This window comes from Pteronotus mesoamericanus, unplaced genomic scaffold (assembly GCF_021234165.1).
Source record: "Pteronotus mesoamericanus isolate MK-2021 breed Mesoamerican mustached bat unplaced genomic scaffold, CSHL_Meso_final contig_116, whole genome shotgun sequence".
Lineage (NCBI taxonomy): Eukaryota > Metazoa > Chordata > Mammalia > Chiroptera > Mormoopidae > Pteronotus > Pteronotus mesoamericanus.
In genome coordinates this window covers 25,871,968-26,002,312 of record NW_026555027.1, presented here as the reverse complement: position 1 = coordinate 26,002,312, position 130,345 = coordinate 25,871,968, and the positions used below count along the sequence as shown (strand labels likewise).

General features: G+C 36.4%; 2 protein-coding genes across 2 annotated transcripts; one reads left to right on the top strand and one right to left on the bottom strand.

Annotated features, from left to right (window-relative positions):
• The first annotated feature begins 12,658 nt into the window (after window positions 1–12,658).
• IFT80 (intraflagellar transport 80) lies at window positions 12,659–93,431 on the top strand. The gene is made up of 18 exons (XM_054580165.1): window positions 12,659–12,857; window positions 21,381–21,491; window positions 25,055–25,123; window positions 33,661–33,770; window positions 37,246–37,335; window positions 38,102–38,239; window positions 57,532–57,711; window positions 64,886–65,004; window positions 68,888–68,962; window positions 72,754–72,917; window positions 75,112–75,176; window positions 79,345–79,480; window positions 79,884–80,031; window positions 81,103–81,274; window positions 82,347–82,436; window positions 82,538–82,710; window positions 88,293–88,416; window positions 92,602–93,431. Exons 3-18 carry the CDS (start codon window positions 25,096–25,098, stop codon window positions 92,707–92,709), a joined length of 1,920 nt encoding a protein of 639 aa, XP_054436140.1. The 5' UTR covers window positions 12,659–12,857; window positions 21,381–21,491; window positions 25,055–25,095; the 3' UTR covers window positions 92,710–93,431.
• Window positions 93,432–115,073: 21,642 nt separating this feature from the next.
• Window positions 115,074–115,805, bottom strand: CUNH3orf80 (chromosome unknown C3orf80 homolog). The gene has a single exon (XM_054576841.1). It carries the CDS (start codon window positions 115,803–115,805, stop codon window positions 115,074–115,076), a length of 732 nt encoding a protein of 243 aa, XP_054432816.1.
• Between the last annotated feature and the right edge of the window lie 14,540 nt (window positions 115,806–130,345).

The following is a 130,345-nucleotide window of genomic DNA, read 5'->3' as shown; positions in this document are numbered from 1 at the left end:
AAAGAGTTTGGAAGTCGTGGCCATCACTGGGTCCCATCTTTCCTGCTTCGAGGGTGTGTGCGGCGTGGGGCATCAGTTATTTTCTGTCTCCCTGAGATTAGTGGGGCTCTCTTGACGAAGCTTTTGGGATGCGACGAAGGAAGCCCTGAATTTGGAGGCAGTCGAAGGACAACGAGGAGAAGATCTGGATTGGTGAATGATACTGTAGTACACATGTGAATAACAATAATAATTTCGAGTTATTGATGTTAGGTCGTTAGTGTTACTAATGAAGGCGTTGGGGGTGGGCTTTTGAAATCGTTTGGCTGAAAAACTGTGTCAGGGAAGAAACGATTTACCGATGTCATCTGGTTATCTTTATGAGAAAATTATCGATCCACAAATATTACTAAAGTAGCTATGGTATACATCGCATTGTGCAAGAAATAATCAGTATTATTAAGAAAGTATTCTCGTTCCTAAAGAACTTAGTTATGTGACTTTTTAACCTGGAGGTCTGTGGACTGGGCTTCAGGGGAGTTACTAGCTCCCTCCCCCAATCCCCTGAAATAGTATACAAAATTCTGTGTGGTAGTGCACTTTTCTGAGAAGTTAGTTTTTCCAGAACTTTGATCAGATTCTCCAACGTGGTCTTAATCACCCAGTAAATATTTATTCAGTAACTTTTATGTACTTGACGTTGAGAACTAGGGGCCTCTTTTTTTTTTTTTCCTCTTTAAATTTTGCACACTTAGGGTCTGGCATATGAAAACACCAGTCAGCTTTATGAATGAATTTATATTGTCATCCTAAGTAAGTATTATGACCCTTGTCCTGAGAGGCATAAAATCAGGTTTAGTAATTCTCAAAGAGGGGTGTCGACACTCACCACAAGTGTATGAATCTGGTGAGCTTGGGAAACTGGTGTGGTTTGAGAAGCATTTTCCTGATGTTATACCTTTATACTTACTGCTTTTCTAAGGCAAACTACAGAAAACAAAGCTGAAGGAAGAAAATTGACTGGTAGGCACACAAGAAGATGTAAGGATTATCTTTGAAAGCTTCTGCAATCTTTTGGATTTTCGAAGTTTGTAAAACAATGCAAAACATGAGTTGGAGAGATATCGACCATGAAAACGGAAATACTAGACTGAATTGGGTGGTATAAATGGGGGACAGCATAATGTAGTAAAAAGATGTAACAGGTAACAGAATCCCAGATCCCCTCATTTTTAGGTACATGCTTGGACAATTTATTCAATTTGTCAGTTTCTCTGAGAGTATTTATTTATAAAACCAACATATAATACCTATCTTGTAGAATTGTTTATAATTGTTCATTTTTAAAAAGATTTTATTTATTTTTAGAGAGAGGGGAAGAGAAGAAGAAAGAGAAGGAGAGAAACATGGCATTCAAGCCACTGAGCCACACTAGCCAGGGCAATGGAGACTTGATTACCCTGCCAAAACTTTGGATAGTTCTCATGAAATTAACACTGTCTAATTATAAAAAGAGGCTGGTCCAGTTGAAATGGGCTAGATTATAATCATTTTGGAAAGTAGAAGTCTCATTTTTCTGGTCCAAAATTATCTACTAACAACCATTATCTATAATTTCAGGCAGATGGGGAAAAGAACTCACACTTATTACATTTTAAAAGTAAAATTGTACTCCACGGGAAGAAATAAGTTCAGAAAAAAGCTGGAATTAGAATTAAAACCCACATTTTCAATTCTTTTAACTGCATGATTTTGTCATTATTACAATATATGTTTTGTCTGCCTTCTAACGTGCTTGCAACATTTCATAAAGCGAAATTAGTTATGCAGGTGAATGTTTAAAAATATTAAGTTGTGATTGTAAGTATTTGAGTTAATTAGATATTAACTAATCAAATGAATAAATAAACATGAACTTATGTAAGTGATGTATAAGTACTCAGAGATTATTCAAGGTTAATAAATTGGATATAGACCCAGAACAAATAGTAATGACTATCCCTCTTGATAAGATACAAGTACATTAACCTTGTGAAACTCTCAGCTAACTTAATGGAGAAAAAATAGAAAGTGAGGAAACAGAAGTTTTTTGGGGAAGGACCATTTTGGAAAATGAGTTGTTTTTTTAAAAAATTCGTGTTTATTAGGATTATGGAAATATATGCATATATCCCATGGGCAGTAGCAGCAGAGAATATAGCTCAAGGGAGAAAATAGGATGAGATAGGTTAATAGGAAAATAGTATAAGAATAGTTGAAATATTAAAAATAGATTAGGTTTTAGGTTTTTAAAGTTGTGAGTAAAGAGGGGATATCATCAGAAAATTTTCATTCTTAGAACCTAGGAAAAAGAAATAATCATAGTAATGTCTCTAGTAGGACTCTAGATTACATGTGACAGAAAACCCAGTCCTATTTGTATAAGAAAAAAAAATGGCTCCCATAACCAAAAATCAGGTGAGCATAACTGGATTCAGTGTTCAAACAAAGACAGCAGGATTTGGTTTCTTTCCTTGCTCTGCTTTGCATACCATTGTCTTGGCATTATTCTCAGGCTCCACATAGCGGCTTTTGGCACCTCCAGGGTGATTCCCTGCTGTGGTAAGATAGAACAGTGACGCTAGCCTCACATCTTCTAAAATTAAAGACTGGAGGTGAGGAGAGTTTTTCTTCCCCATCATTTATTTGAATAAAAGTTCTGGGCCATTTTTGAAGTCTCTGCAAAGAGAATGGAATGCTCTAATTGGCTGAAGTCTGGGTCTCATGCTGGCTCTGTTCAAGCCACATGAGTTAAGAGTGGAAGTCTGTGTTCCAAGAGAAATTCTTTGTAGCTAGGACAAGAGTGAATATATGCAGTGTGACAAAAACACCAATTTGCACTGCAAATAGGTAACAATGATTAAGTTTTTACCATGTTTTAGCACTCTACTAGACATTTAAGGTACTTATTTAATCATCATAATCAATCTGTGAAATAGGTTTTATTAGCCTCATTTTAAATAAGGAAGAAAACCATGTGCAATATGCAGAAGGTCACTAGGACAGGGTCATTATAAGAAGGTTACGTGTAGTGGAGACTGCAAAGAGAATGGGAATTGCGATCTGAAAAAAATAGCATTACATTTTTAATGCAGAAATGCACAAAGAAAAAATATAATTGGGCTCTAATTTTATCACTCAGTTAATTCTATAATAAATATATGACTGTATAGATAAATAAAATGCTATGAACATGTTAAAACTTCAAACACTGCAGAAACATATAAAATGAGAATTAAAAGCTTTCCTTCTCATCCCAGTTCCCCTACCCTAACAGACATCTCCATTAAGTGTTTTGTATACCCCCCCAGAAAAATATTTTAGTATCCAGAAGCTTAAAAATATATCCTTTTTTTATTTACACAAAAGGGATTGAGTTATATAATATTGCTGTATACCTTTTGCCATTTATATAGACATCATTCTATATCAATACATACTGATTTCATCTCATTTTTTTAAATAGTTACATATCACTCTGTAACCAGTTAAGTGTGATTCTTTTATGCTAGGTGATGAATTAAAAGGATGAATTAAAGATGACTAATATTTAAATTTTTGAATCACATGGTTTATTGGCTAGAATAAAAATAAACTCCCTAGCTGTGGCTGGTATAGCTCGGTGAATTGAACGCCAGCCTGCAAACCAAAAGGTACCCGGTTTGATTCCTGGTCAGAGCACATGCTTGAGTTGCAGGCCAGGTCCCCAGTAGGGGGTGCGTGAGAGGCAATCGCACATCTTGATGTTTCTCTCCCTGTCTGTCTCTCTTCCCCTCTGTCTAAAAATAAATAAGTGAAAAAACAAAACAAAACCAAAAACACGCTGCATTTATTAGGACACCCTGCAAATACAAAAGGGTTATAAACATAGCCAATAAAAATAATATTGAAATATAATTGGCAAGATCTAGCTATAGTGATAACTAAAATTGCAAGGAAATGTAAATATCACAGCATATATCTACATTTTAGCAAATGCATATGGTAATTGGAGTGGGGTGGGGATGGAGGTCCTTTGTAATTGAACTATACTGCCATTTGAAAACCTGTTTCCTTTGCTTGTTGTGTCTTTGAATCTGTCCCTGGAAAGGGTGAGCCTGCCTCTCTCTTCCCAGTCATACAAGAGAGTTCTTGTATAGTTCTATGATGGGACCAATCTGAATAAAAGATCTACCTCTCTCCCTTTTTTTTCTTTCCTAGGAATGAGACAAAGGAGGCTGATTAGGGCCATCAGTTGAGAAGATTGTTGATAAAAATTGTACTTTTCAAAATAGGACCTTGGGTAGTCATAAGCAAACCATTAATTTCAGCTATTAATATCAATGCACGAGGGTTAGCCAATATGCAAATGACCCAAAAAGAACTTGGTATTAATGTGCTTATGATTTAACTCTTTGCATATCTTATCTATCCTTCACATTCTTGTTCACTATTGAGGCTTTTCTGTTTCTTATCTATAGGTACATTCTTGTTGACAAATGCCTTCCTGCTGAAATTTTCTGCTTTTGTGAGAGCTTCTATCTCAGTTTTATTTCTTAAATATAATTCTTTTCTGTTTTTTTTGGTAAATCATTGTAATGACTTTTAAGTGTGGAGTTCAGTGGCATTAAGTTCATTCATATTGTGCTTCTATCACATCCATCCATCCACAGAACTCTTTTCATCTCGCAGAAGTGAAACTGTACCCATTAAACAATAACTCCCCAGTTCTCCTCCCCCACATCCCCTGACAACCACCATTTTACTTTTTGTCTGGATGAATCTGCCTGCTCTACATACTTCCATACAAGTGGAATTAATACAGTGTCTGTGCTTTTGTAATTGGCTTATCAATTAGCATAATGTTAAGTTTAATTCTTAACATTAATGCTTAATTCTCTTAGTTCTAACTCTGTTCAACATTATAAATGTATATATCTGTAACATGAACCCTAGTAGGGCTCTCCAGAGAAAGATCTGATATTGTAGTCTTGAATTTGAAGCCCAAAAATTCAGGCAAAATTTCTTGCTTCAGTCTGGAAGCAGAATTCCTTCTTTGGGAAACCTTGGTCTTCGCTCTGCATCAGCACCACATGCTATCTAAGAGACCAGTTCCAGGAAGGAGGCAACAATATAAATTGGTTATACCTCTTCCCTTAAGAGACCATTGGGACTATTCCATTATACTTTACACCTGTTTACCTCATTCAAGACTCTTAATTCCCTTCATTAGTTGGTTAGTAGGGTTAGCTATTGATGACAGTAACTTAAACATAAAACTTTATTCTCTATCACATAAAATTCTGAATAGGTGGTACAGGACTGATGTGACTCTCCATGAGGTCAAGAGCCTTGGTTCTTTCTGTCTTGTTACTGTGTTATACGTGGCCTTGATGCCATAGCATGGAGAGTGTTACTCTTATTTTCTAGGTTTTTATTTGCCACCTGTGCTGTGATTTATATAACTTGTATAAGAGGTAATAAAATAAGCTTCCTTAAAAAGTAAGTGAGTTTTCTGTGTGGGCCCATTATTTTTGAGAGGTGTTATCTACCCCCGCAGAATGTAAATCCTAGATTGGGGCTGCTAGGTTAATAATGTAATATTCCCATGTGGATTTCAGAATTGTTAACGTCCTCTGTGGCCACACGTAATTTTGAGGGCAGCTGGGGAAACATAGTTTTTGTTCTAGGTGGCCAAGTATGTAGCAAAAATTCAGTTTTCTATCACATAAGTAGGAATAAATGAATATTGGAGGACAGTCAGCTGTTCTGACCATTTCCCACTATCTGCTCCAGACTCTTTACTCTTTCTAATCTAAATCCTACCACTACCTTTTTGAACTCACAGTGTGTCATTGGCCAAATCTGTGTCCTCAGCCTTTATTCTGATTTATTTCTTTACCTTCATAATCTAACTTAAATCTGGTTGTTTCCTAAGGAAACCTCTTTCCCCATGTTCCTCTCAAGTGGAGGCTGTTTTGCCTCCAAGACTCCCTTGTTTATCATTAGTGTATCTGGACAAGTGATTCTTCTTCCTTTCTAAAATTCCCTACTATCTTTGAAATGAGTCCTACCAGATTAAACGATTCTCTACCATGCCTTTCTACAGTCATTTGCAAATCTCTGCTATTTTTCCTTATTCAATGAATATTCTAGCACCAGCTAACTGTCTCTATCTCTACCACTATTCCTCTCATTGTTCTCAGTGATTTAATATCCACAAATCAATCCATGCTATTGCCTGGCCTGTCAGTTCCTTGACTTTGGCCACTGGCTTTTCATAGTCTTAACATACCTTATCATTATCAGTACCAGCACTCCCCAAATCTGTCTTAAATGTCTGATTGTATATCTTCACTTGTTTTTCTCTGATTTACTTCCTGTAGAATCTTTCCGCAGACAATACTTCAGGCTTCAGTAGGACTTGTAGGCCGTTGAAGCAACCACCTTTTTATGTAGCTGGAAAGTCTTGTCTTATCCAAGGCTTTGAGTGCGATCTTTGTGCTGACAACCCTCAAACTGGTATTTCATTGTTATCTCCAGCTCTGTCCCCTTCCTTGACTCCAGACTTGTGTATCCTATTTATCCTCGAATTCTCTGTTTGGGTGTCTAACAGGCACCTTAAACTTAACATATCCAAACCAGAATTTTTGATATCATCCCTTCCAACATGTTCCTCCCTCAGTCTTCCTCATTTCAGTAAATGGCAACTCTCTTCTGCCTGTTGAAGCTTCAGAGTCCTTCTACCTTCTTCTTTCTCTTAAACCCAATTCATCAACAAATCCTATGGAATCTCATTTCAAAATATGTTCAGAACATGACTGCCACTTACCAGTTGTACCAGTACTGCCTTCCTCATCCAATCCACTTTCATCTCTCTTCCAGATGGTTGAACTCCTAACTGGCCTCCCTGTTTCCAGTCTTGTTCATCCTTGCCTTTTATTTATTTGTTTGTTTTAAATATACTGTCCATACTAACACTTTAAAAATGTAAGTCATCATATCACTCCATTGCTCATAACACTTCACTGGGTTTTCCGTTCCTTCAGAAGAGACTCTGAAGCTATTGTGGTTTTTTAAGCCCCTAGATGATCTGTTTTCCTCCTCTTCTAATGTCCTCAGTGTCCTGCTACTCCACTCACTTTGTCTTAGCCACACTGGCCTTCCTGACCTTACTTAACCTTAAAAGCATTACTGGCTGCTAGTATTACTAGTATTTAGAAGAGTTTGAAGAGTAAGTATAGAAGCAGGAAGCTCAGTTCTGGGGTTACTGCGGTAATCAAGGCAGGGGATGATGGTGGCTTTGAACTATGATGGATGTGCTGAGAAGTGGTCAGATTTGGAGTGTATTTTGGTAGGTGGACTGTCGGGGTTTGCTGAGCACATTTTTTCCTCTTAAGCCCCGTGAATGTTGACCTACACTAGACCAAAGACAACTTATAAATGATTTTTGGTAGCAAAGACATAGTTGCTCCCATGTATTCCCTATACAAAGTTGTGAAAAGATCAAGATATCTGCCCTGGCTGTTGTGGCTCAGCCGGCCTGCAAACCAAAGGGTTGCCAGTTCGATTTCCAGTCAAGGCACAGGCCTGGGTGGCTGGCCAGGTCCCCAGTGGGACATGCGTGACAGGCAGCCACACATTGATGTTTTTGTCCCTCTTTCTCTTTCCCTTCCCCCCTCTCTAAAAATAAATAAATAAAATCTTTAAAATAAATAAAGAGATCAAGTTATTTATATTCAAGAAACTTTCTTTTTATTATTTGCATCCCCCTCTTCCCATCCCTAATATCAGTGACTAGTCAGATCCTTGGTAACCAATGCCTTTGGGCAGATAAAAATGCCTCAGCGCAGCCCTCAGGCAGCTCTGCACTTCCCCTAATTGACACTGTTCTAAGTCTACTTTTTCATTATTCCTCTGTTTAGTCTCACATCAGAATGCAAATGAGCTCAGCTAAGTAGGATGGATGGTGCAGATCTGTCTTAGCAAGGGAGAATCTTCCCAGTGTTAGAATGCTACCCTCCTCTTTCTGTAATTCCTTGGCACCTTGTTTCTGAATGGTTGCAGATTCCTTTCTCATAAAAAAATGAGAAATTATTCCTAATATGGATTTCATATTTGAAGTATTTTGATCTAGGTTACATCATGCCTTTGTCAAAGATCTTTTAAGTTTCTGGTTGAAATGTATATTCAGATTTTACATATATTTTCTTGTCCTGTGTTGTCATTTCCACAAGCAACAATTACCTGCTTTTATTCTTTTAAAATCCTTAAATATTGGGAGAGTTTGAATTATTGTGAAAAAGCAGAATTTTATAAAGGTGTTTATTCCTTTTCCTTCTCTAATTAGAAGAGATCTGATGGAAGGGAGGAAGAAGTTTTGAGAAAAATGTTGACTCCCCTAGGGACCAAAAGTGAGCCTGTGAAGTGTGCCAGGACAAATTGCATTCTTTGTCTGGCTGCTATACATAGATTCATACTTCTGATGAACAGAAATCATCCTGAGTGGACTGGAAGTCTGAGAAGGCTTCTTACTCTGGGTGCACATTGGCTGACCATGAAACTTCAGATTTTTTTCTGTGGTTTTAATAACTTTTTCCTCCCAGTGTAACAAATTTATGAGCAGAACAAGTGAAAAGCGCTCTTTGAAATGCAGCTGTTTGTAACACCTTGCTGATCTCAAAGTCTTCCTGGAGTAGGGGGAAAGAGAAGGTGTCTGAGGGAGGCCTACTGAATTCTTATCAGCACATCCTTTGATCTAGTTAGCAGTAATTTTCTACTTGGTGAGGAGGATTTTGTTCCTTTAATGACACTTTAATTTAATTTATTTATTTCCTTATTAGGTTAATGATATTACTCGGAAAGAATCCCACAACTATAAACTGAATTTAGACAATTTAGCGTTTTCTTGAATTGTAACTTTTGATGACCTGGTTATTTATTGGTGGGGGGGGGGGGGGTGGTGTTACTCTTCTTTTTTCAAATTTTTATTTGTCAATTATATGTGATTTTTTATAACTTTTAAAGGGATTTATTACCTCTGCCTTAAATAACTCACTTGTTTTTCACATTGCCACTATGGCAACCGTAACTGTTGAGGCACTTTATCTACCTCCAATAGAATGTAAATCTCAGATTGGACCACTAGGTTGATAATGTCATGATATTTCCAAGTGGGTTCCAGGATTAAGGCCTTTAATATCTTAGTCCTTGATCAGACTTGGGAATTTATTCTAATGTATTCAACAGGACCAACATTGATTTGCCATTGAGAAGATTCCCAGTTTACAGATGTTTGTTTGTTTGTTTGTTTTGGAAACAGATAGTTTCTAAAAGCTGTCCTTTCTTTTTTCAGGATAGCTTTTGGAAATTATTTACCTGGCCAGATTTAGTGGTGTTCTTCACTTCTAGGACTGTTTCGGGCAGGGTGTAGAGGACCTCTGGAGTCCAACCCAAGGCCTCCAATCACGCCTTGGCTGGATTAGCACACTGACTAGTTTTCTTCCTCTTACATCTTTGATACCAGCAGGATTGAAAGTGTATTTCAGTGTCCTTGGGGCGCCAAGGCGTTTTGCTTGTTTGTATTTTTTTTGTGTACATGTTTTTGTTTTTAATGAAGATTTTATATTTTCCCCCTTTTATTTTTACAGTGAATACAGTCAAGTTGCATTTTAAAATTTTGCTGGAAAGTGGAAACATGAGACTGAAGATATCTCTTTTAAAAGAACCAAAACATATCCTTTTAACACTTACAGACCTGCTTGTGATCATCTTACTAGAGTATTGTTTAAAGTTTTGTTCTATTTTGTATTCTACTTGGATAATCTTTTTTTTTTTTTTTTTCATTCCTGTATTGGTAGTTAGCTAAATTGTTTTTGAAATATTTGAAATCAGGCATTGCAGGTAATTCTCCAAAGTAAACTATTTGCTCTAAATCTTTCAAATTCTTACTGACATTTTTCTTGCTTAAGTACTGTACTTAAGTACATAAAAGACAGTTTTGTTTAGTCTAGTAAGATCTTAAAGAGAGGCTTTCTTTTTTAACCAAATAATTTCTTTGTTAGTGCAATCAAGTATGTTTTTAAATGAGCTCTGCACTCTTTCTTCATACTCATGATAAAGTGGAGAACAAGCTGGGTAAATCTGAGTAGTCAGACCTTTTATTATTTCATGTAGGAAGATAGAAGTTATAAATATTTTCTCAAACACATAACTCTGTAGTTTGTCATCAAGAATTACCAATTAATGTTTCAGGAAGATATGGTTGGCTCTTCTACCTTGATTCTTATTTATACCAGTACTTCTACAAGTATTATCTACAGTCTTGATTACAGGCCTGAAAAGGGATAAGGACAGAAATTGAAAGTAAGAGGTAAAAAATTTTTGTAGCAGTTTGACCTTATGATACTATCCAGATATAGGATCTTTTTTTTTAGTAACTCATTGTTATGTTATCTTACAAAATGTTTGTCTGAGACAGATTTGAAATCAAGAAAAATGTATTACTTCTTCAGGGATAGCACTGATTTAGACATTTGATCAGATCTTTTGACTTTATATTGTCTCCTTGTTTTACCTTTCGAGTGAAGATGTAATTCCTCTTACTTCTACTTAAATCATTTTCACTGCTTTTTCAAAGTGTGCTCTTAGGTGTTCATGCCATATACAACCATACCATATACAAGATTCTTGCCATTCACAAGGTTCTGACTATGTCCATTATCTGCTTTTACCTTTCTTTTCAAGCTTGAAGAATAAGAGTCTAATAGCAGTCTTTTTAGACTTTCCTAATCTGGTAGTCTTCTCATTTCTCTCATAATTGTAGTTGTCCCATTAGTTTGAAGATATATCATGCACATCTGATGTGTATTTATAGCAATTTATAGAAGGAGAAGCTTAATGTGTTGTGTGTGTGTGTGTGTGTGTGTGTGTTATTTTTCTCCTTTTCTAGATTTTACCTAACATTCTCCCTTTCTAAGTGTCTTACCTAACATCATTTAGGCTATCACCCTGGCAGGTGTGGCTCAGTGGGTTGGGCAACGTCTGGGGAAGAGAGAATTCACTGGTTCAATTCCTGGTCAGGGCACATGCCTGGGTTGCGGGCCAGGTCCCCAGATGGGTATGTGCAAGAGGCAACCAATTGGTGTTCCTCTCACACATCGATGTTTCTCTCCCTGTCTTTCTCCCTCTCTTCCTCTCTCTCTAAAAACAAGTAAATAAAATATTTAAAAAAAGAAACATCATTAACGCTATAGAAATTTTTTAGTGATGGTCTAGAGCTATCCTTTGTTTATTTATTTATTTATTTCATTGACTTTAGAGAGAGAGGAAGGGGGGCATAGATTTGTTGTTCCACTTATTTATGTATTCATTGATTAATTGTTGTATGTGCTGTGACTGAGGATCAAACTGTAACCCACAACCTTGGCTTGTTGTGATGATGCTCTAACCAACTGAGCCACTTGGCCAGGGATCTTTTAGTTTAGGTTATATTTTGAGTTACTAGTATTCCTATTGATTACCTATTTATCTTTAGACTGTTATAATCTTTCTAAGATTTCATTTAGCCTTTTTGGTTATTTGCTTAATTTGCCATGTTTTGAAGTATTAAAAAAATCTTAGAACATTCCAGAATAATTATGGCACATTGCCTCTTTACCTTGAACTTTTTTGAATGCTCAGATAAGCCAATAGAAAGCACTGATGAGAAGAGGAGGAAGTAAAATGATTAGATAATAACAACAAGAGAACAAACAACTCACCTGGGAATGATGCCATAATATAGAATTCCAGACATAAGCAACAGAAAGCATTCCTCGTAAACAACAAAGTGAAATGCCTTCTCTAGATACACAATTCTGCTAGGATAAGCAGCCTGTTCTGATGAAGGAAGTGAGGGCTACTTGGTTTATCAGAAATATTCCTGATAAATCAGAGATCAAAAAATGGGTTAAATAAAGAATTTTAGGGTTCATATCTCATCCAGCAGTATGCACTTTATAGGCACAATAAATTGTAATTGAACTATTTCCTGAATTTAATGTCAGTAAGTTTGGTAAGATTTTAGTTTCAGCTGATAAGCTGTAGGTTTTTTCCTACGTAAATTGTTATTATAATGTATAATTTAAGCAGATATTTTACTGTTAGATTTCAATCTTCTTTTAATGCTTTATTTTTAAAAACTTATCAAAATAATACATGCTTATTTTAATAACTTAAATGATACAAATATATGCAGATAGAACAGTATAGCTCTCTTTTCTCCCCACTTATCCCTCAATGGTTTAGTGTATATCCTTTCATACCTTTTTAGCTGTTAGATGTCTTTTATCTTTTGGCCTTGTTTATGGAATATCTTGTAACACAGTTGTTAAATTTTCATGTAGTCAAATCTTTGTTTTTTTCTCTTTTGGTATCTGGTTTTCTTACCTTGGTTTCCATCCTTACAACTCTTTTGATTAGATGCTCATTTTCCTTTAAATGGTAAGTATATGAAGTCATAAAATGATAACTACATTTGGAAGCTTGAAATGTTTCATTCTATTTTTTACTCGTTTAATAATCTGCATCTTCAAACCCTTTTATTGTTTAAAATTTAAGACTTGTGTGTGTTTTATGTCTCCTTAACATTGTGACACATCAAGAATTAGTAAGCTGTGTGGGCTGGACTACTGCTGAAGAACTGTATTCATGCAGTGATGATCATCAAATAGTGAAGTGGAACTTGTTAACCAGTGAAACAAGTCAAATAGTAAAGCTTCCTGATGATATTTATCCAATAGATCTTCACTGGTTTCCAAAAAGTTTAGGCACAAAGAAACAAACTCAAGCAGAAAGTTTTGTCCTCACAAGTTCTGATGGTAAGTTTTTGATGTTCTGTGCTCATTTTTGTATTTAAAAGACATTTATTAATATGATTTTTATGCTTTGAGTTGTTTTACAAGCTGTTATTTGTGAATCTGCATGCCTTCATTCACACATTTTGTTCATTTTCTATTCAGTCAATTAATGTATAATACAAGCTATTAAACTATTGTCATGAAAGAAAGAGAATTAAACTGGTGTATAGTGGGATTGAATCTGAACCTTTGGCTTTAGTTTTTCTGTGTTTTGTACTAGTTATTAAGCTGTTACCAGTTTTGGTTTCTAATTTCTTCAAATTTAACTTCATGACGTAACTACTCTAAAAATAAGGACACAACACCTACTTATTTAGTAAGCTATCTGTATTTTCTAGTACATGTTAATTTCTACTTACAGAGTTGGAGATTTATTTAACTTGACCAATGCCTTATTATTGGTGTGTATAAAGCATGCTTTTCTACTTTTTAAGGGAATGTTTTAATTTTCTTATAAATAATTTGAATTGTTTTAGTCTGTATGACACTTTACCTACTATGTCAACTAAGAGCACATTCATCAAAAGTGACAGCTAACACTTACACACAGATGTAGTTTTTTGGTTGCCTTAGCTACAGAGGTAGATCTTTAAGCACAGCTGCATCAGGCCCCTGTTCTCACCATGTCTTAGATAGGCTCCCCCTACAAGGTGGGCATGATCGCAGCCCACAGCCCAAGTCTTATCCTCCTAGAAAAGAAATATCAGGAGAGAGAATGCTTCTTTCTAAATATGTCTTGCAGGCAAGTAGTAGAGACAGTTGTGGGAGATCATGTGGCCCTTGCCCATCATTGAGTGAATTTCTTTAGTCAAGGGAATGGGGCACTGATTGAGCACAGCAGGCTGTAGGACACTGTGGAAAGAGAAACAGAGAAGAGGGCTTTTGTAACCAGAACAGGGATGGGATGTTATGGCAGACAAGCACATCAGATTCCATGACTTCTACAGACAGAACTTATTATAGTTCTGGTGCTTAGAAGACTGAACCACAGCTAGAATTCAGTTTACCTCAGATGATAAAATAAAGCATTAACTTGAAAAAAACTTCTAATTTTGATTTAACTTCACATTTACGGAAAAGTTGCAAGAATTGTATAAGTAACTCTTCCATATCCTTAATCCAAATTTACTAATCATTAACATTTTATTCCATGTTCTTTATCATTGGCTCTCTCACTCTTTCTCTGCCCCTGCCCCACATTTGAAAATAATTTATAGACATGTCCTTTAACTATAAATACTTTAATGTATTTCCTAAGAATAAGGATTTTCTGTTACATAACCACAATACATTGATCAAAATCAAGAACTTAATATTGATGCAATAGTATTATCTATCTAATCTATAGTTCATATGAAAATTTAAACAATTGTCCTAATAATGTCTTTTATAGAAATTTGTTTTTTCTGGTACTAAATAACACATTGCTTTTATTATGTCTCTCTAGCCTCCTTTAATCTGGAGCAACTCCTTAGTCTTTCTTTTTTAATCTTGGCAGCTTTGAAGAATACAAATCTGTTATTTTTATAGAAAGCCCCTCAATTTGTGTTTGGTGGCTGTTTTCTCATGGTTAGATTCAGTTTAGACTTTTTGAGCATCAGTATTAAGGGCATCATATTGGGCACGTCATGATACTGGTGTGACCCATTATTAGTGATCTTAATTTTGATTACTGCAAAAGCTGTGTTCATTAAATTAATCTCCTGTAAAGTTACTTTTCTCTCTTAATAAATAATTTGAGAAAGAATACTTTCAGACTATGTAAAAATATTCTTTTCCTCCTCAAACTTCCTCCCACTCTTAGCATCTACTGATGATTCTTGGCTGAAGCATTTATTACTAAGATGGTTGCCAATTGGTAATTTTTAAAAACCCCATAATTCTTTCCATGTTGATTAATTGATATTCTACGGCAAGAAAGAGCCTCCCATCTCCCACCCATTTGTTTGTTTGCTTACGTCATTTAGATTCATAGATTTTCATTTTATTTTTTGAGTATATTGTTACCATTATTTTTTAATTTTGATGTTAAAATTGTCCTGGATTTGGCCAGTGGGAGCTCCATTAATCCAGCTCAAAAATATGTTGGTTGTTTTTTTTTTTTTTTGGTGGCGGTAGGGTATGTGTCTTCATTTTTTTGAGTACTTCTTTGCTGGCACAAGGTGTTCTAGGCTCATCTTGTACTTTCCCTGTCCCAGACCCCAAATCAGCCATTTCTCCTGTTCTTTTGGTGCTTAATGGTATTTAAGAACTAAGATGAGAGTGCTAGATGTGCTCATTTCAAAGGAGTATGAGTACTTCAAGGCCCTTTCAGAAGACGGAGCTAAGAATTACGAATAGAAATGTATATTTAAAAACATACATATCTACAGCTGTTTCTTTCTCTTTCTTCCTCCCTCCCTTTCTTCCTTTCATTTTTTTTTTCTTTCATGCTTAAAACCTTGAGTAAATTCTGATACCACCAGTTCTAATTCAATACTACAGGGTTAATTTTAGTGTCTTTTTCTTCATATTTGAAAAGAGTGAGAAAGCCTGGTTTTCATTATTCGCAATGTACAGGGTCTGGCAGAAGTAACACCTGCTTGAGTGTGGTTGGTAGGGTAATAATATGGGTATAATAATTCACAGTTTTAATTTGAACATTTCACTTAAAATGTCATATGGTATGCTTGAGTGTGATATTGTTATGTTACAGAATTACGTGCTTATGATTTTGTAATAAAAGATTTTATAATAAAAAAGAGGCATTATTTGTACTGGACCATGTGTTTAGTCATTTGCTCAATTCCACAATACACAGTAGGTTGTTTCAGAGTTGCCAACCCATACTACTGAAAAAAATTAATCAGAGTTCAATATTTTTTTAACTGTTGTTATCTTTACACGGAGACTATGGAGTCAAAGTCCTGTGTTCAAAAGTTACTTGCATTTCCCCCTGCTTAAGTGTTATGTTATTCATTTAAAATACAGTTAAGTATATTTATTTCTATTTGTTTTCCACTAAAGGTTCCCCCACATTCTTGTTGATTTGATTATCTTTTGAATATGTTAAATATTAACATGGATGGTTCCACAAAGTCAAAACCGTATTAAAAAAATATACTTACTCAGAGCAGTATTACTGCCCTCATCCACCAAATCCCATACATCTTGTTTCTATTTGCTCCCTCTAGGTAGCAGATTTTTTGGTTCTAGTTTATTCTTCCTGTATTTTTTTTTTTTGACAAAAATAAACAAATGCATGTGTATTTTCTCATTGTACCTTTTTTAAAAAAAAAATACACAGAAGGTAGCATATCATATATTTTCTTTGCATTTTCCTTATTAAACTCAACAGTATATGAGGATTGACTTTTATCTGCTAAATATGAATAGTAACTCTAATTAGTCTTGATAACTTCTGTTGTCTGAGTGTTCCCTGAATTTTTAAAATTACTTAATTACACCTAACTAAAGAATAATTGCTTGGGTCTTTATTTCACATTGGCTTTAGATAAATGACTTTCTGATAGGAAGAAAAGTAAAAAAATAAAAAAAGTAATTTAAATGATACATTTGCAAGATTAAATAAGGGAAAATATATTATGATTCTTAAGAAACTAGAATGTTTAATTTTATTTTTGCATTTACTATATAAAAAAACAAATAAGGTAACATGCCATAACTAGATGTGGGAAGACGAGAGAGCCAGAGCAGAGCTGAGTATTCTCTCCTGAGCTAGGATGAGGAGTATCTGGGATTTTATGAAATAGAAGGAAAAGGATGATAGATCAAAGAAAAAAAAGTGGAAGAGTAAGACAAAACAGCATCCAGAAACAAAAAAAATGTTCAAGTAAAGAAGAAAGTGAATGCCATTAGGAGGTGGTCAAGTCAAGGAGTTTCCTGCCAGATAAAGATCTGAGGTATTTTATAGATCAGTGCCATATTCTGTGTTAACCCAGCACTTGAGGGAAAAAAAACCCAAACCAAAAAACCCTGTTATTCTGGTTTTAGAAAAAACCTATATGAGATCTATCCTCTTTAACAAATTTTTAATTTTACCATGCAATATAGTTAACCATAAAAATAATGTTGTACAGTAGATTTCTAGTCCTTTTTCAATTTGTGTGATAGTAACTTCATACTTAAAAAAAAATTCTCTTCAAGATTTAATTCATTATTGAAGAAGTTTTCTTTTCTAGTTGCCACCAACTTTTGCCTCTTAATTTTCCCCTTCCCTTCTGTCAGAAAAGATGATAATTTTTGAGTTTGTTCATCACTCTTCCAGTGTTTCCTTTGTCTGACTCCCTCCCTCTTCTGTGGTCTTAGTGGTAACGTTCAGAAAACATTCCTGGGTTTGGGGGCAGGTCCTGAACGTAAAGCAGCCCTTTGCCAAGTATTTTGTCTGACCAGTAATTCTCTCTTCAGTATTATTTCCTCATTTTGGACATTTCATGCAATTGTATTCCACTTCTTAGAGGAGATATTCTTTAACAATGTGTTAAAAGATTTACATTTTCAAAAGAATTGAATTATTTAAAATGCATTAGGGGAGTTGCTATGTTAAGGAATTCTGGTATAAAATCTTGTAAAGCCAATAAGCACTCCTTAATTGTACTTAGTGAAAGTTGAAATTTTCCTCCATTGTATTAGATATCTTATAATAATCCCTATATTCTTATTAGTTAATATGTCCATTTTAAAATCCCACTTTAAAAAGAATTTGTGTTTATTTCTTTTTTTCAGAAGTTGGCAGTGAGCAGTTAGCCATCTCTGGCTTTTTGCAACCATCTGCCAAAACATTTTTGCTACTAAGTATTCTGCAAGAGTGCTCATGGGCCCTTTTTTTCCTAACACCCTCTTCCAAGCCTTCTTATGTTTCCATGGACATTTCTTAAGGCATTTCTAATTTTAAAAAATGTGTTTCATATAACTGTAATCTACTTCCTCTGTTCTTCTTTTTATAACATTTTCCTCTTTTTAGTTTACCTTTAATAACAAGATTAATTTTATACCCCATAATTTAAATATCCATGTTTTATATGCAAATTATTCATTGTTTAATAAATTAATCATGTTGATTATATTATCTTCCCAACCCCACCCCTAGCAAATAATTGGAAATAAATTAATTGATCTCTAGTTTTCAGTTTGCACTTTTAAAAAGTTATAGTAAACCTGAGGAGAAGAAGAACCAGAAGAGTTAAAGAAGAATAATTATTGGTTTTAAATATTTGATGTATGTAATTTTATATTATGCTTTACTCTGGGTGTGCTATTCAAACATTTCATAATAATCAGCCAATATACAAAGGCCAAAGATTTATTAAGTGCCAAATCTATGCAAAGAGCTGACCTTAGTTCTCCCAATGTACTATATTTTGCTGTGTATAATGCTAACTTTTTTGCCCAAATTTTTGAGGGAAAAATGAGGATGAGCATTATACATGTGTATAAGGATTATATACCATGGGTATAATATGGGTATAATAATCCATGTATAATACACACAAAAATGTGGGTGCACATTATGCACGGGAGCACATTATACATGGCAAAATACAGTATATTTTCTGTGAGGTCATAGGAAGCAAAAGTAGTTTTAGCACTTGCTAGAAAGTCAGTATTATTTTATAATAAGTATCATTAACTAAAACACATTTCTGAAATATGGAATAGATTAAAAGACAATTTCTGGACCCTTCATTTCTAGTTTAAGAGTTTGGATAATCTCTTTTGTAGTTTTTGGTGGGTGGATTTATTGATTATATCCAATAATTGTGCAGTATGTGGATATTCTGTGCTAGGCAATATGCTAACATTTAGTGAAACAGATCTGGATTAAGTAAATAATGGCCACATGCTTAGCTTTCCACTTAACTATATGTCATTGTTACAGTTTCCTCTCTTGAGATTTTCCCCCCCGTGTATGTTTTCTGTAATTTTAGGTTAGTCTCATAAAGACAATAGTACCTCAGTTTAATTCAAAGTAATTTTTACATTGAAAAATGACCCAGAGGTAATTATAAAATTAAAAGGAAGGTATGAAGAAAAGTAGATGGTGCTGGTGGTGCTAGTGGGTGGATGAAAGAAGGAAAAGGGTAGATTATCGTTGATGTGCTAGAAAATGAATGAGAAAGAAAAGAATGTCAAAGTAGACTATTTTAAAAAATTTATTTTTAGTTACTGGGTATGGTTGCTGAGTTGGTTAAATTTAACAAATGCTGATTATGTAAAAGCATATTGCAAATAAAAATATGACTAAGACATGGCCTCATGCCCTGAAACGAATCATAGCCCAACAAAAAATGCTGCAACAGAGCTAGAAATAATGTACACTGTGTGTAAAAAAAGAGGGAAAGACTTTGTTCATGGGAATGGATAGATGGTCAGTGAAAGAACCACAGGGTGCTCTTGTGTTAAATGTTTTAAAACCGTCTGTATTAGAGTTCTCCAGAGAAATGTTTTAAAGCATCTGACTTAAATATATTTTTAATGAATAGTTAATGTTAAGCCAGATCATGAAAGCCTTAAGTTAAAAGTGAATTGAAACAAAATAAAACCTTTGAGGCAAATTTTGGTTAGGCAGCCACATTATTATTTTATTGAAAAAAAATTATATGTATATACACAAAATTTATATATGAGTTTTGTCCAGAAGATATCCAGCCATGTAATATGAAAAAATAGAGACATTTATTGAAGAAGATACAAGAAACATTGTACCTAGGACAATGATGCCTTGGTTCCATTCAAAGTAGGCACCTTGGGACCTCACACAGTTCTCCCAATGGTTATCAGCTGTCTCCATCTTATTTTCCTGAACCTCATTGATGGTCTGAAATCTCTTCCCTTTCAAAGGTGATTTGTGTTTTGGGAAAAGCCAGAAGTTGCAGAGTGTCAAGTCTGGGCTGTAGAGGGGCTGAGTCACCTGGGTGATTTGACGTTTCACCAAAAAACTCTGTACAAGATGTGATGGACTAGTGGATGTGTTGTTGTGATGAAGTTGCCAATCACCATTTGCCCATAGCTTCAGCCTTCTGAATCATCCAAATAGTTTCTGCAGAGGAATATTCGTTCAAGCTTAATGTAAAATCTATTGCAGATTCATTGCTCTACTCAAGTCATTTTGAATGTAATGATGACACAGTACACATGCTCACTGAATGACTACCACCCCCACTGACCAATACAGTGCAGTTGTCATTATTCACACATGCACATCCCAGTCCCAGTCCATCTCCTTGGCTGCAAAGTTACATCAGTGTCTTGCAAATTGTTCTCATTGTACTAACAATGGCTGGACTTTTTCTGGACAGATCACATATATATTGATTTGGGGAACATGTCTAATTTCACTTAAGTAACTTATTATAATCTATGTTTTATTAAACTTTATGATCATTCAAAACTGCACTGATCTTTTTTCAGATTCCTGTAGTACTTACTCTTTGCATAGTTGACTTATCCCCATTACATCTCTTATATGCTTGGTTTATGTACTTTAAAGATGTAGTTTGTCAACTCTTTTCCTATATATGGGGTGAGGCAAAAGTAAGTTTACAGTTATGAGTGTGTGAAGCACAGTTTATTCTTGTATTATTTATTAATTATTGTATTATTTTTCATATAAACAACTGTAAACCTACTTTTGGCTCACTGGGAACTTTTTGAGGTCAGCAAACAAGTAGCCTGCTTTTTTGTCTGCCTGGTGCCTGCCTCAGTGTAACATCATATAAGGCAAGTATTTTAAAATTTGGGATTATTAATTGTTAAATTAACAAAACAAGGAGGCCATTAGACTGAGGTGACTCTAATGCTGTCAGTCCACAAATGGAAACCAAAATCTAAGCCTGTAAGTGCCTCAAGTTTACATAATTGAAACCTAAGGACAGCCAATCGCAAACAGCCAGCTAGGCTTTAAGCTATAGTCAGTAATTTCCTTACTTTGATTCTGCCTTTTCTCTATAAATGCCTCTCTCTAAGCTCCTGTCAGGGGAGCCCTCCTAACCACTTCTGGTTTGGTGCTCTCTGCCTGGAATCAGTTTTTGCTTATATAAACTCTTAAAGTTTTAAAATATGCCTCAGTTTATCTTTTAAAAGCATTTCACTATTTTGGTTCCTCTTCTCTACACATTTTCCAGCTTTTCAATAGGCTATTAAAAAAAAAAATGCCGGCCTGCAAAACTGCTTAAATAGAAGGCTCTCTCAATATTTTTTGGGTTCCTTTGGGCCATAGCCAGTAAAGTTTTATTGTCCCTCTGAATTGTCATAGCCTTATTTATGTATTTCCTCTTACACCACTTGTTTCAAGATTTTGTAGCTTTGTTTTTGTGCCTGTTTTCCAATAAATTTGTGTTCATTGAAAGTAAGAGTAATTATATTTTTGCCCTTTTGTCTTCAGTGCCTAACACTATGCTAACTAGTCCAGTAATAGGTAGTCAACAGATGTTTGTTGATTGAATAAATTAGCTTAATAGATTTCTCAAGTATAATTTCTTTTAGGTAAATTTCATCTGATTTCTAAGTTAGGAAGAGTGGAAAAAAGTGTAGAAGCTCATTGTGGAGCAGTGCTTGCAGGAAGATGGAATTATGAAGGAACAGCATTGGTTACAGGTAAGTTGTCTGCAAAAATGACATGTTAATTTTTTAAAGAAAAATTTTCAAAAGAACAGAATATTTTCTTAGAAATAGTCTTTTACTATCTAATAGTAAATAACTGGCACAGTATTGATCTACACCCTATATAATGTTATAATTGAGAGTGTCATACTTATTACTAGTTTTCTTACATGATTTATGGAGAATATTCTGTCAAAAATAACTTCGGGAGTGCTCAAGTAGAAAGTGAATAAAAATTATAATTCTTTTAAATTCAAAATATTCTCACTTTACTGACCTTTACCCTCTTCTATCTCTGTCCTATCTTCTGCCCTACCTTCACCTATTGTATTAGTTATGTATTGTTTTATAACAAATGACACCCAAAGTCAGTGACTTAAGATAATAAACATATATTATTTTACAGTTTCTGTGAGACAGAGAACAGTTTAACTGGGCGATTCTGTCCCAGACTCAGGAAGTTGGATGGGGCTGCAATCATGTGAAAGCTTGACTGGGGCTGAAGGATCTGCTTCCAAGATTGCTTATTCACCTGGCTGTTGGCCAGAGTTCTTAGTTCCTTTCTGACTGTTCGCAGAGGCCTTAGTTCCTCACGACAGAGGCCTCTCCATAGAGCTGCTTATACGTTCAAACAACAAGATAGCCGCCTTCTCCCCAAGTGAGTGAACCATGAGAGGACAAGATAGAAGCTGCAATATATTTTATGAACCACCCTCAGAGGTTGTACTCCATCATTTCTACCACATTCTATTAGCAGCAATTCACTAAGTATAGCCCACACTGAAGGAGAGAGAAATTAAACTGCACATCTTAAAATGAGGAACAACAATTTGTGGATATGTTTTAAAATCACCACACCCATCCCCTGGGCCTTCTGTAGGAGTTTTCAGTGAGTTGTTACCTTCTCTTACTTGTTTCTTCAACTTCTCTTTTTCCCGTGGTTTCTTTTTCAGTGCATGAGAGTGTTCAGATGTCATCCATTTTAAAAATTGAGAAGAAAGAAGTAAAAATCCTGTTAGCCAATAACTCTCTCTAGCTACAACTTCCTCTTTCTTTTTAACCCTTAACACAAACTGTTCAGAAAAAGTAATATACTGCTTCATCCATTCAGTCCCCAACTCATTGGAATTCAGCTGCAACTAATCTTATTACACTGAAAACACTCTTCTTAGAATTCTAGGATGGAGATATCAGTGAAAATGAAAGCATTATTTCAATTATATACTCATAAGTCTTCTACTATTAAAAAACAAACATTTTTGTAATGGAAGTTAGGCTACTTTGATAAAATTTCAGTTAACTCTTACAGTTATGAAGCATTGTTAATTAGAATAAATTTTGTCTGAATCTTAAATATGCACTAATATAGATACTGCTGATTTTTATATGTAAATTTAATGTTTAAATTTATTTTTTAAAATATATTTTTATTGATTATGCTATTACAGGTGCCCTAATTTTTCCTCTTTTGGCCCCTTCCACCTGGTACCCCCATTCCCTCCAGCAATCCTGCTCCTCCTCAGAAAATGTCCATGGGTCAGGCATATAAATTCTTTGGCTACCTAACCATACCTTTACCTGTTCCTAACATCTCCCTGTCTATTTTGTTTTATATATATATATATTTTATTGATTATGCTATATTTTATTGATTATGCTATTAGAGTTGTCCCATTTTTTTCTCCCCTTTATTCCCCTCCACCCTACACCACCCCTCCCCCCAGCATACCCCCTCCCCACCTTAGTTCGTGTCCATGGGTTGTAAATATAAGTTCTTTGACTTTTCCATTTCCTATACTATTCTTAACCTCCATCTGCCTATTTTGCTCCTACTATTTATGCTGTTTATTCTCTGTATCTTTTCCCTCATTCTTCCCCCTCCACTCTGGTCTCCATTTCTACGATTCTGTTTCTCTTCTAGTTGTTTGCCTAGTTTGCTTTCTTTCTCTTTTTTTTTTTTTTAGGTTCAGTTGTTGATAGTTGTGAGTTTGTTGTCATTTACTATTCCTAGTTTTTGGTCTTCTTCTTTTTCTTAGATAAGTCCCTTTAACATTTCATATAATAAGGGCTTGGTGATGGTGAACTCCTTTAACTTGACCTTATCTGGGAAGCACTTTATCTGCCCTTCCATTCTAAATGATAGCTTTGCTGGATAGAGTAATCTTGGATGTAGGTCCTTGCCTTTCATGACTTTGAATACTTCTTCCCAGCCCCTTCTTGCCTGTAAGATTTCTTTGGAGAAATCAGCTGATAGTCTTATGGGAACTCCTTTCTAGGTAACAGTCTCCTTTTCTCTTGTTGCTTTTAAGATTCTCTCCTTACCTTTAATCTTGGGCAAGGTAATTATGATGTGCCTTGGTGTGTGCTCCCTTAGGTCCAACTTCTTTGGGACTCTCTGAGCTTCCTGGACTTCCTGGAAGTCTTATTTCCTTTGCCAGATTGGGGAAGTTCTTGCCATTAGTTTTTCAAATAAGTTTTCAATTTCTTGCTCTTCCCCTTTTCCTCGGCACCCATATGATTTGGATGTTTGAATGTTTAAAGTTGTCCCAGAGATTTTTAAGCCTCTCCTCATTTTTTTGAATTCTTGTTTCTTCATTCTGTTCTCGTTGAATGTTTCTTTCTTTCTTCTGCTCCAAATCATTGATTCGAGTCCCTGTTTTCTTCCTTTCACTGTTGGTTCCCTGTGTATTTTTCTTTATTTCACTTTGCATAGACTTCACTTTTCCCCCTATTTTGCGACCATACTCAACCAGTTCAGTGAGCATACAGATTACCAGTGTTTTGAACTGTGCATCTGATAGGTTGGCTATCTGCTTATGGCTTAGTTCAATTTTTGGAGTTTTGATCTGTTCTTTCATTTGGGCCATATTTCTTTGTCTCAGTGCGCCTGCTACGTCGGGAAGGGCAGAGCCTTAGGTATTCGCCACTTCGGTGCTGTTGAGATGCTGTATGTGCAGGAGGAGTCTGAGAGGGAACAATGCCACTTGCTTGGCTCTACTCCGGCTTTCAGTCATTTCCCTTGCTACCCACAAGCAAATTGGGCCCTCCTAGTGCTGATTCCCAGGTGGGTGGGTTTTTGTACATTCTAGGATCTCTCCAACAGACTCCTGTGAAGCCGGGAGTTTCTCCTGCCACTGCAACCCCGACATGTTTTTACCTCTAGAGGTTTTGAGGCTTTCTTTTCCTGCACTGGAACCCTGGATTGCGTGGTCTGTCTGGCTCCCCAGCTGTTCCTAATGGTTTATTTGTACACAAATGGGGGACCGTCTGGTTTGCAAGCCACAGCCTCACCTGCCGGGTCCTCTAGCCGCCACCTTGCCACACATCCTCTCTGCCCCTCCTACCAGTCTGGATGAATGTTTCTTCTTTAGCTCCTTGGTTGTCGGACTTCCATACAGTTTGATTTTGTGGCAGTTCCAATTATTTTTTGTTTTTAAATTGTTGTTCTTCTTTTTGTTGTGTGAGGAAGCAAAGTGTATCTACTTATGCCTCCATCTTGGCTGGAAGTCCTCTATTTCTTATAGCTAAAAATATCAATTATCATTTTCTTTTTACAGTGGGAGAAGATGGACAAATAAAAATCTGGTCAAAGACTGGAATGCTAAGATCAACTTTAGCTCAGCAAGGTACGTATTATAATAAACAAAGATATCTTAGCATTTTCCTTTAAAAACAGTCTAATAGTGTTTCTAAGACTGATTTTGGTCAGTTTCAAGAGCTGAAATCTCTTATTTCTATTTACACATTTTTCCTCTTATTTTCCATGTTGCCTGATGGATTATTGCACCTATGTTATTCCAGCCAAGAAATATACAAAATACTCAAAGGCTTTTTCTTTGTTAGTGAATCCATACAAACGTGGTTAAAGGCTAATGGAATTTTTAAAAATAATCCTGAAGCATTATGAACATATCCCTTGTAGAACAGGATTTAGTGTCTACTTAAGTAAATAATAGTAGTAGAAAATATCGAGAGTCTCCTGACTTAAAAAGTCCTAATAACTTCATAATATTAGCACCCTTTCTAAATTATGTTGTATATTTGATTTCTATACAAATGGAAGGGAGCAGACACTCTGATGAATCAAAACTTAGTAAGTCACAACCACTTAGAGCAGCATCTCAGTTTTCCAAGTTAATTGGGAAGAAGTACCCATGAAGTTAACCTATAAAATGGTCATTCCTCTTGGGATTTAGGTTACATAAGATTTTTCTCCTGTGTAGCAGATTTATTTTCCGAATTACATTTATCTAGGAACAATAAAGCAGATTTAATGTTGACCTGAGAATTTATCAACTGATCTTCAGAAACAGGTTGCCAAAAAGCTGCTTACAGATTATTCTTCAGATTATGTGATATAAAGTCATACTGTGAAGTATTTCCAACAACTGACTTGCAAAAATTTTTAGATTTCATTTTTTAAATTGTTTACTATTGGGATAATGTTAAAATAGTTATGTTTCTTTTAGTTGCACATTAACGAAATGTTAGGGAAGGAACTAGAAGTACTAGTTCGTGCTTATCTCCTGAGGTTAAATTTCACTACAGATAATCTCCAAGAAGAATATTTATACATGAGTAGAAAATTTAGAGTTTATAGAAGCATTCATGGGTGAATTTTAGTTTAAAAAAAAGTTAGTTTATTGTTACTTTAGTAATAAAATGTACCTTTAGAAAATAGATTTTATTTTAGTCCTCTAGTGGGTCTGGCAGTTTACTTTTGGCTTTATAATTTTTGTTAGGGGTAATTATTCGACATTCTCACTTTTGATGTCTGGCTTATGAGTAACTGGCAGAATTCTTCCAGATCTCGCCTCCTTGGAGCTGGGGCTGCAGTTTTTTTTAGCTGCTGCTGCTGAAACATATCCTTTTTCCTTTCTTTTCTCTTTTGCTAAATTTGTTGTCTACAGAAGACACAGATCTTCAGAGAAATTCTGAAAGCTTATATCACTACCCACTATATCTGAATTCTTGCCTAAGATTCTTTATCAGTGCGCCTCTAAGGCTTCTTCTGTTTCCTTATATTCTTCCCAAAAATCTCCTTCCTTTTGCTACCCTTAGATCCACAGTTTTGGATTTTCCAGTCTAAAACTGAAATTTAGAATCAGTTGTTTAATATAAACATTGATAATCATAGATAGGTGACAGTGCTATAGTTTAATGCTGTATAATGGGTCTGGAAAACAAACTGCTACTTAGTTCATTCACTCTTACCAAGGAAATGCATTTAAAGGCCCCAAATTTGCAAGGCTATTGGAAGCACAGTATGTTCATAAATTAAAGACTTTATAAATCAGAGGTCACAATCAAGTGGCCTTTGGGCTGAATCTGGCCCACTAACATGATACAGACCCAATGTTACAAATCAGGACATTTCACGTACAAATTTAGAATCAGTTGTTTAATATAAACATTGATAATCATAGATAGGTGACAGTGCTATAGTTTAATGCTGTATAATGGGTCTGGAAAACAAACTGCTACTTAGTTCATTCACTCTTAGAGGAAATGCATTTAAAGGCCCCAAATTTGCAAGGCTATGGAAGAGTTGTTCTTTTCAGAGGTCACAATCAAGTGGCCTTTGGGCTGAATCTGGCCCACTAACATGATACAGACCCAATGTTACAAATCAGGACATTTCACGTACAAATTTGGATTTCTAGTGTCTTGAAAAATTGGAAGATCTGACAGCATTAGGCCTGCTTTCTGGAATGAATACAAGAAGCTGGAGTTTGGTAGTGGCTGCTCCATTTTTAATTGCATTTTAAACTTCTCATTTTTCTTATGCTCACTTCACTCATTATGTTACATGGGTGTAACTCAGATTGGGAAGTATTTGAGTTTGAAACCCCTGCTTTTAATAAGTGATCATAAATTTTGATTGGTAATAGGTACTTTGCAGGGAACACTTAAATCTTTTTATTTAATTTTTTAGTATTGATTTTTAATAGATAATACATTCATGTACTTCAGAATTTAAAACATGTAAGAGGGTATAGTTGCTTTTTAAACAGTTTTGATCTCTCATATTATTCCTATTGTTTAGCTACCCAACAAACATTCCCAGAAGCAACTGGTATAAATCTGCTTTTATATATTCCTTTTTTTCCTCTTAGAAACAAGTGGGTTGCATACTGTATCTACTGCAATGTGCTCTTTGCTTATTTTTACTTGAGTCATGAACTACCTCGGAGATAGTTCTATGTAGTTTACTAAATCAGTAAATACAAATTTTGAAATTGTTTTCCAAAGTGAATGTACCCTTTTATATTCCCGCTAGAAATATATGATGGCTTCAATATCTCCACATTCCCAACACTTACTGGTTGTGTTTTTTATTATAATCAATCCTAGTGAGTGCAGAGTGGTATCTCATTATAGTTTTGATTTTTGTTTCCCTGATGGCTAATGATGTTGAGCATCTTTTTACATGCTTATTGACCATTTGTATTTCTTCTTTGGAGAAATGTCTGTTGAAAACTTGCACACTTTTTAATTGGGTTGTCTTTTTATTGCTGAGTTACAAGAATTCTTTATATATTCTGGTTAATAGACTTAGTTGGTATATTTTTTTATCCCTTCTGTGAGTTTTTTTTTTAAGCTATCTTGATATCTTTTAAAATAGAAAAGTTTTGATGAAGTTCAGATATCCATTTTTTTTCTTTAATTGCTTCTGCTTTTGGTGTCATAGCTAAGAAACCATTGCCTAAAACAGAGTCAAAGATTTATACTGGCATTTTCTTCTGAGAGTTCTATAGTTTTAGTGCTTGCATTTAGGTCTGTGATTCATTTTGAGTTAGTGTTTGTGTGTTTATTTTGGAGAGGGATGAGTGCTGCTCTTTTTTTTTTCCCCTCCAAACTGCATAGGTAAATAGGATTCTCTTAAAAGCCAAAATACAGAATATGTCATATAATATAGGTAATTTTATTATGTTTTCATATTATGTAATGATATTTTCTGTCACCATTTCAAATAGCTATAAATTCCTTAACATCAAATGGCTGTGAAAGGGCCAATCATCTTTATCCTATTTCAATTCTGTTTATTCTTTTCAACCTCAAGATTTATGTTAATTATAAAATTAACGTGCAAAATTTAATTACATTTTCTTGTTTTAGTTAACCTCCTGGTATTTCAATTGAGCAATCTTATATCTTTTTCTAGGTTAAGGACTACAAATTTACTATAGAACCATGCATCTAATTTTTGAGTTTTTGATCATTGGTGCAACCCATATTTTTCTAATAAGGCACAGACTTTTCCTATTTTTCTTTGAGAAAAATTATTAGAGAAGTTAAGTTATTATGACATTAACCTCAAAGGAAGAATACCTGGTTATTTATAAGGTTCATTTGATTTATTAGAAACTGCAAGTTTTGAGGGTGATTATAAATCTGAACTACTGCAAGCTGGATGCTGAAGGCTCAAATAAGAAGGTCATGTTAGGTGGAAGTGGGGGACTTCTGCCTCCTTGAGGAAATAATTTTGGCACAAAAATGAAATAAAATAAGCCTGAATTATTGTAAAACTTGGAATTTTGTAAACAATGTTGAAAGCATTCTCGTGATTTTTACTACATGTTTATGTTAATTATATTAATTTCTTGATGAATAGAAATTAATTCCTGAATTTATTTCTTGATGATTGCTACCAGTTACACAAATAGAAAAAGTCACAATCATTACCCTCTCCTCTGATACAGAAGGATTAATCCCAAGTTTTAGGGCCTAGTTTGACTTAGTTTAAAAATGATTCTTACTGATACCTTTGAGGAGTTATTTTTCCTTTTAGAGAAAAATAATGTATAGGGGTAATTATAATTAAGCCCTATCATGTGTTACACTATGTAGTATTTTAATTGTAGATTAAAATTAGAATAGAGTATTGCAGACCATTTTTGCACTATATTCAAATGCAAGAATGGAATGACAAAACATGGAACCTGTCCATAATGAATTTAGTAAAAGAAGTACACTGGAGATGTAAAGAACTCTAATACAAGGCAGAATGTGCTTGTTGCTGTAAGGTGCTGTGGGAAGACAAGCAAGGCAGAGATTAATACTTATGAGGGAGAAAGTATCGGAAAAGGTTCCTGGAAAAAATTGCAGCATCTTTTGGCTGGGCTTTGAAGGATGAAGAAATTAGGTAAGGAAATGGATTGTTTCTGAGAAAGTTAGGTGATCAGAGACAAAGAGGTGGCCAGGATAAGACTTGGAAGTCCAGCCAGTGAGAGCATACCCTTGGGCCAAGGCGTACATGCCCTTTATGGTGAAGGACTACCAGAGGGATGAACACACTGATAGTCTCAGCTGCTCCTGGAACTGGCTGGAGTTTGTTTTATAAGCCTTTTATTCTAAAACCTTGAAAAAAATTGAGCAGGAGAGTAAGAGATAAGGGATATCTTTTAGGAAAATTACCTTAATGATAATATGTAGGATAAATTAGAGGAGTTAGAGATTAAATAAGGGTGGCTAGTAAGGAGGTTATTTAAATGTTGTTTCATGCTAAGTGTGGATTTTGGCTTAAACACAAAGGCAGTGGTGATAGTAGTTGAAAAAAATGATTAGTTCTTCATGGCTGAGAGGAGTGGATACCCTATAAGAAGTAAGGCTTCAGAGGGAAGAGTAAATGAAGAGATAAGTGTGGAGGGATGATAGCTTTGAATATGTAGAGTTTGAAGTTCGGACATGTCTTTGGGGCAAGTGGAAATGTTGTTAGAGCTCAGAAGTAAAGGCTGAAATATGAATGTGAGAGTCAGTTACAGACAGAAAGGTAAAAAGTGAAGCTGTGGGGGACTGGGGTCCCCAAGGGAGAGGTGGCTGATGGAAACTAAAGAAACAAATGCCTTCATTTACACTTTTTTGTACTGACCCAGTGACTTACATAACCAAAAAGTTCCTTTTTTTTTATGTAAGAAATTGCACTTGATTACCAATTGTTAGTATCTGTCCCTGCACATACAATGAAGGGAAATAATTCTTGGTTTTTGAATTTTTAATGATTTGGTAACAACAACAAAAAAATTGAGAACCTGCTAACTACTATGAACAACACAATAAACAAATGGCTGCTTATTGCATTGCCAAGTAATTTTAGTAGTAGTCACTAACAAATAGTGCTTATATAGTGCCAGACTCCACTCTAAGCACTTTCCTTACATTCATTCAATGTAAACCTGAAATGCATTCAAGGCAAAGATAACTAATGCTTCATTAAAATAGTGAAGCATCTGTTTCAAAAGCATTCTTAAAAACATTCAAAAACAACATTTTTAGGGGATACCTTTTAGTATGAGTGTGAAAAACATGATATATTTGACCATGTACTTCCTTAAAACAATTGAAATACATTTTTGTCTCCTCTTCTGTGGTTTAAAATGCCTTCAACAGGTTGAAAGAATTTAGATAATTTGTTTTACAGAGAGATAAGGGTCTGACATTTAACACAACCCCAGGTGCATGTGGTTTCTTAAAAAATGTCAAAAAGGTCACATGATTATATTGTACAAAGTCAGAAAAACAAGATCTTTTTGAGTGTCTTAACTGAAATGGAACATAAATAAAAATTCCCAATATAAAAAGCAAGAAATTACTTATAAAACTTTTTTGGCTTTTTTTGTCTATTTTTTTGTTAATTATGAAATTAAAAACATTTTATTACATAATTTGATAAACATTTTGTTTCAAAGTTATTCAATCTGAAAGGCTAAATTTATTTCCATGTTGACTTTACAAAGTGAAGTGTGGCACTAAAAATAATTCAGTGCTTTAATAAAGTATGTTTTTTAAAGCTCTTAAAATATAGATTTTTTTCAAATGCTGATGGGATGGATTTCATCACAATAGAAGTAATTACTTTCTTTCCGAAGCTAATTTGTCCACTTTCAATAATGATCCTTGTTAGAACCACCCAAATTGGAAGTTATATAGCAACGAGTAGTACATCTCCTTTTGGAAAAGAAAACATTCGTATATACAATAGTTTCACACTTAATATTTTATTATAAATATAAAGGGTGAATATAATGAGGGCTTCTCTTATTTCTTGATGTTTTACCGATTTTGAATATTGATGGTTAGGAAGACAACTAATGAGATGCAGCCATTGATCTTATTTAAGGTTATTTATCATAAATAGCTCTGTATTTGTTTTTTGATCGAAGGAATGTGGTTCAAAATCACATGCTATAACAAAGAAATTACTTTTTCTCCATAAGCTTATTTTGTTTTAAACCATAGTTATTGTATCTGTTTCTTTAACATTATTATTGTTTAAAATAGTTTTTTATAAACAGGAAATGAATAATCTTCATGTCCCAAAAGGGAAAATAAGTATTCTGAAGATCTATAAGGTTTATAAACAAGGAAATGGTGACATAGCTGACTTAATGGGGCCACAAATTCAATGTTAAAGAGGACAAAAGCGTCCCTAGTTCCTCATCCTATACCCCAAGTGTGCCTTTTACCACAACTAAAGGACTAGAGTGACATCCTGTATAACTCAATGGGAGTTGTATTTACTGAATTATTTTGTTGAGTATAGATGTTTGTCATTGTTTAGTATATACCTCAGGAAAGTGTAATTTTACCCAGAGTATTCACAAAGATTTGATAATCTATAATTAAAATATATTAATTTACTTTTTTGCACAGTAATTACACCTGTAATAATGAAAATAAAAAAGGCACTTATAATTCTACCTCTTTATCAAATAAGTTTTCCCCCTCTATTCCCTTCCAGTCCTCATCCAAGGACCACATTTGAGATATGTGAAATTTTTATTTACATTTCCTGGGGAGTTTATTAGCATTGAACTCTGTTCATTTAGAGATTTACTTTTGAAGATCAGGTCAGCTCCTGGCTACTCCCAGAGAATATTCCAAGAAAATGTACTTATCAAGTACAGAAAAAGAAGTGCCTTTTGAGGCTGTCCATCTCACTGGCCATCTGTAGGTTCCTCTGATAACAGAACAATCTGTTGTCAGATGTCATTGACTGAATAGGATATTTAGACCCAGTATAATATCTATCCTACACTGTGAAAGGCATGCTTCAGGACTTTTTTTGACTAGACTTAAATTAGACTTTCTAAGTCTTGTATACCACTGAGACTTGCTCACAATTGTGTTTTGGTTGGGAAGGAAATGGCACAAAAGAATAGGGTGAACACAAACTTTTATCTAACTGATATATATATTTTTTTCTATAGATTAATTTTATAACCTGATTCACTTTCCTAATGAATGGGTAACTGGGTCAGACAGTGGAGTATAGATTTTTAATCCTTTCAATAAATATGATATCCTTTTTCTTTTTTCTTTTTTTTAAACCTAGGATCACATAAAGTAGCCCTCCAGGAGATTTTAGGTAATCTAGAAAGTAATTGAGTTAGAAAATATCATCCCTAAATTCCTATTCTAGGACACTGAAAACAGTATGAAATTTAATGTATGATACATAACTCAAACTTGTATCTTTCTCTTGGAAGTGGAGTCAACTTTGTGCTGGTTATAGGACGTTTGAGCCCTTTTTAGCCCAGCTTTCAGGCTAAAGCTACGCTTGATTGATAGCAAGGCTTTCCCTAATCTCATATTTAATTTGCCATTTGTGAATTCATAGATGGGAGAGGTAGGTCATTTGGGGGTTTGGTGATGCTTATGCATTTGACTACTCCTTAAGCAGCAGATGAGGGAAAGTTCTGTTGCCTGTAGCAGCATCAGGAATGACAATTATCTATAAGATGTGTATACCATAGGTATTTTTGTGTGGAGAATTTAAGTCAATTTATGCATTGAGTCAATTTAAACTGATGGCTATTGATGAGGTGAAATGATACCTCTTTATATCTTAAAATAATATAGTGTATTTATTTTATGTATTTTAGTAACAAAATATCTCAAATTCCTAAAAACCATATCTTTTCTCTGCAAGGCCAAAATTAGTTAAAAAATATAGTTTGTCAGTTGTCAAAGTAGATTTTCAATGGTCAATGTTAACATAGTGTGTATTTCAATATGAGGCTTTACTCCAGTTTAAAAGGGCTTTCGAATTAGGAGGAAATGAACTGATACCGTAAATTACTTTTTTGATCCTCTTAACAATCTCCCTTTTAAAAAGGCATGATAAAGTTTATCAGTGTTTTTTTTTTCTCCTTTTTTACAGGAATACCAGTGTATTCAGTAGCATGGGGCCCTGATTCAGAAAAGGTTCTTTATACAGCAGGCAAGCAGCTGATCATTAAACCTCTTCAACCCAATGCTAAAGTTTTACAGGTACGGCTCAAGCATTTGTAAATTGTCAGGATTTGCTAGACTGTTAAGTGAGAGGTCACTTTCTTAGGAGTCCCTTTCTTCTGGGTGGTCTTTTGACAGCCTGGGGATTTTGTCAGCTTTTATTACAGAACATGGAATATCTGGTTATGTTTCCAACACGGTTCACTTCTTCCTTATTACAGCTCACATTATACCAGTAAATCATAAATGTGTTTTGAGTTATCAGATTGTCACATGATTTGGCATGCGTGGCATTTTAGCAGAGTTAGTCTCAAATGTAGAGATTTGAGACAAAACAGGACAAAATAATAAAACTTTGAAAGCTTTTTAGACTGTTTTTTATTATCATCATTATCATTTTCTTCCTTCTCCTCTTCTATTCAATACACTTGGGATTTCTCTGAGACTCTAACTTTCTTTCAGTATTTTTGGAATAGAGGAGTCGTCAGTGTAGAACAATTTGGAACAAATTAGGTAATTTTACCGATTACATAGAAGCAAAACAATGGTGGCAGTTAAAACATGTCAGCATGGGACAAATTAATGGAAAGACTTTAAGCCTATGTTTGGAATTTTGATGTTTGATTCCAGTGTTAAAAGAAGAATCATTTTCTTTATGTATTGATAGTGACACAGTATATTGTGGTGAATAAGAATATAGGCTTTGGAGTTAGTCACTTGGGTTCAAGTGCAAGTTATATCTTTGAGCCTCACCTCTCTCAAGTCTTAGTTTTAATACTTGATAGGGTTATTGTGAGGATTAAATGAATTAAATTACACAGTGTATAGGACAGTAGATACAACAAACGTGTTGAGTGCATACAGTAAGCATTCAATATAGAGGAATTGTTATTGATGTTATTATTAACTTATCTCTACCGTTCAGTCAGCCCCTAATAAATTAGAGTTAAGGAGGCCAGAAAAAAGATGTAGAATGACTAGGTCCTGATTAAGGGATTTGGTGCTGGAGATTGATCTGCTACAGCAGGTTTTAAAGGTGTTTTAAGAAAAAGCATCGAATTTAAGAGTTGAGTGGATACAGATTTGAGGTAGTATGTAGATAGATACTACTTTGAGATTTCATATTAGTAACTTTTATGTAGATTATGCTATATATACCATATAGTCAGTATGCATTTACATTTTTACTACATGCAGAACAGTCTGCTAAGAATTGTGGGACAAACAAGAAATAAAAGATAGAAGTTCTTCCTCTTAGGTAAATAAGGAAAAGAATTTGGGTAAAAGGAAGAAGCTGGAAAAGAGAACTAGTCCTGACTGCCTTTAGCCAAAGTTCATCCTCACCACTTACATTCAGAAAACCTGCTATGGAATTATACAGCAAAAAACGGGCAAGGTGAATCTCTTAGTCTATAATTATGTGATTTGGAAGATGCTCATATGACCATTGATAAATTATAGTTTAGTGGTTTGGTAAAACCTTTGAGCCAGGAAGTAATGGAGGGAGGGAAAAGTATGTAGTGCCAAAGTTCAGCTAGAATAGAGGAAGAGTTAAAGTATGATTAATAACAGTGCAAATTTTCTATTCCTTTTAAAAAACTAAAGCTGAGACATTGCTCCTTGAGCATAAATATATACTCAGATTTGGATTGTCCACAAAAAAAGAATGCTTAATTAATTCTTGCTTGTAGAATACAGTTCACAAATATGTATCTCATTTCCTATAAGAGCTCTAGGGACTCCTGTAGAGACCCAGAACTTGATTTTGTAGTGAGGAGACATTTTTTATTTATTCAGTTAGTGAAAATATAGGGCATACCCTCTGTATACCAGGCAGTATGCCAGCTGCAAGATATTCAAAGTGAAAGAGAACATTCTCTGGTGTCAAGGAGCTTGTTCAAAAAAGTTTCATAAAATGACTAACATTGAGAAATAAGTGAAAACTGTACATTATAAATAGTAGTAAATATAGGTAGTATATAAATTGATATCCTAAATCATAGCAGAGTTGATCCTCAAACATCACAGGGGTTAGGGACACTGACCTTTGCACAGTTGAAAGTTCAGCTATAACTTTTGATGCTCCAGAACTTAATAGCTTGCTGTTGACCAGAAGCCTTATCAGTATCACAAACAGTCAATTAACACATATTTTGTATGTTATATGTATTATATACTATTAATGAAATAAGTTAATGAAATTATTAAAATCATAGGAAGAGAAAATACATTTACAGTATTTATTGAAAAAAATCTGCTTATAAGTGGACCTGTTCAGTTCAAATTGTGGGTCAACTGTGTAAAGGAACTTAAAATCATATTTTGTTCCTAACTTTTCAATATACAAAATTAATTTTTGTACCTTTAAAATGAAATTCTCAAGAATTTCTATGTGTATATCTAGCTATATATGTATCTGTCTATATATTATTTTTTGTTCTTGCAGTCTATTTTAGGACATTGGGTTAATTTGGCAGTAAATTGTGAGAATTATTGTTTTTTAACATATATTATCAAAACTTTTTTGAGAGTGTACATTTTTATATATCTTGCATAAAACAAGCTATGGATTATTCTTAGTTGGGTCTAATATTTTCTTCTGTACACATTAAGAATAATGGATTGGGAATGGTCTATAGAGAGAACCCTTAAAATCGATCACTATTTGATATGAAGTTAATTGGCCCAGACATTAATATGTACCTTAGAGGCTTCAAGGAAAATTAATTCTTTTTCAGTTATATTATTCTGCCTAAACATGGTGAAAGATAGTTTTTAATTATATGTGTGGTAATAGCTAAACAGGTATATAGATTATATTTCAGGATAGGAAAATATCAATGCTTACTTTCTGGATTGCAAATTTCTGGGTCACATATATACATCCATATATGTATGTATAGAATATATAAATGTCTGTGGAATACATCCTTTTGTTTTATGGTAAATGCAGCAGAAGATTCTCACAGTTGTTCAGTGACTACTCTGGAGACAGGAGGGGAAAAGAGAATGAAGCCTAGGAGAATATGCAGAAGAGAATGAAGAGAGTACTAAGGAAGGTGTTCCCATAGTAGAAGCTTTAAAAAAAAAAAAAAGAGTAAGTTAATAAGAATGAAAGCAGTATCAGTAATAGGGTCAGCTGTACAAAGAAGAGCAAGCTTTGGATTTAACTAAGTTTTGGAGTACATAACATTCATTCCAGTCTTATCACACAAATATCAAAATTGGAATAGTTTAACACAGGTGATTTTCCTTCTGGAGTTCAGGCATCTGAGGAAATTTATAAGGCTGTAAGCTATACAGTGGATGCCATAGTGCTAGGTTCTTTCATTAATGTAAATTAGAAGTGAAACAAGCAAGTGAGGCTATGCATAATGGCTATGAAAGGAAGGGGGGGGAAATCCAAGGAAGGCACAAGAGAATCATTAGAAAGAGGCAAAATGTCTTTTCCTATTAAAAAAAAAAACTTTTCAGTGCTCTTGAAGTTATAATTAATATCTCATTTTTTTCATAGTGGAAGGCTCATGATGGTATTATTTTAAAAGTTGATTGGAACTCAGTTAATGATTTAATTTTATCTGCTGGTGAAGACTGTAAATATAAGGTATGTATGTTTGAATTAATCACTTGGTTCTCAATCTTTTTTGAAAGAATCATATTTAGGTGTTCAGTATTTAGCATCTAAGAATATTCTGTTAGTCATCCCTTTTAGCCATGTCATTTAACTCCAATAATTTAGCAAACTGTTATTTTATAATTTTAAGTGGTATTTTAAAGTACTCACTTTCCCATTGACTTACCTCATTGACTTACAGGATTTGATTTAGTAAGTACCAACGTAAGTACAACTTCTAGTTTTAGTGATTCAATTTAAATCAACTCAATTTAAGTTTTTAAAAATCAAAATAATTAGTTTATTAAACATATATTAGCTTCAGACCAAAATAATGTTGGGGGGATGAATAAAATTTAATGTAACTGTAGTAAGAGAAAATTTAATTGAAATAAATGCTTTTAGAAAGTCGAGAGAGCATTTGTTGGACAAAAAGATTTTAAGCAAAAAGACAGCATCTCAAAACCTTATTACATTTAAACAGACTTAAAATGGATAGGTTTTATGATTAATCAGAGATTTAGTAACTTCTGAAAATTATGACAGTGCTATCATAGTATATATTTTTTGAGATATTTAGGTTTCAGAAATATACCTTTTCTGAAACCCCTTGTGTGATAGTATTAACAATAATAATTGTTAATATTGTAAAGCAATGACTTCTGAATCTTAACTTGATACCTCACTGTAAGACAAACTTGTTCATAATAAATGGCGGTGACTGTTGCAAAAGATTTTTTAAAATTTGCTTTTGTAGGTATGGGATAGTTATGGCCGTCTTTTGTACAATTCACAACCTCATGAGCATCCTATTACCTCAGTTGCCTGGGCTCCAGATGGAGAATTATTTGCTATTGGCTCGTTTCATACCTTACGGTTGTGTGATAAAACTGGGGTAAGTTATAGCGGTGAGCAATCACAGATGTGCTGTCATAAATGTGGTAATGCACAATGCACCTGGGTCTCAATCTTTTTTTCCCCCAGTAAATTGCTTTTTTAAAAAAATTGTATTTCTTCCATTACCATTTATTCCCCCTATATGGTTCTCAGTCTTTAAAAAAACATTTTCAATGATTGCATTTGACTGAATCTTTCTGATTTGTCTTCTTAATATACTGGTTCAATTAATTCTAGATTTATGGGACCACACTCTTTAAGTTTGAAGAATAGGTATACTCTCTACAGTTTGTCTTTCTGGAAATACTTATTTTAAGCATGATTATAAAAGATGGTAAAGTAGCTAAAGTATTAAAATTTATGCTCAATAAATATGGAGCGTTCAGTTTTAAAGTTTTTTTAAAAATTGTCAAATATGTTTTATACAAAAATTTTGGTTGCATGTTTTTGGTAAGATATTGATAGTAAATGTAAAGCTGGTCATTTTAAAACCAAAGGACTCTTTTTTTTTATGTTAAGAATTCCATGTGTGAATATCTGTGAGACTTTTTCCTCACAAGAGAATATGCTTTCCGTCACACAAATTCTGTATAGTACATAAGCAAACAGCCAAGCTCAACAGCATTTACCAATTGTACTTGAAGAATAAGTTGTTTCAACAAAGTGCTCCAGAAGCAGCAGCATTATATGAGTAGGGCTATTCCATACAATTTCTAACTAGGAGGAGATCACATAATTTGTTCTGTGGCTTATTTTCCTCAATTGCAAAATAAAACTGTTAACTTGGAAGTTTTAGCACTTTGTCAATGATCTGCTAAGTTTTCTGGTGACTTGTTTTCTATTACATAAAATATAAAGTCCTCTGCCTGCCTTTACAAATTCTCTGCAACCTGGTGCTATAAAATCCATTCATAGTCTTTGCCTCCCACAACTCCCTAATTTCAGTCTGCTCAATTCAGGTCCCACATTGATGCGTGAAAGCTTCTCTGCCCTCTCTAACTTCCTCAGTCATCTTCTTTCATGGAATGCTTTCCCCTCTGCCGAATACTTGCTGAGCACTACCCTTCTGTAAGGTCCATCTCCTGTTTGACTTCCTTCATGGTACCTTCCATAGATGATTTCAAGTTTATCTGTTTTTCTAACTTCTCACCTAGGTTTCTTTTTTCTTAGTTATGACATCAGGGTAATAGAGCAGGTGATCTCATTTTCATCTGATTTTCTATCAGTGATTCTGTCTGTAGAATATGTACTTGCATTTTCATAATATGTTGTGCTCTTACACTGTCCATTTTAGTTTTATGTATATTATTTTTGACTCCCTAGATAGTTTATAAGATCCCATAGCTTAATGTATTACCTATACAACACAGTAGATACTCAATAATTCACTGTCAATTTAAGCATAATACTTTTAATTTGCCATTTTGATGAAAATAGCTAAAAATTTTAAAAGCTTGGGGCACTGAATTGATCTGAATAAATGAATTAAAGATTTACTTTATTAAACATCAAATCCATTTTTAAAATGTTAATCTAGAAAACAACTTGCTAGAAGGATTTTTTTTTTTATTCAGTAGACATTAAATATGTACTACTCATCAGAATATTTTAGAAATTGGGGATGGAAAGCTGTTAAGATTTTCATTCAAGTTGTTGACAGCCTAGTAGAGATCAGACTATAGGACTTAAAGTACAGTGTGGTAAGTGCTATAGAGGAGGTTTGTTTAGTATAAGCACTGTGAAGGTGTGGCAGGGGCTACCTCTGTCTGTGGGACATTAATTGGAGAGCTGAGGCTTTTTAAAGAATTAGTAATTCTCCAGGTAGTTGCAGGAAGAGGGAACAACTTGTGCATCCAGGTATAGAAGAGTGTGGTGTGGTAAGATTTTACACAGGATAGTACCAGGACATAATACAAAAAAGACATTCTCAGATAAGATCTTGTTTGCCATGTGAAAGAGTTTCAATTTTAATTATTTTAAATCTAATTATTTTCTGTGGAGCTTCATTAAGTGTTGCTGTGGGGCGGAAAACAGGTTGAGAGGGTTGAGCTCCTCTTCACCCACAACCAGAGAAGCTAAATGTTCATCAGCTTTACTGTTAGTGTCCAATACGAGATTTCCTTTGAACAGCTAAAACAATGCAGTTGGAACACCGGTATGTTAGTCAGTGGAGAACTATGGATGGTGGGTAGTAACATGCTAATACTCACATATTGGAAATTTTGCTTTGGTTTCAAAGGATCAGTGGTGCAGGCAACAAGTAGGGCCTGCTCTCAGGTAAAATGTTGTAAAAAAATGAAAATTCACTCACTGCTGTTCCCTTCTTTCAACCATTGACCCCTCAAGTTTCCGCCTGCTTTTTTAAAAATCAACTTTAAGATATAATCCACATACTCTACATTTATCCATTTAAAGTGTACAGTTTACTGTTTTTATTACATTCACAGGATTGTGCAACCACCACCACACTCTATTTTAGAACATCTTCCTCCCTTCTAAAAGGAATCACATACTCATTGTCAGTCCATATTTCTCCCTCAGTCACTCCCAGACTCTGGCAACTACTAATCTACTGGTACTTTCTTTTTATATGGATTTGTCTATTCTCACCATGTAAATGGAACAGTACATTATGTGGCCTCTTGTGGCTGGCGTCTTACACTTAGCATAATATTTTTAAGGCTCATCTACGTTGTACATATCAATACATCATTTCTTTTTATGGACAAATAATATTCCATTATATGAATATGACATGTTTTGTTTACCCATTTATCAGTTGATAGAGATTTGGGTTTTTTTAATTTTTTATCATGAATGATTCTTCTGTGGATGTGTATAAGTTTTTGTGTGGATATAGGTTTTCGTTTCTCTTGGGTCTATACTTAAGAGTTGAATTACTGGGTTAAATAGTAACTCTATGTTTAACTTTTTGAGGAATGTCCAAACTGTTTTTCAGTGTGGCTGTCAGCCTGCTTTTGATTTTTCTCCAGTCTTTGAGTAGTTGTTTTTGCATTTTGTCTTGAGTGTATAAGTGTTATCTGTGAGAGGGCTGGTCTGGTGGCAGCTATTCTGCTATTATTTTTTACACATCAAATTTTATTTAAAATAACATTATAAGTTTTTAAAAATTAGCTTTGCACATTTGAGAGCTATGCTGACTACCACAATGATTCTCAAGGTGAAATAGAGAGGGAGAGCTCTCTGTTTGAGGTTCACTCTTCAAGGGATTGTTCAGGAAAACAGCCAGATGCCATGGATTTGTTCACAAAACAAATGCAAATGGCCAATATAAACATGAAAGCATGCTCAAATTCATATATAAATATAAAATAAATAAATAATGATGTATTTCACCTAATAGGTTGGAAAGATTAACAATGACTTAGAAACCTTGGGTTTACTCAAGTAAAAGATTTTTAGAAAGGCATGATTCAAGTAAAAGGAAATGAGCTCTCCTCCCATTTACTGTTGATGGGGATGTGATTTGATTCAATATTTTTGAAGAGTGGTTTGATAATATATATCCAAGTGTCAGATGTCCATATTCCTCGACCTAGAGATCTCAATTATAGGAATTTTCTCTAAAGAGATCACTGTGCAAGTACACAAAGATGTATGCATAACAATTTCATCATAGTGTTGTTATAATAGTGAAAATTAGAAGTAAATTAAACATCCCCATGTAGGAGACTAATTAGGTTATTATTCTATATATCTAAAATTGACTACCCTCAACTCTTAAAAATGGGGAAGAAGGGTTATGTTTAAAAACATTGAAAGATACCCATGATAAATTATTTAATACAAAGACCAGGTTTTAGGAGAACATTTTATTCTAGGATCCCACCGAGATAAAATAATATAGCCATATCTCTAACTGCTAAAGATAGACCCATGGTTACTGTATACTATATCTTTTCCTTTTATGATTTTGTAAACTGTGAACCTTTCTTAATGAAAGGTATCAATTGTACAGATGCAATAAAGATCTTTAAAATGTTCTTCAGTAAAAATGAGCAAAAAAAGGAGTGATGTCACAGAAATGGCGGAGCAGGGAGCTCCAAGAATTGGTCCGTCTTCTCAAGCAACCGTTAGACTGGCAAAAAATGACAGATTCAACTTTTTTAGCGCTCTGGGATCTAATTGAAAACTTACAGCAGCCAAGGGGGAAGCTTAATAAAGAAAGACCGCACGATTTTGGTAAGAAAGCATTGTGGCATATTTTGCTTACTTGTGTACCACCCTTTATTTCCTGCTTGGCAGTAGCCTTGGTGGAAGTAGCCTGCATTCTGGTGCAACTTGCTGGTGCCAGATGGGACAGTATGAACCATGTTCTCAAAAACTTGTGGTTCTACTTCTTGACCTGTCTGGTGTTTCTCAGAGGGATTGGCACAGAGGCTTATCTTTGTTTTGCGTCCTTTGGAAATCTCTCAGAGTTGGAGTGGCTTCCCAGGTGGCCTCTGTCGAAAGCAAAAAAAGCACACCCAAGCCACCTGGGGCAAGCAGCAGACAGACCAAAAAGCTTAGGAAAGAAGGGGCTAAAGAGGAAGATACATGGGAGAATAAAGGCTTTGGAGGGTTCTCACATATACTAAGGAATCCAGAGTGCGACACACGTGCCCAGAGCCAGACACAGGCTCAGAAAAGACGTGAGGGGATGCCAGCCTTGTATCACTTGCCGATCTCTGGGCAGAGCTTTGTGTCACAAGCAGGAGGTGAGAGCTAAGGAAGAATTATAGGTGGCCTGGCTAAGGGTTTCCGGAGAGCTCAAGCTCAGAGCCCATTGGCAAAGAGTGGGAGAGTATTTTTTTCTTTTATTTTGGCTCTGTCAGGTCACAAGCTGACCACTGAGATAACGGAATGGAGACTTCTGTGACTACACATGAAAACAATAGTCTTGGCAAATATAGTTTGGAAAGTCACTAAATAAATAATGAATGCAGCCCTGCAGCCGTCAAAAAGCAACACCAGCAAACCTGGGGAGCAGGGTGAATCTGATTTCCAGTGTTACCGCATTATTATATCCAAAACATCTGCTTTTCAACAAAAAAAAATTAAAAGGCTTACAAAGAGGCAGGAAAGTAGGGTCCATTCATGGGGAAAAAAGAAATAAAACCATCCATTTGAGGCCCAGCATTAGACTTAAAGTCTTTAAAGACAAAGACTTTAAATCACTGGTCTTAAATATGCTCAAAGAGCAAAAGGGCACAAAGAGAACAAGGTCTGGACAAGTAGAAAAGATCAATAGGAAATCTGGAACTGAAAAAAATGAGCAAAGGATAAAAGAAGTGCATTGTAACTATCTCTGGAACCCCAAAATATGTTTAGCCTCTTCAATAATGACTTTCATGCAAATAAAAATTACAGAGCAATGCTATTTCCCACTTACCAGAGAATGGGGAAATGGGCCTCCTCATAATGCATGGAAGGTAGCATTTATTGGTACAACTTTTCTCAAGTGTAATTTGGCAAAATCTGTCAAGATCCTTGAAACTTTTGACACAGCACAGCTATTATACTTTCAAGGAACTTTAAAAATGTATTGCATATTAATTTGCTTGTTTATTTTCCTATTTAGTAATTCCTTCACCAATATTTGAGTCTCCTACCTACCAAATACTTGCCCTAGGTGTTAAATAGCTGTAAACAAAGTAAATTCTCTGCTCTGAGTTTTTATTCTAGCAGATGAAACACTATAAGCAAACAAAATGAATATATAATATGTTAAATGATAATAAGTGCTACAAAAATAAAGCTGAGTATGAAAGATGGCATTATTTTAGGTCTGGTCAGGGAATATCAGACACAAACTAAATGTACATTATTTTGTGGTTAGTAAAGTATATTAAGGTGTACATGAATTACTTATGGCAGAAAAATTAAAAGCCACAGTAACAGTTTTTCTCTAGATTTTATAATGTTTTATTTCTACCTTGGATTTTTAGAAAGACATGATTCAAATATGTAAGGTAAAATCTTTCAAAGTAACAGTCATAAATAAATATGCAGAACATATTAATGAATTGTATTTTATTAAATTAAATGTAATAGAAATCAAGGGAAATTTTTTAATATAAAAGGTACCTTTCAGCACAATTAAATGACCTTTTTCCTTTTGCTTATCAGCAGGTGGTGCTATTGCTTGTATAAGAGAGAATTTACTGCCATTCTTATATTGTTTGAATATCCAGTTTGTCATTATAATAAAAACAGTACCCTCTGTTCATTTATTCTTCCATTCAGTTAAAATAATTGCAATGATGATTATATCCCCTGCAATAACTGGTCTTACTATTATATGTAACTTTTTGTTGTCAGTTATGTAAGTAATTTTCAACCTTTTTCATCGAATGGCATACTAAACTAATAACTAAAATTCTGCATATACCAAAAACATTATTTTTTGCTAATCTGACAAAAAATAAGTATAATTTTGATTCATTTACACCAGATGGCTATGGCTGTACTGATTGTTGACATTTTCTAAATTGGACGATTTAAGGGAGAAGAGGTCAGCGCCCCTGACTAAACAGTCAGATATTGCATGTTTTAAAAATTCTTGTGGCACACACTGTGTGCCAGAGAACACGTTGAAAATTGTTGATTTATATCAACACTTAATTTAAGGCATTCTGCAATTTGCTAATTCCTGATATAGGAGAGAGAACATTGATTTTAAAAATCAGTTAGTATACTTTAAAGAAAAGGAAGAACCTTTGCATCTATTTTCTCTTCCACCTAAACTTACTTTGCAAAAACACAATTTTATGAATTGAGTTCATTCAACTTGGTTAAAGATATATGCTTTTGAGGATCCGTTTAAGCAAATATATTTATATAGCAGTAAAGAGAAGAGTGAGGGTGGCATTTTAGAGGTACTTTTAAAAGTTACTATAGTAAAGTCATGTTTTTTAATTTCTCTTATTTCCCTATTGGAAAATAATCTGCATGACAGAATACAGGGGGGAAAAAAGGTCTCTAAGGGATGTAATATATCTTAGTAAGTCAACACTTTATAGATACATTTTCATTTGTTGTTCTCTGTGTTACACTGTCTAGCATAATTGCTTGTTTTATTTTGTTTTAATGTAGGAGTAGTATTGGCATGTTTGTAGTGCTCTAGAGTCAAGACTCCAGTGGCAAATTTACAGAGTTAAAGGCTTCTTCTGGGTCTTCAGTTTCCACACCTATAAAATAAATGGGCTGGACAACGTGATTGCCTCCTTTTAACTTCACAATTCCTTGAGACCTTTTCCATGGGCATTGGATGTAATGCTTGCTTCCTCTCATGAGTAATGTTAATGTGTTGTTTCTTTCTTTGTTTTTAAGTCTAAGGCTGTTGTATATGAAGAGGTAGCACTACACATGGCATGCTGGAAGTGGGAAAACTAAAGCAGTGCTGGAGAAGTGTGGCTGATCCTGTGACTTCAGAGTTACTCTACATTTCATTATATTTAGATACAAGTAGCAGAAGCCATTAAGCGAGAAGAGGAATTGGTTATAAGGTTATAGGAATATCTCCCAGAAGCCAGGGAAGGATGTAGCTAGGCTTCAGGAATCAGAAACTGGAGTGCTAGGAAAACACAGAAAGTGTTCCCTGTGTCTTTTGTCTCGACTTGTCTGTCTTTGGCCCGGCCTATGTAAGATGCTTATGCCTGATCCGAACAGAGGTGCCTAGACGGGCTGAAGTATGTTGTACAAACATGGCTGCCAGGACAGTCGCCAAAGGGACAGCTGCTGAGGGCCAGGTGCTGAAAATGGAGGGAGGCCGGCAACCCAGAGGAGGTTACCTTTGTGTTTAAAGCCACCTTAGCTTAATTTGCCAAATGTTTTCAGTTTAATCCTCTGAGAGATTTCTTTTCACATAAATAAATTTCTGCCTTTGTAATGAAAATTAGAATTGTATTTTCAGAAGCCGTAAAGTATAAACTGTAAAGGCAACTGTACTTCTTGAGACCCTACTCATATTGTACAATATGAGACCCTACTGTCTAGACTTGCTGTGAAAAACTAGGCAAGCATACAAAAATCAGACTTCTATTACATAGTTTACTTTTAATCTTTGAAAAATCAGCACCTAACATAGTCCATAAATGTTGCATTTTAATGGGTCATTGTACAGACAAAAGATTTTGTTTTGGTTTTTAATGGCATTAATTTAACTGAATTTAACTCAGTGGCATAAACTGTAGCATTTTGACTGGCTCATTAGTTTGTTACTAGAATTGATCCCTTTAGTCAGTTTGGTTGATGTTTTTGAGAAAACTAGTTTAAAATTTCTAAATGTAACTCCTTGGCTGGGCAGCTCAGTTGGTTAAAAGCATCATCCCGACGCGCCAAGTTTGCTGGTCAGGGCACATATGAGAATCAACCAATGAGTGCGTAAATAAGTGGAACAACAAATCGATGTCTTTCTCCCTCCCCCTCTCTCCTTTGTTCTCTAAAATCAATTAATAAAAAAATTTTATTAAGAAATAAAATACAATTTCTAAATGTTTGCTTTTAATTGGTTCCTTGGATTTTTAATATTAAAAGTCAAGTTAAGTTAAAGTCATGGTTGCGCTCTGGGAAGGAAAACACAGGCACATTTATTTATTCCTCATTCATCCAGTCAGTCAACAAATATTCGTTTGTGCTGCGTTCTGTGTGGTGCTCTGGCTATTCAGAGAATAACATCCGTGGCAGTCCTCTAGGGATGGCTTCTCCCCTATTGAGAGTACTGATACATGAATAGATAATTAAGTAACGTAGTTATTCAATAGCAAAGGTTATAATTGTGGGAGAATATAGAATGACTAGAATAATGGTAAATTTTCAGTTATGTCTGTACTTATTTTGAATCACACTAAACCAAGTAAACTTCCTCTCTGGTTGAATAACTTAAAAATATTTTTGAAAACCCCCCTTTTAAATGATCATAGGTCATGGTGGTTTTATTTGTTTGTTTAATAAGAAGCATAAATTTGGATTTGATTTTTTTTTAATTTTGGTACCGAAAGATCTCAACTTAATTGTCTACGTGTAGAAGCACAGAATTTTACTTGTATTTGAGAAATGTTCTCTAGATACACATGTTAAAATCATGCAAAAGCTTCTATTTCACACGGGCAATCCAACTACAACTCCTTATATAGTGTCATTGCTCCCTTACCCTCCTTTTGGGAGAAAAGTGCTACAATTTCTCTCATATTTTCTTCAACTTACAAATGATCCATAAATCAAACCTGCAGCTTTCACATGTTTGGATTAGTCATTGCTAGAGATACCAAAAAAGTTTAAGTCCTTTAGTTTGATTTAAGAAAAGATGTTCTTTCATATCATTGTCTGTACTTAAATTACTTTTCCCTTCCTCTCCATCTACTTTTTAAAGAACTTTATAGATTTTTCTAGACCATTAGGCCATATCTAATTATTTGAAGTATCACCTGTTAGGGGTTATAGATTTGATTATTTAAAATTGCTCCACAAGGACTTTTTCCTCAGTATCCTAACATCTCCTCATTTTCGCTGAGGAAGATTCTATCTCAGTCTAAGTTTTCATGCTATCAGGAAACAGTCATGAAAAATGATAGCTTTCTTTTTCTTAATATAATTTTAATGCTTTTGTACAATTCACATGATAGAATATTAAATGCATATTTTGCTTAATGTCATAAACCTATTTTGCTCCTTTTTTCTTTCAAAAGCAACTTGTTCAATAATTTTTAATTGTTTTCTTTTGGATATCCTTGGTAATTCAGTATCACATGAAAAAGCCAAGATCCTACTACCATTTGGTGACAACATAGTCAAATCATTGTTTAGTTACTTTTTAATTGTGACTAAACTAAAAGTTAATAAACTTTTTGAAAGCCCAAACCACAAATTCCAAACTACTTAAAAATATTGTTTCTTGTATTTATGCTTATAAATGAATCTAAACCTATAAAAAAATGAATCCCCTTTAAAAAAAATCCCCAAATTGACTGTTGCAATATAGTCAGGGCCAAATAATGGGCTCCCAGAAATGCCCACGCCCTCATCCCCGGAACCTGAATGTGTAACCTGAAGAGGCAAAAGGGACTTAGCGGATGTGATTATACGTAGGAACCTTCAGATGTTACGACTGCCCTGGATTACCTGGGTTGGCCTAATCTAATCCTACGAGTCCTTAAAAGAAGAGACTCTTTCCTAAATGGGTTAGACAAAGAAGGAGGAAGAGAGATTCAAAGAACAACTCGACCTGCGGTCGCTGCCTTTAAAGATGGAGGAAGGGAGCGCTCTTCCTCCTGGGACTCACCAGCACCTTTCCCTTTCCCCTCGTTTTCCCTCACAGGCTTACATCTCTTTAGCTCTAAGGGTTTCCCTGAGACTTGCCATCGGGGGAGCAATGGCAGTGGCACTTCATCCCAGGCTGACCCCCTAAACCTGTTTCCAAGGTCTCCTTTCTGTCTGACTCCAGAGAGCTGACAGCAGCCCCACCCTGGCCCACTTCTTTCCTGTCACGCCGAGAGAGCCAGAGCAGCCGTGCTTACGGGCTCTCCCGTGCTGCTTCTATCCCAGGCCCTCTCGTATTTCACCGTCCCCAGGTTTAATAAATGTACTCTCAAAGTTTAAAAAAAAAAAAAAGGAAGGAGACCAAGTCAAGGAATGCAGGTGGCCTTTAGAAGCCACGAATGATCAGAAAGGATACGGGGACTTCTGCAGCTCTAAGAAACTGAGTTCCACGAACACCCAGAATGATTGAGGAAGCAGATCTTGCCGCAGAGCCTCCAGAAAAGAATGCCGTCCTGCTGGCACCTTGATTTTAGCTGGGTGAAACCCGAGTTCGAGTTATGGTCTGTAGAACTGTAAGATAACACGTTTGTGTTGTCTTCAGCCTCTAAGTTTGTGGTAATTTGTTACAGCAGTAATAGAAAGTTGTAACTTTGTAATTATAAGTCAGAGCCAGTCTTAGCAGTGAGTTATGTAGGTGGAATGTCCGGAGGCAGGCTTTTACCACATTCTTATTGATAACAGAATTTCTCCTCCTAGCTTTGTTGCTTTGAATTCAGAAATTGTTATTTCTAAGAATGTAATACTATCATGGGGGTAACAGATTAAGCTTTTTCTTAACAGGTCCTTTCTCAGTAATTTGGTTCACTATGAGCAGATATTGGATGACAAAGTGAAGAGAGAGGTATAGAATACTATTACCCAAGGAGATGGCCCTTTTTGGGGACCATCAACGTCTTGTTATTTGCGGAGATACTTGCTCAGAGCTAAAACCAGTGTGACAAGCTTTATAATTTTTCAGGACTGCCTTTAGACAAAAACATATTGCTAAGTCTCTCAAAAGCATAACAGCAGTTTCTTGTGTTCTTCAGTGACAGGTCAAAATAACTTGGATGTCATAGAATGAATACACATCATATTTGTGTTCTATAAACCTTTTATAATTACTAATTTTTCTATTGTTTTCCTTCTGCTTTTTGCTTATTCATCTTGTGTTTTTAGAAATTAGTTGCACTTCACCAAGCCAAAAGTAATTTTTGTTTACTTTTTTTGTATTCGATAGCCTAAGAAAACTGTTACCTACAATTTATTGTTTGGAATTGGGGGGAGAACAGAAAACCTCATCAGTATTTTGTAGGTGCACATAGTGATTAATATGAAATAATTTAATTAGATATAAGACTTATATTTTGAAGAAATTCAAGGAAAAAAGAAGTATAAGAAAAATAATGAAAACAAAAAATGAAAAAATAATACACATAATCATATCAAAAAATTAAATATTTTTATTTTCTATGCACCTTCAAATCTTTGAGCAGGTTTTTGACTATTATGATTACTATGTTTTGTATATACTTTTATTTTTAGTGTTGATGTTAAATATTTTAGCTCAATATTATATTATGGTCTAAAAATACTCTTAAACTATGAAAACAAAGCAGGAGTATAACTTAAATAAAAATAGATTGAGGGGGAAAGATAATAGCAGTCAGCATTTTTAAAAAAATTTAGATATAACATATATAGTATCTTATGTGTAAAGCTCAGTAAATTTTTACATATGTAAATAACCAGGAAACCACCCATATTGATATAGAGCATTATTAACAACCCAGAAATTTCCTTCGTGCCTCCTAACTTACCCCTCCATAGTAACTGGCTTCTGTCAAGATTAGTTTTGCCTGTTTTTAACTTTTTTCATAAATTGAATCATACAGTATTTACATTTTTGTGACTGACTTTTTCTGTTCAACCATATGTCTGTGAGATTTATCCATGTTGTTGGGTACAGTGGTATAATTTTTTAATCTTCTCAAATCTCCCCATAAAACAGAGAAAATAAGAGACCATAAACTTTAAAACCCACAGACAACAACTAAAATAAAACTAGGTGACGCTGTATCCCACAAACTTCCAAGTACTTGGGCATTTTCCTAAGTACTAATGACAGGTACACGTGGTATCAGAATCTGTGTGTGAGGAAGCAGAGGAAAGACCGTTGTGTGAGAAGACAGTAGGTTAGCATAAGGTACTAAGAAAAAAAGGAACCTTTGACTCACTTCACCTGAGTCAAAGGTTTTATATCCAGCTACTCTTACATTAAAGTATAAAGGTCATAAACTGGAATGTAGGAATTTAAGGAATGTTGTTCTCATGAATGTTTAGAGGAGTCTACTGGAGAATTAACTTCAGATTAACAACATGGCTAGGGACATAGTGGATTGAAGACTGGTCATGAGCACTAAATATACATACACTCATCTGTAGAACTAAGACAAAATGATGTCTGCGAAGGATACAGTATAGTGTGTATTGGCTATAAGTCATCGGCATTGCAAAATGGGAGGATGAGATAGTATATGAAAAGTTGCCCTGGCCAGGTGGCTCAGTTGGTTGGAGTGTTGTCCCATACACCAAAACGCTGCGGGTTCGATTCCTGGTTAGGACACATACCTAGGTTGCTGTTTCCCCGGTCAGGGTGTGCATGGGAGGCGACCGATTGATCTTTCTCATATAGATGTTTCTCTCTTTCCCCCTTCCTCTCTCTCTCTAAAATCAATAAAAACATTTCCTTAGGTGAGGATTTAAAAAAAGTAGAATACACTTACTGATTATATTATAGGTATTAATTTGGGAATAAAAGGATATTACTTAAAATCAGATATGAATAAAAGGAAAGGGATAGGATATCTCCTAATTTTTATATTGCTTATAATAGACAACCAATAGGAAAGTGCCCCAAAATGTGGCATGGGGATAAAGGTATTTTTATAAAAATAGTATAAAGGTAATCATTAGATTAAAAATAGAAACCTTTCTGAATACTAAAATATATTCCAAAAAAGAGGAAGAGCATATTAGATCACATATGAAAACCACATGTGTATGCACAGGCATTACATAAAAACATTAATCATACTGTCAATGGCTATAAAAGAGTGCAAGTATTCATATACTACAATAGGTAATACCCTGTATATTGTTAGACATACTTGCGCATTACTCTTGCCTCTTTCTTAGGTAAATGCTGATGTCTACACACACACATACATATTGAAGAATGATGGAAGGATAAAACATAAAATAAAAGTTTATAGGGGAAAGAAAATGAGGAAACAAAAGGAAGAGAAGTTAGATCTATTTGATTATACCTTTATATATATATTGTAAATATAACTTTGGAACCATGTAAATATTTTACATAATTATAAAACAAAATTAAGTTTTTGGAAAAAAATTCCTAAAACTCAAAAGTAAATGAAATAAGTGAGCCTAGTTGTATTTAGTTGTTTGTGTGACTACCCAGAGAGGAGCTAGTTCAAATGCCTAAGTGATTTGATTGTTCCTTGTGCTCACAGTCGATACTCAATAAAAAATCATCCTGCCACTTTTGAAAAACAGTATGGCAGTTCCTCACAACGTCACAGTCAGTTACCATAGACCCAGCAATTCCACTCCTAGGTATGTACCCAGAGAAAAGAAAGCATATGTCCACACAAAAGCTATACACAAATGTTCATAGTAGCATTATTTATAATAGCCAGAAAGTTGAAAAACCCAAATGCCCATGAAATGATGAATGGAGAAAGAAAATGTTATATTTATACAATATTATTTGACAATCAAAAGGGATGAAGTACTGACACATGCTACAACAAGGAGGAACCTTGAAAACATTATGCTAAGTGAAAGAAGCCAGTCACAAAAGCCACATAATGTATTATTCCATATATATGAAATGGCAGGAGTAGAAAATGAAAATAGATTGGTGGTTGCCACGAGCTGGGGCAGAGGGGTAATGGGAGTGATGCTAATGGGTATGGGTTTCTTTCTGTGGTGATAAAGATGTTCTGAAATTATATAGCGGTGACGGTTGTACAACTCCGACTACACTAAAACCCCACTGGATTCTGTACTTTAAAAGGATGAATTTTATAATAGGTGAAATGTATCTCAATGTTATTTTTTTCAAAAAGAAATAGGCTTAAAGGCAAAAATGTGAAAAAATAAAATTTAAAACTTGCAATCGATTGTGATTTTGATATTGTTATTTTGAGTATTTGTATTGGTTCTCTGAAGAACTGGGATTTTTGTCTAGGTGAAAGGAGATACTGGAGTAAGATTGGTTAGGATAAGTAAAAGTTCTCTAGTTCCTGTTTGAATAGGAAGTGTCACCTTGAGTTCGTGAAAAGAATTTCTTAGTTCTGTTCATTAAAAAGGCCTAGAAAAGCAATGATCAACTCAGTAGCAGTAAGTACTTGTAGCACTTGTGGGTTTTCTCTCACTACTATTTTCCACTTTTCCGTAAAATGAACTAGGGCCCATCGAAGAAAAGGCTGCTTCCAGACGTAGGGCAGGAAGTATAAAATATGAGTCTGGCACATTTTTTCATACTAGAGAACAAGGAAAAGTGAGCAAAGGTTGAAAGATTCTGTCAAAAAGACTAGAGAACAACTTGAAGGGATCCCACTGGTTAAAATTAGGCTAATTGGAGCATTATACATATTTATTAAAATACCTCAACTATGTTAAAATTAGTGAATTCATGATACTGAGGAATAACATTTATTGGTTACATTTGGAGGTTACGAGGGAATCAACTGGTGTGATGAATTCCCATTTACCCATTACCCAGCTTCCAACAATTGTCAACGAGTGGCTAATTCTTACCTCATCTGTATCACCACCTGTAATTCCACTCCTAGGTATGTGGAATTACATACCTTTCTTGCATTTCTTCTCCATGCCCAGATTATTTTGAGCAAAGCCCTGACATAATGTCATTTCATCACTAAATATTTCCACACATCACTAAAAACAGGTTTTACTTCTAGCCCTGGCTGGTGTGTCTCAGTGAGTTGAATGCCACACTGCAAACCGAAAGGTCACCGGTTTGATTTCCAATTAAGGCACATGCCTGGGTTGTGGGCCAGGTCCCCAGTTGGGGGCATGCGAGAGGAAACCAATAAATGTATCTCTCGTACATTGATGTTTCTCTCCTCTGTTTTTCTCCCTCCCTCTAAATCCTCTCTCTAAAAATAAATAAAATATTTTAAAAATGAAATAAAAGTGTAACTTCTAAACCATTATTAAACCTAAAAACAATGAACAATAATTCCTTAATATTCTCAAGTATCGAATCATTGTTCAGATTTTTCCAATTGACTTTTGTTTTTCAGTTTTTTAGAATTGAGATGCAAATAAGGTCCAGTTATCGTGATTGGTTGACAAATCTTTTAGATCTCTCTTGATTAATGAGTTCCCCTTCCACATCTGTTTTCCCCTGGCATTTTTCTGTAGTTGAGGAAACTGGGTCATATCCTATAGGCTCCCACAGTCTGGATTTCGGATGTTTGAAATTCTAATAATAAAAAAGAAAAAGAAAAAAGTTAGTTGATGAGTGTAAAAAAATTAAATTTACACATAGCTATGAGAAGCTGTTTAGATCCAAAGGAGGAGGTCACATAATTTTCTTGAGTTAGCAGATAAGTTGGCAAGGTGCTCACAGTGAGCCAGCTGCTCAGAATAGTCTGAAACCAAATTACTGATTTTGCTCTTCCCTTGAACAGTGGCTCTATGTTAAAATCAGAGAATTTTAGAAACATATTCAAACCCCCAAGACATTCTGGATTTAATTGGTTGGATTCATGGGATTTGGTATTTTTTTCAAACTTTCCCAGGTGAATTCTCCTGTGCCGCCAGAGTCGCAAACTGGTACCCTAACCTTACACATTTAAGTACCTTCTGAAGAGCTCATTAGAAGTTTCCTGGCTCTCATCCTCTAGAGGATCAGATAAACTAGTATCTGGTGGGACTAGGTAATTTGCATTTCGAACAAGATCAGTCAAGCCAGAGATGCTGCTGGCCTGAGCACACTACGAGTTACAATAGTATCGTAAAGAAAGGGATAGTTTGGTTAAAGAAAGATAAACGTAAGTGAGGGGTATTTGAAAATTCATCCTCGGGGCTCTTACTGCTTAGAACCACTACATTACATCTGGGGAAGCTGTCTCATTCTTTTCTAAAGGGTAGAAATGCAAACTTGAATCCAATATTCCTTGGCATATTTGGGGAAGAGAAGAGTTTAGAGTGTAAACGTCTCTTTAAAAGCACAAATGACAAGTAGGTGTTTTGACTTACAAATAAAAATCATTAAATTTACTGCTTTGATAAACTATAACCCTGTCCTCCCAAATTTAGTAACTATTAAAGATCTGTTCTCCGGTGATTTCACTGTGCTTTTTTTTCCTCCTTACAGTAATCTGAAAAATAACTTCTTAAATTTAAAAAAGTAACAATTTAATTTAATTTAGGTATATCATGATTTATATTCTTTGAAAATAATTTTTTTAGGAATGAGTGGCACGTTGCAGATTTTATTTTTGTTGGTTTAGGTGGACTGTGAAAGAAGTCAGAGGAATATAGGGTAATGGTAATCTCTAAACATTTTATTTTCTCTTCTTAGTTAGGATCAGGCATCCATAACTTTTTAGATAAATATTTGTGTGTTCAATTTTAGTAAGACGGTACTTTCTGGCTATTTTAATTCTTTGGGTGTTTTAAAAATCCTACTTTAAATAGTTTTAAAATATGAATCTATGGTTTTAAAACAAGTTCTCTCTCTGTTCCATCTACACCTTAAGAATAAACTAGATTTATTAATAGAATGAAGGAGAGATGTGCCATCAGCCTGGTCTAAGCCATTAAGTATTACATATTATCAAATTAAGTTTCATTTGTCTATATCAACCACTTTTTATGTAAACTAGTAGTCATGTTGCATTTTATAATTCTTGTTTATTAAAACAAATGGATCATTTTGTTGCCAGAAGCAGATTATTAGTATGCTTGCTGTCGACACTTATTTTTAAAAAAGAGGACCTCAAGTACTGCATATATTCCTTTTTTGAACTTACTCTTACTTTCAGAAAAGGAAGTTTCTAATATTTTCATGCTGCTGATATAGTAAAGTATAGTTTGTTTATTACCACCTCCTTGATAACGTTATTATTGGGCCTTTTACTTAAGTAACAGAAGTCTGAGGGGTGATGGGATGGAGATGCAAAAAAGTCCGTGGGCAGTAAGAGACAGTCAGCGTTTTTACTGTATATAGAAACTTTTATTGGGAATTTAAAACCCTGTTTTATAGTTGTATGAATTAGTAAGTCTTTTTCTTTATTTTTGCCATTTTCTCCAAATTTTTTATCAGTGAGCCCATAGCTAATAATATTGAAATAATACATAGAACAAAAATAAATATTCACCCAAGAGCAACAACAACAACGAGAAAATCAAGACTTAATTGGACTCTAGGCTATCAGGTTGGAAGGGTGGAAAGAGAATGTGTATGTTTAGTCAAGTAAATAAATCATCCTTCTAGCTGTTGGGAGGGGGTAATTCCCCTCCTTTACTCCCTCCTGAGTTCTTACTACTAATAAAATTGACACAAGACCAGGTTAACAGGAGAAAAACACAGTATGTCCGCATGGGAAATCATAAATGATACTCAGGCAAATGACTGAAACAGCCAGCCCTGTATACTTTTAGACAAACAATAAATTTGTGAAGAATTGACAGGATAAGACTTAGGTTTTGAGTGCTTATTAATAAGGAATCTAAACAGAAAGAGAGCTTGGGTAGTAAATTAGTAAAAAGTAATAAGATGTTTTTTAAACAATATTTTATTTATTTATATTTAGGGAGAGTGGAGGGAGGGAGAAAGAGGGAGAGAAACATCAATGTGTGGTTTCCTCTCACGTGCCCCCGTAATGGGGACCTGACCTGCAACCCAGGCACGTGCCCTGACTGGGAATCAAACCTGCAACCCTTTGATTCGGAGGCCAGCGCTCAACCCACTAAGCCACACCAGCCAGGGCTTTTCTTTTTTCTTTTTTTTTTTTTTTAAATAATAAGCTGTTTTTTAAAGAGGCTTCTCAGCTCTCGATTCCTTAACTCTAGCAATAAGGGTCTCCCTCATCCCCCTTGGAGCACAAAGGTACCTTTCAAAAGGGAGATTTATTTTCTGCATTCAAAGTGCCCTTCTTGCACTAGCTGCTTTTCAGGTAACTTTAATTCTAAGTAATCAATATGCCACTGTGAGATATTTGGGGGTGGCTTACCCTGGTCCTGACATCGCAAATACATCTTTGCATCTGAAAGATAAAAGAAAATGCATATAATACCATCTTTCAAAAAGGTTTTTTCTTTCTGTCTTATATAATCACACATAGACACATTCCTCTTTTTTTTTCTCCAGCTAATGCTTGTTGATACCGCTAGGTAATATTCTCACATAGATAAGTCCTAGAAGAGTTTATACTTACTACATTCTAAAAAAAAAAATAAAGAGATCAATTTACTTATACTTTCATGATTTAAGGTGTATATCAAAGATGTTTTAGTTATATTATGTTTAGTTTCAATTTTTAATGGCATTCTTGAAATATGATCAGAAATGTTTAGATATAGGGACTATGAAGATCCTTGAGAATTAATAGTAAGGTATCTTTTTTTTCCTACAGAATCTTTGTATGTACCCATTCAGTATTATTACTTAAAAATAATACTGTAATTTGAAATGGTGTGGGTATTTTGCAGTTCTTGAGAGATTTCATACATGTTAGATGTTTTATACATATTCTGTGTACTTTAAAACTTACATGTTTAGTACACTATAATTCAATTAACAAAAGTATTTAATAATTCTAGCATGTTTTTAAAAAAATAATCTTAATATGTTAACATATGCTCAATTTAAAACATTTTAAATTTTTAAAAATTAAATTGGCTTTTTCTTGTTTTTTTCTTTCCCAGTGGTCATATGCATTAGAGAAGCCCAACACTGGTAGCATATTTAATATTGCCTGGTCAATTGATGGCACTCAGATTGCTGGAGCCTGCGGAAATGGACATGTTGTTTTTGCACACGTGGTGGAGCAACGGTGGGAGTGGAAAAATTTTCAAGTAACATTAACCAAAAGAAGGACTATGCAGGTATAATTAGGGACCATGTTGATTAAACCTGCTTCTTTTCATATTAGTTCACTATGTAGATTATGGAATTATCTTCATTAATTTAAATTAAGTTTATAGAAATTCAGTCACATTTGATATATTTTTAACTATACCATTAGTAATTTGTTTTTCATGACATAAGGTAAGAACCTTTCCCTGATACAGAGCCAGAGTGCCCACAGCTACTGCGGTTGGGGGTTGAGTCAGGGATAGTGAAACACGAACCATTTAGGAAATACGTGGGTTCAGCTGAGGAAGGAGGGAGGGGGTTACAACAAATTAGGGTTAATTCCTGGACCTGACCCTGAGGCCTGCCTTATCACATCAGGGTTACATTATTTTATTTATTTATAGTTGTTTGAGTTTATTTAACCTCATTAATTTTTTTTCCTTTTAAGAATTACCTAAGACAAGCCAAAGTGGGAAAATAATAGGAAGTTCTTATTGAGAGTTAGGAAGAAAAAAGGTAATTCTGGAGTGAAATACTTTGTAGATTAAGACAGAAGGGTTGGGGTGTGGAAATGTGGGGCAAAGGGCAATGTTTCACAGGTAAAGAACATTAGGGGGAGGGGTTCTCTGTTGAATTGTCAGCCTCTCACACTGTACTATATTTCACTTGTCTTTATTTCCCCTAGAGGACCTAGCCCAGTGCCTCGCAATTAATAAGCACTCAACAGATATTTTTAAAGTTACTTATGAAAAGTAGGAGGAAGAGGCCAAAAACAATGTGCCAATAGCAAAGCTTCTGCCAAAGAAAGGAGAACTTGACCGTCTTCCTCCTCTTTCTCCTGTCGGTATCAGTTGCTCCTATTGTCAGTATTCAGAATTCAGATTGTTATAAATACTATAAAAATTTGGAAGCATATGTCTTGTGATCTTTTAGACATATCTATTCAAATATTCTTTAGCCTAAGTATACAGACTTTTAAATTTGGATAATGTGGTTACCAGATTCGTAATGATTAGGTACGCTATAATTTTTCTTTCTTTTGTTTACTTATTTTTAAACTTCTTATTGTGGAAAATTTAAAACATACATAAAAGTAGACAGAATAGTGTAATGAATCTTTCACTTATCACCCAACCCAACATGATCAACCCATGATCAAACCTGTCCCATTTATGTCCATGTCTATTTTCTCCCCCCAGAAGTAACATCTCATCACTTTTGCCATATTTAATTCACTAGAAGCAAGCTCCTACTAGGTCCAATCCACACCCAAATGGAGAGACTTACACGAGGGTGTGAGTACCAGGAGGTTAGGATCATTAAGAGCCACTTTACAAGTTACCTAACCGTACATACATACCCTTCTTCGTGTACATATAATTCAGAATTACACTACTTAACTAATGCAGCTATTCCATATGCAATGGAAAATAAGGGCATCTCCTCCCTAAAAGAAGATAACTCAGATGCTTCCAGTTATTCCATCCACATCTCAGTCTCTGATCTGGGAAACTATAAATAAATGTGAATTTTATTTATTCTTCTCAGTCTCTCCATATTCTCAATTTACAATTTGAGGGTGAAAAGAATTGGAAAAAGGGGGGAAGGGAAAATAATGCAATGATGAACCAGGTCCACAGCTGGTCAGGAATATTCTGAGAACCTGAGACCCTTTTACTTAGCAATAGAATTAGTTCCTTGGTTAATTTGGTAACTCCAGTCTGCCTTTCTGGGATAGTCTGCTACTTGAGAGGATTCCCTTTCTGGGGACTATACATTTTAGTAGCCCATTTAACTTTATTTTCAACCCCTATTGGAAGCAGTTGGGGGATGTTTGTATGTTTGTTTTTAATTCAGACAACCTGCACAGTAATATTTAGAGACCCCTAATAGCCAGCCCCATTATAGTGCAAATTCTTTTCTTCCTCCACTCCTCCACCTCCCCTTTGGTAAGTATCAGCTTGTTCTCTATATCTGTGGTTCTGTTTCAGTTTCATTTTGTTTATTCATTTGGATTTTTTTTTTTTGTATTTCCACATATAACTAAATCATGCGTGTTTGTCTTTCTTTGACTTATTTCACTTAGTGTAATATACTCTAGGTCTCTCTGTGTTGTTGCAAATGGCAAGATTTCATTCTTTTTTCTTGCTGAGTAATATTCCGTAATAAATCACATCTTTATCCATGCATTTACCAATGGACATCTAGGTTGCTTCCATATCTTGTCTAGTGTAAATAATGCTACAGTGAACATAAGGGCTCATATATCTTTTCAAATTAGTGTCTTTGTTTTCTTTGGGTAAATACCCAGAAGTGGAAGTAACCCACTTAATTTTGTTTTGAGGAGAGGGTCATGGATTGCCAGAGAGACAGAATAATCACAACTTTTTGTTTGCTTGGTTTTATAGAGGTTTACAATTTCCTTAGAAGCTTAGTAGACTGTTGGTTGATTTGTGTTTCATTAACTGAGAAACCAGAGACCATGTTGAATCCTAATTCTCAAATCTAGACCTTAACCAGGCAGTAGGCTACATTGCCCTCCCTTATCCCTGTTGGCCAGCATTTGTGTGACCCAATAACCTTGAGGGAGAAGGTCTGTTGCTTGCCTCTAGGCTGTATCCCAGTTGACACTTTTTTCCCATAAGAGATAGTTGATGTCTTTGGTAGGAGGAAGTGCCTGGAAGGGGGGGACGGTACAGGTGTAGGAGACTAGGCATTTCTCAGGCCTCAAGCTTATCTCTTTCCCTCTGCTCTTAACTTAGCATAAGCCACAACTTTGGTTTTTAATAGTTGCAGAAGTTCAGGATTATTTGAATCTTAGTCACTTTATCTCCTGTAAAGATAAGAGTTAGTAACAGAGTGATTTTGAGAATTTAATGAGATAATGTATGTAAAACAAAAATAAATGGTAGCTATTGTTGTGATTATAGCTATCTATAGGATTAAATGGGTGTTTTGGATATATGGAAACAGAATTTTTGGATTTATGTCAATCTGAGGAGTCTAAATATTGTGGTCAGGTGATACAAGTATCAAGAGACTATTCCCGAATCTGCCCTGAATTGAACAGAGTAATAGATGCAAGTTAAAATTCTCTCAGGACATTTTTGATATAGGATTTGCTATACTTTTGAAATTTTAACAGCAATTATCAGTGTATCTTTAGTTTTGTTATTATGGCTTGGATGTTTTATCCTGTTTGGTTCTAGTGTTCCAGATTCACAAAAAAGAATTCTTCCATGTGAAACTTTAGGCAAATTAGAAATTTTAAGGAATCTCTCTATAGTTTCAATAATGGCAGAGGCCTATACAATTGCGTTTTTAAATATTGAATTTTTCTAAACCTATATTAAGAGCAAGTTTGTTTCACTGAATATCATTGCTATAAAGAAACAACCATATAACTTCCTCTAAAAACTTTTATTTCATTTCATTAGCTTTAAAATGTTTCTAGGAAAGGATGGCATTTTGGGCCTTTTAAAAAGTCTCTGGGAGCTCAGACTTCTGGTGAAGATTGTGTCATAAATTCACACTTGGAAGGAATAGATATACCTTTGGCTCCAAAGACATCAATAATATATGAAAAAATATTTTTTAAAAGTCTTATGTGGACTCAAAAAACAAGATAAACATTTCTGTGGGCCAGAAATGGAACAAAAATGAAGGGTGTGGAATGCGGGCTCTGACCTGCCTGACTTCAGGGCCAGAAGTGTGCAGGCGAAGGCGGTGAGGAGAGTGGCTCCTGCTAATGGAGCTAAAAGTGCCTGAAGCTAGACAAATGGCCAGATCCGGATCTCTGTTTGAAATCAGAGCATGAGGGTGTATGGGGTAGCCCTCTTCTCCCCTGAATGAAAGAAGACTTTTAAAAGCCTAGGATTTGAAGAGAGACTCACAGGGTCATAACCTACAGTCATGACTTGCTCAGTGCCAAGGTGCCCGTTCACTGAGAGCTAGAGTTGTGCAGTGCACACGGGCGGCACACATCTGTGGCCTTGCAGACAGAGCTCAGTCTTTTCACTCAAGGCACTCTAAACATTTTTTTCTAAGTAAAAACCAGCTGCTCCCTGAGGCCAGTGTTTCTCCTACTGCCTTGTCAAGTAGAGGTGCTTTTCTTCCTTACGCCAAGCATTACTGGGTCTCAGGGTCGGAGGAGGTGTCTTCTTTCCCCCTCATTGCTGATTCTAGACCACATAACTTCTCCCTCCCGAAAGAACTCCAGCTCCGTTGAACACCTGCCATCCGACTGCTCCCCATTTTTGCAGTCATTTCCCCACTGAAGAGTGAAGTGAACATAGTCTTTTTCTTTACCAATAGTCCTGGCACCACTCTTTCTTATTAAAATTTTTTAAAATGTCTAAAAGATAAGAAATATTTTTATTTTGACATAACTGTAATAATGCTTCACATTTCTGTAGTTGTCTCGTAAATGTCTTTACAGTAACAGGTCCCATTTTCTCCAATTGTTTATTTATTTTTATTGTTTGTTTGTATCAGGAAACAAAGTCCCACATTGCATTTAGTTAATTTGTCTTTTCAGTGTTTTAAAATCGGAAACAATTCCTCTTTGAGCCTTGTTAATGGCTGCTTTGTAGGTGATGCTGTGCACTTCCTGTTATATTGCATCAGGAGACGCATGTCTGTTTATCTCTCCTTTGGCGATGTTAAGATTGATTAGTGTGTCCAGGTGCTGTCAGTCTGATTCATCTATTATATAACTCCCCATTAGACTTTTAACTTAATATTTCTATTAGCCATAGATGATACTTGTCTAGAGTCATATTTCATTGAGGGTTACTAAATGTTAATCTTGTAATTCTATCATTTTTTCTGCATTTAATTAGCTAAAACCCTTTTATCAAAGACTTCGCCTCATCAACCATTTGGTTACCCTGAGGTGAGAAAAAATATCCTAAAATATGTTTCAAATAATAAATCAATATTATTCTAATAATGTGTTACTGAATATTATTTTAGATTTCTTGTTTTATTTTTTAACATGAACAAATCCATATATCTCCATATCCTTCCCTTTATTAGATAAAAGGTGTCATATTATGCACACTATTTTGCATCTTGCATCTTTAACTTCATAATATATCCTGGAGATCACTCCATAGAGCATCCCTATTCCTTTTACAGCTATATAGAGTTCTACTTTGTGAAGGTGCCAGTTTATTCAACCTGTCCTGTACTGATAGACAATAGGGCTTTTTCTATTTTGCAATTACCATTAGTGCTGTGTGTAATAATAGCCTTGTGTGTATGTTATTTCATAGTTTTGCTTGCTTACCTTTGGGATAGAATTCTAGAAGTAAGATTACTGGGCCAAGGAATATATGTGTATACAATTTTGCTATCTCTTGTTGTGGTGATAATAGTTTGGTTGGGGAAGGGAGTTGAAGAGCAGATAATAAAACTATAATACACCTTATAGGTAGAAGTATTTCAGAGAAATACTCACAAGAAGTTTGACTTTGTCTTGCTATCTTTTTTCCCATACCCTATCATTCTTCATTAATACTGTAATTGTCACATTATACTATATTTAGAAAGATGATATGTTGAGGAGAATTGAAAGAAATACTGATTATAATTACTTTTTCTCTTTTTCAGCTTTTACTGTAATATCTTATCCATTCTGTTATTGACCAGAGATAAGTTTTTCCAAGCATTTTGCAGATTGCCCATCAACTTTGGGATTTTTGGCTGATACTACCAACTGTTAAAATCCTTGCAAGCTTGATTCTCTTACAAGCATTTATAACAATTTTTGACTATCAAAGGCAAATCTCCTTTCGTTAGTTGGTGATTAATTTTCTTATATATTATGTCTGTGTTTTTACATATGGAAGTACTTTCTTCCCTCAGTGCAGCTTAGTTTTTTTCACTATTGGTGTCTTGACTAATGCCTCCGACTCTACTTTTGAGTTTTGAAGTTATTACATCTCTTTTCTTTAGAACTTAAATTTTAAAGTAGTACCTAATCCTAAAAAAGATATGCAAGGTCTCTCCAGAAGGTATCCAGCCGTGTAATATGAAAAATAGAGACATTTGCTGAAGAAGATACAAGGAACATTATACATAAGACAAGGACTCCTCAGTCCTGTTTAAAGTAGGCACTTAGGGACCTCACACAGTTCTCCCAATCGCCATCAGTGGCTCCATCGTATTTTCCTGAATCTCATCTGAAATCGGTCTGAAATCTCTTCCCTTTCAAAGGTGATTTGAGTTTTGAAAAAGCCAGAAGTTGCAAGGTGCCAAATCTGGGCTGTAGCAGGACTGAGTCACCTTGGTAATTTGATGTTTTGCCAAAAAACCTCTGCATGAGACGTGATACATCTCATATATCAAGTGGGTGCATTGTCAGGATGAAGCTGCCAGTCACCAGTTGCCCAGAGCTACAGCCTTCTGAATCATCCAAATACTTTCTACAGAGGAATATTCAGGCTTATCGCAAAAGTTGATGCAGATTCATTGCTCTACTCGCTCAGTCATTTTGAATGTGATGACCACACAGTACACATGCTCACTCAGTGGTGTCTACAGCTCCCACTGACTAGTACAGTGAAGTCGTCATTGTTCACACATGTACACCCAGTCCACTCCCCTTGGCTGCCAGGTTACATCGATGTTGCACAAATTGTTTTTGTTCTATTAACAATGGCTGGACTTTTTCTGGACAGACCTCGTATACTTAACGTTTTGGACAGAAATGATACAGGTTGGGGGTAGAAGCAGGTTTACAGTAATGAGTATGCAAAAAAAAGTATATTCTTGTATTATTATTTATCAATTATTGTACTATTTTTCATACAAACAACTACAAACCTACTTTTGCTCCACTCTGCATAGTAGTGTCTTTCCAACTCCTATTTGCCACACTTCTTTGACTATATCTCAAGATTATAGCATTGGTCACCTTGTTGCTCCATTGCCACATCATTCAGATTGGCTTGCTGGTTAGAAATCTCTATATGCCTTTTTCTGTTTATTTCTAAAAAGTTTTCTGTGTCTGTAGTTTTTTTGGTTGACTTTTATACCCAAACATGCCATCTTATGCCTAGTTCTTATTGAATTCTTTTTTATATTATCGGGAAATCATGAGAGCAATTCTTTTTTTGTTTTTCAGAATCTTGCAAACATCTAATAAAAGTTCGATGTATTTTAATGTTGTTTGTTGGTATTTCATTTTTCCTTGTTTAGGTTCGTAATGTCCTTAATGATGCAGTGGATTTACTGGAATTCCGTGATAGAGTCATTAAAGCATCTTTGAACTATGCACACTTAGTTGTTTCAACGTCTCTTCAATGTTATGTATTCTCGTAAGCATCTTGCTTTTCTTAAAAATCTGTAGTTTTTTCTGTGATGAGGAATTTATTTTTAATCTTCCACATCAACATGGTTTGGTTTAAATTTACATTTCTCAAATCTCTCCTGTCCTGAACTTAATCCCAAAGAAGAGTGAGAAAAAGTGAGCTGTGAGCCATGAAAATAGATCTAATAAATTTGTGAATCAAAGGTTAATAATCACTTTTGAAATGCTTCTCTGCAATAGTGTTTGCTCTTACTTTACTCAAAATTCTAAGCGATTTAGTATATATTGATTTCAAAGCCCAGAGAAGATTAGAAGTAGCTGATAATTGTTGTGAAAAGGAACCTCTTAACCACTGAGAGACATTTAGCAGCTTGGCAATAGACAGACATATATTCAATAAGGACACACGGTGGCATTTAGGCTTAACATAGCCCAGGGTAATCAGGGATGTTCATATTGATGATCCAGAGTTGTCCAGAGATGATGAAAGCAAATACTACATTCAGTATACTTTGTAATAGAAAGCAGAGAATGAGTCAGCGTATCTGAGACTGGCACCTAAAACTTTAATAATATACTGGGTATTTTTAAAACGGTGATTCAGTATGTGTTGTTAAGTGTTGAACGACTGATTTTCTGGAAACAAACAGACTTGATATGCATCGATTGCTGATTTCTGTGCTGTAAATACTTCTATTATGGGGATTTCAAGCTACCAATGTAGTCTCTGAAAGCAGATACAAGAGAGGTGCACAGCTACAAACCATTACGTAGTATTGCCACTGTATAGACACAATAGATGCAAGTAATCTCAAGTGCGTAGATAACAGTAAAATGTATAAAATTCTGGAGGTAATGTTTTAAGTATTTATTATCTTTGTTTTAAATATAATTTAGTATAATTTTAAATAAAAGCTTTAACAGTTGGCTTACAAAATCCTAAAAATAAAATAAGTGGTACAAGTAGGCTCTAACATACCATCAGTTGACTCCTTAACTGTCCAGAAAACTCAAGTAACTACTATGACACTTTTAAGAGTTGTGCCCATGTAGCACAGTGCCCAACATGTAGTAGGTATTTAATAAATAAAAAAGTATTTTTGGATGAATAAATGAATTGAAAACATGAAAAATAGTGTTTTCTTGGTATCCTAATGCCCAGCAATACACAACACAAAGGTATCCAATTTAATTAACAATTATCACAATTATGTATTGATATTTCTCACTCACTGTATAAATTTGCTACTAATCAGAATCTACAACTGGGATAATAGTCAAGTCTGAAGTAATGACATGAGAGAAGCAAAGGAGAGGGGGCTAAGAAACAAGCAGCTCAATTTCACATGAAAATTTTTTTAAATGAAAGAGAAGGAGCAACAGGAAGAATTTGAGAAAAGTCAAGATTAAGATACAAAGTTAAACAGTTGAGATATGGGGAAGTATTATAGAATGTGAGAAAAATTTCATAATCAATTAGTGTATATAAATATTTGAATAATTAGTTTTCATGGGGCTGAGGATATAGAGAATATCTCTTCATTTTAGGGTTTGTTTGAAAAAGGTAGGACTCTGTCTGAACAGCTCTATACAAGGGATTTATTCTACTCTTTATAGTGGCAAGGATGTAATGTTTGAATCTGTAGGATTAGTATCATTAGGTGTTATTTGTATTAGAGATGTTGCTTTTAAAAATAATTACCAAAAGTTTAGCAGGGTTTTTTTCTTTTTTTGGTCACTCCACTTTCCCATTAAATTTTTACCAGTAAATATTTGGCAAAATATAAGATTGCTTCTCTTCTCTTTTCTGATTTAACCATGGCTCCCGTCTCTTGTTGTCAAGACATTTATTAAGGCACAAAATATTTTAATAAAGTGAAATACCAAGGAGCAGTAGTAGGAATGGGTAGTACCAACATCTATCATCACCCAAACATATTTCATTAAGTTAAAAAACCTACTAGTGTTTTATATAATAACTATCATTTATTGAGCACTATTTTACTATTTTTTATGTTCATGACTTAATTTACCTTATGTGTTGGGTACTATTATTATTATTATTATTCCCATTTTATGAAATGAAGAAACTAAATGACATAGGGAGGAATTAAATAATTGGCCATAGATCCAATTACTTAATTTCTTTACAATAGAAAGAGCTAGAATTTGAATACAAGTTTTTAATAACTGTTGCCCCATTTTTAGTAATAAAAATATAATTTATAAAACAAACTTGCAAGCAATATACTAGGTTATCTGAGAAGTTCTGGAAAAAACAAGTTGTTCTACAAAAAGAAAATAATATATGCAATTCTCTGTTAAATTTTCATCTGATTTTACCAATAATTGTGTAGAAAATACTCTTGATTATTTAACATTATGGTTTGGGGAATTTATATTTCCATGGCATGTATACATCTCAGTTGTCAGAAATCTCATTTTGTGAGGGGACATTAATAAAAACCTTATATAATCACTATTCTTATCAGCTCTTTCAACAAAGAATGAAGGTTAATTCTAATAATTTCATAAATGAAGCATGCCATATTTTTTCTAAAATACAAAAGCACATTTTTATCATACCTGCAAACCCCAGATTTAATAATTATTAGTAACAATTTATTTGTTTTGCTTTATGCATGCATTTAGTTATTGAGATGAGTATCAGACTGCATTAGCCAAGATTAATCTCCTGCTAGTGTGTCTCCTCACTGCAACCTTCCCTTTCTCCCATCTTCTGGATCTGAACATGAAATTTAAATTATCATTTCTTGCCCTGGTTGGTGTGGCTCAGTGAGTTGAGCACCAGCCTGCGAACAGAAAGGTCACCGGTTTGATTCCCAGTCAGGGCACATGTCTAGGTTGCAGGTCAGGTCCCTGGTTGGTGGCAATTGGTGTTTCAGACATCAATGTTTCTCTCCCTCCCTTCCCTGCTTTCTAAACAATAAATAAAATCTTTAAAAAATAATAAATAATAAATAAATAAATAAATAAATGTAAGCTTGAGCCAAGACCTTTCTAAAAAAATAATAAAGGATTGCTTCTATGAAAGTAATTGAGAGATTCAGAATACATAGTAGTAATAAAATACTTTAAACTGTGAAACAAACAACTGATTATTTGGAGATAGGTTTTTCAGGTTGTAAATGTTCTCTTCACCCAACCCTATCTTTGAATCATATTACACTATAAAACCTAAAGGAGTTATTTGTTCATTTATTCATCCATTTATTTAATAAGTACTTATATTTTACAGTTTACAGAATACTTCACAAGCATCTGTCTGGGAGACCTGTAGGAAAAATAATCATGTTTATCATGTTATTGTTATTATAGTTTCTATATGCTCAGTGTGTGCTATATAACAAGCTGTTAGTTAAATATTTAGTAAGTTGTCATTATCCTCATTTTACAAATAAGGAAATTGATGCTTAGGGGATTAAGCTTATTAAGATCATATGGCCAACAGTGGAAAACCAGATTTCTATCCTGAGCTGTTAAGCCAAAAAACCCATCCTCTTTTCATTATGCCATGCTGCTACTATTTTTCAGATAAGAAACATCAGACGAGTTGCCCAAATCACAAAGCTAATAAATGACAGAACTTGTACTTATACTTAGAATTCTTCAATTCATTTCTTGTGATTCCTGCAATAGTTTTTACTGAATGCTTCCTGTGTGCTAGGTGCCAGGGATACAGAGTCTGCGTTCTAGTGAGGGATACAGAAGTTAAGGGAGTAGTTTCAGAATAATGTGCCAACTGCTGTAATAGAAATATATACTAAGTTACTGTGAAAGTGAAGACACTTAAAATGAGTAGCTGTCTCCTTATAAAAAGTATTCAGTATTTTAAATGTTAATAAGTATCCATTTTATTTGTCTTTTAGGACAAAGAACTGGAATACACCACTTATATTTGATCTCAAAGAAGGAACTGTTAGTTTAATTCTGCAGGCAGAAAGGTAATTTGTTTATCATTTTTGACTATTGAATTTGGGGTTAAGATACTTCAGGTCACAGCAAAGTACTCTTTAAAGCATGCCACTTACAGAATGATATTGTACATTAGTCATTAATTACCAATCAGTTTTTACTATTTATTTAAAAGGAAAAAGAGGATAAACTCTTAGATTAATGGTTCTGAAACTTTTTGGTCTCAGGATTTGCTTACATTCATATAAAGATATTGAGAGTTACTTGTAGGTTATAGATATCACCATTTACTATATTAAAAATTAAAGTTGAGATTTAAAAGTTATTATAAATGATGAGGATAAACTTATCTGAAGCAAACAACAGAATAATGACAGGAGAAGAAGAATGAAACAGGCAAATTGCTATGAAATTGTTTTGACCTCATGGTCCATTTATTTTCTATTCTGTTCTGTTTTTATTTGTAAATATTGGTTGAAACTCATTGATTTTATGAGCTACTAGTTGGCTGTGACCTGAAGTTTGAGAAATAATATTCTCTTCCAAAACTTTGAGTGTATACAGGGCTAAGGAACTCCAGGCCAATGAACTAGAGTAAGGATGGAATATCTATTACTCAGGAATCCACACTTCCATGAAAACTATCAGTCTTTTAAGTAGAGTAATATACTACCTAATCACAGTTAGAAAACTATATACCCCAATAAAACCTGGAATAAAGTATGAAAATATAACGATTACCTAAAATAGCTACCTACAAAAACATTTGCACTAAACCACCTATTTTATTCCTCATCCCTTTACTCACCACCTAGGCAGTTCTTAACAGGGTTTATTACCAGGTTTTCTAGCCCACAGCATTTTATAAATAGCAAACCAGAAAAGGAACGGTGCCGGTGGGCTGTTCGAGGCTGGCACAGTGACAGGAGGGGAAGCGGCCGCCCGGCAAGGGAGCATAGAGCGTACTTAAAGCACACGGCCGGGGCTCAGTGGCACGATTCTGATGCACCGACAGATTCTCAGGAGTCAAAGCTATCAGTTAACTAGTTATTAAAGAGTATGATCATCATATTGATGACCTTGATTGATCAAGAAAATAATTGTGTCACATTCTTTTATCATTTTAATGTTTCATCTGTTTAATGAAAGTGAATGTATGATTTATTTAGTCATAAATTTTTGAAATAAAAAGACATCTTTGCCACTTAAAAAGCAAGATGTTAGCTACCCAAAAAACCATATTTCTGAAATTCTTTTTACTCAAAGAGTTCCAAATAAATTTATGTATTTACAAATGTACTTATTGAATATGCTCTTAGTAAAGGCATGTGTCAATGGAATAAATTATTAGGTAATTAGAGAACATTTTACTTACTGCCTATTGCTGGTCTTATTTGTACATTTAGATATGTTTGCTCCTTGTAACTGTTTATTCTCAAGGAGATTAAAAGCTGTAGTGTCTTGATTAGAAGAGAAAATGCTTTTAGTACTGATGCTAAGAAAGAATATTACCAATATGATGTGTCACTTTGGGAACATTAGCTAATATACACTAATGTGTAAGGGCCAAACCCTTTAATTAAGTAAATTACACATTAATACTCAAGTATTAATTTAATTAAACTGTATATGTGGTAGGACCCAAAGAAATCAGAATTTATTTATTAAAAAAAAGTGTATTTATTCTTACATGTTTAAACTTCAGTCACCTTCAAAGCACTCTCCATTTGATGCAATATACCTATCAAGACTTTTTCCGCTGCTCAAAACAGTTTTTGAACTTGTCGATTTTGATGCCTTTTAGTACTTCTGCTGTTTTTTGTTTCACCTCTTCCACATCAGCAAAACATTTCCCTTTGAGGACTTTGAGGGCTTTTTTCATCTGGGGAAACAAAAAAAAGTTGCTTGGGGTAAGATTGGGTGATTCGGGAGGGTAGGGCATGAGGGTCGTGCCATTTTTGGTCAAAAACTGCTGAACACTCAGCGCTGCGTGGGCAGGTGCACTCATAAATCACCCATCAAGAACTGGGCAAAGCGTTGAGTCTTCAAAAAAATTCACTGAAGCTGAACGAAACCTCTCACAACAAAAGCCAGCTGGTACACTGATACAGATGGGTCCTTAGAACACTTACCTAGTGGTGGAAGCCTGTGCTAGAAGGGGCCTGCCCTCCAATAAATAATTCTGTTTTTCTTGGGGCTCCCCCTCAGTATATTTGGGATATATTATATATTAACTTTCCATTGGTTTCGGTGTTTATATCCTATTTGTTTCCATAGCAAGAAAGAGCAATTAGCAATTTCTGAGTCAGGAATTAGTTCTGGCCCTGGCTGGTGTGGCTCAGTGGATTGAGTGCTGCTGGCCTGCGAACCAAGGTATCATTGGTTCAATTCCCAGTCAGGGCACATGTTTGGGTTGTGGGCCAGGTCCCCAATAAGGGGTGCGCAAGGGGTTTCTCTCCCTCTCTTTCTCCCTCTTTTCCCCTCCCTCTAAAAATAAATAAAATCTTTAAAAAAAATTAGTTCTGAATCAAGGATATTAAAACCTTGAACATAAGATTTTAAAAATATAATAACGTGTTCAGTATTGAAGAAATTGTACTTCAGTATAGCAGTCTTAAGAGCAGTAAATCAATACAACCTTTCAAAGGGCAGTTTAATATATATTAAAATTTTAGTAGTATAAGGCCTTTGATTCAATAATTGCATTTCTAGAAATTGTACCAAGGAAATAAGTAAGGTAGATGTACAAAGATGTGTATAGACTCTAGACAGTCTTTAAAACAGTAAATAATTTGAAATGAAAGTCCATTAGGAATGAGTTAACTAAGTAAATTATGGTATATTCATATTTTGTTTGCTGTAAGTTATCTTTATGGAGGTAGGATTGCAAGAGATCTTTTAATTTCTTTGTATTGTTTAAATTGTACTTTTGCAATGTTTATAAATTCTCTCTTTTTTGTATTTTATTTAATCTTTATTGCATTTTTTCCATTATCCTTTAGTCTTGTTATACACTGCCCCACCCAGCAATCACCACACTATTCTCCATGTCCATGAGTCTTTTTTCCTTTTTGCTCAATCCCTCTGCCCGCAACCTCCCCGCTCTGCTCTCCATCTATGAGTCTGGCCCCAATTTTCAAAGAAAAATAACAGCCATTAAATATTTACATTTTGACTTAATAAAAAATTAGCTACACAGAACCCTTATGCCTTGAATATAGCTGTCAACATAGCAAATGAACCCTAGAGCTGGCTGTTAAAAAATGTTATTTAAGATATGAATACATTACTGATGGTCAAAGTTAAAACATCTAATTTTAATAAATACCGGCCCTGATGTTAACTTTTGAGTCATTTTCACTGTTTTGGACTTTAATATTTAATCTTTGCTTTTAACATAATCATTAATTGTGAAATATGTATTAATGCTGTTTGGTAATACAAATAGCATCAGGAATTAAAAACACTGAATTGTAAATTGTGAGATTTTCTTACCGCCTTTGTATAGAAATGATTCTTTAGGAAAGGAAATGAATTGCAAGTATAATGTAAAAGGGGTCAGAATTTTAGTATATAGGGTGGTGCTTATGGGCATTTTCATTTTACTTCTCCTAGCTCCATCAAAAAACAAAAACCTAGAAACAAACCAGAATAAACAGTGTTGAATTTACAGGTTGTTTGTATATTTCTCTTTGTCCATGTATATCTATGGACTTATTTAAATTGTAAGATTTAGATTTTTCCAAAGGGTAAACTATTCTCTAATGTAAAAATACAGTAAGCTCTTATTTAAGAATATTTTTTATTCTTTATTTTTTAGACATTTTCTTCTTGTAGATGGTGGTGGTATCTATTTATATTCTTATGAAGGGCGCTTCATTTCTTCTCCAAAATTTCCTGGAATGAGAACAGATATTCTGAATGCACAAACTGTCTCTCTGAGTAATGATACCGTAGCAATAAAAGACAAAGCTGATGAAAAAAGTAAGTGCATTTTAAAAATCTTCTATGTCAAATTCCATGAGATTTGTTAATATTGTAAAATTTTCATAAATTAACTTTAATTTTCTCATGTATTAATATGTTAAAATATATGAAAGAATTAGGAGCTTTAAAAATTTTTCCTAATCGTGAATTAATAAAAGAACTGAAGTTTTTTATATATGAAGTTGTCATACTCAATTTAACAAATAGATATTGTCACAACAATAACAAAGCTTAGTGGGTAAGGAATAAATCTTTACCTATTCAGTAGCTGTTCAAACAATTACGAACATTTTCAGAAATACGGATTTATGTGTATGCCAATTAATTTTGTTTTATTGACATAAATTTTGATTGTTGAACAATCAAATATGTAATTCTCTTTTGCTATAAATAGAAAATCTAAAAGACTAAAATAAAATTGTAGAACTGATAAAAATGAGAAGGAAAATATTTTCCTTATGTTCTCTTTTAAAGAAACTAGTACTCATGAATGGCTACATAGAGGTGTACGCTAACAATAGAAAACACAATTGAAGTACCTAAATTTTTACCGTGGAAATGTTAAAATTTCTTTTCAGGGGGGCCAGCCACAAGTCAAACCAGTGGTTCCTTCCTAATTTGGGACCTTCTTTATTAGCAAGGTCCTTGAACCAAGCACAGAACTCTATGTTATGGTAGATGCTCAATAAAAACATGGTACATGGATTTGAAGATACCCCTTGGGATAACTGGCTAAGTAGTAGAGAGGTACTGCCTTTGACTTCCTTCTTCTCCCTGCCCACCTTCACATATACAGTATCATATTAGTGTGGGTGATTATTTCAAAGAAATGTCTAAGTATGAGGGGCATGGAAGTTGGAGAGCAGTTTAGTTTAGAAGCAGTTTTTTCAGCTCCCAGCTCCTAGTTGTTCTTCCTGCCAGTTTCTGTTACATGTTATCACTAAAACACAGATCCAGCCTCCTATAAGTCAGGGCCACTTTCAGTTGTGGAAAAGCAGACACGTTCATCCTTATACCTCCAGTTCTTTATAATATATGCAGTCAGCATAAGGATGGAAGGCTTTTTTTATTTGTTCGTATAGCTATGAAAATCACTAGGTTTAGCCAAGCCCAAAGCATTTTTTAAAATGGAAGCTAAAATTTTCTTTTATTTCTATACTTAATTAAAGACTCTTTATGTATTTTTCTTTTTCATTTTTCTCAGCATAATCGGCAGTCTTGGACATAACTTATTATGACATCATTTTCTCTGTGAATATAACCAGTGACCTCAACCTTAATATCCTAAGGTTTATTAAAAATTAATAATATACTAAAAGTATGATCCTCTGGAATTTAAATATCACATTATACATGTTTTAACATTTTTATGATCTTTATAAATTGTCCAATTTTTTTTTTGCTGACTGCTTGTACCACTTTTGTCTTTTCTTGCCATTTCTGTCTTTTAATTTCTATAATCCTATGTGTATGATTAGTTATATAAAATTATTCCATTAGAGATGAAACTTGGGCTGAAGTAATTCTGGAATTACTTAAAGAGAATCACAAAAACACACAAAACAACCTTTTTAAAAGAGAAAGAACGGCTCCTGATGCCACCGTCGTGCTTGAAACCTTTGGGGAGACAGAAATGATCAGAGGCAGTGTCTGTTCCACCGAGTATCCCTTTTAGCAAACAAAGACACTCCTATCCCTTGGGAGATCCAAGGATTCAAGTTCCCTGCCAGACAAATTATAGCATAATAGTATACTGACCACAGGGAAATAAAGAGTACACAACACATTGCCTGGTATTACAGTAGGCACTTGATACAATTTTCCTTTGTGAAATAATGACTGTCTGTGATGCTTTATTGGTCTAGATCAGCGTTATCAAAATTAGAGATTACATCCAGGGTTGGACTTGTCATTGTTGATCCCACGTAGCATTGAAGCCATACCTTTAATAACAATTCTGATTATGGAATGTATGTTTTAGGAAGAAGTATCAAATTCCACTGTTTTCATAAGAATTATGAGCCCATTAATAAATAGGAATTTGATGCTGCTGCTCTTCTCTGCTGATAGATACTCTATGGGCCACTGAGTTAAATAATTTCTCATGAGGATTATGATAATTCCATTGAAGTTTACCAATAAAAATGCTAATATAATACATTAACTAATGTTCTACTCTTTTTTTTTAAAGTAATCTTCCTCTTTGAGGCATCAACTGGAAAACCATTAGGTGACGGAAAGCTTCTTTCTCATAAGGTAATGGACATTAGCTATTTCTAATGTAAATGGCCTCTAATTACTTCCTTTTTAAAATTAATGTTTTCGTTTTAAGGGACTAAGAAGTACAAATGGGTAGTTGCAGAATAGCCATGGGGATGTAAAGTACATATAGGAAATGGAGCAGCCGAAGACCTTATATGCATGACCCATGGACAGGAACCGTGGTGGGGAGACTGCCTGAGGGAGGGGGAGGGGGGCAAAGGGAAACAAGTGGGACAACTGTAATAAAAACAGAAAAAGGAAGAAAGAAAGAAAAATAATAAAGTTAATGTTTTCGTTTTAAGGAGGAAAACATAGCCACATATGGAAATTAATTGCACAAAAGGATCTGATGTACATGTCTACTGTCCAGGCTCTTTTCTGCTTTCCAATAAAACGTTCTTTCATGATGAAATTTTCACCAATCAGTAAATAAAAATGTATTTATATTTCAAAATACCTTGCAGCTTTCCCATTGATTGTCCTTAGCCAACATTTTCTTAAGGTTTTAAGACCGTAGTTAAACTGAAAAAAAAATTCTATAGAACTACAAAAAGACACTGAATTGTGAATCGTTTTTTGGTTCCTGATTTTTAGCCTTCAATGAAGGAGCATATTTTATTGCATCATCTTTCTATTAAGTGATATATTAAGGTCTAAAGATGCTTTAGCTATATTGTTCAATGCTTCTAGTAAAGTGTTACACTATTATTTTCTTTTTGTGATTATTAGATGTAAATTTGAGTAACAAATACATTATATGGTTTAGAATAAAAACGCATAAAAAACTATACAGTAAAAATGTCTCTCTACTACACCTGTTCCTCATCAATACAGTTTCTTTCTACCAAATAAGTAACCACTTTATTAATCTACATATCCTTTCAGAGAGTTTATTTTTAAAAACTGCCCCCGCATTCTGAGGTAATGATCTGGGATGCAACTTGGGCACCGCTTTATTTATTGTTAGTTAGTTATATTATTTATGTTTTTATCCTCACCTGAGGACATGCTTATTGGTTTTAGAGAGAAGGCAAGGGAGGGAGAGAGAGGGAGAGAAACATGGATGTGAGAGAGAGACATCAATCATGCCCCTGCCCAGGACCGAATCTGCAACCTAGGCACGTGCCCTGATGGGGCGTCCAACTTGTGACCTTTTGGTTTATGGGCTGATGTCCCAACCAACTGAGCCACACCAGTCAGGGCGCTTTCAGAGATTTTTATTGTATATACAAATAAAACTGATATATGTTCTTTTCTCCCTCCTTTACAAAACCGTAAAATACAACTCCGTACCTTGATTTTCTCACACAACACAATTTTAGAGACTTTTCCATATCATCACATAATGTGCTTTCCCAATCCTCCCCCCACCACTGTCCCACTGTATATCATATTTCATGGATGTATCAGAATTTATTTAACCTGTACCCAAATGATGGACAATTTGTTTCCAGTCTTTTGCTATTGCAATATTGCCAAGGTGAATTACCTTCCAAATATCTTTCTGCACAAGTGTTAGTGCATCTGTGGGATAAATTCTTGAAATGTTGGTAGGGGATGATCAAAGAATATGAGTAATTTTAATAAGTATTGTCAAGTTATCTTAGAGACTGTATCAGTTTATATTCTTACTAGTATTATGTGGGTCGCCCCCCAAAATGGAATTGTCTTCTGGAGGGCTTCTCCCACTAGGTTCAGTGGTCTAGGAACCGTCTGCATCAGTACTCCAGCTGGCGTTGTTGTGAGAGGCTGTGTTCAGCTTCAGTGAAATTTTTTTTAAGACTCAGTGGGTTTGCCCATTTCATAATGGGTGATTTACGAGTGCATCTGCCCATGCAGTGCTGAGTGTTCAGCAGTTGACCAAAAACGGCATGATGCCCGTGCCCCGCCCTTCCTATTCAGTCCACCCTGCCACGAGGGACTTTTTTGTTTCTTTGGATGAAAGAAGTCCTCAGAGGGAAACGTTTTGCTGATTTGGAAGAGGGGAAACAAAAAATGGCAGAAGCACTAGAAGGCATCAAAACTGACAAGTTCAAAAACTGTTTTGAGCAGTGGAAAATTCTTGATAGGTGTATTGCATCAAGTGGAGAGCATTTGAAGGTGACCGAAGTTTAAACTTGTAAGAATAAATACACAATTTTTAAAAAATAAATTCTGGTTTTTTGGGGGGAGATGTGCGTGAGATGGCTATGTCTCTACAGTCTCTTTGTTATCATTAAATCAAGACTGTCTAAGCAGAATTCTTCCTTTTCAGTATGATTAAGCGTGTAAAAAGGGGGTAAATTTTTCAGCTATTGAAGATACAGTCATTATTTTTGTTAGTTGGGTTGAAATGAGAGTCATTTAGTAAGGTTTAAGAAACATTTAGTGTTGATAATTTTTTTTCTAGAACACTTTTTCTAAGTGCAAGAAGGTTACAGTTTCATTATTGTAAGAGTGAAGTTGCACAGGATTTTTACCTATTCATTTTGTATATAATACAAAGGATTTAAACATTTGACATTCTATGGAAAAAGTCTCTCAGTCAGTTTTGTTTTATAGTATATGAAGAAACTAAAAACCAATACCTACCCAAATAAATAACAGAGCCAAAACTAGAAATCAAGTCTGTCTTTTATTAAATGAACATTCGTGTAGGGCAGGGAAGAAGCTTCAAGTGAACATGAAGCTGCTTCCATGTCCTTCTGCAAAGAGTGACTCAGAAGGAAGAGAGCGAAGTAGACTTAGTAGGACTGGACAGGAGGGAAATGGGGAAGCCCTGCTGAATGGAAAGAGCATGAGGAGGAGGGAAGCCCCCTTCCCACACTGTGTACAAAGGCATTATTATTGTCAGTCTTTGATTTTGAATTTCTTAGGAGAGTCCTGGCTGTTTTAACAATTTTTTAAAAATACAGGGTGTGGCAAAAGTAGGTTTATAGTTCATATGGAAAAGAATAATAAAGAATAAACTCTGTGTTTCAAGTACTCACAACTGTAAACCTACTTTTGCCACACCCTGTATATTAGATACTTTTGATAGGTATGATAAATAGTTCTATATTGTAAAGGTCAATTTCTATGGAAGGTTTCCATTCTGAAATTACCTAAAATAATATTGCATACCTTGATACACATGGAACAAAATTCTTTTTTCCTTAACTACAACTGATGGTATTTTCAAAGAGAAGAATTTGTTTAAAATGTATTATGAACTGATAAATGGTTTATCCCGATCTATCAACTTGGATAAGGGTATATGTGTTTTGTTTTTTCAAGACATAATGATAGTATACGATAGGTATGATTACTTGGTGTGATCGTGATTCTTATTGAATTCACAGTTCCTAGCAAGTCTTCAAACATAATAAGCAGTAAATAAGTACCCCTTGAATTGAATTGAAATAAATCCATACTGAACCATTTTCAAACTACAAGGAAATTCATTTCACTATCTAGTATAATAATATAACAGATCAATGCAGTATGCCAGAAATACTTTGCTACTGTAGACAGATCACTAACTGTACAGTCGGAAGTCTGGGTTCTAAAATCTAGTTATGCTTGTTACCAGCTTTTTCTGAGCAAAATCACTTAACGACTATGGATCTCAGTCTTCTCTTCTGCAAAGTAAATATTATAATACCTGTCTCAGAAGATTGTTCCTTGTTTCACACAAAATGAATGTGAAGGAATCTATAAAATTTAAGGCTCTAAATACATAAAATATTTCCATAAATCAATTCTTACAAACCTTTAAAATATAGGCAGTCTTCTTAGAGTAAAACTTGGTATGAGGAGCTTAATCAAAGTAGACCCCTCCCTTTTTTTTTTTTTTTTTTTTTAATCAAAGTAGACCTCTCATGTGGAACCCGGGTGGCCTCTCACCCTTCACCCTGAGTACTGAGACAGAAGTGTTTCTCAGCTTTCTGAGTTTCAAAATATATGTTATTTTATTGTTTAAAGGGGCATTTTTCCCTGGTAAATTTTTTAAAAAGTATGTGTTAGTATAGCTTTTGAATTATTAGTATACTAGTAGTTTAAAATTATTTAACATCAGACAGTTTATCCCCGTAAGTAGAGGAGTGACATATAATGATATTTAAACAAATGTTCTTTAAATAATTAAAATGGTCTGATGGTCAAGCACTAAAACTAATCCAGGATTTTCATTTTTCTTTTTTAGAATGAAATTTTGGAAATTGCTCTGGATCAAAAAGGACTTACCAATGATAGAAAAATTGCTTTCATTGATAAAAATAGAGATCTTTATATCACCTCAGTGAAACGATTTGGGAAGGAGGAACAAATTATAAAACTTGGTAAAAAGTTGTAACACATTTAGAATTTTAATTACTTTCAATTTTCTCAGATCTATTGTCATAAAATAGCTTACTTGCTTGAGTGAATCTATGAATGCTTTGATTTCATAACATTTATGAGCTATTTAATTCCATCTTAATAGCAAGTCTTTAGCTGCCACAGCCAAATTGGCATTGAAGAAAGACTTGCAAATTAAAAACATGATGGTTCTGGTTAGAATATTTAAATATTTCCATCAAATCTTATGTTAATTTTTGTACTTATTTTGTCATTATACGATTAGAAAATAGTCATACCTATCAGAAATTAGATGGAGTGTTGTATGTCAGCTGATTTTAAAGATATATTTTTAATACTTATGGAGTGGAACTAATAGTACATTAACATTCTTTTTAAAATAAGGAACAATGGTGCATACTTTGGCGTGGAGTGATACGTGCAATATCCTTTGTGGACTTCAAGATACTCGATTTACAGTGTGGTATTACCCTAACACAGTTTATGTGGACAGAGACATTTTGCCTAAAACATTATATGAAAGGGATGCAAGGTAACATTTTACTGTATAGAATTTTTTATTTTGGTAAATAAAACAAATGAGAGTGTCATGTCTTTGCCTCTAGTTTTAATCCTGCAAGGTATATTTTTACTTTACTCAGTCAAATAAATAATTTGTTCAGCTAAAGTTGGTTTAGGGAGATTTAAGTGATGGAACCAAGTTAAAAATATTGTGTAAAACTATTCTATTTATTTGTTTCTTTTATGAATATAATTTTCAAGCTTAATGTTTAATGGTAACTCAGGCAGTTCCTCAGGTCTTCTTATGTGATACACAACCTTGCGACAGCCTTGACTCCACCCCCGCTCATCATTTGAAGACTTTCAGGAACGCATGTGTTCTAAAATTGAGTTCAGTCTAACACTGCATTTTGAAATTAATATTAAAGATGAAAAATATAAAATTACTGAAAAGTTTTTAAAGCTTTTTATGCTTCAGAAAATCAAATACATTTATAATTCTAAATCCTCTAAGAAACAGCAAGGGGATCTCTCAGCCTTGACAAAATAGGATTATAAAGATTTTTCAACTTTACACAATAGCTTAACTTACAAATCTATTTTGAGGTCATTTTTAATATTCAAATTCATAACCTTAGCAAAACTGGAGAGGTATCATTTTTAAAGTTTTCAAACTAATAAGGAGAAGTTAGTCTCTTTACTTAAAGTTCACCTCTTTTTGTGGTGAGAAAATAATCTTGCAATCAGCTTAATTTTTAATAGTTTACACTTTATTACTTTAAAAGCTCAAACTAAGTGATTTAATCATTGTGTGGTTTATTAGAACTAAGGGAAAAAAGTCATTTGAAATGCTTTTAGAAATAGCTCTCACATATGTAATAGTTTTGCCACGTTAAGCAGTATATTTTGCTCCAAGGGTATATAGCAAATTAGATCCAAATGTTTACTTCAATACATACATTCTCTGTGGAGTTCATTCTTTTGGTGATGAATTTTGGAAGTTGGATACTTCATATGTCTGTCAGGGATCAACTCCCTAAATTTAATATGTATGAAAAATTTGCTCAGCATATAAATTGCACTTTCCTTTTTTTTCCTACAGCGAGTTTAGTAAAAATCCCCATATTGTGAGTTTTGTTGGAAATCAGGTAACTATAAGGCGAGCTGATGGCTCGCTGGTTCACATCACCATATCACCATATCCTGCTATTCTCCACGAATATGTAAGCAATTCAAAATGGGAAGATGCTGTAAGACTTTGTCGCTTTGTTAAGGTACTTATATTTCAGATCTACAGTTGTGTATTAGTTTGCACACTATCTCTGTGCAGGATGGGAAATGATAACAGTTAAGGGCTGGAAAAATATGCAGTTGGGATCGTGTCTCTTTATAAGTGAAGATATGAATGGTACAAGGGGATAGATGCTCTGTAATTTATTCTCTGAAGAAGCTATAATTTAAATGGGTAGTTTCTTAATATTGATACATATAAAATGTCTTCTAAACTTTTCTAAGTCAGGTTCCCAACTTCTATCCACAGAGAGATTCTAATTTCTTAAACCTGGGGAGAGGTCTGGGCATAGTTTTTAAGTTCCTCAGGTGATCCGTACAACTAAGGTTGAATTCAGGATTTTCCAAATATGTTTGACCACAGAACTCTTGTTGAACATTGTTTCACGTTCTTTAGAATATACTTTTATGGAATGACTTTTTGATTTTTTTTAAAACAATCCGTTGTTGGTGGCAATCTGCTATTATCCAAGAACCTTACTCTTCTTCAAGCTCCCTGTGTGTTGTTTCCTTTGACATCTCATCAAAAAGACTGGAGGCTTTAAACCTTAAGTTATCTTAAGATTGTATCGTTAAGTTCGGCCCTGGCTGTTGTGGCTCAGTGGATTGAGAGCTGGCCTGCAAACTGAAAAGTCCCCAGTTGATTCCCGGTCAGGGCACAGGCCTGGGTTGTGGGCCAGGTCCCTGATTGCAACCAATGGATGTTTCTCTCAAATATCGATGTTCCTCTCCTTCTCTCCCTCTCTTTCCATCACTCTAGAGATAAATCTCTCTAAAAATTATGAAAAAAAAGTGTATTGTTAAGTTCAAAAGTAAATCTTTGATAGTTAGAAAATTTTATTCCAAAGTACTTCTCTACGTGTTATTAATACATTTTAACAAAATAGCCACAATGAAATTTCTACATCATTAATTTATTGGATTATTAGTTCTTTCAGTGCCATGCTCAGTAAATTTTTTATTTTTAATTAAAATATAACTTTATTATATTTTAAATCAGTTTATTTTAAAACTTCAGCCATGTATCGAGATAATTATTCTCATATTCCATTTTAGGAACAAACCATGTGGGCTTGCCTAGCTGCTATGGCAGTTGCTAATCGAGATATGACTACTGCAGAAATAGCCTATGCAGCAATTGGTGAAGTAAGTAACATTTACTTACATGCCTATGTGCGTGTGTGTGTTTTGCCATAATTTGTTATATTTCTGTAATTGTTCAATTCAAATATTTTTTCTTTTATTAGATTGATAAAGTTCAATACATCAATTCTATAAAAGATCTTCCATCTAAAGAATCAAAAATGGCCCACATTTTAATGTTTAGTGGGAACATACAAGAGGCTGAAATAGTACTTCTTCAGGCTGGTCTTGTTTATCAAGCGATCCAGATCAATATTAATCTCTACAACTGGGAAAGGTAATAAAAATAGTTTTTATCAAATCCAAAACCAGATTGATTTTATTCTTTTACCTACCACTTCAGTACATTACATTTTCCACTGTACTTAAGAGCTTCCTAATACCACAAAAGAATTTATATATTTGATATTTTTGAGTAATTTGTCATTCAAGATTTATGCCTTCTCTGAGCTTGTGACTGATTAGAACTTGAGGTGTGAGGAAGAAAAGAGAGCCTAGGATGTTTCCCAAATTTCTGATTTCAGTAACTGAATAGATGAAAATACTAATATTAGCAGATTAGGAAGGGAAAATAGTTCAGTTTTAGGCATGCTGAATTTGAAACATTTGTGAAGGAATATTACAAGATTTTTGCTCATAGGAAAGATTTGAACTGGAAATGTAGATTTTGGAGTCATCAGGAAATGGACTGGGGGAACATGCGGAGTAAGAATACATCGACAGCATTTACGGGATGAGGGAAAGAAGAGAAATCCACAAAAGATTGGGATAAAGCAGCAGACAGAGAGAAGAGCCAAGAGAGATTTGTGATGCTAAGGAAGAAAGACAAAAGGATTTTGTAGTAAGGAGTGGTCAGTAGGAACCTTCCCCCGACCCCTAGGCTCTGGGACAGATTGATCTAAGGCAGAGTGGCAAGCTGCTCCCTTCCCTAGGAGGGGGTCAGGGTCCACCACTCATTCTCTCCGCGAACACGGTCATGGTGCTATATACATTCGCCTCAAGTTTCTATGTTATAAAATTGTCATGCCTACTTTTCCAGGTTAGAAATGTCTTTGATCACCTTTGTTTCTTTCTGGGCTCAAGTATAACCCATAAATCTTTCAATTACAGGCCCCTTACTTATAATTTCCTTAGATTAGAATTTTATACCCTATCTCTACCTTTTCCTTGAATAGAAGTAACAAGAATGGCAAATAGTTAATTTTGTTATTGACATACTATAGTCTCTTTATTTAATTTATACACTAATAATCTATATACTATTTATACAACAGTACTCTATTTATGTCCTTTATTTAGACAAATTTGTCATCATTGTTTACCTGTACAAAGGATCATGAAAAATGTTTTTGATTCTACAAACATGAATAAGTCATTGTCCTTGTCCCCAATTTATTCCTAACTCATAAATTTTAAAGTAGTAGTTTGGAAAGAGACAGTGTGAATAATATTTTTAAAACTCTATGTTAAGTAACTAATGAAAATTGTGTATACCATTACCAAGCTGCAATTCCATGAGAAATAGCAAAGAATAATGTTTAAAGCCCATTGATAGCCCCATAATATATATATATATATATTATGTTATATGTAATATATATGATGCCCTCTGAACATTTCTTGTTCTTCTTTGACCTAAATGAAACTTACCTCTTCCCAGAGGGCACCGATCCTCTCTCTGTCCTCCCAAATGGAATCAGTTATTTCTGACTCCACATTTCTTAGGATCTGGGTTTGAACAGAGCTGGTGTCCTTTTTGCCTCCCTCATCCTTATTTCCCTCTTATTTTCTCCTGCAACTTCAAATCTTCCCTATTATTTCTATATCCTGATCTCTGTACCTCCCTTCTCCCCCACCTCCAATTGTCAGCAAATGAACCTACCTTAAGGTGTGAGATCTCAGGGAGAGAGAAAGCAAGAGGGGCAAAGAAAATTTAAAGGGGAAAGAATGAACACATTGGTGCTTCTCCACTCTTCCCATCTACCTGACAACTCCCTTTCCTACAACTTCTTGCTTTTTGTCTTAACTATAATCCAGTGGATTGGTCGAGTGCTGGTAGACCTTTGTGTCTACATGATAAAGATCCAGGATCATGGTTCCAGGGTTCTGATTAGTAATTCTGCACTCAGATATCCCAAATATGCACCTCTCAGCTAACCCTCCACTCTGCCCATATTTGCATCCAGAACCGCCTATCTGAATTTTCAGTCTCTGCAAAGCTGGAAATTTAGGAGTTACATTTGACATGTTCCTTATGCTCCCTTACCCCCCAATTACCAACTATTTTTCCTCCCACATACTTATGACTCGCATCAACTTTTCCTCCAGCACCCTTGTGCGAGCTGACCCAAGTTTTTCTCAGTATGACATAATCACTGGTCTCTACATCCACTGTCCTCCTACCCATTCTTCACACTGTAGTCATAATGATCTTGTCACAATGTAAACCTGATCATGTCATCCTGGGCTCCTGACTCATTTAAATGAGACCCATAGTTTCACTTTTAGCATAATTATAACTGATTGAGTAAAAAATGATTTCAGATAATCAGCAAAAGTTATTATAGCTGCTAAGAAACCTTTATGATTTGTCATTTCCAAATTGAAATATTTGTTCCATTGCATATTCATTTATTCAGCATATAGTTTTTGCATGCCTGCCATATTTGGCATATTTAGACATTATATAGAGATCTGTTTGTTTTTTAACACCCTTTTGTTTAACTATCTGGTCATTTTAAAGGTACTTTTTCAAAGAGGCTGTTGAACAGGAAAAATATAAATGTAGTGGTTAAGAATGGGGTCTTTGGGGTCAAACCTGGGTTTGACTTCTGGTTCTGCATTTAAAGCTCTGTGCTCTTGAACAGGGGACTAAGGCTCTATAAATCTCAGTTTCCTTATGTTGAAGATGGTGGTGTTAAAACTTCATGTTTATTGTCCAGATTAAAATTGTGAAAATTTCGTATCTTACTGCCTGACACATACATAGTAAGCCTTCAATAAGTGATAGCTATTATTCATTTTTAAAGTATTTATTGAGTGTCTCTCATGTGCTAGGTTTTAAGCTCTGCGAATAGAGCACTGACCAAAATCAACGAAGTTCAGTGATGACAATTTTTGATTCTAAATGGTATGGCTAATATAAAAAGGTATGAGTAAGAGGGATATATATTTGGATCTAATATAAGAATCAGTTTGTAACAGCATAAACCAAAGAAAGGATTGGATGATAAATATATTAGATTGCTTTTAAGATCCTTGGATTTCTATATTTCTTTAAAGCCTTTAGAAGGGGACAGATTTTATTTTAATAGTGTTATTCCATTTGGGAAGCATAGTCTTCTTGCTGGTTTGTGTTTCTGTCATTTCTACTTGAATCTGAAAATTACCTGCAACCTAATAAAATGCAGTCCGTGAAGAGTTGTAGGTAGGCAAGTTAGCTGCTTGACATTCACTTTGGACATTGGGGGTGATCTGTTCTGAAAACCTGAAGTTAAGAAAGGTAGAAACTAAAAACTCCAGGTATACACATTGATTCTTTATGTAATTATTAAGAAAAATAATTTCCCCACTTCTACCAGTTACATAAAGTGGTTTTGCTACATTCAAGATATGCAAAAAAGTTATATTTTGGAGTTATCTTTTTATATAACTTCCTTCTATTTAAAATCAGAGAAGATATATGGATTTATTCCATCCCCATAATCTAATGCTACATTTGTTTGGTTGCCAAATAACCATTTGCTAGAGACGTGCTGTTCCCATAACCCTTATATAATTTGGAGTCACTTCCCTCCTCAGTGTGGTACGGAAACATTTTTTACCCAATGTATACTTTTAGAGAATGTTTAAAATAGCACATATCATTTGAATGCTTATCTTTAGCCATTGCTCTTTAATCAGATAATTAATACATATTTTATATTAATAATGACTATAATGATAGATGGTACTTAACATCTAGTATCTAAATGCAAGATTAGACATCATATTCTATCCTTTCTACATAATTAAAAGTATTGATGTTCCATAACAAAATACCTCTTAGGAATTTTTGAAAAATCCCCACTCAGAATGGATGCTTATGTACTCCCTACTTAGAACGCTTCCAGTTGTACACAGTCAAGAATTCCTTTCCCCATCACATACAATTATAAAGAAAGAATGGGGCATTGAACTTCTACAGTGCCAAAGGGTTCTTCACCAGTTTCCACTCACACATACACCTCTGGAATCAGAGCCTTAGGGATATAGACAGGCGGTGATATGGGAGAGCTTTACAAAGATTAAGGCAGATAATCTGTACTTCTATTTCTCATCTTTTGATTTTCTAAGAATTGGTTTTTGCTTTTTTTTATCTTCCACTTTTGTTCCTCTGTATTCCAATACCACTGCATTCTTTTCTGTGTATCCTTTTTTCCTCTGAAAGACTTAAAGTCACAGAGGTATAAAGGAGCTTTGTGAGGAGTTTGTAATGGGTAGCAAATATCAATACCCTTGAATGTGTTGATACGGTTTATGCCAATATATTTTTATAATAAATTGTTGTGCTGAATTTTGGTATTATCATTTATATTAATGTGACTTACATTTATAATTTTTTTCATATTAAGTCTTTAATTTCTCAATTTATCAATTGTCAGTTAACACACACAGCATATCTAAAATCTTAAAGTAATTATTTAGTTTAGGTCAAACCAAAACATGCTAAGAATGAAACAGATTTTCCTACTAAAGAGTCACATGTTGCAAACAAATCAAGTCATTAGTCAGTCTTGTCTAAACAGATTTATAATAGTTGGCTCTGATAAATCATGACTGACCTGTTCAGAAGTTATTAAGTCACATGAGAAAGCAAGAAAACTTGAGGAACAATGTACTGTGACTATTATGATGTCCGTTTCCATACTTTAAAGCAAGATGACAGAGAATAGTGTTAGGACAGCTATTCTGGATTGTTCCTGGCTGACTCAACTAAAGTGAGTTATGCACAGGATCATGGGCTGAGATGCTGTCCAAAACATGCATACACAAATCAGCCTGGAATTGGGAATTAATCTTTTCATTTCCCACCATATTACCTATATACAGATTTTATGTCTTTGGTGTTTTACTACTGATTTCAACAATTCATTTAGTTCTTGTCTCCCATTTAAATATTACCTTAAAATAGCTTAGTTATATAGATATTAATTAGATATAAAACTTAAATAGCTATCAACTTTTTCTAAGAATAAAATGGCAAAGGCATTTTGTCAAACTCATTATCTCAAATTTTATTTCCATAATATTTTAAATTTGCTGTGTTAATAACGTAAAAATATCGGTTTTTAGTTGAATATTAAACAGATTAAATTCATTATAGACTTACAAAAATAGTCAAGATTGTCAAACCACTTCTGATGGGGGAGAAGTTCATTTACTTGCATTTTATTGTGATTTCAATGAATTTTTCAGTGAACACTTACCATACATATACTCTGTAATACTCACCAAAAAGAAATGCAAGCCAAATCTTCCTTCAATCAGTATTTAGGTTAGTGAAGGAAACGGGCTGACAATAATACACTATAAGTAGTGCTGTAATAACAATATGCATAAAATACTATGGAGCACAGACAAGATAATGGTCATTTATTTCGAAAAGGGGAGCTGTCAGGGTGAAGAGATCATGCTTGATCTGACCTTGAGGTAGAAATAGAAATGTGCAGGATGGATGAGGTGGGGAATGATGTTCTGTACGGAGCGATGAGAGGAGGGAACAACACAGACCCTTTGTCCCGCCCTCTCCTCACAACACTTTACTGCCATAGAGACCAGTACAAACAATGCTGATTATCTGTTTTATTCTCATTTTAGGGCACTTGAATTGGCTGTAAAATACAAAACACATGTTGATACAGTTCTTGCCTACCGTCAAAAGTTTTTGGAGACCTTTGGTAAACAGGAGAGTAATAAACGATACTTGCAGTATGCAGAAGGTGTAAGTATTATACAGTATTTCATAATGTATATGTTTTATAATTTATATATAATATTCATCTTAATGAGACAGAATTTGAATGGTCCATACCTCGGTCTAAGGAAATTACTTTTTGTTTTATGATGTGGCAGTCTTATTTTGACTACATAATTATATTACTAATTTTTAAAAAATCTTACAGCCATGTTTTGATGAACAAATCTGTTTTCATAATGTCCAGTTTGTGTTAAAGTTTGGTGTTAATTGATATTTTAGATAAACAATATAAATGCCTAGGATAAAGGCTACTAACTTCTGAATTTTGTCGTTTACCAGCTGCCCCTTCTGCTCCAGGGGAACTATATTAGCATAGAGAGCAATAGCTAGAAAAAGGGTACTTTGTCACTATATAGAATTCTAGGGAGCTGGGTTGTACCTCCAGAAGTGCCTAGCCTAAGTGGACTTCATTGCCTAGGACCAAACAAGGGTAAACTTTTGCCTCTGAAATTCCAGAATCTCCGATTTTATAACTCCAATTAGAAGCGAGTCATCCTAGTACATACTAGCCCACAAGAAGAGCCAGAACAAGAGTGTTTGCCCCAATGCCTAGGGCAGAGCTGGTGGCGGCCACCTGGCCACCGTCTTCTAGGCTCAGGCTGCAGAAAGAGTTTACCTCTAGCCATGCAACAAGAGACTTGTGATCCCAATAGAGGGCCAACTTTGTTCCTAACTCTGTGAACCAGTTGATTTCCTTAACCTTTAATTCGTTTATTTATTTAAGAAGCGTATGAGTACTTACTCTGGGCCAAGTACTATGCTAGGTGTTGAATCAGATATGGTTTTTGTTTGCTAGAACTTATATAAGACTATGTGGGAGTGTTCCTCCTTGGGAATAGAATAAAATGGAATGTTCTGATACATCCTAGGGGGCAGAGTATGTTAGAGGAATCTTAGGAAGAGGAACAAAGGTAGGGAGAAGGCCACTATAATTCCTACTAAAGCCAACACTATACATTGATCATATTTAGAATAGTGAGTGTCCTGATCTACATTTTTGGATTTCAGAACAGCTTTCAAGGTAGTGAAACCTTTGGGGGCATTCTTAGAGATCTGTAATGCAACTTCAATATCTGGATCCAGATAGACACAGTTGTGGGTTTCTTGGTGGAACAGGATGTATTTTATAGAAGGTCCACAAACTTTTGTTATATGCAGAACTTGTTTATTGCCGAAATGAGGCCTCTGGGACTTTGAGCTGTAAGACCTTAACTCTATGTCTACGACAAGCTCAGGCTCCCCAGGACCTCTGAGCACCACGTTCTAACCCACAGAATGTGATAGCGACTTAATATCACCACAGTGTTAAGCAGACAAATCACCAGCTCAGCTGATATTTTTGTCACAGTTTTGAAAATATGACAGTATGTTAAAACTTAGCACCTACCTTAAATGTACTTTATTGTGTAATTTTAAAGCAGATTAATACTACTTTGTTTCTTCTTCATCATCATTGTCATCAATTTTTTTTTAGTATTTTCACATTTGGTACTTTTGAAGACATACAAAGTATAGTCCTTACCTTTGAGGAAATTCTATAATAGTTACTAAAAACTTAACATTTTTATCTTTCTCATTATATATTTGTTCAACTATTACCAAGGTATAATACTTCAATCACAAAAGTAGCAGATAATCAGAAAAAAATGGCTTTTTTAGGTAGTTTGCTTTCTTTTCATCATGAAACTACAGATTACTTTGACTCCCTATGGCACAATGTTCCAGTTTCCTACTTTTCTTTTTCATAAATGTAATTTGGAAGTTATCTAGGAATCATAAAGCAGTATTTTAAGATGAATATTATCTTTGATTTAAAAAAATCCCCCCTATTTACCTATTGTAGCCAAAATTGTGATTATATAAATTCCTTATTTTAGGACTAAGTTGAATAGAAAAATTTCAAAAATTTATTCTAGATAGATTGAATTCTAGTGGGTTCATAATGCATAATGTGAAGGTTTAGACATACTTAGAAGTGAAAAGTTTGATACTCATTCATATTTATGAGCCCTAAAATGTTATTTGGGCCTTTCTAGTTCAAAATGTTGAATTTGGGGATTCACATAAGGTATATTGTCTTCAAAGAACCCCATTAGAGTCATTGTACCTACAATGTTTACAAAGGTGTTCAGTGCTTTTTGTAAAATAATTTGTATGTCTGACAAATAAATCCACTTGAGCAATATATTCAATCCACTGAATACATACTCTGTGGAAGAAGAAAAATGGAAGAACCTGGAAATGTTTACAACATTATGGTAGGAGAAAGGGAAAAAAAGAGCAAAACAACCAACCAACAAACAAACATTTCATGAGCTTCTGATTTTTAGCTGAGTCTGAGAGAGATGGAATAGAGGAAAGAGAGTCATCTGGTATGATTTTGAAATTACTTCTATGTGAATAAGAATTGACTAGGCACTAGAATAAGAAGTGTCAAATAGTATTGATACTCCCTATAATAGAAAAGGATGTGTTTTAGTACAGAAGTCACTTGACAGCTGTCATGAATATGTCCTCATATAAAACTCACTTAAAAATACTCTATTCCAAAGGCTAAATTATCAGAACACTGTTCTAAAACTGGATAAATGCCAAAGTGAAAGTGAAACATTTGTTTTCAGTAGGACAGCTGTCAACTGACACCATCGTTTGTATTATAGCAAATTAGTAATATAGATGTCTTCAATTTACTTGATGGACTTCTGTTGTAACAGATCAACAGTTGTTCGGAGCACTATCAATATATGGTTTTATTGTGATTGATTTGAGAAACATGTAAGTCAATTTAAAGTTGGAAAAAGGCCAAAGCATTCATCAAGTTTGCTTTTCTCTTTGCAAGTGTTTTGTTAGACATAGGAACAAGTGCTTTGCCATTTAAAAAATATCAAGTTCCAGCCCGATTATTTGAAAAGTGAGTCTTTCAAATAATCTGAAGGTTTGCTCTGCCTTTCAGTGAGCTGTCCCTTACATCTTCGCACAGCGGTTCATCTTCTATTAGGGAGGATTCTTTTAATTCATCTATTTGATATATTATAGAAAAAGTATATGGAATTATTATCTTTAAAAAAAGATGGCCAAAAATACCCACAGATTAATTTACAGAAATTTGGATAAAGGATAGTGGAATAAAAAAAGAACCAAGTATTTTATCAACTTCTGGTTCAAAATAAGAGAGGCACGAATTCCTTAAATTAATCTCTCAGTTACTTAAGATAAATCTGTTCAAGTAGCAAACGGTACTTCGTTGTGATATAACATTACTTATTCCACCCAACTTCCCTACACGGAGGTGAAAACCTGTTCACTTTTGGCTCAGTCTCAGGAGTTTGGGTTTATTTCATAGTAAATCAGTTACTTTAGCCTAGGACACAGTTTTTCCCATATCGTGCCCTAGAGGACACACATTTCTTAATTAGTATCTCCAAATCTTCTAAAACAGCAGAATGTTTTTTCTTAAAGAAATTGTTCCTAGAGCTCAGGACAGTGATACCAAATGTAATGAGGGCAGGGCAGAGGTGCTGCATCACGTATCAAAGGGAAAAGAAACAGATTAAAAATTATCACCTTTCAATGGTTCTAATGGGCCCCCGCCTTGCTTTCCCACTACTTCCTCTGGTATCTTTACATCATTGTGTTAACCACCCCTATGCTATTACTTTAAGAGTTGTTGCAAAGGAGCCCATTTTTGCAGAGTATACTCAGGGGAAGCAAATGTTGCCCTGTCTTTCCTCATAGTTCGGCCTCTAATGGAAACGTTAGTATATATGTGGTGAAGAGCTGACCCATTTGCAGCAGGCTTGGGGACAGCAGTCCACATTCACCCATGTCCCTGGGGCACCTGTGCAGAATCCTATGGCTCCATGTCACTGGTTAGATGTGCCTTTTATAAATAGCTACAGGAAGATTTTGGTCTTTTGAATCACCATGAGAGTTTTTGCTTTTTATTGTGGTAATTGTTCTGTTTGGTCTTATTCTTAAAGCAATTTCTTTTTTTTTTTAGCATTATTTTTCTTAGCTTTTCTTTCGTGCCATTTTACTCTATTGCTTTGGAAGTCATACATTCTGTTTTCTTGTTTACTCTTATTTTCTTTGGATTAAATAAAAATGTCTTTAGTATATCAGCGTTTTTCTTCTTTTCTTCTACTGCAGCTCCAAATAGATTGGGAGAAAATCAAAGCCAAAATTGAGATGGAAATTACTAAAGAACGAGAGCGATCATCAAGCCAATCCAGCAAGAATATAGGTCTAAAGTACTAAATGCCATGCTTACCTTTAAGAAGTTTTGCCTTTTGAAACTAAGTCTGATTAATCAAGAGTAAGCATGTGTTCTTTGTTAAAGAGAAAGGCAGAATCTTTAAGTATAAGCACTTTCTGTGTATTTAATACTAAAAGTATATTCATAAAGACTAAGCACAAAAAGTTGATGTAATTTCATCTTCTATATTTTTAGTCCAATAATTCATAAAACATTCCTATATATTTATGATATACCTATGTAGTGTTGCTTACATTCCAGTTTTTTGTCCATTATTTTATCCCTGAGTCTTCAGCATAAACAAATATTAATGCTGATAATAAAATATTGGACTCCTTAAAATGTATGTTATCATTAATTTCTATTTGACCTCTCAGTCATAAAGTGCTCTAAAAGTTTATTTATAAACAAAAATACATGAGGAAGGATTTATGAAAATCTACAGTACATGTAGTTGTGCACCAATTTCATAGCAGCACTATTCACAATAGCAAAAACGTGACAAAAAAGATAAATGGGTAACAGGTGAATGGGTAAACAAAATGTATGTACATATAGTGGAATATTATTCAGCCTTAAAAAGGAATGAAATTCTTGCACATGGTACAACATGGATGAACCTTGAAAATACTATGCCAAGTGAAATAAGCCAGACATAAAAGGTCAAAAGTATGTGATCCCACTTATTGGAGGTAGCTAAAATAGGCAAGTTAATTGAGACAGAAATGAGAATAGTGGTTGCCAGGGGCTGGGGGAGGGGGAAGTGGGGAGACCATTGTTTGTTTAATGAGTACAGAATTCCTGTGTGGGATGAGCAAGTTCTGAAATGGATAATGCTGGTAGTTGCACAACATTGTGAATGTACTTAATGCCACTGAATTGTACTCTTAAAAATAGCTAAAATGATGAATTTATTATATATTTTACCATAATTTTAGAAACATACCTAGAATGGGCAAGAAATATTTTCCTCATTCCTTTCCTGATTTGAGAATGTTCAGATACTAGACTCTGGAGCCTGAATTTGTGAAAATCTTCCTAAATGATAAACCTGTTTGACTAGCCTTAATTTAGTATGTCCCGAAATTATTACTGCAAAAGCTTTTTAACAGTAACACAAGTTTGGAACATCTTCCCTGAAGTCAGTTTTAGGAATGGTATATCACAGAGTGGGAATATGCAAATGTATGGAAAAGTGATTACGTCTCTCACCTCCATTTTAATTAATATATCTAGGTTTGTTTATGAAAATGTTTCTACCTTTTCAACATACTCCTTTTCTTTTCTGGAATGTTGGAATATCCTGTTCTTCATCCAGATGCTGAGTACAGGGGTATATTCAGTTTGTGATATATGATTGAACAGTAGATAAGTTGTACTTTCAAGTTTTTATGTTTTCTATATTATGTTATATTTCAATAAAAAGTTTAAAAAGAAAAATGGTTAAAAGGGTAAATTTTTAAAATGTATTTTTAATTATACTTGACATATAATATTATATTACTGTCAGGTGTAAAGCATAAGGATCCAACATTTAAATACCTTACAAAGTGATTATTATATAAGTCTAGTAAACATCTGTCACCACACAGTTTTTATGATGTTATTGATTCTTTTCTCTATAATGTACATTACATCCTGAAGGGTAAATTTTATATTTATTTTATTACAATTTAAAAAGACAAAAATATGTTAGGAAGTATGTCTGAATTCTGACAACAGTTCTCTCATCCCAACTAGGCGCTCTACAGTTCTCTTCAATTTTGACATTAACCCGTGAAGTCAGTGTCAGGCCCCACAAGGTCAAGGATAAGATCCCCAACTAGACTGCTTTTATGTTAGTTCCCAGCTGCAAGTGGAGACCCCGGGATACCCACATTTCTGTCTCATGCGGCTGCAAATTTCAGGGTTCTCACCCCCGCCCCTTCAGTGATCATTTGCTAGATTGGCTCACCTAACTCACTGAAACACTTTACTTTCCATTGCAGTTTTATTACAACTCAGAAAGAGCCAAACGCAGGAGCTGCATAGAGCAAGGCCTAGGAGAAAGGAGTGGTCTCTGGGGGCAGGTGGGGAGACACAGAGCTTCCACGCCCTCTCCTCATGGAAGCCTGGCGCTCCAGCCACAGCATCCCCAGCACATCGATGTGTTCACCAGCCAGGAAGCTCTCCCAGGCCTTGCTGTACTGGGTTTTCACCAGGGTTTCATTACATAGACATCATTGGTTAAATCATTGGCCGTGTGATTGAACTCAATTTCCAGACCCTCTCCTCTCCCTGGAGGTCATGTGGCTAAAAATCTTAACCCTCTGACTAGGAGGCTTTTTCTGGTGACCAGCCCTCATCCTGAAGCTATCTAACACACACACACATGCATGCACGCATGCACACATGCACACACATACATATATATTCTCTCTCTCTCTCTCTCGCTCATTGGCATAGCAAGGATATCATAACACTTAGGGAATTCAAAGGGCTTTGGAAGCTCTGTGCCAGCCCTGCCTACCCCCTACAGATATAATCTTTATTATATTACAGTCTGTGACCATAGGCTCTTTGACAGCAAAAAGAACGTACCTCACTGAGTGTAACAGATATAGCAATATTTGGAAGAGTCAATGTGGAGTAAGGATAGGTGACTGTTAAACTCAACTTCCCAATGTATTTGGCTATCAGTAACGGTAGTATAGCCTTTCCAATGATACCAATGTTATTGCATATCACATTGTAGTAGATATAACCTGAAAAATAAGAGTCAAAAGATTCTGGCACATTACTAGACTCCCATCCAGTCTCTAAAAACTTAGGCCAATCCATCATAACATCGTATACCCAGAATGTTTCTCAGGGCGAGGGCACTTTGGTTTGCAGCCTTCCATTTGATCTAGCCAGGTTCCAAAAGCAGGAGTGGTCTCAGCCATATATATGGCTTCACACTTTCAGGCATGTGGGATAATTGAGCTAAAACACATTTTCATCTTTATTCTACACTTCTTGCCAAGTATTGACATTGGAATTCTCTCATTTGATAACCCATGTATTCATTCCTTTACCTTTAGCTATTATTCCTCTTCTCCATTTATATCCAGTCCTGTTCTCCTTTGCAGGGATGTTGGGTTTGGCCACTGTTCTGGCCTAGATTGCAGGCAGCAAACACCCTCAGCCCACTCCCATTCATAGAGGGTAGGTTTACACAGGTACAGAACTTGTGGGCTCTTTCTACCAGCAGGCTTTAGGAGTGGATTTATTGTTAGCTCCAATGTTGCCAGATGGAGTAAAAGTACAACCCACCCCATCAGGCCCTTGGGAATTCTGACATGAAGACTTTGAAACAATTAAAGTTTTTGTTTAAGACTCATCCCTGCTTCCAGCAATATAGTGCAGCCTTGGTCCAGGGACCACTGCAGCAGATAGGGACAAGGAAGTACAGTAACGTGGGAAAGAAAAAAGTATAGTCGTCATTCTCACATCCCCCTGGAAAGAATCGCGTAGTCACACCAGCATCCTCACCCCCACTTCACCCCCAGACTCAGAACAGCAGAGAAATTTATCTAGTGGGAACACTCCCTGAGCTCCTCGTGTGGAGTGTGAGCACACTCATGAAGGCATGCCTTTTATACCTGTATCTTCCTCCGTTTTGAACAATCAATTTAGTCTGAGGAGACCATCTCTCTGCCCATTGTTGGACGTGATGGCCAGTAAAGTGTGTTTCTTAGTCTGAAGAAATGTGATCCTTTGGTCCAAACTGCTGCAGTGTCTTCTGTTCCTTTTGTAGGACTCGGAGCATTTGCACCTACCACTGGGTAAGCAAAGCCCGGCCCAGGGCCAGTGTCTGTTCCTGTACCTACACGTAGGCCCCAGGGCTCCTGGCATCCATCTGACTTGCCAGCTCTGTGTGGGGCCTCCCTCAGGGCACCTTCCCCATAGCTCTCTGTAGTCTCTGTCTCTCTGGTTGGCAGACAAAGCAGTTCTTGTTGGCATTTTATGCCTCAGAGGATGCAAAAGGAACATGTCTAGATTCAGCCCATCCCTGCTCTGCTAAGGCAGCTGCCCGTTGATCTCGCAACTGTCCAGTGCTGAAACGGGCATTGACTGGCCTTGACTTGAATGCACTCCTCAAGCTCCCAGAGTGATTTCCACAGGACTGTGTCCTGAAGGGCATTCCTTTAAGGGGCCAGCTTTCATGGCCTTCTTGCCGGACCATATGGCTAGGCCACTAGCCATTGCCCAGTGAAAACCCAAACACAGAGGCAAAATAGCAGTTAGTGCAGCTCACCGAGCTGATTTGTTTTAACCCTTTTCCAGCAAAGGGGCAGCCTTCCCAACAGAACATTGTTCATGGAACTGCCATCCATAAACCAAGAAGCTATGTGCTGGTCAGTTGAGAGCTGTTTATAGGGCACCACCCAAGGGGCGATGGAATCTGGCAGCTCCTCCTGTGGTTCCAAAGTCAGGGACAAAGACTTTGCCTGCTTGTGAATTCACTGCGTCCCCCAGTAGCATATTCCTGTACAAATGATCTCTGTTTTATTGTGGAGCTTTTGTGGGGGCACTGCCCTTGTATTTGAGCACTTCTCTGACATCACCCCAAACGTTATGTTTATTTCACGTTTTGAGATTATTTTAGGGGCAGTTTCAGTGAATGTCTGCATGGCCAAATCCCAAAGGTCATTGCTGGGAGGCGCTCCCTAGCCTTGGCCAGAGCCACAGTTTATACTTCACAAAGGGCTATTGTTCAGAGGATTTGTCTGTACCAGCACTCCAGCTTGCATTCAACAATGTGGGCTTGTGCAATCTTATTCATTCCCATTTAGCATGTCTAATGAATGTGGCTTGAAGGAAGGATTTATATCTTCTCAGTATACTCGTATTTGTGGCTCCCATTAGAACTTTACCAACAGACTTTAATACAGAGCAAAGGGCTCCTAGGTCAAGGTGTCCCAGAAACTTCTCCACCTCCGGCCATTTTCCCTCAATCTTGTACCTAAAGGTTCCCGGGGAGCAATTGGTCCTTTAGTCAATCCTTATCTTGGTTAATCTCCCTAACTCTTGCCTCAGGCATTTTCAGAATGAGTTTCTCATTGTAATTTTTGCCTTTCAGTTTTTAAAATTCCTCCAAATTGGAATAAGTAAAGCTGACTTTTCGAAGGGACCTTTATATGTTGGAGGTCCAACAAGGGGTCCTCCCAAACCCCATAGTGCTGTGTAAGAACTTTTGTTTCAAACCCATCAATGTCCATTTCATTTACCCCATTTCATAATAACCATCTAAAAATTTCCACCCCTCTGGGATTTGTCCCTTGATTCTTCCCATTGGTCCCCATTTTCTCATGACTTTAATATTCTTGGTATTTGTAAGATCCATATGAGAAAGCTGAGAGAGCAAATCTGATAAGGCTTCTCAGACTGTTTTATTTTTCTGCAGTCAGATTACATGGGGTGTTCATGGGAAATGGGTCCTCTTAATCACAGCGTTCACCGTGACCTGGGTGACAGTAGCTGAATGATCACAAAGTCACTTGGCATTTAAAGGAGGAGTTGGAAAGTCCACCTTCTCAAGGTAAACTGACTTTACAGTGGCCTTTTGTCTACCATGTTGGCTGTTCTGTTCCCTGGGGATGACCTACTGTGCATCTGGATCATAGATAGCCATCTGGAATTGTTCCACCCTAAGCTGCGGGCCCTGTATCAACCCAGAAATGCTCTTTCACTCTCACTCTGCAGCATTCAAAACCAAAGATACTGCCCATAAGTTAGTGACTCTTGCAATCCACTTTAGTGACGCTTCTTCAGGGAGCTGATGACAACTATTCACAAGATGAGACAACTCCACCCTTTATCTTCTGATTTCAGTGGTTTCCTGGTTTTGTCCTCCACCACGTGAACTACCTTCTCCGTGACCAGAGGTCCTTAGAAGTGCTATTGTCCCACCTAATTTTTCCCATTGGGACCAGCTGTGAGGCTAGTAACCATAGTCCTGAGCTTTGTTCAGAGTCAAAATCCACCTTGGCATTTTTAAGTCTTGTTTTAGCAATTACAGATAACAATAGCCAAGGAATTGTATGTTTAGTGTGTTTCTTATTATTTTGAATTTCCTCATATATCCAATGAACCAACTCCTCAGGAAATGCGTCTACCACCTTTTCTAAATTCCACTGATAACTTTTACCTTTAGTAACCGAGTGCAGTTGCAGTTGCACACCCTGAGTGACCAGGTAACCGTTTAGAAACCAAAGGTTTCTCACCCCCTGCCCTTTTATCCTTTCTTCTTCCAAAGCATGTTCCCACGAGTCACTGCCGTTCTAGTGAATCCTATACTTCTTGACACCAAATACATGCCGACAACAATCCTCTGGTATAATCTGGATGAACGTATAATTCAATTCAATTTTGACACTTAACTACCTAGAGTTAGCATCAGATCCCTCCAGTTAAAGGGCAAGGTTCCCAACAACACTGCCCTTACCTCTGATGCTAGCTGCAAAAGGGGTCCCCAGGCTACCCACACTTTTGTCCAGCTTTGTTACTGATGTGGGAGTTCCCATAACTCCCCCATTCAGTTTTGATGATTCGCTGGAACACTTCATTGAACTCACTGAAATGCTATACTTAAAATTACAGTTTAATTATAAAGGATACAACTCAAGAAGAGTCGAATGGAAGAGATGCATAGGGCAAGGTCTGGAGGTAGGAAGGGATTCAGAGTTTCTGTGGCCTCTCCTTGTAGAATCTGGGCATGTCATTCTCCCCAGCCTCACTGTCCCAAGTTTTTATTTAAAAAAAAAGTCAGGGTTTCATCACATAGGCATGCTTGATGAAATCAGCCATGTGATTAAATTAAGTCTTCAGCCCCAGGTCTTCTTGGAGGCCAGGTAGCTAAAAGTTCTAGTCCTACAGGTTCTGATAGCCTGGTCCATCCTGAGGCTACTTAGAAGCTCCTTGAGTCACTTCATTAGCACAGGAAATTCCAGAGGTTTTGGAAGCTCTGTGCCAGGAACCAGGGGCAAAGACCAGACGTATTCTTTGTTATATCACAATATCACTTTCCCAATCATACCCAATGTGGGTTTTTTTTGTCTTACACTTTAAAAAATATCTATTGACCAGACGGGTGGGTTGAGCATCATCGCACAAACCTAAGGGGTTGCTGGTTTGATTCCCAGTCAGGGCACATATCTGGTTTGCAGGCCAGGTCTCCAGCTGGGCACGTGTGAGAAGAAAGCGAGATGGATGTTTCTTTTGCACATCAAGGTTTCTCTCCTGCTCTTTCTCCCTTCCCTCCTCTTTCTCTAAAAATAAATAAAAATCTTTAAAAACAAAACAAAAAAAGTCTATTACAGAAGATTCTTGGTTAAACATAGATAAATTTATACATTTTGGGGGAATTTGCTGTAATTCAGTGCTTTTGTATGTTCATATAAGTCTTTTGTGTATCTCATAAATGTATCAAATAGGGAAGATTATTTATTCCTGGGATGTGGTCCTATTACAGATTAATAATACTTTTAGAACATGATGTTCTCCCCAAATGTTTCAGCACAGAGGGTATGGTATGTAAGATGAAACATAAGTTATGATAAAAAATAAACAAGTTTTAAAGCAAACACTTTAAAAAATGGGTTACTATAGTCAACAATTACCATGAGTATCAACTGAAGAATACCTTTAAATATCTGTCATTTTGTGCATATAGAAAATATATACCTTTCTGAAAATGACATATACTACATAATTTAGATAAATACTTCAAACTCAATTTCCTCGTAAATTCTTATACTGAAAAAAGTCAGAATTTACAATGTACACTGCATAAAAAGGTAATATGCAGAAATAAAAAATATATGGTTTTTATTTGTTCTGAAGATTTTATCTGTAGATTTGGTGATCTGCAGGTAGCACTGTGGCAAAATCACCGGTCAGGACTTCCTTAGACACCATCGGCAGACACCAAAGCGAGGGTGCTGAAGCAATTCTGTTGGGAAGACCCATCATTATCTTCCCCTTGCCCACAGCTCACATATCTTCGGAATCTCCTATTCAGTGGTAAATTACTTCTGGACCAGAAAATGTGTGAGATTTTCACATTCTTTTTATTTTTTAATGCAGATTGATTTTATTTATTTTTTTAAATGTCAAAATCCATTATAAAATATTTTAAAAATTAAATCCATTATAAAGTCTTAGCAATTAAAACAACATGACAGCAGCACAGAAATAATCAAGTAGATCAATGAAATAAAATGAGCATTCTAGAAACAAACGTATATATCTAACAATATATGATTAAACTGATATTTCAAATCAATGGGAAAAATAAGGCTTATTCAACAAATAAGGTGCATGGACCACTATTACTTGAAATAAAATAAGTACAGAATCGTATTTCACACATTATACACAAACTATTCAGGTGAATTAATATGTAAAATCTAAGGAGTTTTAGGAGAAAATATAAAATATTTTTCTTACCCTGAAGTAAAATATTCAAATCCAGAAGCTATAAAGTAAAATATTGACAGTATGACTATATTAAACATTTAAGACTATATAGTAATACACACATTAAAAAAAGTTAAAGGACAAGTAATAGAATAGGAAATATTTGCAACACATCTAAAAAGGGTTTAATAGTTGTTGTTTTAGGGTAAAAATTCTACAAACATTTAATCAAAAAATGGATAAAGAACACCAAAAAGCCATTTAAAGCTTTTTCAAAATAATAGAACTAGGCAAGAAATATACACAAACAGGTTTAGTTTCAACAAATAATAAAGTAACACTTAAAATATCATTGTCAAAATCAGATTAATGAGTATTTAAAATATTGGTAATATCAAGTATTGGTGACTGTGAAAGGAACTGGGTATTGGTAGATTCTTTTTCTTCTTAAAGCAGTCCTTTAGCATATTTTGCAATGCTGGTTTGGTGGAGGTGTATTCTTTTAGCCTTCTTTTGTCTGAGAAACTCCTTATTTCGCCTTCTGTTTTAATGGAGAGTCTTGCTGTATAGAGCAGTCTTGGTTGCAGGCTTTTGGTTTTCATGACTTAGAATATTTCTTGCCATTCCCTTCTGGCTTGCAGTGTTTCTATTGAGGAGTCAGCTGCTAGCCGTAATGGGGCTCCCTTGTATGTTACTACCTCTTTCTCCCTTGCTGCCTTTAGGATTCTCTGTTTTTGGTATTTGCCATTTTAATGATGACGTGTCTTGGAACAGGCCTCATTGGGTTCCTCTTGAATGGGACCCTCTGTGCTTCCTGGACTTGTGTGACTTTTTCTCTCCGCAAATTAGGGAAGTTTTCCATCATTTCTTTTTCAAACAGTTTATCCATCCCTTCCTCCTCTTTTTCTCCTGGTAGCCCTAATATATATGGATATTATTACATTTCAGGTTGTTCTACATTTCCGTAAATGCCTCTTCATTTTTTTTTGGTCTTTTTTCATTTTCTTACTCCTTCTGGGAGCTTTTTTCTACCTTGTCCTCCAGCCCACTGATTCAGTCCTCTCCTTCATCTAGCCTGCTTTTGATTCCTTCTACTGTGTCCTTCAATTCAGAAATTGTATTCTTCATTTCCTCTTGTCTCATATTGATAGTTTTTATGTCCTTTTTCATGCTGATATAGTTTGCAGTAAGTTCCTTGTAGTTTCCCTGTAGTTTTTTGTAAATCTCTCTGAGCTCACTGAGCTCATTGAGCTTCCTTAGAACCATTGTTTTGAACTCAGTATCTGCTGGTTTACTTGTCTCTATTTCATTTAGTTCTCTTTCTGGGGATTCTTCCTTTCCCTTCGACTTGGGCGGGGGTGTTTCTTTGCCTTCCCACTATTTGTGAGACTCTTCTTTTGTGATTCTGCTTCTTAAAATCAGTCTTGATTTCCTACTTTGTAGTGGGACTTCTATGGTAGGAGACCCCTGTTTTTTCTTTCTGGATCTACTCTGATGATGTCAGATGTTCACCCCGTCTGACCCTAGGCAGTCTGTTTGAGACTTCCAGGAATCTCCTGTCTATGGCTGTTTCCTTCAGCTATTAATCTAGTCATTCTGCACTCAGGAGTCAGGCTTAGACACCACAGGGCAGGGCAGAGTCCCTCTGGCGGGGGAGGGTGGGTTATTGGGTCCTCTCATGCTCCTGCCACTCAGGGGAGTGGTCTGCCTCAGCCAGATGGCTGCTGCCATATGGGAGAGGAGTCAGCACTGGGATCCCGCCAGTTACTCTCTCCGTTCTTTCCCCAAAACCTCCATCTCCAGTCTCTCCTAAAGTGTCTCTAGGCCATTCTGTGTCCTCTTTATCCAGGAATCTACTATTTGTGGCTGCCACTCTGTACTCAGCAGTCAGGCTTTAGCACTACCAGGCCAGGGCCAAGTCCCTCCTGGGGGGTGGGGTTTGCTGGGTCCTCTCATGCTGCTGCTGCTCAGGGGAATGGTCTGCCTGAGCAAGATGGCTGCTGCCATATGGGGGATGAGTCAGCACCGGGATCCTTCCCACTCCTCTCTCAGTTGTCTCCCCAAAGCCTCCATCTCTAGACTCTCCTTAGGTGTCTCTAGCCCACTTTGCCCCCTGCCTTTGCTGGAGACCAGGGTAAGTGGCTGCAAATAAAAATTTATGCGTTGGCCATTTAAACGGCCCTTTGTGTCTCTAGCTGCCTGTCTCTGGCAGGGAGTAACCCTGCTGCATTTCACAGCTGGTTGTTTTCTGTGTACTTTTTGGGCTCTGGTGCTGTAGACTGAAGATCCCCACTTATGGTTTAGACTCTGCTCTTCTCAGGGGGATCCAACTGGCCATTTCAATATCCTCCTGGTCCTGCCACCCATGGGCGCCCCACCTGCCTTCTCAAGCATCTCCTGCATTCCTTACCAGTTAGGTTTTACTAAAGCTGATTTTTCTGTCTGCCTGAGGTAATAAGGCTCCTCTTTCACTATTGTTCAGTTGTTTGTTCCAAGTGATTTTGCCACAATTTAGTCGTAATTCCAGATTGGTCCTGGAAGGAGGTCAGTATGACTTCTACTCACTCCTCTGCCATCTTGATTCTCTCGATTTTCACATTGTTATATAGCCCTTGACGAAGTCATTTTTCATTCTGCCTGCTTTCCTATAAAGCTACTCTTTTCCTATGATTTGACTTGAGCTAATGGACCTCACTGCCTGGATGCTTGCAACCCAAGCTCATATGTTCACCATGCACTATGCACAGTTTTTAACTGTAGTGATTTCTAAAGTAGACCATTTCAAAACAGTTTAGAGCAATTCAACTTTTCAGATGTTCCCAGATGTTCTAGATCAGGGGACCCCAACCCCTGGGCCGTGAACCGGTACCAATCTGTGGCCTGTTAGGAACTGGGCCACACAGTAGGAGGCGAGCAGTGGGCAAGCAAGCGAACCAGTCCTTGTTGCCAAAATGGTTAGGGACTGCTGTTCTAGATTATCAAAAACTGTTTTCTAATAAAGCAATGTTCTAATAAAGCACTTAACAACACATTAAATTATAACTGTATTTCCATATTAAGAAATGTTTTATCATATTTTAAAGGCTGCAGAATCCCCCTTTGTATGATGGAGCAGAATTTATTTAATCAATGTTCAACTATTGGGTGATTTAGTTAGTTTTCAATACCTCACCATTATAGCAGTGCTTCAATAGGTTCCTTGTGATCCAATCTTGGAGAAGATCTGATTATTTCCATAGGATACATTTCCAGTTGGGAATCTAACTGCTGAGTCCAGGCTATGGACATTTAAAGATTTTGATAGCTATTAGAGGTCTGCTTCTGACACTTTCTGGAACTTAAGGGCTCCTCAAAGCTCAATGAAGAAAACTTTTTCAGGGCCTCAAAGTCAGCATTGACCCTTCCTCTCTCTCGAATGCATTCGCAGTGACAACGCCAACTACTTTATATGTAATCTCTACTGGGTGCCAAACTCTAAGGGCTTTACCCTCTGATGTAGCTTCCTTTTCAGAAGAAGAAATTGAGGCACAGAGAGAGGTTAGGTAATTCAGCTGGAATCACAGCCCTAACAAACAGTAAGTCTGGGCTCTGGATCCCAGAATCTATACTGTCCACTGCTTTTTGGGAAGGACCTTTTTTTTTTTTTTTTAAAGAAGAGTTGAGCTATAATTGACATATAACAATGCATTAGTTTTAGGTGTACAACATAATGATTTGATATATGTATGTATTGTGAAATGATCACAGTAAGTCCAGTTAACATCTATCACCACACATAGTTTCAAAAATAATATTATTTTTCCTGTGATGAGAACTTTTAAGATTGACTCTATTAGTAACTCTCAAATGTATGTGTCTTCCATTTCTTTGGTTAACTTTATTCCTACATATTTTATTATTTTCCATGCAATTGTAAATGGGATTGTTTTCTTAATTTCTCTGATATTGGAAATGCAATTTATGGTTGTATATTGATTTTATGTCCTGAGACTTGAGTGCATTTGTTTATTCTGTTTTTTAAAGGAGTCTTTAGGGTCAGTGTGTGTTTAAATATCACTTGTGTAATTTATAAAAGCAAAAAAAAAAAGTCTTTTAAAAGGTCTGAGAGAAATAGCATTTTAGGAAAATAATTGGAAAGTTATATAGTCACTAGATTCCTCTAGAATATAACCTGTTTTGGGATTGGGCCAAAGTATCAGAGGTTGGGTTCCTATACTACATTATTTAGACCCCTTGAAAAATTGTAGTGAGCTACAATTTTATGCCACTGACCTATACTGAGCATCTCAGTTTTGAAAGCCCTATGGGACGTTTTTAGTGTAAAGATGGTTGAACCGTGTCTTGACGTGACTGTGTCTTCTTTGTGAGAACTCGCAGAAGTTTCTCCTAGATATCAATCCCAGGAAGATCTGTGCTTCTCTCAAGCAGCAAGTCTGGGTTTTATTTACAAACACTGAATCTTTTAACTGATCTGTTTCTTCCTTTGTATTTCCTGCTAAAAAGCTCAGAACTAAGGTATTGCCTTATTTTTCCAACCCTTCTTTCCCCCTCTGCTTTGGTTTCTTCATTGGCTTTTTAGTGGTCTTTTTTGTGCATCCTTTCGGTAAAACACCTTAAATCTGTTCTGGTGTAAGTTAAAGTGGCTGCATGGCTGGATGAGCAGGTGGGTGCAGAAGTGGATAAATGGAAGGGATAATTAACTGATGTATCTGTAGTATTGTTTTTTACCTTTAAGTTGGATCTTCTGGAGCCCTATAAAATAAAATTAATTTTATTTCATTAAGTTTGCCTTTTAAATATTTAAGGACAGTTATTTTCCCTCGGCTGTCTCTTCTTCAGGTTAAAAATCAGAAATGCTTATGTAAGAGTCTTTCCGTCAGACTCGGTTCCTCCATATCGCGGGTGGGTTTCAACGTCCACCGGCCCAATGCATTTGCTCTCATTGCTCAACGTGCCCTCCTCTACCTCCTTAACTTCTGTTCCCACAGCAGCCTGTACTCTCCTCCGCTCCTACAGCCCTTATATCTGTTCCCCAGGACTCACTTCCAAGGCCACTGCTTCACTCTTGTCCTCACCCACAGCTTCTCCATGATGTTTTAAGATCCAGTATCCCAATCACTTTCTCCTATGGCCTATCTTTCTAGCTCTTCCTACCTTTCCCCCACTATACTTGCCACTCAAAATATCCGCACTCCTAACCATTTCCATTTTAGTTAGCCTGCCACTATTAGCTCTTTCTTGCCTGCCCAAACCAGTCATTGAGACCAAGTGACTTCTTTTTAATGTTAATTTTTGTTTTTTCTGAAAGTGTTTCTACTCTTAATTCAAATCATTAGTGACCATGATTAACTGGAAAAGTTTTTGACTTCCCACCAGTTTATTTGAATTTCATACCAAGAACCCAGTGTCAACCGTTATGCAAATACTGGCATTTGAAATACAATTTTATATCCCAGTCATAGTGTTAAGTGCTTTCTATATATTACCTTAATATTCATTGAAATGAATACTTCATTTGAGGTAGGTATTCTCCCCATTTTAGAGATGAGAAAAATAGGCTTAGAGAAGTTACACAACTTGCTTATGGTCACATAACTTGTAAACCTAGAGTCCGGGGAGTTGCCTGGCTGCTCAGCTCTAAACCAGCATGTCACACGGTATGAAGCCTTAACAAACAATCATTTTCCACCACGAGAACACAAACAAAATGTTGACTTAGGAAGCTATTTTTGTCCTTGCTTCAATATTGGCTGGCACTGGGTGTTTAGTATAATGTTAGACATTATGGTTCTCATTTTTATGCTGAGCATATAAAAATCATCCTGTTTCTTTTTTAAAAATATTGGACAAGATTTTCCAGCTATTTTGAAGAAATGTGTTTTTCAATTTTTTAAATTAATAAAGTCAGACCAGGAAGGAAGCACATTTGTTTCTTAAGGAACTGGCTAAATCAAATGGAAAATAAACCCCCCAAACAATATCTGAGTTGTTTCTGTGGACCATTTCAGGTTTTATCCATGAAACATTTCTGCATTCCCACAAATAATTTTTTTGTGTGTTATTAAAGATTCCTGGCCCAGATTCTATAGTATTTTAATAACATTTCCTTAAAACAGCAAATAACAAATAATAGCTACCTTATTTCACCTGTGAAAAAATAGAAAGCAATGCCAACGTGATGCTATGTAGCTAAAGCCACAGCCCTGATGATGAGCTGTTTTGCGAGGTGAAATTGCACATTGAGAAGGTTAGTGGTTGAGTACCTGCTCTGGATTTGCCTCCTGGGTCTTCCACTTATCAGCCATGTAACTGTGGGCACACTGCTCAGCCTCTCTGGGCTACACTTCTCTCATCTGTAAAATGGGGTTAATAATCCTCAACTCCTCCTGTTGTAAATTTTAAAGGAGATAATATAGGTAAAATGCCTAGCACAATGCCTGGTATATGTAAGCATTCAATGACATGTAGTCATTATCTTACAATCATCATGATAACAAATGAAAAGTGTCACCCCCACAGCTACTACCAGGAATGTACCTAAAGTTGTGCACATTTTTATATTTTGTTATTTGGACGAAAGGCTAAAATGTAGATTGCTACCAAATTTTAAACCAGAGCATGCTAATATAATGATATTTAACAAAACATGCTAGAAATAATGAAATAATAATAAAGAACTGCCAGAACTCAAAAGCAGTATTATAACTTTTGACATTGTTAGTAACGAATAGATTATAGATGTTTAAAATAAGATCAGGTGTCCACCAAAAGCTTTGGAGCACTCCACAGCAGAATCGCTCATACCTCTTGAGCGACTTCTGAAAACACCTAAAGGAAAGGCAGAACCTGTGGAAGGCTGGGCAGGTACGAGAGGATTCCCACAAATGCCGAAAGAAACAGGGACAAACAAGTGGTGATTATTTCCACAGAAAGCTTAGAAGCATGCAAAGCATAAAGCAGAGCCAACACAAACTCTTAAGAATCCTCACAGGAGTGTGGAAGACAACTAGAATACAACCAGAACCCATGGAAGACCTGGCAGCCATCAGAGAGCTCCTGCAAACACCGAAAGAACCAGAGGAACAAACACATGATGACAATGTCCACAGAAAGCTTAGGAACACTTGAAAGCAACATCTAGAACAAGTATAAAATTTTAGAATGCTCAGGAGACTGCAGGCGATAACTGAGGAAAATGCGTGCTCTGTGGGGGAAGAGCAGACGGGCATCAGGGAGCTTATAAAAACGCCAATGCACCCTGGTTGGTATGGTTCAGTGGACTAAGTGCTGACCTGAGAACTAAAGGGTTGCTGGTTCGATTCCCAGTCAGGGCACATGCCTGGGTTGCAGGCAGGTTCCCTAGTGCGGGGTGCACAAGAGGCAACCACACATTAATGTTTCTCCCCCTCTCTTTCTCACTCCCATCCATCCCTCTAAAAATAAATAAAATCTCAAAAAAAGAAAAACAAAACCCACCAACGTAAACAGTGCACCTAGAGCAAAAGCATCCAGGGCTCCTTATCTCCCAGGTGGAGATATGTAAAAGACGAAGACCTCACAAGTATCAACAGATTATTTAGGACACAAGGAAAAGGCAGAACCAGTGTAAGACCTAGCAGCAAATTGTGGACCCAGAAGACAACACAATCAACAAGAAACTTGGGACAGCTCCCAGGGAGTGTTGTGAATCAGCCAAACTGACAGTTAATCACGAAACTCGTGAGAACTTGTGTGGAAAGACTGAACCCAAAGATGGCCCAGTGGGCACCAACGGAGAAAACACTTAAAGAACAGGGAAGTCAAATCTGAAAAAGACTTTACAGGTATCAAGAACCTCATGACAACTCCAAAGTAGAGACGTGACTCAACAGAAAATCCTACAGGTATGACGAAACTTAAGAAAATTCCTAAGGTACATCTGATGGGGAGCTTAAATGTTGGAAAAATTTTAGTTTCAGGTAACACATAATAAGCTTAATAATCAATGTATGTAAAAAGCTATTGTTTCAGAAACTGAAGGTATGACCCACCTTGACTCCAGGAGACCATAAGCAGTTCCAGCTTTGTGCCTCAGGAGGACTCAAGCCATCAAGATGGCATCCGAGCCATTGTTCCCCAGGGTGAGACACCACCACCCAGGACACGCTACTGCCTGGGCGTGGACCAAGACCACTGCCCAGGACATAGATAAAAGAATCCTGTGGCTTTTTATCCAATTAACTTTTCCCTGAATTCTGAACCCCTTACCTATATTCTTTGTTCGCCTTATAAAAAGGGCCATTTTAAAATGGAATTTAAAATGGAATTGTTAGGGTACAAACACGCCAGCCATCTGAATAAGGTGCTCATATAGATTCAATCCCTGTCTCTGCTCATTGGGTCTGGTAGGCGACAGGCAGCATGAACACTGGTTTTTCCCGCTTCACATCCAGGAGAAGATCTGAAAGACATTACAGTTACTTAAGGCAATTCCAAATCTGAAAACTTATTTACAGGAAACCCTTAGTGAGGAGTCCAATGTGTCAGAGAAGTTACAAGAAAAACTAAAATATCTGTAAAAAAATGTGAAAAATACTTTTTGAGAAAACAAAGTTATAGAAAAATACTAGAACATACACGAAGTGTACACATTTCTCAATCAAAAAAATGTAGAATGCCATACCAAACTTTTTTTCAATACCAAAAGAAAACCTGAAGCCAACAGTTATCAACACTTTATTGAAACCATCAAGAAAAAAGAAAAATGCAATTGAAGACTTCTTCTTACCCACTTATGGCAGCGTACAAAAAAAAGATACAATATTTGGAAGTTGACTATAGTGGATTTGGAGAAATGTTTGATTCAATGAACAAAAGTAGGGATGGCCCAGGAAATCTCAGTCAAGAAAATTTCTCTTATAATCCTTGTGAATATGAATTCAAAGCAAATTCCTCTGAAACTGAAGATGTGTGGCCAAAGAACATGTAGGAATCTAAACATTTGCCTCGTCAAAGAGATAATGTGCAAACAGAAATGAAGATAAAGAAATATGAGCTTAATTTTCAAGAGAAGCTGACTCAGGGAATGTCCCTACATCCCAGACACAGATACGGAACTGATAAAATCTAGAGTCACAGTTGCTTACATCAACAGAAAAGTTTCATATAAAGAAAGATGAAAAGAATGCACTGAAGAGCTTCCAAAAAAAAAAAAAAAAAAAAAACCAAACAAAAAACCAAACACAGAACAGACCTGTGAAACAAAAGACAAAAACTGTTACATTAGGGGAAGAAGTAAAACTGGTATAAATCTACAGGAATCTTACAGCTTGTCTGGTTCTGCAGGCATCCTGTACTTGGAGAAAGGTGAGAGACTAATGAAGAGTTTGCAAGAAAAAAGTTAAATCTACAGTTGAAGAGAAGATACTTTTAAGACCCAGGAAAATAATCAAAATTAATTGTGATCTGATAACATCTTTGTTTGGTCAATACAGAAGAGGAAATTCACATAAACCAATAGAAGATAGTAGTAAACCAAGAAGTTTCTAATTCTTTATCTGATAGGACAAATATAACCAACAAAGAAGCAGAAGATAAAACTGCTTTCAGTTCCTCAGATAAAATCTTCAACAACAGTGGGGATTCTTCAAGATCATCTAGAAGCAGGAATAAAAGAAGTGTAAAGGTAGAGGTATCTTCTAGCCTACCCAGTAAACAGAGATACCACATGCAGAGGAAGCTGAAGAGGAACCCATGCAGAAAATCCATAAGAATGTAAAACTGGAAACCTACAGAAGTCAGATGCAAATAGAAAACAAAGGAAACACCTTGGAATGATGTTTTACTGAAAGAAGAAACTTTATGTAAAAGGCCAAGCCAAAACCACAGTGATATTGAACCATAGCAAAGAGTAACTTCGAGTTCTAAGAGATGTGTTTGAGAGGAGCTGAAGAGGAAAAAAGTGATAATATTTAGTTTGTTGGCAAGTATAAATATCCTTGCAAGGGTGTTCAACCATTCTGCGTCTCTGGGCCACACTGGAAGAAGAAGAGTTGTCTTGAGCCACACATTAAACACACAAACACTAACGAAAACTGATGAGCAAAAAAAAAGGTTTTAAGTAAATTCACCATTTTGTGTTGGGCCGCATTCACAGCCATCCTGGGCTGCATGCGGCCTGCAGGCCACGGACTGGACACCCCTGCTTTTTGCCATAAAGTTAAAAGTGAATTCTGTAAGTAAAATAAACAAAAAATTTCGTTCTATAGCTAAAGTATACTCAAAGTATTGGTTTTATTTGACACTTGATTATTTTATGGGCAAAGTAAAAAATAAAAATAAGACATCCTTTCCAGCCCTATGGAAGAAGCACATCTTAATTTTTTTTGGAATCAGCTGATTGCCAATTCATTCTCTGGTTGACAAAATACCTTCTTGTAGCCTACCAGTTTTTAGTCTTTTGCAGATGGATGAAAGGAGAATGAAAAAGTAAATTGTAAACCAGTGAGGTCAGACATAAACTTGCCAAATTCTATATTACTGATTGGTTGTTTGCAACTTACACACTTTTGGAGAAATTGTTAGTGCTGGGTTGCTCAAGATAAAACTAATCGCTATTTCTCTCAACCAAATTAATTATGATTCATGGTAGTTTTACAGAATTCAGTGAAGAATATTGTGTAAGTCTGAACATAATGCTCACGTTTATATCAGTTTCAGCTCTGAATTGTTTCCTTTATTAATTCCACTTGCGAGAAACTGTATACATTTAGGATAACATTAAGGTACTTAGCATATTGCCTTTTAAACTGTTGAGGCCATTTCCTTAATATTCCCTTTGGCCTTTACAATTGAATCTTGTTTTCCTTACATAGTATAGTATGCCTTTTACCCTTTGGCATAATTGCCAGTGAATGCCATTTTCCAGAGTTGAAGCAGCAGCAATTAACAGCTTCTTCAAAATATCATTCAATATCAAGAAATTTTCCCCTTGGTTATGATATTGAATGCCAATAAAAAATTGTTTTTAAGCAACAGATATATATATATATGTTTATATATATAAATACAACTGATATATATATATATATATATACATATATATATATAATCAGTTGAAGTGTTTTAGTCTATGAATTACTTTGATAGTTGAAAACCAGAAGCCAATCCTTCATTAGTACTGACAAACTGGCATTCTTAGGTGGATTTGGTTAAGATGTGTACACATGTAGTAAGTAGCCTTGCAAAACTGATCCACCATAGACTATCTACCTATTTATCTATCTCTCCTCCATAGTATAAAATGTGTGTATAGCTATGAGAATAACTGTTTTCTACATTAATAACTGTTCTGCATTTCTATTTTCTACTAGTTCAATGTAATAAATAACTTCCAGGTGAAATCTGAACAACAAGATACCGGTCTTAGGGCTTTAAAAATGTTTCTATCCAGGTATTTGGGCACTGTGAACACATACATTCTGTGTGTATTAACATCATGTTGTATGTGTGTGTATTACCTGACATATGTTGGCAATATACTAATAAAAAGTTCTTGAAATTTTCTTCCTACAAAACTATGCCTGAATAATTGTGTCTGGTAAATCAATGAACTGCACGAGAAAAAACAAAGTAGAGCCATACTCATTTTTATTCAACTGGGAGATGTGAATAAAAGCTTGCCTGGTGTATGGTGGTAGTGGGGAATGTAAAACTTGTAATATGGGGAAACACACTTGGTCCATGTTATAGGTGAACTTTTACAAGATTTTGTTGTAAAGTTCAAGATTTTAGTAGCAACAACATGTAGGATATACTTTATGTACTGGTACTTGAATATTTATGTAGATGTTTCAGATATGGGTGAATTTCAAAGCGTCTAAAATAGTGTACTCTCAAAGGATAAATCACTTAGAAGAATATGACAACTTTCCAGTTTGAATGGTGGGTAGTATTGAGTCACATGTAACTAAAATTTACCTTGAGAAACATAAATATATGCGATTATTTGAATATATTTTTTAAATCATGTATCATTCTCAATTGATAGTCTCAACTCCTGATTCTTTTGCCAATTCACAGCTTAAAATTGCTTTTAAATGACAAAGATACAGTTCACACTTTAATACACTACCATATAGTCACATCTGATACAATTTGCACAGAGAAAGATTTTAATGTTTTTCTGTTTTAATACACTTCAAATGATATTAAGGACAGGGTCATTAGCTTTTAGAAGTTTAGAGTAAACATCCTCTTCTATTACAATTGAAGCATTTTAAGGTATGTTAGAACTATCAGACTTTTTCAACCAGCTTTTAAAAGTTTAAAGCAATCAAATCATATTCTTCTAAAACAAGTCAGATATTTTAAGACTTCTCAGGATTGTCAGAATTTTTCAATCTTAAGAACATTTTTGGATACACATGTGAGGTCCATGTACAATATGTAATCTTTCTTACTGTTGATACTCATCCTTCCTCTTTTGTTTTCCTTCTTTTCCTTTCATGATAATCATAAACAGTAATAATTATATAGTATACCAACAGTATACTGTATATAGACAATATGCATATGTACATTAACATAATGCATTTTAATATATTACCATTTACTTAAAGGACATTTCATAGAATGACAGAACTGATACAATGACTCATTTCTTAGGACAGGTTGACTCCTTCTGTAGTAAGTTACTGCACAACTAGGGCTTTAAACAAAAGCTACAAGTCACAAGTTCTTATGTTTTGTACCATGTGGAGTGTATTCCAAATGAAAAATGAAGGCAAAATGCATGGAATCATGCTTCATGTTATGGCATATATGCATTGATCATTTTTACATATAACTTATGTGGTAAATGATACAATTAAGACTTAGACTACATAATGTATAATTATTATAAAAAGTTATATATTATGTCACAGTACTAAAAATAAAATTTATTCTTCTCAAATAGTGAAAATAAGATATCCTTCATGTTTTTGTCACGTTTTCTCGTTCCATCACGCCTCTTTTTCCCCCCATTGTACATGAAATAACGTCCAACATTTTATTAAACAATAATGACAGTGTGGGCAATTTCCAGGCCGTTAAGGCATACAAAGGGTGATAAGACGACAATCTTGTCATTAATTGCAGAGATACCCTCCTGATACGTTCACTATGTGGTAAAAATATAAAAATAAAAGACAAATATAAATATCTCCTTGGTTATTGAAAAATCAAAAGTCCAACTGTACCTTATTACGAATATGGCCTTGGATAAACGTAATTCCTGTATCTTGAATAGGTACAGCAACTAACAGGCTATGCCGAGCATCCCCCACCAAATCAGGAGCCATCAGCTGTAAATACGCTTGGCCAGGAAGACATGGACGGCTTTTGGGAGTTTTTCTCCAGGGAGGCATTTGGTCAAACCTACGAGCCGCTTTCCCAGCCCCAGCCGTCTCCCCGGCGCGGCTCACCCCCTCCCGCTCCCGGCCCCACCCATCCTGGGGGGCCCCACCGGTCCTGCAGAGGGGGAGAGGGTGGAACTGCGTCCCTTCCCCCTCCTCCCTCATGGATACTGTCCTTCTCCCGATGCACTACAGGGCTCACGTGTTCTCTTTGATTCGGGAAGCAGGCACTTAACCAGTGAACACAATTTGAGGGCGGGACCGTCCCTCGAAGTTGCGCTCTGGGCTCGTCCGCTGCCGTCGCCCCAACGCCCCGCCGCGCGTGCCTAACGTTTCCTTGAGCCGAGGGAAACGTAGGGAAACTTAAGGTCGCAGGGGGTTGCGGGGAGCATGACCCCAACCCAGTCGCAGGACGATTGGGCGATTAGGCTGAGGTGGTAGGCAAGGTTTGAGGCAGCTGTCGGCGGCCACAGGCATCCCAGCCGTTGCGTCCCACCCGAGCCCCCGACCCAGTTCTGTCCGCGTGGTCCTGGAGCAGTTCCAGGCGCTCAGATGAGCGGGAAGCGGCCCTCGCCGCCGTCGGGCTCCCCGGAGCTGCCCCCTCGAGGGCGGCCCAGCACCGACACGGGCAGCACGACTTCCCCGGGGCTGAGCTGCTGCAGCCGCATGGACTCCTCGTAGGTTGGCAGGTACTTGACCTCCTCGTAGCTGGGTAGTTGCAGGAAGGCCGGCGAGACTAACCCCAGCTCGTGCTCCGAGGCGCAGGAGGGGACCGAGAACCCGCCACCTCCCCGGCCCCGACCACCACTGCCACTGTCCAGCAGTGAGTCCTGAGAGCCAGCGGCCGCCTCGTCCCGCAGTAGCGCGGGCGAGTCATCGTCGTCGTCGGGCGGCCCCGCGGCTCCCGGCGTCCCGGCGTCCCCAGGCGGCCCGGGTCGCGCTGGCCCGCGCGGGTACCTGCGGGGGCTGGGGCAGATGATGCGCTGCAGGAAGTAGCCGATGGCGAAGAGTACGAGCAGGATGAGCAGCCCGGAGAGCTTGCGCACGAACCAGCCCACGTTGTCGAGGAAGGCATGGAGCGGCAGCTTGCAGCAGCGCACCGCCGTGGCGTTGGCCGCGTCGCAGCAGCGCTCCCTCTCTCCGCACGCCAGCTCCGCGCAGCCCCCGCCGCCCCGTGAGGGCGCCACCAGCGCCAGCGCCAGCAGCAGCAACAGCGGCAGCAGTGGTGGCGGGGCCGGCGCCACCGACAGGCCCTCGGCCGTGACCCCAGTTCCCCACATGGCCGGCACAAATGGTCGCTAGTGTCCGGGGCGGGAGATTGGAGGATCCGTCTGTCCCCGTATCCGTCGGCCCCTCCCTGGGCGCTCTCCTCGCGTCCCGCGCGCCGCCTCCCGCGCCTCCGCTACCTGCGGCGGGAGCTGTCCTCACTTGGCCACGCTGGGGCGGAAGGAGGAGCCGGAGGCGCGCTGAGGCTGCGGGAGGCGGCAGCTCCTTGCAGCCGGAGCAGCTTCCTGAGCTTCTGACCTTAACCCCGCGCGCCCGGCCTCCCGGGCCAGGCGCGGGCCGTCCCGAGCCACCCAAGATGGCAGGGGCAGCCCGCGCGGGGCTGCTGTGGGCATCGTGGCCCGGGCCGGCTGCGTTCTTCCAAGCCTCCCTTGTCACTCTCCGGGCCTGGAACGGTTAACGTTCCTTACTCAGCCCCGGAGCACCCAGATCTTGATTAATTCAGCCGTCGTGCTCTGCGCTCTTCCTTTCCAGATGGGCGGGGGGCTTTCACTCGCGTAGGTGTCTCAGTTTTAAGTGATTGGATTTCCCCAGGAATGTTATTTAAATTGACTTGCTACTGGGATTCGCTTACCCATCCTTTCTGTTATCTTTCTTATTAAAAATGGATGATGGCCATTAATGACTAGCGCAGCCCCGCAGCCTTCCCAGAGCTTGTGGGGTGGGGGGCAGGGGAAGCGGGGTGGGGGTACCTCTGGATGGTTCTGCTTTTAGGAAGATCCAAGGGGCTGGGAAACCGGCACCCCCAGGAGACCACCTGGACTGATAAGAGAATTCCCCGGAGAGGCTCAGGTCACAGGTACCACGGAAGTGTCCCCAGTGGTGTAGCGAAGTCCTCTGCCAAGGTGACCCGAGTTGACCAAGGAGAGGAGAATAGGCACTTATTTCCCCAGTGGCTCATCCGACAAACCCGCCCCGCCCCATCCTACCCCTCCCTGAGGCATGGAGCAGGGATTTGGGCTGGGGATAGGAGGAGGCCTCTTGTCCCGAGTAAATAACACATCTGTGAAATGGCAAAGGGGAGTTGTTAAGTGGTTGGCAACGTTCCTGACGATTGATCTGCGTCTGAAGGGGCTTTTTCAAGGTTATTCTTACTTGCAAAGTTTGTCTTTAGAGGGAGTCTGTCCTCCCACTGAGCCGTGGGGCCAGAGAACCTTTCCTTGAAGTCTCCGCTCTCTGGGGAAGCCCTTGAGTGCCCAAGGGAGGAATGGCAGTTACCCTGCTCCCTGGCCCACAGGCCCATCTGCTCGGTGGTGGCCTTAAGCAGCCCCTTAGAGCCACACCATGGAGAAGCAAGGAGCTCACACTGTCATTAAGGCAGACTGAGACAATCTTTTTAGGATTAGAATTTTTCAGTCCCCCATTCCCCTTAAACACTAGGACCCCCCAATGAGAAACCAAAGTGGAAATTCCACAGTCACTGAGAGAAAAAGTTAAAAAGCCAAGCAAAAATATAGCACAAGATTCAACTGCAGGTCAGATAAAAGCAAAGATTTCTCTTAGAGTAAGTCACATTGTATCCCTCAAATAGTCTTAAGGACCAAGGCTAGGCGTCGTGGTTTGATTTAGACAGGTCATTGCCTCATCTAAATGAAAACATTTAAAACATTTCTGCTACTGGGAACCTTACTTTGCCTCACACCCCCAAACAATCCGTTCTCTTCATGGAGAAGCTCCTAAGTGTTTCAGACAAGATATTGTGCTTACTTCATGTGAAGCTGAACCAATGAGCACAGGCCCTTCTTTCTAAGCTCCTCAAAGCCACTTTTCCATGCCATGGTCTATTTTTCTGTAGGGAGGCTTGAAACTTATTGTGTAATGCTTGGTTAACACAGGGTTTAAAATTGTAGTAAGATAACAGGAAGTGATTCATTTTAAAACAGTGAAAATTGTGTTATTTTTTCAATTTACACTGAACATTTTCTATTTAAGAAACTCTGCTAGATGCTCATCATTATAGGGAAAAATGACTTTTCTGTTGCCAACATGGAGTAAACCCAGGTTTACACTCCCAGCTGCTACTCAATGGAGTCAAGGAAAGATGCCACAGAAAGAAACAAATAGCACTTTTCTTTCTGATCCTGACTTGGTCTCACTTTCCCAAAGAAAAAATGAAATTAATGAGTTTCAAACAATCTGAAGGATGAAGGCAGTTCATAACCTGAGAGGGGCTTTAAGTATAAAGCTGAAAATATATAAAGACCTCTTTGGGTCTTTGTTATCTGACCCTTTAGGAGCTCTGGTAGTAGCAGTAGGAACAATGGCAAAATAAAGGGGGAGTTTTAGGGCTGATGATAGGAGAAAGTGCCCTACTTACTGTTATTTTGAAATTACTAAACAGCATTTAAATTGTTTAATTTCCGTCTACCCTGAAGGATTAGAATTTGTAGAATGTTAGGACATGGGACAACAAAGATCTTATAAAAAATAAAACCTTGGCAAAGTTATATGAAAACAGAGAAAAGGATGCGGTCTTCAAAATAAGTATGGAATGGATTTTTATTTGATTTTTTTTCTTTCCAAATTGATAGCCCCAAAGCATCATCCATAAAAGGCCCACTACAGAAGCTGGCGCCTCTTTATTTCTGCTCTGATCTCTCAGTCTCACTTAATTCATTTTTATTTGCAGTGTAACTTATTGTGTACAATCTTTTGAAGGAAGGAAAAGAAACCTTATAGCTTTAAAAGCCCCAGAAAAGACATGATCTTCATTACTCAGCATTCTTATTCTTTATATTTGTTTAACACACAAATGGGGTACACTTAGCTTCCAGAAAGTCATCAATTCAAGCTATTTAGTGAGGAAGATGGAATTTAATTATATGTTGCATAGAATAATTGAAAGATAAGGAAGATCACAAGGTAACCTTATTTTTAAAAATGAGCAACAAATAGTGCCTTAATACGTGTGTGCAAGAGAAAAAAACAGATGGAAGGGAGATGGGGAATGACTTTTATCCAGAAAACATGGCTTCTTGGCGTATAGCTCAATAAAAACTAGAGACATTAACTGCTTTATCTTGCTGGAGAGCTTGAATAACATTTTTTGAAAATTTTACCTTCCTTGCATATTTACCCTCATGTGAATGAATGCCCAATTAGTCACACTTCTCAACTTTTTTAGAACAGAAGAAAGTAATCAGAATGTAACACAACTGTGCTTTTGGGAGCTATCTGATGCCTGACAAAGGCTGGGTGGCCCCATCACGCAATTTTCTGTTCTATCGCATGGTACCTGGTCCAGAAAGAATTTCTCTCTGAAGTTCCCCAACTGTGAGCTCATGCCTTATAGCCTGGGAAGCAATAGCTCTGCCCTTTTCATGTCCCTTCTTCAAAATGGCTAAATGCAGGCAGTCGGGACCTTATAAACAAACCACTCAGGCCGTAAGAACCCCTTGTTTGGGGTGTGCAGCATATTCCCCAACTACTAACTTGGTATTAAAATTGATTTATTAACCTCATTTTATGGTTTCCTTTCATTTGCAATATGTCCTCCCTGAGCAACAGTAAATTAAGGGTTTTATTGCAAATAGCATATATTTGCATAAATGTGCCCACCTAGACATGATTTGTGGTATGAAATCATCTGTTTTATAAGTTCTTTTCAGATTGTGTTTCTTTCCTCGCTCATTTGATAAATATTTAACAAGGGCCCACGATGAGCAGTCTGCTCTTTTCTGGGGATGCTATGACATCAAACTGTTCCCTGTCCTCCGGGGGCTTTTGGGGGGTGGGGAGAGAGAAAAACTGACACTAGTCAGTCACAGTAATGCATCGCCAATTCCAAACAATGATTATAAAGCGGAAGTGTGGGGCCCTCCGCATTTTAGCACTGGATGTGATTCGGAAGGGGGTGAGATGGGGGTGGCAGCGGGAAAGGCCCCCTAAGGACGTGCCGTGTAAGAACAGACAAGGTGAAAAGGAAGGTTCCAGGAAGAGAAAACTTCATGGAGACAAGTCCCTGACGTAGGAAGGCCCTTCGCATGCCATCTCTTACATTTGGGGCAAAACCTGTTTAATTTCTTCCTCAACAGTTGAGACTCTCAGGTTAGCTCTAGGTAGAGTCAAGCCACGCCTGCTGTTGCTCGATTTTAAACAAAACCTGGTTCTCTGCAGGGGGCCGTCAGAAACGGTGCCCTATAGTTACCTCTGCGGTCCCTCTGAATTTCCCCTTGAGACCAGGAATGTTTCGGGAGATTTCCTGTTCTTTCCCCCTTCACAGCCCTGACTTGGAGTGGAGTTGCGATTTCTTTCAACATTGTGAGTTGGCAGCTTGCTGACCAGAAGCTTCCTTAAGCCCAATGCTTGAACTAGAGAAAAATCCAAGTGAGATGGTTTGTGCCTTTTGTTTAAATTAGGCACAAAAGGAAATAGAACTTTTTCTCCCATGCCTGAAATTAGAAACAAAATGTTGAGTACGTTCAGGCTCCTATGAAAATAATATTTACATTTGTATTTAGACTTGTGGTTTTTTACAATGCTTGCACATACATTGTTTTGTTTTATCCTTACTACATTCCTATGAGGTGAACTGAAGTTATTATTATTCCTTTCTCCAGCTAAAGAGCAGTCAAAACACCCAAATCAAGAAGCAAATTGGTGGCAGTACTGACACTGGAATCCAACCAGGGACTGTGGATCCGAGTCTAGTTAAGAAGGGTGGGCACGCACCTCACTGGCTCACTGTCTGGGGCTGGGCCCAAGGGACCCCAGTGAGGGCAGCACTTGTCTTCCCTCTGGCAACTTCTGATGCATTAAGAGGCCAATTATAAGTAAAATGTCTGAGAGTCAAGCCGGACTCTATTCTAGACCATGAATACGAGATTTTTCCGAGGAAATAAAGCTTATATTACTGTCACTTTATGGCCACTTTCAGTAACCCATTAATAATGGTTTATGTAATAATGTGACAGGCCAACTATTTTTATATGCATTTCTGCAAACAAAATATAAATTTCCCTCCTTCATTACATTACATTCTTTATACATGAACTAAGCCATCTAATCTAATGGTCACTGATATACTAATGGTATATGCTTGGGAAAATAAGGAAAAAAGGGCTCTGAAACACAAAAATGAATGTACAGTATTATTTATCAGTGACTTAAACTCCCATATTTGTGTCGTTTGTAACAATTTATCAGTTAATTTCTCATGGCAAACTTTCTCTTTATTTCTGCAGGTATGAAAACAAAACCATATATATTATAAGACATATTTAATGAGGCCAAGAAGATCTGAAATTAGAATTCCAGTTATATCAGTTGAGTGAATTTTTTTCTCACTCATGCTTTTTAAATGATCAGATCATTGAAGGTAGAATGTATTTGCCACTCAGCTGAGGTACCAACCAAATGCTCACATTGGCAGAAAAATCATATAGCATGAAATTATTTCATAAAGTGAAACATTTTCTTTATTATTTTCATTATTTTCATCTTATGAAATAATTTCATAAGGTGAAACATTTTTATGCTCCATTATTTAAACTTGAAACTAGTAATATACTCTTTTCCTCCCTTTCCTTACAAGGAAGAGTTGACTGTTAATACTTCCTCTGAATATTCTCAGCGAACCCGGATGGAGTGTGAGCTGCCTGTTCTTGCCCAGCATCTTGCCCATGACTTAACAGTTACAGGGAAGCAGTGCCTCTAAGGCAGCCATTAGTCCCTGGGCAGGGCTGTGGTCTACTGACCCAGCATCTTACTTTTAACATTAAATGATGTGGAATAACTGTCTTCCAAAACACTTGAGTTAAATGATTGTGAATATAGCACAAATGTCCAAAATTTCCCTTAAGTTTCATTGTAGATTTATCCAACTATGAATTTAAAAAAGGCCTTTTGGGTATAACCTTAATCCCCCTTTTCATCTTTATTTTCCATTCCTTCCCTTCTGGCTCCCTTTGCTTCCCTAAAGGACTATGTGATGCTGCTACCAAACGCCCTGCTTTGGAGATATTGTCCCTTCCCTCCCCATTTTTATAGGTCAAAACCAAAGAAGACACAACTCCAATGTCATCTACTTTCCAGAATCTTATATTCTGCATCCCCAAGTTTTTCATCCCCAGAGAGAAGTCATCTCTTTCTCTCTTCCTGGAATGCCCATAACACCATCTCCCATTTGTGGCAATTGTCATTTTCTACCTCATATTTTAGGTGGTTACGTACATGTCTTAATTTTACTTTCTAGAAATCATCTCAGGGCAGTAGGCTTTGTGTCTGCATAGAACAGCGGTTCCCCATCATTCTCTGCCTTTCACCCTTCTGTCTACTTTGGGAGGCCCACCTGAAGGCTCCCGCTGGGCCCGCGTTACATCCCCACGCACTGCTCTGCGGTTGTTTGAATGCAACTCCTCCCTGCCTGCCTGTGCTCTATTAGAAATTCATGAGGCAAAGTTCTTCAGTGTTCCTGTCAGCGTGCCATCTTTCTGTTGTCCTGATTCGCTATTGGTCACTCTGTGTACCTCCTGCGGCAAGGTTTATCCTGCTGCCCGTGAGTCCAGGACCCACTCCATTCGTCGTTCCTTGGGGCAGGCCTCCCCATACACGTGAGGGGCTTGGCTGGGACGCCGATCAGAGTGGGGAGCACACCCAGATGAGGCGCTCACAGGGCTCCGGAGCGCCATGCGGGGACCTCTGCCTTGGCAAGTTGTCCCTAAGTGCTGTATGCATTTGTATAGAATTAACTTACCTAAGTTTATAAATCTGTTTATATTTTCAACATGTCCTTTTCTCTTGAGTAAAAATTCCATGGTTTTGCTACCTCAGAATGAGGTATTTTATCTATGTATTTTTTCCCTCAAGCCCAAAGAGGACTTCCCCCTTGTTGTAGTGACCAAGAATCTAGAGAACTATCTATTTAGCCAGTCACTTGCTTCATGAGGCCCTGATGGTCCAGCTACTATAAGAGAATTTTCACATTTATACTGTTAGTACCTAGGCCAGTCTTGGGCATTTTTGCTTTCATTCTTATTTTTATTTTTTAGTTTTTAAAATCCACACCTCGGGGTATGTTTATTGATTTTAGAGAGAGGGAAAGAGGGAGAGAGAGAGCAGGGAGAAAGAAAGAGAGGGAGAAACGTCAGTCGGTGGCCTCCTGTCCGCACCCTGACCGGGGATCACAACAGCAGCCTAGGTATGTGCCCTCACTGGGTTTGAACTCACAGATTTTGGCGTGCAGGACAACGCTCCAGCCAACTGAGCCCCCCAGCCAGGGTGTGATTTTTGCTTTTTAGGTCCATTCTTCAACCTTAAGAGCTTTGCCCTGTATTGTGGGAGGGCTGGTCCCTAGAGGGTGTAGTTTCCCTGTTCTCAGGATTGTGGCAGGGTTCAGCAGCGGGAGATTGGAGGTCTGCTGTGGGTAGCCCCAACCTGTGAGAACACGTTCCCCCTTCCACTGTTGCTAGTCTCCAGGCTGCTTCCCCCCTTCGCCCCCCCCACAGGTTCTTAGCTCTTCCTGTGTACTCAATTTTTTAAATTCAATTTAATCCTCTTTGTTTTAAATACTCAGAATAGTTTGTTTTTCTGGTTGGATCTTGACTGATACATTGCCCCTGAACCACCTTCTCCAGCTCTAGGGATACAAAGATAACAAATTATCTGATTCCCCTAATTCTAGAGTTTGAAGGGAGTGGTGTTCCCCTCTCTGTTGCCTAAGACTAGTCCCATTTCTCCCACCTGTCCACATGGAAGAGTTGGCTTTAATCGCTAGTGACAGTGAGCAGTGTTAGTACTGCCGTGTGACCATGGATAAAATCTCTGGGTCTGTATGTCTTCACCTGTGAAATAAAAGGTATAATAATACCTACCTCATAGAACTGTTGTGAGCAATAAATGAATGAATACATATAAAGTGCTCAGAACTCTGCTTGGCATCAAGTGAGTTCTAGATAAGTGTTACCTATTATGATTTAACCAAAAAGAGTGCATTATCTTTTCTTACTTGTTAGATTCTGAAAATGGTGAAGTACAAAGCTAATTCGTCTTAGGGTTATCATGACATTATTAGATTTGTAACTTGTCTTCCTGAATCAGCCGAAGACAAATGGAACCCATTAACTTTGCAGAATTTAATATTTGGCCCTGAGCTTTATCATTGGCAATGCTATAAAAATTAGCCACATAAATTTGTTACTGCATTTGGAAAATGGCCAGAAGCATTATGTCTCCTATGAAATTCTCTCTTTTGAATTTCTTTTAGAATTCATTTTTTTTTCCAAAAAAAGCCTTGTTTTCCTTCTGAACTGTTAAAGCTTTCTTCTTTTTCATCATGGTAACTATGTAAATGACCATGAATCCCTTTTTGCTTTGGTAGCTGGGGAGCTTAAAACTGAGTTTAAAGTTAATTATAGTATTTGTTCCTGTCCTTCCAATACCCTTCATTTTTGTTTCTTCTTTGATATGGCCTTGGTTTTCTAATTCAATTTATTTTTGTTTAACTTTCTATCCACATTTTACCATTTATACTCATAAGTTATAGCATTCTTTGTGGAATAAGATGTGATATACATAAATAATACTAAATTTGTAGGATTTTTAGAGCATGTTATGAGTTTTTCCATCATTTTGTTATTCTGAGTAACTAAATATTTTTAGAAATTAATCTCAAGGTAAAAAAAAATGTTACAGTCTCAGGCAGCTTTATTTCTCAGCATGAACTGCCTTGGGAAGTTGAAGTGGTTTGATCACATGCCTCACTCATTTTTATTTCAGAATCAATTATAATAACCTTTATCAAAGTCTTGTAGAACATGAATTCTATGGGATGTTATTATTATATGGAAAGAGGTTTTGTGGTCAAGTGTTTGGGAAATGCCCAGTTACAGAAAATTTCCACTCCCATTTTTTTTTTTTTTCTTAACTGAAACTCCAGTTAATATTTTGGGAAACTAGAGCTCTTCAATACAGGTGAATTTTCCATAGCCTAGGCTTTGCCTACGTAATATAGGCAAGTGCCATTTTTTGAAGAGGCCCACAAGAAAATCTGAAGGGGCTGTTCACCATCGATTAAACGCATTTTTTAAAGTCAGCAGTCTTGAAGATTTAATTTAAAAAAATTCATCTTTTGTAATAATAAAAGCAGAATCTTTGAAAGTAAATGCACATTTTTAGTGCTGGGCCCTCACTGTGTTTGCTTCAAGTCTACTAGTCTGAACAGAAATATAAAATCAATGACCAGGACACTAATGTGACATTACAGCTGACTGTTCCAGATCGTGCACGCACAATCTAGTTTTAGACCCGGTCAGATTAAAAAATGGATCTAAGAATAGAGTTAAAAGGATCAAGCTGTGAATATAAAAAAATTTTTAAATGACACGCTTAGGAAACAAAAGTAATTACTTTTGAGTGCTTTTCCATATATAAACCTCAAACATGAAGCATAATTTTATTAAGATTGACAAGCTGAATCTATAATTAAAGTGGTTCGGAAAGACATTTAACAGTGATTTAGTTTTTCTTAAAGCTGAACAAAATGGATACTGCTAAGTGGAACCATCTAATAATACCGCGTTCTGGCTGCCTGATTTTCTTTGGTTCCAGAAAGTGCAGTGGGCCAGCCACAGAATTCTACATCTCACTGTTTATGTGGACATTTATTCCCAGAGAGTTGACATCCCTTTTCCAGCACAGTTCTCCTATAATAACCAGAATCATAACAGCTAGCATTTGTTTTATGCTTAACATTTGCAAAAATGCTTGCACGTGTATTATCTTGTTTGTTATAACAACAAGATGGATCAGGGAAATATTAGAAAGGACAGTTATGCTGGGTGGTTAGAAATTCAAACCATGGAGTTAGATAGACCAGGGTTTAAATCTGGCTCTACCATGAGTCCTGTAACCTTGGGCCGGTCACCAAAGAGTGCCAGGTCTGTTTCCTCCTCTGTAATGTGGGAGTAATCATCGAATATACTTTATAAGTTTATGTGAGGATTGACTAAAATAACCCAAGTGCTTAATGAATAGTAAATGCTCAATGAATACATTATTTCAGAAAATGTAGAAGAAAATGAGACTCAAGAAGAGTAACTTGTTCAAGGTTGCAGAAAAAGTAAGAGCTAGCATTTGAAATTTGATTTTTTTTTTTTTTTTTTTTACAGAAATCTATTTAGAAAGTCACAGAAGTTTGATCTTTTATTTCTGGTAGTGAAACCATAAGATCCCTGTGTTTGGGGGTTGCTGCCTGCCTGGTAGTGCCCTGCTAACTTAGCTGAATGAGGTTCAGCATGTGACCTACCACGACATCGAAAGTGCATCAGCTTTAAGATTAGGCAGATATGAGTTCAAATCCAAGTGTTGCCACTTACTAGCTCTGCAGAACTGGGATAATGATACCTCTCTTCAGAATCATTGTGAGAATTCAGTGAGACACTGTATTTAAACTGACCTATATGGGGTAAACTCTCAGTAGATGTTGGTCACCATTGAGAAGCCACATGGGATTAGAGGGCCTCCGCATCAATCTGGACAGACCAGGGTTTGGAGTGGCCCCAGTTCTCATCCAGTGGGGCAGAGACTGAGACTCATATTTTATTTTCTTTACCCACATGTAAAGGAAAAGATAGAAAGTCTTTCTCATCTCCATTATTTTTTAACAACCTTGTTTAGAAACTTTATCTGCATAATCCAAATAAAATATTAAAGCTTCTTAATAGGCTCTTAGAAGTAACATTTTGGCAAGCTCTTCCGAGCATGTTTACTGCATCCTGGGTTTGTAGTTACAGTAAGTCGATATATAATTTTAGATATTATTTGGAGTTGACACTTAAATATCAGATGCTGAAAAGGACTTTAGAGAACGGAATGCAGTAGTCGCCCTGATCTGTGGGGGACGCATTCTAAGACCCCTAGCAGATGCTTGAAACCACAGATAGTACTGAACCTGATACACACTATGATTTTTACCTGTACATACATACCTCTGATAAAGCTTAATTTGTAAATTAGTACCATAAAAGATGAACAACAATAACTAATAATAAAATAGAAACAATTACAACAATATACTGTAATAAAAGGTATATGAATGCGGTCTTTCTCTCTCTCAGCAAACTAGCATAGATTTCTGTTTTCTCCTTCACAATTTCATGGATATAAAATTTGATCTCAGCAACTTCAGTGTACAATTTTTTTCTTTCCTTATTAAGTTGAGAACTTTCACCTTTTTACTTAGAGGAAGCACTGTACAGCTCTCTTTGGCATACCAGGATTGCCAGCATCACTCCTCCTGCGCGCTGGGGTCATGACTGAAGTAAGGGTTACTTGGGCCCAGCGCTGCAATGCTGCTCAGTTGATCTGATAACTGCGATGGCTGCTAAGTAACTAACAGGAGGGTGCGCATCCAGCATGCGAATGTCAGCGAAGGGGTGATTCGTGCCCTGGGCTGCGCCATGCTGGAGTGCAGAGCCTGCGGAGGAGGTGCTAACAGTGAGGACAAGTGAGGGGAAATGGCGGCTTTTCTGAGAAGCCATGGGGTGCTGGGAAGACTGTGCACCTTGCTTCGCAGTCCCACCTCTGCCAGCACTAACTCTGAGACCGTCTGGGTTTCCATGTCTGTGAAATAAGAGCTGGGTTTGGTCTGTGGCTCTTTACTTCTTTGGAGCCCTGGTGTCCTTGGGAATCTCTGGATGTTAGAACTCCTCTCCCTAGAAAAATGCGCATGCACGTCGGCACCCCCAGGCCCCACGGGCAGCCCTGGAGTAGATGGCCTCTCCCAGTCGTTCTAGCCCTGGCGTCTTCGAGCGTCGGGCTGCTTCTGTGAAATATGTGGAAAGGAACAGTGCAGTGCTTCAGCTCTGGAGGAGGATTAAGAAATTCTGCCATCCTTCACGACTCTGTGGCTTAACTTGAAGTAAGGGTTACTTGAGCACAGCGCTGCAATGTACAAAAAATTGTACACTGAAGTTGCTGAGATCAAATTTTATATCCATGAAATTGTGAAGGAGAAAACAGAAATCTATGCTAGTTTGCTGAGAGAGAGACTGCATTGGTATATCTCTTATTACAGTATATACAGTATAACTGCTTAAGTTGCATGCTGTAAAGAGCACCTTTCATTTAATTTAATTAATCTAGCTAATTAAATAACCCTGTTTTGGTAAATGGTTGGTGTCAGGGCGGAGAAATGAGCAACTCATTCTCAGTCTGTAGGTGGGAAAAAAGGTGGAGAGTCCACACTTTATTAAGAAAAATAAAAGTTTTACATATTAAGTTATCATTTTTCACTTTTGACAATGTTAGACAGGAAGCAGCCAATCAGAACTCTGGAGCTATTGGTTAGTAATTATCCTTCATCTGCTAATTTCTGAGCAGGAAAAATATGATTAAAATGAGCTTATGCAAAGCTGTTGATTAGGCATAATGGCAAAGTAATCATCATAAAGTTAATAATCAGAGCAGAGCTAACATTTGGAAAGTTATTGTTTAGTAACTAGAAGGCTCTAAACTCCAAAAACAACATCCAACTAACTAGAAAATTATGCCCCCCCACACATACTTTTTTGTCTGCAATTCAACATCAATTAAACAGAGAAAACTGAAAGCAGTTAATTACATCTATGTTGAGGTCAACTTACAACAACCCAAACCTCCATGATAAACAAACCACAATATTGAAAGCTTTTGTGAAAAATCAATAAATAAATAGCCTTTATACTAGGAAAAGCTGCAACACATTTAACAACACATCAATAACTCCTAAACAAGCCTTGTACTTTGATCAGGTCAAACCCCTTGTTGCCTGCCCTCCCTGCCCCTTAATGTGAGTTCCCATTCCATAGGGGCTCGCGTGCCTGCGGCCTGGTGATGCTGCGACTGGACAGCTATCACAGGCCTCTGCTGAGTGGTTTTCTGTAATTGTACAGCTCCCCCTGGAAAACAGAGATTAATGGATTCACAAATGGGACAGCCCATAATTTCAGATCTTAGTGATGATAACAAAGAGCTATTTAAGATACTTGATAACAGAATTACTTTTTTTCTTACATTTTGTCATCTAGAAATCTAAAGTCAGTAGCATTAATGGAAAGTAGGGCTCATGTGAAGGTACTCCAGACCTAGGAAGAGCAAATGGGGTTCTTGGCAAGCGTCTCTCATTGCAATCCTGATTGAAGACCATTGGACAAGTTTGCTTAGGAGTCTAACTGCAACCTGTTGCCAATCATTGGAAGAGTGAAAGAAGATGAAGGCACACTAGGGAGGAGTGGTTAGATGCCCAGTTGTAGAGAACATTGTGACCCAAGGGCATAAATGTTTGAGGTCTCGACATCCGTTATTGTTTCCTTTCTACTTTTGCCTTCTCTTACTTTCTTTTTCTTTTATACATTTAAATTCCTTAGACCTCTCTCCCACCACCCTGGGTGAAAGAACTGGATTTCCCTACCAAATGAGCTAGCATATTTATCATGATGTTGTGTCACTCTAGGCAAAATTTCTTAGCAAAACATCCTTCTTTTTATTTTTTTCTTTAAAAATAAAATAAATGTGCACTTTAAAAAGCCACTGAGTCTCATACTCTGGCCAACCACTGCTTTGAGACCATCCAGATGCTCTGACATGTGATTTTATATTTTAATAGCAGAAGGCCGAATATGGATTGCAAAATTCTCTTTCCCCTTTCCCATCATAAAAACATGAAAACTCATTAATCTTAATTTCTTACTAAAAAGCAGTCTTCTCACATGGGTAAAATTACAGAATGTTAAAGTCAGTGCTTTGCAAAGATATTCACCTCAAGTCTCCTGCAAAACTCCAAATTTCCAGTGCTATGAGTCCTGGTTCCTTGGACAGGAGACGAGGCATGGTCAAATATTTGGAACTTGTGTTGAGAATTAGGAGTTATCTAGATTTTTCTCCAAGGACCATTTTGAGGAAAGAGTGAGATATAGAAGCTCTGACTGTGTAGAGCATAAATGAAGGTGAGAAGCTGATGAAAATTATGGCGGGTGCCGAGTTAGCGTGGGATGGGCATGGGGGGCTCTCAGACAATATTGGTCAGTTTTTTCCCTCAGTTCTGCCTGCAAGTTGGGAGCCTCTCAGTCTTCTCTCTGCACTACAGTTGAAGCCAGGGATCATGGTTTACCAGAACCAGATGGTGTTCAGGACCCGCCACCCCCACCTCCAACCCATTCTTGGTTCCAAGAAGATGGCGCACAATTCCTACCTACTGCCTCTTTGGAGACGGCTCTGCTTTCCTGCCTGGTGTGAGATTCCCAGCACAGTGCCAGAGGGTATTCCTGGAGAATTTTACGGCGTCTAAACAAGGGAAAATGTTCACTTCCCATTCCCCCATATTTTCTTCCCAACCTCCTACACTCCTACCCCCATATTTGAGGACATTTATCTTACTGTCATTGTGCTGAATGGGCTGAAGTTGACTAAGATAAAGCTACAATAAATTTGGGTTGTAAAGATGATTATTTCTACTACAAGTCTTATAGAGGCTCTGGAAACTTTGCCAAAGGATATCAGAGACCTCAGAAGTATTTACTAAATTTTTGCTTCTCTTAGTCATCATATTTCAGGATCTGGA

Coding starts and splice junctions, on each gene's coding strand:
- IFT80 (XM_054580165.1), top strand. CDS start 25,096: ATGCTAAGATCAACTTTAGCTCAGCAAG. Junction 65,005..68,887: donor CTTCAATGTTATGTATTCTC/GTAAGCATCTTG, acceptor TTTGTCTTTTAG/GACAAAGAACTGGAATACAC. Junction 82,437..82,537: donor CCTATGCAGCAATTGGTGAA/GTAAGTAACATT, acceptor TTCTTTTATTAG/ATTGATAAAGTTCAATACAT.
- CUNH3orf80 (XM_054576841.1), bottom strand. CDS start 115,805: ATGTGGGGAACTGGGGTCACGGCCGAGGGCCTGTCGGTGGCGCCGGCC.